General features: G+C 35.4%; 2 protein-coding genes across 5 annotated transcripts; one reads left to right on the top strand and one right to left on the bottom strand.

The window, feature by feature from the left end:
• Window positions 1-5,722: 5,722 nt before the first annotated feature.
• On the top strand, window positions 5,723-56,577 carry LOC149804440 (serum response factor-like). Of its 4 annotated transcripts, XM_089940408.1 has the most exons (9): window positions 5,723-6,129; window positions 7,004-7,267; window positions 30,235-30,502; window positions 31,451-31,504; window positions 36,278-36,331; window positions 38,700-38,816; window positions 41,987-42,148; window positions 47,070-47,125; window positions 53,895-56,577. In XM_089940408.1, the coding sequence occupies exons 1-9, from the start codon at window positions 5,815-5,817 to the stop codon at window positions 53,976-53,978; spliced, it is 1,374 nt and encodes a 457-aa protein (XP_089796534.1). In that variant the 5' UTR covers window positions 5,723-5,814; the 3' UTR covers window positions 53,979-56,577. The 4 variants fall into 4 exon arrangements, with proteins under 4 accessions (XP_089796534.1, XP_089796539.1, XP_089796543.1 ...); XM_089940413.1 differs by lacking the exon at window positions 31,451-31,504; XM_089940417.1 differs by lacking the exon at window positions 36,278-36,331.
• A 15,364-nt stretch (window positions 56,578-71,941) lies between these two features.
• LOC149804439 (glutaminyl-peptide cyclotransferase-like) lies at window positions 71,942-142,800 on the bottom strand. Its single transcript, XM_089940398.1, has 8 exons — window positions 142,619-142,800; window positions 128,464-128,610; window positions 113,598-113,879; window positions 110,595-110,753; window positions 105,470-105,569; window positions 94,413-94,547; window positions 81,167-81,338; window positions 71,942-78,059 (listed from the first exon to the last, which is right to left on the bottom strand). The coding sequence occupies exons 1-8, from the start codon at window positions 142,757-142,759 to the stop codon at window positions 78,038-78,040; spliced, it is 1,158 nt and encodes a 385-aa protein (XP_089796524.1). The 5' UTR covers window positions 142,760-142,800; the 3' UTR covers window positions 71,942-78,037.
• Window positions 142,801-144,179: the final 1,379 nt, after the last annotated feature.

The following is a 144,179-nucleotide window of genomic DNA, read 5'->3' as shown; positions in this document are numbered from 1 at the left end:
CCAAATGCTCTTATTTGTAAGAGGTTAAGGTCACGGACATGTATTGAAAGCAATACATTTGTTGGGTCTAATAAACCCCAGTCTGATTTTATTATGGAGAATTGTGAACCATTCATATCAAAGGGTTCTATATCACTTATCGGTGATTCGGCCAATCCAATCCCTATGAAAATTTTAGGGGACACAGGAGATTCTAAGAGTCTTTTATTATCAGGTACTTGGCTTTTTTTCCGAGAAGTCTTCTTCTAATGAGAGTGTTCTTATTCAGGAAGTAGAATGCGGCTTTTTTAATATTCCTCTCCATTGTGTACATTTGTCATCAGACTTAGTTTCAGGACCCGTGACAGTCGGAACAGTATATTCTTTACTCATTGAGGGCATTCGTTTATTACTAGGCAATGATCTAGCTGGAGATAAGGTTGTGGTTAATCCATTTGTAACTGACAAACCTCGTTTGGATCAGAAAGTAGATCCTATTGAAAAAAGATACATGGTTTATACCCAGCTTGTGCAGTTACTAGAGCTATGGCAAAGAAAGCTCTTGAGAATGATGTTGATCAGGAAAGTATTCCTTTAGCTGACACGTGTATTGGTCAGGCTTTTGATGAGGTCACTTTCACTCCTCGTTTGGATCAATCAAAGGGTACTGTTCACATTAGATTGACCGACGACAATCACTTATCGTCGAACAGGAAAAAGATCCTGAGATCTCCTGTTTGTTTCAAAGAGCCATTAGTGAAAGTGAAGCCACAGAAGTACCTGTTTATTATTTCGTTAAAAATGGGGGTTTTATGAGAAAATGGAGACCATCTGAGGTACCTGCTGGTGACAATTTGTTTTAAGAGCATACAGTGTATAACACTAAAAAATAATGTAAATTAAATATACATAACACACCGTCCATGTTGAAAATCTTGTTACTCCTGGAGAGATACATCAACGTCGGGTTTTCACCTGAAGACTTCTTAAGGTGTCCAGTCTTAATAAAAACTGCGCCGATCTGAAATCTAGTGTGGACGCAGCAGAAGCCATTATTATATTGCTATTACTCCTAGATGGAAAGTTATATCAACAACAGTTTTTTCACCAGAATACTTCGTATGAGGTATGCTTAGTACTCAGTCAAAATGGTATGGACCTGACATCCGGTATGGCCCATCGTGGCTACCTCACATCCAGTATGGCCCATCGTAGGCCCTATTGCTACTCCTCCCTAAATGGAAAATCAAATCGACATGGGTTCTCACCAGCAGACTTTCTTACGGTGTTTAAATAGTCGATTCTGACTGAAAAATTGACGATCTAACATCAAATACGACCACAACGATGGGCATCTTGAAAATCTTCTTGTCGCTGCTCCTCCGAAATTGCTGGTCATGCATACACAGGATTTCACAAAAGACTTGTAATTATATCTGTCAAGTCTCAATGATACATACCTGTCACGGCTCATGGAGCCGTGTGAGACACGCGTTTTGTACAGAACGCCCGCACGCACTACCAGAATTTCCCAAGCATTCTTAAAAAAGAAAAAAAAAAAATTATGACGAGAGTGAAAAAAGGAAGTTTCAAGGTAAATTGAAAAAAAGTAATTCTTTTTCATTGCGACTTGACAGTATCATTAGAAGTCTTTTAGCGATTGCCCTTCCTAGGACGGGAGTGATAAAAAAAATTTCTAGATTGAAGAGAAAAGTAAAAAGAAAAAAATTTGGATGAGGAATTAAAAAGAAAGTATGAACCTAAAAATACCCCCCCCCACAAGTTTTTTTTTTTAAAAAAAACATGGGATGCCGCCGCGAGTTGTTTGGCAGCCGTGACACACAGAAAGACAACGAGTTTAAATATAAGATGGACATATTTTTCAATTCGGAATTGATCTGGACAAAGCGAGTATGTTATAAGCTCGAAATTAGAAAATTATTGCACGTATATTTAGTGGTTAGAAAATGTTTGGATATGCACGACATATTTTAACCTGACCAAACTGCGCCCCACATGATCCGCTTTGCATGTAACGGTGGATAAACTTTTTAAGTTTATCATTAATTCACAAATTGACTTATTATAGTTTTGTGTGTGTGTGCAAGCCAAAGGACCGTGATTGTCAATATGAGACAACACTTCCTTTCATTTGACCTCTCTTACATAGTTACATGATTCGGTTAACCTCGTGTAACTTTTAAATTAATGAAGTAATAAACACGTATTGTGCAAGGCCTGAAACTGACCACACTTACTTTCATGTGACCTCTTCTACATAGATGATTCGGTTAACTGCGTGTAACTTTTAAACTAATGAAGTAATAAGCATGTATTGTGCAAGACCCCAAGCTGACATTTAATACGAGACCACTCTCGCATTCATTCGATCTCTCCTTTGTAGCTAGGTCATTCAGTTAGCTACTATATTGTAAATGTTTGGACATGCCAGTAAATTCTCTCGTATGTTACAGGTCAGAAATCTGGGGATTTTAATTTCCTATAGATATTTAAACCCCCCAATCTAGGTGTGCCCCCAAATCACCAAGTAACGCAATCGTACTTACTAGGTGACTGCGGCACATATACGTTATGTGTAACTTACATTCTGAAATAGATTAAAATACCATCAACTCAATACAACACTATTGCTGTTCGATGTAATGAGGGATCGGGTGGTAATGAAGACCAGATGAAGCAAATTGTCGTACATGGGGTACAAAGGTTGAGATGTTGTATTCCGTTGTGGTGTTGGTTATGCTGGATAAATTATGATGTGAGAAAGGAAAACAATATATTTTCTCCATTTTGGAAAAGACCAAGGATTCGACGCAGTAAAATTGGTAAAGTAATAATATTACATTTTAGCAAGTCTCTTTCTTGCTTTTACTTTCCTTAGTTTTTTTTTTTCTTCCCATCAAACGCGGATCGCAAGTTTAGGAGGTGCGCCCGGGGGTGGGGTGGGTAGATTTTAAAGGATGGTGTTTTTCTTTTAAACCTTATATTTTGAAAACGCTAATTCCAATTTTGATACTCAAATACATACAATGCCTATTCAGTGGAGGATGAATGTGATTTTGTTTGTGTATATCATACATGCAGTCGTTTTAGAAGTATCCTAATTATATCTTTTTTATTAACCCGTTGATGACCAATAAGAATATTATTGTGATAAGTAATCTATCTTATTATTTGCATAGCATTACGTCTTACGGAAACCTTTATCTTTGAAATGGTCAAACGGGTTATCCTTGTGTGTGTGTGTGTGTGTGTGTGTGTGTGCATGCGTAGTTCACTTCATTTAGATTCACTTAATCTCAGTGTCGCGTGTTCATGCACTTGGCACTTGGTCCAACTTGTAAATTTTACAATAATTTGTACTCTTTTCATTGATTTATCAGTTGATTTGTCGTTTTATTCGATGACCCGCCCCCTCATCTTACCTTAAACTCGTTAGTGTTCTTTTGTTTATCAGAATGTGTTTAGTCTGTATTATTAAGTTTTGTATATTATCTTCGTATAATGTTTAACAACATTTTAGTATGTGAAACATTACTAAGATAGAAAATTAGCATTTGTACTTATGGGTCCATTAAATGACATTACAAGAAATAAAATAAAATACAATTCGCAACCGGTGTCGTTAACGACTTTCTCCTCCTAATTTTATATTTTATTTTACAGTACCTTCTTTCCGAGTGTCTGAATTTCTTTCCACGGATTGGGGCGAAATGGATCAAACCAAACTGTTGGTAAATGTTTTGAAAAGCACTGGTCTGTGAGTAGTTAAGAATGTAGGTGCGGAAACCATTCTTCGTGAAATTAATGTCGATGTCAAACGTGTAGGCTCGGGTTTGAAGCTGATCAAGGAGGGTCAACATAAAACCAAAACACTGCATGATACGCTAAATAAATAAATAAATATCCGAGCAGGAGACATTGCACTGTACTATCAGTCGAGGACACTACACTCATAAATTGACAATATTGTTTTTACAGTAGTCCCAGGTAGTCCCACCATGTCGGCCAATTCTGCGCGTCTGGTAATTCTGCGCAACGATACGTCATTGCTGTAAACATTGGATCACGTGTTATTATGGTCAAAAATCCCTTTTGTATCAAGAAAGAACGATCGTAATTTAATTAAGAAAAGTTATATTCATAAAGTGTACAAAAATATCCCACATTTCGACTGGAAATATATAAGAAAATGTGATTTCTATATGTCAACATGAAGAACCATTCCATGACTTTCTTGAACCTGTAACCTAGAAAATCCTATTTACTATATCTTTCAGAATCATAGAAATAAATACATTATTTAAAAGATGGAAATGTATACCTTAACAAATTATGCATCTTAATCCAAGTTTACAACTTTGCAAGAAGTTGCCCCACACGTACAAAATCGTCTGCTACCCAACGTGTCAACTTGCCACTATAACGGGATTCTCAAGAAATTACCCGGCTATAGTCTGTTTCTGAATTCTTTAGGAATTTTCCCCCATAAACAAGACGTTGTAAACACATTACATCCTATTCGTTGTTGTGTCTATTCCACATAATAGCTATTTTTTTTAAAAATAAAAAAAATGTTGAACTTTACTAACTTTTGTGCAAAGTCGGTTTAGTTTGCTCAGTATCTCTTACCATTATTGGCATTATTACGTTGAATTTTTAAAACTAGCTATTAACCTGACATGACTGAAAAGCTGACAGAAACAGTCCAAAGTAATATATTTCATTTCTATAGCCCGCTGGTAAACATTACATATTACAGAATAGGCCGACATATCGCGAGTCATGAAAACACGGGGGTGGTATCCCGTGTGTCCAAACGTAAAATTATTTTAAACAGAATATTCTGGTGCCAATTGTCTCTTTTCAAATGGTAACCATTGCAGCATTTTATTTTCGTCAATCAGTCGAATTCGAGTTTTGCTCTAATACTGGAGACGAAAACCTTACATGCGCAGAAATGCCCGACAGCATTGTATGCACATTATGTACGCACGTTCGTTTTTATGTATACGGATGCTTGCAGTCATCAGTCTCAATGAAATAAAACCACCTGGGACTACTGTATATGACTTTCAGGATATTATTATTATTATTATTGACAGCATTGTATGCACATTATGTACGCACGTTCGTTTTTATGTACACGGATACTTGCAGTCAACCGTCTTTATAAAAAAAAATCAAGTGGGACTACTGTATATGACTTTCAGGATATTATTATTATTATTATTACTGAATAACTACATAGATTTTTTAAAAAATGCTTTAAAAATATCTCTAGGTATGCAAACTAATGTCAGGAAAAATGAGAAAAGCAACAACATCGTTTAAAGAATTTAGCAGCTGACAGTTGCGACAAAACTGACCCCTAATAGAGGATATATTTGTGAATGGCATTGGAAATCTTTCAGTGCCATTTTCAGAAAGAGTCCTGCCCATTCCCTACAACAACACTATTTACTTCGACCATATATGGCCGTGTAACCCTTATATGGGACCCCACATTCCATAATTGGGAAGTGCGTTATTCATACGCCAAGAAATGTGCACCATTCTAGATTATATTAAAATGTATTAATTAATTATGGAATTTTTACAGTACAAAAACCTGCTTTTAAATTTCCTATAGTATTATTTGGTTTAAAAAGTAATTTCTACGCGATATGTCAGAATGCGGAACGATATAACTAGATCTATATTGTACCAGGCAGGAAGATGGAGGTAGTTCTCCGTCTCCGCATATGGTGAAGTCACAAACAAGGTTTAGCATGTTATAAGTTTCTTCCATTTGAGAAACTGAACATTTTCCCACACATGGAGGATACGAAACATATACATCAAACCTTTTCAAATCATATGGACCTCTTAAATGGGTCACATATCACGAACCAACCGGCTTTTCCAAACGCACCAACGTCTTTCGGTAACAAAATGTTAACTTTGGAGCAAGTTGACCCTTCCACACTGATTGATGAAGATGATTCGGACGAAGACAGCAAAGTGCTTAATACGGGACTCAAACCCGGGAAAAAGACAAAGGGAAGAGTCAAAATTAAAATGGAATTTATCGAAAATAAGTTGAGGCGGTACACAACCTTCAGCAAGCGAAAAACCGGCATAATGAAGAAGGTATGAATGAGCATGACTCGTACTGTTTTGGTCGCCCATATTTGGACTTCCTACTACGATTGTGTGTATTGATTTTATTATGTATTGGAATATAGATTTCCAGATCGTAACTTAGTGAGATTAAAAAGAATGTTTCTTAGTGAGATTAGAACGGAACGTTTCTTTGATTTTCTTTTACTAAACTATGGATATGAATAATAACAGTGTTAAGTGATACAAAGTTGGGGTAAAAATGTAAATCCATGTATTGCTGTAGCTTTGGAGTTCACATGTTCGAATAAGTCTTCTGTTATACATATTTTTGTTATTTTATAATTCACCCGACATATTTTGATTATTTGTAAAACCAAAAATGGTATGATATTAATTGTAAAATTATCAGTAGCATAAATGTAAATTACCACAGTGTCTGAAATACTAGTTGTATGCCTACCTCTGTACACTTTTTGTTGATTGCTTTTTGGAACAGTCAGTAGCTAGTCAAACATCAGATTCATGTTAATTATTATAATATCAAACGTGAACAAAATTCTGATGTTTTATTTCCCGTTTTGGTGCTGATAAATTTAACATTTGGATAAAATCTGTAGAATTTTGATGATTTTAATTGATTTCACAATAAGGTTTTTGAACAGTTCAGGCATACTATGCTTTCTTGGATTTGACAACAATGATGTTGGTAGGCTAATACAGCCCAGATGTGTACATCAAAATTGCTTTATTTTCACTGGCTGGTGGGTACTGAAGACAATAATGCAGTTTCTTTTGCAAGTTCACCTCATAATTATTATATTTGTCTACCATAGTGAAGCAGTTGACTTTAATTTTAGTACAAGATAAAGAAATTACTAGCTATAGCAGAAATGTTTTCCAGGCCTATGAGCTATCCACATTGACAGGGACACAAGTGATGTTGCTGGTAGCTAGCGAGACAGGTCATGTTTACACCTTTGCCACCCGAAAACTTCAGCCCATGATAACCAGTGAGAGTGGGAAGGCTTTGATACAAACTTGTCTTAATTCCCCTGATCCCCCACCCATGGCTCCAGGGCAGCAGCAGGCTATTGAACAGCGAATGAACCCAGGAGGATATGAGGAGCCTGAACTTACGTATGCCGTATCTGAAGATGAAACAAAGGTATTACTTTATCTTGCTTTTTTTTGTTTAGCTTAGTCAATCTTCTTCAAAATTCTTGATAGAAATTTTATTTTGTTTGTATTTTTCTCCAATAAGTTGTTGGATTTTTTTGTTTGTCAAAAACAACTGCAATGGGAGGATTTCTTTTTCTTTCTCATTAAATCATGGGCACTGTCAGAAATGGCCTCTGTGCATCCATTGTTGTGACAATTGTATTAATATTTTCCTGTGATATTTTCGTTTTGTCCCCCAATAAAAAGCATACTAGCAGCAGTAAGAGATCATGGTGCACCCATCATAATTCAAATAATAGAAGTAATTTATGGTACAAGGCTATCACTACAGGCCACAGTGATAGTTGAAGCATGAACAATAGAACTGGAAGTTGAAGAGAAAATTTTACCCACTATTTGAAAAAAAGATAATTTTTGGGAATATTGGAAGATTTTAATGACAAAATAAAATTATGACTTAAAAATATGTTTTTTTGTGCACATTCTATTGGTTTTCCTGCTTTTTAAAAAAATAATGCAGTTATCTTAAAATTTGGGATTGCATATGATAGAATAGACCTTGTGATGGAGCAATTATATTGTTGTAAACAGAAACAAAAACAACTAATACCTACCTTGATGCAGTTGTGTGTTTGTTTTGCATGCACTCTCAAGATGCTCTTGTTTTCAGAAAATTTTAAACATATACAATTATGGTCTGTTGATATTGTACAGGAAAAAAATATATAGTAACAGTGAATCTGTTTGTACAATATTTATTTTTTCTTTCATTCACAGGAATTTTAGGGGGAAGTTTCCTCCTCTGTGTGAAAACATTGTGAGATTTGTCTAATTACAGGAGGATTTAATGACATGTAAATAAAGTTGTCAGGAGTATATAACTAGAATGGGAATTGTGCCTGGTTTCCAGGCGCATATTGCTAGAATGGGAACTATGCCAGGTTTCCAGGAGTGTATTGCTAGAATGGGAATTATACCTGGTTTCCAGGCGCATATTGCTAGAATGGGAACTATGCCAGGTTTCCAGGAGTGTATTGCTAGAATGGGAATTATACCTGGTTGTTAGGGGTATATGGTTATAATGGGAATTGTGCCTGGTTTTCAGGATTGTTTTTGTAGAATGGGAATTGTGCCTGGTTTTCAGTAGCTTATAGCTAGAATATGAATTATGCCTGGTTTTCAGGAGTGTTTTTCTAGGATGTGAATTATGCCTGGTTGTCAGGAGTTGCTAGAATGGGAATTATGTCTGGTTTCAGTAGTATATTGCTAGAATAGGAATTATGCCTGCTTTTTGAGATGTGTATTGCTATAATGGGAATTATGTCTGCTTTTGAGATGTGTATTGCTAGAATGGGAATTATGTCTGGTTTCCAGGAGTGTATTGCTAGAATGGGAATTATGTCTGGTTTCAGGAGTATATTGCTAGAATGGGAATTATGTCTGGTTTTGAGATGTGTATTGCTAGAATGTGAATTATGCCTGGTTTCCAGTAGTGTATTGCTAGTATGGGAATTATTTCTGGTTTTCAGGAGTATATTGCTAGAATGGGAATTATGTCTGCTTTTGAGATGTGTATTGCTAGAATGGGAATTATGTCTGGTTTCCAGGAGTGTATTGCTAGAATGGGAATTATGTCTGGTTTCAGGAGTATATTGCTAGAATGGGAATTATGCCTGATTTCGAGATGTGTATTGCTAGAATGTGAATTATGCCTATTTCATGAGTGTATTGCTAGAATGGGAATTATGCCTGGTTGTCATGAGTAAAGTGGTAGAATGAGAATTGTGCCTGATTGTCAGGAGTATGTAGCTAGAATGGGAATTATGCCTCGTTTTCAGAGGTGTATTGTCTGGATGGGAATTATGCCTGTTTTTCAGGAGTGTATTGCTAGAATAGGAATTATGCCTGGTTGTCAGGAGTTTGTAGCTAGAATGGGAATTATGCCTTGTTTCCAGAGGTGTATTGTCTGAATGGGAATTATGCCTCGTTTTCAGGAGTATATTGCTAGAATAGGAATTGTGTCTGGTTGTCAGGAGTATAATGCTAGAATGGGAATTATTTCTGATTTTCAGGAGTATATTGCTAGAATAGGAATTGTGCATGGTTGTTAGAAGTATTGGAAATCTGTCTGGTTTTCAGATAATTGGGGCCTGGTATTGCCTCTTGGGAACCATTTGAAAAATTCCTTGCTGAGGATATAAAACAATTTGCCCTTTTCCAGATATTTTGGTACAAGATAGGAAGTACAGTACAGTATTTATGCATCTAATTAACACTTTTTGAGAGAACACAAAGATACTTTCACTAACCCTGATAAATTATTTTCAAATATTTTAATAGTTCTCATGGTGAGAGGCTAATTTTTCATAGTATGTTTCACAGAGTATATTTGATGTCTTTCCTTGACAATAGCTCCTAGCATGAAGGTAGAAAGTTTGGCTGGAGCAGAATTGGCATTAGTAGCTTATCAGCCTCCAGCAAGACATTTCAGCCCACACTGGAACATTTATAGCACTAAGCCATATAGACAGCAGCTGTGCCCACCTACCTGTGCACTCATGGTACTGTTGTAATCCTGATAAAATTTCATCCTAATATCAGTGATGGAAAGTCAATTGTTTAACAGCCCAGGCAAGGTCAAAATTTTGGTTGTCAAGTGAAATATGTCTTTGTTTAGTAATGAATATGAAGTGGGTGGGCAACATTTTTGTGTTATTTCCAAACAAATGCAGTACAAGGGAAGTAGAAACTCTGGATTTTTCCACCTTTTTGCATGCACTGAATGATTGGCAGGGATGATTTAGAAGTATAGAAATTATTGTCCACAAAGCAAGTCATATGTCCATTTTTTGTAAAGGGCTGTTTACTGTCCCATCCCCCAATTTTCTTCATATTGTTTATATTGCTTATATATCAGGTGGTGGTATTTCATTTCTGACAGAAATTTTGTGTGTATGTGCTGGTTACCACAGATACTTTCATGTACATGTTGAAAGTGATAACAAAAGACATTATAATTTACCATACATTCCCTGCATTTCTCATTAATGAACCTAGCCTTAAAACTATTCATTAAATTCAAAATAGTAATGTTAATATTTTTTTTCATTTTATGCCATGTAGAAAAGCAGTTTCTTGAAATAACAATAGAAAGTCAAATATTATTCTCAGTTTAGCAGTCCAATTAAAAATATTTTAATTTCATTGCACAATTAAATCAGTAATTCAAGTTTTAATTTTTATTTATTATTATGAGTTTGGAAACACATGATAATCAGATACCTACAGTATTACATGGTCAGTACACTTTGCCTGTGGTGTGCACAGTTTCATATTTTTGACATTATAACATGTTAACATATCACTTTATGTGATTCTGGTTGGTCCAAATAAGCCCATGAAATTATTGTGCTGTTTGACTGATATCATTGTACTGTTTGACTGATATCACGGGAAAGCTTTTTTAACCCCACTTTCTGGATATTTTTGTTTTCAGTGAACATTTTGGCTGCCATTTTTAGATTCAAGTCACGAAAGGAATTTGGAAAAAATGGTCTTGTCTCTCTGAATATGGCCAATTTACTCCCAGAGGTTTTTTTATGTCATGTATATCATAAATTATCATAACATGAAAAATGGCTAAAACACCCAAGACAAGAACAACAACAAAACAATAACAAGAAGTAAAATTAAGGCTATTGCTCAGTTGATAGCGGGGGTGGAGGGGGGTGGTATACCTGTATCATGGAATCCACCCTATATTCAAGCTTGGTTTAAATGTTAACTTTCAAACAATTTTTAACTCACATCTGTTCACAGAAGAATGTAGACATAAACCCATCTCCAAACTGACAAGTTTCTCCAACCAACAATGCATATTTGCGCAGTAAATATGTGGAAAAATTTCTGACTCAGAATGAAATTTGTTTGCATATTCTGAAGTCTTTTGTTCCAAATCCAATATTGCAAATATCCAGTCACAAATAAATTACAGTAAATATGGGAATTTCTTCATCTAGTAAATTTCTTTCACTTGAATATCACAACATCGTTATGTTTAATTGTAAAGGTGACAGTTTAGGTGATGTAAACATGGATCTTCAACTGTACTCATACTGGTAATGCATCAATGCGACATCAGTGATCAGATGCATTGGACATTCTGTATTGAAAAATGATTTTGTTGGTGTAGAATGTTCTGTTTATTAGGAGGGATGCTTGTTGGATTTAAAGTTTGTAACAAAAGTATAATCTACTTTTAAATGTTAATGCTAGTTCAACTTTGGGACTATTTTTTACACACGACAAATGAAAGGTGCAACATCTGTTACAATGAATGAAATTATTCATTATTCTTTCTGTCTAAATAATTTTCACTGAAATAAAAACTATGTGATAAAAGAATCTCAATTGGGTACTGATTTAATATTAAATTTATGAAACTCATTGAATAAATTATTCAGTGAGTTTAATAAATTCAATATCAAATCATTACCCATTTGAGATCCTCTATATCTTGTGCAGTGGCCCTCCAATCGAGAGACCTCTTAAGAAAGGTCATCCCATGCATAAGGCCTTGTTCTCAAGAAAGGCCACCTTATTTACAAGCCTTATTTTCAAGAAAGGCCACCTTATTTGCAAGAAAGGCCACCTTATTTGCAAGAAGGGCCACCTCATTAATGAGGCCCTATTGTTCGGCACCACAGTACAATTTTTCAGGAATTCCTTCAAGTCCCTTTTGAATCCCAGCTGGTGCACCTCCCCAAAAAGGGCCAGGTTGTGTGTTTGAGGTGGGGGAAAAACAGGATAAAAAGGTATAGACAGTCATTACAATGTGACATTTGTCTCTTGATATTGCTAAATATGTAATATTGTATTGAATGAAAATAAATTACATGGTGGACAACTGCAGTTCAGTTTCTTTAAATTTAGCTGTTCACACACAATTTAGTGTGCATGCTACAGCTGCACAAAAAGCCAGTGCTTCATTCTCAGATTTAAAATCTGTCAGTTTTTATACACAGCCATGCTCCAAAATGTTATGGATACTCAGTCTGTGACATTTCTTTGTGGAGCAAGCTTTGTTTCAAAACAAATTTATAGTGTGAAGTTGCATTCATTCTGTCAGATCCATCCCTTGTCTGATGGTTGTTTTCTTTGTGAAATAGATATCAGTAAACAAAATCAGTATAAACTGGTTTGACCTATCTAGTGAATGACACATTAACAAAAACGGCTTCAAATATATCAAAATTTATATTTTACCTTAAAGTGGGAATGGTAGAAAATGCCATTATTCATTATAGTCCTTAAAACTCCATCACAGCCATTTAGCACAACCTTACTCTATTTCATTCATTAAGTTCAACCATATCAATATGGAGTTGTGGAAAATTCCATTATTTAAGTATAGTCCTTAAACTCCATTTCATCCATCTTGTACAATGACATCAATATGGATTGGTAGAAAATGCCACTGTTTAGTCCTTAAACTCCATTTCATCCATTTTGTACAACCACATCAATATGGATTTGTAGAAAATGCACAATCTAATTAAAATCAGATCTCCACTGTCCTATGTTAAGATCAACAGTGATGGCTTAGGGGTCATGTTCTGGTGACCTATGTTATTTTCATAACTGTTAACATTTTAAGCCAGTCAGATGAAGTCAGATGAACCTTATGAATATGGACTGGTAGAAAATGTCATTCATTATAGTCCTTAAATGCCATTTTGTAGAACCACATAAATTTTGACTGGTAGAAAATGCCATTATTCAGTGTAGTCCTTAAATGCCATTTTGTAGAACCACATCAATATGGACTGGTAGAAAATGCCATTATTCAGTGTAGTCCTTAAATGCCATTTTGTAGAACCACATCAATATGGACTGGTAGAAAATGCCATTATTCAGTGTAGTCCTTAAACTCCATTTCAGCCATTCAGTACAATCTCATTAATATGGACTGGTAGAAAATGCCATTATTTAGTATAGTCCTTAAACTCCATTTCATCCATCTTGTACAACAACATCAATATGGACTGGTAGAAAATGCCATTATTTAGTATAGTCCTTAAACTCCATTTCATCCATCTTGTACAACAACATCAATATGGAGTTGTAGAAAATGCACAATCTGATTAAAATCAGATCTCCACTATCCTACATTAAGATCAACAGTGATGGCTTAGGAGTCATGTTCTGGTGACCTATGTTATTTTCATAATTGTTAACTTTTTAAGCCAGTCAAATGAAGTCTTATATCTTTGCATTTGGGTGACTGAACAGTGTGGCTGAAGAGTGTCAGTGTGTGCCAAATAATTTGATTCATTTTAAGATTTTTGAAAGCTGTATTTCCATTTGGCTAATTCAGAGGTCATCAGAACATGACCTATAAGCAGTCACTGTCAGATCTTTATGTTTAACAGTGGATTTCTGATTTTAGTAAGATTGAGAAAATGCCATCATTCCATAGTCCTTAAACACCATTTTGTAGAACCACATCAATATGGACTGGTAGAAAATGCCATTATTCATTATAGTACTTAAATTTCATTTTAGCCTTTCAGTACAGCCTCATCAATATGGACTGATAGAAAATGCCATTATTCAGTGTAGTCCTTAAACTTCATTTTAGCCATTCAGTACAACCTCATGAATATGGACTGATAGAAAATGCCATTATTCAGTGTAGTCCTTAAATGCCATTTTTTTAGAACCACATCAATATGGACTGGTAGAAAATGCCATTATTCAGTGTAGACCTTAAATGCCATTTTGTAGAACCACATCAATTTGGACTGGTAGAAAATGTAATTATTCAGTGTAGTCCTTAAACTCCATTTCAGCCATTCAGTACAATCTCATTAATATGGACTGGTAGAAAATGCCATTATTCATTGTAGTCCTTAAACTCCATTTCTGCCATTCAGTACAGCCTCATCAATATGGACTGGTAGAAAATGCTGTTATTCAGTGTAGTCCTTAAACTTCATTTTAGCCATTCAGTACAGCCTTATAAATATGGACTGGTAGAAAATGCCATCATTCAGTGTAGTCCTTAAACTCCATTTCAACCATTCAGTACAGTCTCATTTTTCAAAGCTGGCCGGTGTAGAACAGGAAGAAGAATTCCAGTTATCTCTCTTATTTCAGCTCAACAATTTAAAAAAAAGTTTGACCGTTAATTTAGATAATCTAATTCAAATCCCAGTTAATTCATCAACCTTTGTGTCAACTATCCAAGAGATACCTCTGCGTATTGCATTATTCAATGCCCATTCAGTAGGACCACCGGAAAAGCGCACATAAATAGTTAATTTTATCAACGACCAGAATATTGATGTCTTTTTCCTGACAGAAACATGGCTAAAAACATCAGGCGATGAGCCCAAGTGTGCTGATCTAACACCCACTGGTTACTCCTTCAAGTTGTTACCCCCCGTAATTCTTGCAGAGGTGGAATTGCTGTCATCACAAAGAACTCCATGATAAAACGTCTTAACCACACCACAGCATTCAATTTTGACCACACATCGTTTGAACTAGTCCAAACCACACTCACACTGGAGCAAAGGTCAGTCCATTTTTTCTGCTTATGCCACCCTCCTCCTACTAGAAAAAACAAGCTGGCTGACTCTGTCTTTTTGGAGCAGTTTCCAAATCTCCTGGACTATGGAAATTCAATAGGTGGCAACCTGATTATTCTTGGAGATTTCAACTGTAACTTTGACTGTCCAGGAATCCCAGATACATCAAAACTCATAGATTCCATTAATGTTTTCAACCTCAAAGAATCAGTTAACTAACCCACCCATAAACATGGTCACATTTTATACTGGATTCTTCATAGACCTGATGATAACATTCTACGGTCCTCCCTGGTATCCCTTGACCTTGCATCAGATCACCTCTGCATTATATGCCATCTTGACATATCAGTCCCTAACCTTCCACCTTTATCTGTTACTGAGAAAAATCGTCGTATGATATATATAACCAAACTAATGCACGACATCCAAGCTAACCTAACAACTTGTTTACCTCCTACTGCAGAACAACTTGATAACTGTCTGCGTTCATTGCTTGACAAACATGCCCCAGCTACCAAGTGCAGAGTGTCAATTCAGAAGTGTTCTCCATGGTATAGCAGTGTTAGGGACCAGCTTCGCACTGCTAAAAGAGACTGCCGTAAAGCTGAGAGGCTTTGGCTTTACACCAGACTCACTATTCATAAGCAAATCTATGAAGTCACTAAGAAGAATGTCACAAATATAGTCCATGAAGCGAAATCAGCCCACTACACTACTAAGATCATGGAACGTTCCAGATGCACAGAGCTCTTCGAGATTACTAACAAGCTAATGTCAAGGAACAAATCTACACCACTTCCGACTACCTTCTCTCTAGTCGACCTTCCGGACATGTTTACAAATTTCTTCTGTGACAAAGTACAAACCATTAGAGATAAGCTTGACACAACAATTTCAATTGACTCATCGTCACCACACAGTTGGGATACAGAATTTGAGCGGCGACCATTAGCAGCATTTGAACCTGTCTCTATGGATTTTGTAGGTACAATCCTGATGAAGAGTGCACCAAAGTCATGTGAACTTGATCATTGCTGCTTGAGTGCTTAGATCCAGTATTGCCTTCACTAACTGATGTTATTAATACCCCTCTCTCATCCAGGGAATTCCCATCATTTTTAAAAACTGCCATTGTAAAGCCTCTGCTGAAGAAACCAACACTAGACCATAATGATTTAAAGAACTACCGCCCAGTTTCTAATCTCCCATTCATATAAAAAATCTTAGAAAAGGTTGTTCTATCCCAGCTTTTATCTCATCATAATTCAAACAGTCTTTTTAGCAATGTACAATCTGCATATCGCCCTTGCCACAGTACTGAAACTACTCTTCTAAAAGTAGCTAATGACATTCTTTCTGCGTTGGATAGTGGAAAGATTACAGTCCTCACCCTCCTTGATTTGTCTGCAGCATTTGACACAATAGACCATGATATATTACTTCACTGTCTCCAGCATGTATTTGGCATTCATGATACAGCCTTACTGTGGTTCAAGTCCTACTTGGTCAACATGACACAAATTGTATCTGCAAATGGACTACACTCCAGCCCAGTTGATCTATGTTGTGGTGTTCCACAGGGGTCTGTTCTTGGACCTGTTCTCTTCATTCTGTACATTCAGTCGCTCTCAAGTGTCATAGATCATCATCCAGTGTCTCACCAATTGTACGCTGATGACACCCAAATATACAAATCTAGCCACCCAACTGAAGTTGATGCTACCATCCAAGGTGTAGAGAGGTGCATTTCTGATGTGAAATCATGGATGACATGTAACAAGCTGCAGATGAATGATGATAAAACTGAGGCCATTCTGATCACAACACAAAAACTTTCTCATTCACATCCTTTACCTCAAACAATAAATATCAGCAACACCAACATTAAATTCATACAGTCAGTACGAAATCTATTTGTTACACTGGACAGTACTCTTACATTGCACCAACATGTCATGAACATATGCAAGGCTGCATATCTTGAGCTGAGATGTATCAGCTCAGTTCGCAAATATCTTTCAGTTGATGCCACTAAAACACTTGCGTGTTCATTAGTACTTTCAAGACTGGACTATTGTAACTCAATTCTGTCTGGTTCATCTCAATACCTGCTCCAGAAACTTCAAAAAAGTTCAAAACACAGCTGCTCGGATCATACTTAGAGTACCACGATCAGAACACACCTCTCCGCTGCTCTGTACCCTACACTGGCTATCCATTCGATCCAGAATCAAACACAAAATTTGTTCTCTGTGCTACATTTCACTGTCTGACTCTAGTCCAACTTACCTATCCGACCTCACCCATGTGTAGTCCAACATACCTATCCGACCTCACCCATGTGTATACACCAGCAAGATACTTACGCTCCTCTTCTAACAACTGTATACTCATTATTCCAAGTATGAAAACAAAGTCATACGGACAGCGTTCTTTTGCATACCAGGGCCCAGCAGTGTGGAATGAATTGCCCACTGAACTTAGACACAAAGACATAGTGATCACATTCAGGAGGGCTCTCAAAACTCACTTATTTCGAATGCAAGAACAAACTTAAAGACCTAATAATGTTTCCTACCTTAAATATTCTCAGCATGTTTTTTTATGTTTTCTAATTTCATGTTGTTTGTTTTTGTAATCATATCATTATATGTTTTTTATGTTATAGGTGTTGTCTAATGTTGTAAAGTGCTTAGAGCTTCTAAAGATTAGGCGCTATACAAAGTCCTCATTATTATTATTATTATTACTCCTTGGCATCCGTCCGTCTACGAGAGACGATGGCATAGCTCCAAAGTATGCTTTTGCTTATCCTTCTTTTTAGCTCTCTTTTCAGCTTGCTTTATTCTTCTCTTTTCCTCTGTGTTTTGAACTCCCTGCCTGACAGCTAGACGCCAGCTGGAACGGTTGTTTGCACAGCTCTCCCAGTCGTTGACATTGATGTTTGCTGTCTTCACATCCTTCTTGCAAACATCTTTGTAGCGCAGATGTGGTCGTCCAGTTGGTCGTGCACCTTCTGCTAACTCCCCATATAACAGGTCCTTGGGAATGCGACCTGGGTCCATTCTCTTGACATGGCCGAGCCAGCAAAGGCGCCTCTCGCTGAGTATGGAGAACATGTTATTCATGTTGGCGCGTTCTAGAACCTCTGTGTTGGGTACTTTGTCCTGCCACTGGATGTGCAGAATGCGCCGCAGACATCTCAGGTGGAAGCTGTTGAGTTTCCTCTCGTGTCTTGCATAGGTGGTCCATGTTTCGCTGCTGTAGAGAAGTGAGCTGAGCACGCACGCTTGGTAGACACGCAGTTTGGTCTTCTCTGTGAGGTTGGGGTTGTTCCAGACCCTCTGGTTAAGTTTGGCCATCACTGCTGCTGCCTTGGCAATCCTGCCGCCCACCTCAGAATCAATGGAGAGTGAGCTGGAGATGTTAGACCCGAGGTATGTGAAGTTCTCGACAACTCCAAATTGTACCCATCGATGGAGACAGAGGGAGGGGAGTCTGTGTCCTGTGCCATGACATTTGTTTTCTTCAAACTGATGGTCAGTCCAAATTCCTTACATGCATGGGAGAGGCAGCATACCAGCTGCTGAAGTCCATCTTCCGTGTGTAATGTCAAGGCTGCATCGTCGGCAAAGAGCAATTCACGGATGAGTACCTCTGTGACTTTAGTCTTAGCACGGAGACGGGCAATGTTGAACAGCTTGCCGTCAGCCCTGGTATGGATGTACACTCCCTCGCTGCAGTCCTTGAATGCGTACTGGAGAAGCATGGAGAAGAAGATGGCAAAGAGCGTTGGTGCAAGGACACAGCCTTGTTTGACTCCGCTAACGACTGGGAATGCTTCAGATGTTGCGCCATTGAAGCACACTGTGCTGTGCATGTTCTCGTGGAATGACATAATGACAGCAAGCAGACGTGGGGGGCAGCCGATCTTCTTCAGGAGTCTGAAGAGTCCACTCCAACTAACCATGTCAAACGCCTTCGTCAGGTCTATGAAGGCAATGTAGAGGGGCATCCGCTGCTTGTGACACTTCTCCTGCAGCTGACGTAGTGAGAAGATCATGTCTACAGTTGACCTGCCGGCTCGAAATCCACACTGGGATTCTGGGTAGACGCGGGAGGCTAGGATCTGCAAGCGTGCCAAGGCAACACGGGCGAAGGCCTTTCCGACGATGCTGAGGAGGGAGATGCCCTGATAGTTGTTGCAGTCGCTACGGTCTCCTTTGTTTTTGTACAAAGTGACGATGTTGGCGTCACGCATGTCCTGTGGGATGTATCCCTGTTCCCAGCAAAGGCAGAGGAGTGTGTGTAGGGGCTGGAGCAGTGCTGGTTTTCCGCTCCTAAGGACTTCAGGCGGAATGCCGTCGCTTCCAGGAGCCTTCCCACAGGCAAGGCAATCGATGGCTTTTCCGAGCTCTTCCAGGGTGGGCTGTGTGTCTAGCTCCTCCATGACAGGCAGGTCTGGAATGGCGTCCAGGGCAGTTCCAGTGACATTGTTTTGGGTTGCATATGGCTCGAGATAGTGCTCAACCCATCGCTGCAGTTGTTTCCCCTGGTCTGTGATGACTTCGCCCGTCTTGGACTTGAGGGGGGGCGGTCTTGTAGCTGGGGGGGCCTGTTGCCTTTTTGATACCCTCATACATTCCTCTTGTATCCCCGGTGTCAGCAGCTGTCTGTATACTGTTGCAAAGGTTCAGCCAGTAGGTGATGGTACAGCGGCGGGCGGTCTTCTGCGCGTTACTCCTTGCAATCCTGAGGGCTTGTAGTGTTCTGGGGCTAGGTGCAGCCTTGTATGCCAGGAGGGCTTTCCTCTTTGCCTCAGTCACGGGCTCCATCTCCTCCCAGTTTGCCTCATACCAGTCGACATTCTTTCGTTCCCTCTTCCCGTAAGCTGTGATGGCTGAATTGTACTCAGAGTCACGGATATGGGACCACTTGGAATCAATGGTATCATCAGGTGTCACTTTGGTGAGGGCTTCCTTCAATTTGCTGATGAACTGCTGTGTTTTCTCTGGGTTGCTTGCACAGCAGGTGTTGATACATGGGTGACCCTTCTTCTTGGCGTGGTGCAGCTTCTTTGGTAATATTCGCACCTTGCTGGCCACGAGGGAATGGTCCGTGTCACAATCGGCACTGTGGTAGCTGCGGGTAAGGAGGACACTGGCCAGTTCTGCACGCCTGGTGATGACGAGGTCTAGCTGGTGCCAGTGGCGTGAACGTGGGTGTAATAATAATAATAATATTATTATTAATATGGGGTGCTTTGAAGAATTTTTATTTTTCATCTTGAGTTTATTGAATTGCATGTTTTGTGAGAAACTGAGTTGCATTGGTGTCAAAATAACTTAAGTTAATTATGTACATGCTTTTTCCTTTTAAGTTTGTTGTTTTATTGTTTTTATGCTACAAGAGTGGCACACTGTTTGTGATATTTACAGCCTTACTGGGGGCAGTACTGGCTCAGATAAGGGCTATTACACTTCCATATAGTTACCAGAAACAGACCCCTCCAGCTGATAAAGTTCTGAAACCTATGTATGGGAGCCTGGCACATGTATCCTATCTATCTTTGGATTGCATCCTCTTGAGGAATGATGGTATTTTCAGCATTTTATTTTGGATGGGTCCCAGAGATATTAACTTTTTGGTCAGACCCTTGAGGCCCCTATTAAAATTCTGTGCATTTGTTTTAGGTGCTTAGTAAATCAGTGGCAGGCAGGGAGGTAAGTATTGCTTTAGGAGTTATTTCTGAACCTGTCACTGATAGCACCAAAATCAAGAACAGCAATTTAAAAAGAGCTTTCAGTACTCTGGTACAGTTCTGTGGAACAAGCTTCCACTACATGTAAAATCTGCTGAAAATATTACGGTGTTTAAGAAGAGATATCATGAGCATGTATGTGGTTCTAATAGATAATAGAATTTAGTATTTTAATACTAAACATGTTAAAAGAAACAGTAATTATTGCTATCTTTCCTATAATGCACATTGTTATAATCCCCTTAAGAGGGCCTCAAGGGAGAATAGTCCTTGGCTAATGAGTCACCCTCTATAAACAAAGTATTATTATTATTATTATATGTTTTTGTTTGCCTAATCCAAACAGGCCTTATAAATTTCCACCATTAGGCCTTGGGGTCACAAGTATGTCGAGCCCAGATTTTTCACCTTTTTATCCCCCAGTTTACATGTAAAATTGTCTAATCCGCTGGGAAATTTTCCACTCTGTTTTAGTCTCTATTTACATATAAAAATTGATAAGCACAATGAGAAATTTGTCACCTTGTTTAGCATGATTTTATACATAAATAAGTCTATAGTATTAGCACACCCTCTCATTTGTTTGTACCACCTACTAGCGCTGACAAGAGGGGGATAATTTGATATATATCCCTAGGGCCTTGGGCCATAAGGGGGCATGGGCCTGACAACGCTTTTTCATTTTATAAAAGAAACATTTGTTTGAACAAGAACTGGAGGGGCCTGGGTGTTTCTTACCCCAGGGCCTGTGAACACTTTACGGTCCTGCCCCTACCGATGTTAAAAAGAAAACATATCAAGGATATAAAAACTACACAAAACTTAGTCCTTGATTTATAATTTCTAACCTGATTGTTACCAAGTTATTTCTAACACTGTCAGATTATTGGTGTTTCAACAGAAACAGAAGCACTTGATGTAAACAAGTAAACATGACTGCTTACCATCTATTTCTGGTTCCTAGAATATTATTTCCAGTAAAAATTGTGTCATCTGCGACCAATATTTGCATTGACTAGCTTGAAAATTTCTTTAAAAAATTTGAACAAATAAATAGGAGGAACTCTTGTATACATGTGTTCAAAACGATAAAAGGCCAAGAATTTATGGAATTGAGATTTTCAAAGACGGTGAACTGCATCAGTTCCTTGAAGACATAGATCGGTCCAAGCAGATATATCAACCATGTTGCTAAAAGAAACTCTCATTTCATTCAAAATGCCAGCAAGCTGACAGTATTTTGAACCCCGTGGTGACAATGAGGTTAGAGCAGAACTTAAAACTCCATGAATGAGTTTTATGCATTTTTTGTATCATTGAGTTTTTAAAATCCATGGTGGGATACAAACAATGGTGAGAGAATACTATAGCTTAAAAATATTACATGCATATATCTAGCTACCTTGAATGTACTTTCTGGCACACCGCCAGCTTTTGTGCTACTATGGTATGGGATAATGTTGGGAGGAATTTGTATTTCATTAGGGTCTAGATTGCACATTCTTGCTTTTCAAGCAAAAACTAAATAAATTCAGACATTACAGTTTTTGCAAAGGTTTTCATGGAAGTAATTTACTGGTAAGTGCAAAATGGAAGACCCCCCCCCCCCCCCGAACTGTCTTTAATTGCATCCTAATTATGTTCATTAACATCCATTTCCTTCAGTGAGGATCAAACCTCCAGCACTTGTATCAAGCTTTTAATTTATTTGCCTTAATCTTGAGACACTGTTCTGCTGAGGCACAGTTTTGGCACTCAAGTACCAGGCTTGTACTTCCTGGCACACTTCTGGTATAATTTTGCAAAAGAAAATTTAAAAAAATTATAGCTACCTTACATCTGAGTGTGTTTGAAATTGGGCAAACTAATTTTAGATAAACTTTTGTTAATGCTGAACTTGTGTAATAAAAAGTTAATTGTGTATATGATACAGATTCCCAGTTCTGTTATATGCCAGCAGAAGTTTCTAATGTTAACCAGGGTTATGGAAATGAGGAACGACAGATTCACAAGTTCTAGTGTTGTTTCTATGTACATCAAAAATTGTGAATAGACTGTCAAATGACTTGCCGTAAAGATTTATTACTGTTCATTTACGAAGTGTAAGTTACAAGCATATATTGCTTTTTAATAGAGGAATAGCATACAACTGCCACTTATTTTGCACACAAGTATAATTTATTCCCAACATTTTATATTGCTGATATGCCAGAATCAAAGATTCACTATTGAGACACTGGAGCATATGATTTACAGTATGTACTTATGTTTGACCACACTTGCAGTGCAGTTTGTGTAAAAATAAAATTTCTTTAAGTTTTCTTGAATCTACCTTGATGAAGATGTCAAATTTATAGGTATATGAAAGAAAGCAAGACAACCTAAGTCAGCTCCAGATTTAAAATAACTGTGATTTTTAATCTGATAATTGAATTTAAATTTTGACAACTTTTAATGTTTGTAAATTTTCTAAAGTCATGATAATTTCCAAATTTTCAACTTATATATATATATATATATATATATATATATATATATATATATATATATATATATATATTTCAAGTATTTTCATTAATAATTATCTCAAAATAATCTCTAGGGAGAAATATTCCTGTGAATTTTATCAGTCCTTTGTTCCATATTAAAGTAAAATCTTTTACATGAATTCAGACATTTTGTATATCTTGCTTAGGCATTTGCCTTTAATGCAGTTTACAGCTGTAGCAATAGAAGGAATGTGGTGAGAACTTGGAGAGATGGTGCTTGCCCGTGTACAGACCCATATAGAACCATATGTAAGACTCCCTAAAATGTGTTCGCTTCATTGATTCTCATCTATTGTTATGCATCGGTGAATCAAGTTTTATTTTATAAATAATTACTTACTGTTGCTTTGTGGCAGATAGTCTAAATGTTTTGAAACTTGTAAACTGAAAATGGCATGTCTTAGGTTTGTTTCTGATGGAACTCTTTGGTAGCAGAGAATCCCAGTCAGAGCTCTACCTGGCTTCTATAGGCACATGCTAAATTTGGCTGTCTGCCTGCCCTTTCCTGGCATATTTTTGCCATGTGTTGGTTCTAGCTTATGTTGTTCTGTAATTCTTATCTGGGGAGGCTCCTTGGGGGCAATTGTAACAGTATGTTGCAGTCCCAACAGCTGTTTATAGTCTTCAGGTTCCTCTTAAGTAAGTCTGTGTGTCAGATAGAAAATATTGTGGACTGGCACTTAATGACACCACATGTGATGCAGGGCCCCTAAATATCATTATGAGAACGTTATTAATATGAAATGTATCAAAATTAGAAGTTTGATAAATTTCAAGATTTCCAACACATTGATAGACCCCGACATTGGGTCTTGTTCTGTTAACCTTTAAATTCACCAATCAATTACAGCTTTTACCTTTTTTAAAAGTCATAATCTTAATTTGGATCATATCGTTTCTGACAAAAAACCTTTACAATGCATGTGAGATCTACTTACAATACTCTGAATTTTAATCAGACTGGTCAAAACGGTAAACACAAATTTTTATTCAAGTCAATCAGATGTATAAATATACTGTCTGTGGCGTTCTACGAATGCTCTGTTATGAGTTGGGGGTGGGGTGCTCCTAATATTTATTTGAATTACTATGGAATTCCCACCCTGGCTCGTTTTTGTAGGAAGTGAAATTAGTCTAGAGAGAGATACAGCTCCGAGCCCCCCAGTCAGCAATACCGACAATTAAATTATTAAGAACACAAAGGTGAAATTTAAAAGAATAACAATTTAATACAATTTAAACGATATTAATTTCTCAACCAATCTTCTTCCTCTCGACCATGTAACAACCTATTTCATCACGTGATTATAGTGTGAGATGGCTTTCCCCTGTACTTGGTTTCTACTCATCTGTGCTCTACTCTGCTAATTCCTTTCCTCCTTCCGGTGTTCTCCATACTCCGATTCTTCCTGTACTCTCCTTGTCTCCTTTTTTCCTCCCCCTTCTCTCTCTCTCTTTCTCTAGCAACTAGGCTTGTTCTCTGCCTACTGCCTTGTTCTTTCCTGTCTCTCTGAGACTTGGGACTTGACTACCTGGTAGTTCTGTCCCCAAAAGCTTCCTGTGAATACACAAGGACGTTAGCATGTTTCGTTAGCTATCTCGCTCACACTAAATCAACAATCAATCATCAGATAGAGGCTATCTATTCGTGCACATCAAAAACCACACACGTTCTTACAGAAAACAACGTTGCAATAAAGAGCGGTATCCTACTTATCATACAGACATTACTAAATTGCGTCACATCAATATATTCTTAATCTCATTATTCTGAACAGTATCACAACAAACAGATGCATTTCTGTACATTACACTGCCACAAGTGTACACAAATATTCAAATATCCATATTATTTAAATTTACACACTGCAACCATTTCCAAATTTACAATTTAATTCAACAATTGCAAAATCTAGAATATCACATAAATAAATACACTAGTTTACCATGAAGTAACCAGATACCGAACTACAATATTAATTCTGACAACGAGCTAGCAGTCTACATAATCATAGCTCATTTCTCAAGTACGCATGTAAATTAAACAATACAAAGGTAATTCTACGTACTAACAATGCTAGTAAGTAAATATACATACTGCACATAATTACAATTACAATGCCATAACATTCTGCAACAATCGAGCAAATAACTCACTGACCTTTACGAAGCTTTCTGTCCTTGAATGTACCAAGGTTTCGTTTCCCGCCAATTCACGAGTGGCTTCCTTGGAGTTATTGCCACAACTTCTCAGCACGATGTTTCACAATGACTAATTTGTTCCCAATTCTGGTTTGAATTGATGGCCCCACCTTCCTCAGTTCCGATTGGATATCAATTCTACCCCAGTCAGTCCATCTTAACAGACGAGCCTCAAAGCTTCCAATGTCTACATGTTAGTTTTGACACCTAACGATGTGGGCTTTTGTACAACACGAATCGCTACGATATGCGCAGGGTCTACATACACATGACGCTAACCCATTCCTTTGTTCCTGACTTACGTAATCGCAGGCAGGCAAATGGGACACTGTCAATCTGGTTTTACCCATGTGAGGTGGCTTCTTAAGACAGGTGGTTACTTAATAGTGGTTCAATATTTACATCATGACTAATGGTTCTTTGAAGAACTGTCTGTTGAAGATAGATAATTGCTTAATATAGGATACCTTCAAGCGTATAATTATACAAAAGCTGTAAATTACTGACAGAACAAAGTTTTCTTACATTTCATTTTAAACAAGGTCTTTCTCATTACCAAGAAGCAAAACTACCCAAAATAAAGTGATGAAAAAGTAAAAACTCAAAGATTTAAAACCTGAAGAATTAGCTACTAGACATTGCTGGATGTATTGTCATTTTAGGCATGCTCTTATGAGCATGTTTTACGTATGCATGCCACAAGGGAGAGCATATATTATTATTATTATTATTATTATTATTATTTTTATTATTATTAATTTCGAACTTAAAATATAAGTTAATATCTGCAATAGTAAGATTGTAACAAGTCTGTGTGATATTATTTTTAATATACCCCCCCCCCCATGTATTATGCCTTCTTTGGCATAATTTAATATTTACACTTAATTACATAAATAAGGTACCAGATTTTGTTCCACCTCATAATGAATAAAATAATTTGAGCACACAGATGAACAAATATTTTATGATTCAGATCTTGTCAGACATTGATTTTTTTTTCCATTACAACATCGGTAATTAGTAGAAAGGGATCATCCATATATGACAGTATGCAAGTTTGGTGGATTTCAGTCCCCTCCCACCCTCGTCACAAAAGTTAAGACCCCTCTCATTTATGACATCACAAGCTTCCCCCCACTCCCCCCCAAGCAATTGTTAGAAATAAACTTGGTTAGAAATCACTTTATATAGAAAAACACAACTACAAATATTTACCTCATTCTGAATTATTTATTACTTTAAAAAATATTTCGATCAATCCTGGTGTAGTTCTCTGGAAACCTATATTAGACCTCATTGTATATACAAGCATTTATTTATGATACAATTCTCGGCTAATACAGCTAATTCTGCATGCCTGTTGCAATTAATACATTATATAAAGACATTTCAGTATAAAAATATGTGGGAGGGTGGGAAAAAACAACTGTCTTTTCTCCATTTTAAGTTGTACTCTGATGCAGTGAAAAAAAAACATTATTAGTCTCGACTGAGCATTGTCAGGCAGTGGAATGATGAGAATGTGGAATGCACAATCAGACTATTTAGTGAATCAATTAAAGAATTTGATTGAATTGTCAGAAACTGAATCATATAAGTTTCACATAGTGGAAGAATGCCGTTGGATAATCTCAGATAGGCTACGATACTGTGTTCTTTGGCAAGGTACTTTACTCCAGTTGCATAAAGACTTAGCTTGTGTTGATGTGGTGTATAACACTAATCCAGAGATCACATAATTTGATGAAACTCTGAAGATAGCTTGTGCTTGGATTATGGATGAAGCATATCATTTTCAGGGTTAAATGTCAGACTGACTGAATGAAGAGGAATGATTTCAGAATATAACATCATTTCTGTATCAGAGACATGGAGCAAACATTGTGATGGCTTACACTTGGGGCGATTTTAGGGTCAATAGATCAAAGGTCAAGATCATTGTCACTGAAAGAAAAAAATGGAGCAGCAATGTTATAGTAAATTTGTAAAATAACTCCCCCCAACCCCCCGAACATGGATCCGAAACATATCTTAACGTCAATTAAAAAGTAAGATAAAATACAAGATATTTAAGGAAAACATGTTTTATTTATTTTAAATTTTGTTTTCTTTTTATCTTTGTTTGCACCTCAAAATCATATGGCAGTAATGAAAGTTATCCATAAATATATATGTAAATGATACATGTAGTTAGATAGGAAGATTAAATGCATATATAGTCCTTTTATTTAATGATTATAAGCTACTCACCTTGAAATGTATGACATGCATCAAAATATGACAAGTGGGTTTTTTAGATTGAGAACACTTATTTTTATCTATTTGATTTTTTGTCAAGCAGAAAGTATGTATTAGTCTTCCTGTATTTTATGACATAAATAATAGATCACAGCCACCACTTTTCTATATTTTTGGTATATCAGCCATGCTTTAATCAAATCCTCCTGTTGGTTAATGGTTAGAGATGATTGCCTTTTATTTACAAAAACACAATGTCTACGAAATCTCAAAAGTTGTATTATTACCAGTTAACACTTGCTGATCTTAAAATCAGCAACATGCATCAAAACCATCATGGACAAGCATATTGTTTAGAATCAGGAAGCCTACAAACTGTCAGAGGCTATGATAGGACCCAGAAGTCTGTAAATTCTGGATATGTACAAGTATTATCATTAAACTGTAACATATATATTTATTTCTTATTTGTCAAAATTATTTTAAATAGTACAAATACATATTATCACGTCTGCACTTGAAAATGCAAGACAGACCTTGACATTGACTACAAGATGGAAATGACATAGGATTGATGAGAGACACTGGCCAATTAGATAATAGAAGCATGCAGCATATATATATATATATATATATATATATATATATATATATATATATATATATATATATATATATACATACACTAATTAGGCAAACAAATGTGTATGTTTCTGGTCGGCCAACTGTCTCTGTTTCTTATTAGTGGTACCAAAATAAATTGCACTAAATATATATAATGTTTAATAAGTATAAAAATAAAATAAAGTCAAACCGGTCTATCCTAATTGAAAAACCAGTGCAATAGGAAATACACATTTTTGGGGTCTTAAGGTGCTGATGATATATGTAATGTGTTGAGATCACTGGGTATAAAACTTGCAGAACTTGAAGCATTACAAATAAAACCTGACCCCATTCTTTCCAAATCTTTCTTGATTATTGTAAGTACCTTGGAAACTTGAACTTGTTCCAACCCAATTTGAGTTTTTCCCAGCGAGTCTGGCAAATAGATTTGCAAATCCCTGCCCCCAATCTTTGATAATCCTTAAAAAATCAGCCAAAAGTAATCTTTTGCACATCTGCAGCTCTCACATATCTAGCCTTCAAAGTATCTGTCCTCCAACCAGTTTGAGAGGTGAAGTAATGACAGACTTCTCTTAATGCTTCTTTTATAAAAATTGTCACAAATTTAATATCCGCATCTGTGTGAATGTACTTTATAAAATTTAGACATTTTTTGTTTTACATGCAATAAGAGTAAAATAAGATTGAGTTCATAACGAGGTTGAGTAGTAATTAGAGGATGTTGGAGTATCCTCTTTATCACTGGTAGTTTGAGATGCAGGTATGTATGGGCTGATTTACCTGACAAGCATGATGTAAAAAAGCCAGTTTACCAGACAATTAGAATCTAAATCATGCCCCTTTTCCACTTTAAGTGCTTGCATAGTTAAGAGGGTAGGAGTGGTTGACTGGTTCATGCAGAACACACATGATCTGAAAAGAAAAGAACAGTAATTTGCTTCTTATAACTCGCATTTTATGCTTCTTGACAATTTCAAGCCAAACATGGATTTTACAGTGCATGTGTACATTTATTTGACACAGACTTGACTGAGTTCTGAGAAAGTTTTAAAACAGACTGCTATAGATAGGTTATCCAACAATCATAATTACTTTGGCAAAGTATGCCAGAAACTTTTATGTGTGCATCATATTTTTGTATGTGAAATTCCATGTGACTGCTTACAAATCTTGTTAGGTTGTTGCTAAATGTTATGTTGTCCTTGCAGGCACTAGTTATTAAGGTACATTTAGGTTGAAGTGTTCCTCTTTTCTTTCCCATATTGTGTTGCTGATAAAAAGATCATATTGTAATCAGGCCGGGTTCATATGTGGGCTTTTTTGCAAGACAAAATACATTTAAATTTTGAGACTGAGAAGATAAGTATTATACTTATTGATATCAGGCAGGTCGTATTCAGTCCAATGTTCCTTAATTTTGAATGCCTCTGTTTAAAGCTGCTTTGATTTCAGCAAATAATACATATTTGTTATGGGGAATGGACCTTTCACCACCATGTAACAGTCTAAATATCTAAAGCAGGGTGGTAAAGATGAGAACAAAGTTGGACTGATACCTTTCCTACTGCATGGATTTGTTTTCTTCCACTAATGTTTAAGATAGTTTTCTACAGTTGCATGTATGGTTGTGCATTCCCTATTTGACACTTGTGTGTTATCACACATATTAAATCAGCTGTGATTGCAGTGACCTACTATTTGATGAAGTAGGTATGTTAAACTTTTGGACCATGTACTAGTAAAGCATGGAAGACATGGCATTCCCACAAAGATCATGTTGGTTCATTCTCAGCACATACCTTAAAATTTATATTTATTATAAGCATGAAGGAAGAGAATTTTATATTAAAAAAATTAGATTGATTTTGTGGAAGTGAAACACAGTGACAATTCTTTTTTATAGAAATTCACTAACATCCTCTCCAAGTATTTTTGTAATGTACCAGTGTTATTGTTATTGTTCCTATATCTTCTTCAGACCATGGAAAGTGTTTTGAAACCCATGTTCACCTTATCTGGAGTTTCCTCTAGTGATGGGCTTACCCAGACCACTGTTGTGCCACACCAGATGCAGATAAGCTCTGCCACACCAACAACATATGTCCAGCCTATCTCAGTTGCAGCATCTTCTCTGACCACCAACACCACCTCCACTACATCAAGTCAGATCACCAACCAGACGAAACAGACAGCTGGTGTTCATATGCAGCTACAAGGTTTACCTGGGGGCATTATTATACAACAAGGTAAAGGATGAAGAATTAATTTATCCACAACTGTCCATTAGTTATTGCTTATCTGAGATCCCAGTGGACCACTGACTGAGCTTTAACACTTGGACACTTCTGTTTTTACAGGGCTTGAAATTAGCCCAATTCCACTAGTAAATTTCTTGTTCATAATTTCACTAGTCCAGTGGCTAGTGAAGTTTCAGTTATTGCCAGTCAGCATGTTGTGGGAAGGACTGGTGAATATTCAACAGTAAAATTTTCAGTCTACTAATTCTTCTGGCTACAAAGAAGCTTATGTTATATTCTGGCCCATCTATATATTGTATACAAACTTTGGTTCAACATAAATTTTTTCAATAAATTTTAATACAGTTTTTGGCAACAATTTAGTAGGTTAAATAAATTGTCATTTGCATAGTATTTTCCTTGCATTTTATTTTTGCTGTTCTGCTGTGGATTAGGTACTGGTCACCTGTTTCTGACTGCAAGTCCATATACATTGCTTCCTTGTTTTAGATTTCCTAGATAACTCAAATATGTATACATCTTTGGTTGTATGTGCAAATCATATTCTGTAAGATTTGGGGTCTTAATGGGTTGGCAAATTTTATATTTTGCAAGGCTTTCAGTAGGAAAAGGGAATCTAGAAAGATGATGAAATTTGAGTTTTTTTATTGTACTTCAATGATTTTAGGATCACTATAATTTCAGCTGTCAACATGGAGGCTTTAGGTGGCACCATTGGAGTCTTGCAATAAGAGCTCCAGCCTTGTTACAATTATTGACATGACTAGGATGGGAGGTTCTCATTTCATTGAATTAACTCTGAAAAGTGAGAGGATTTGTTGGGGACTTGGAATTGTCAAGATCAAATATTATTTTGGGGGATTTTTTGGTAACCAAAGCAGTGATTTGGGAATATAATTTTGCAGTATTTGCATCATAGATTTTTGCTGCTTTTAGGTGAGGACAAATTCAGAGACCTGGACCAAATTTTGTGGATGGCTAGCAATTGGGGTAAGAAATAAAACTATTGATTTTGGGGTCATAATATCAAAGGTCAAGGTCTTTATGATTGAAACAAGTTAAAATGGTTTCTGCAAGATAGCGTTTGTTCTGTATCACAGAATGGACCAAATTTTGTGGATAGCTTGCACCTGGGTAAGGAAGAAGCTGTCGATTTTGGTATCTATTGGATAAAGGTCATTGTTTCTGTATTCTGATTTCAGTTCTTGACTGTTTACCTTCTCGTGAGTTTGTGGATGACTGACATGCTGGGTAAAGAAAAAACCCATTATTTGGGGGTTAAAAGATCAAAGGTTGAGGTCACTATGTCGGAAAGGAGATAAACAGTTTTTGATAATAACTTTAATTCTAAGCCATGTACATTTTACCATTGTTTTGGGAGGGCTAGCACTTAATGTATGGAATAATCCTTTTGATTTTCATGTCTGAAAGTCATGGTTATTGTGTTTCAAAGTAAAATGGGTTCTGCAGAATAGATTTTGTTTTAAAGTGAGTTCTTTGACCAAATATTGGGTATGGCTTGCACCTAGGTAGATCCAAAAACCTCTAAATTCTGGGGTCTAAAGGTCAGAGGTCATGATCATGGCAAGTCTAAAGAGTAAATAATGATTGCTGCACGTTAGGTCTAGGTCAAGACCACATGCCGTGAAGGTCATTGAAAATTGTTGGTCAGTTATCTCCAGTCAACCATGACCTACTGGTGAAAACATAAGGAACCATTAAACGCTGGGTAGACATACAATGCACCAAACTTGGTACTCTTGATAACTAGGGGTGAAACAATAAACCTCTATGCATGTTGATATGATTCATGATATGCAGCCTGCGATACGATACAGATCGATACACATATGAACTTGATGGTCTTCCATCTTTGGAAGATATTTGGTGCCCTTTCATGTATGTTGACATTCTTTGTTGTATTTCCAGTATGCAGACTAGATATTTATATGCAATTCTTATTGATGAGAAGATATCAGCAATACTTTCAACAGACTACCTGTTGGTTGCATTGAGTTTTATTCAATGTTTTAGGCCATTTAATAGTGGATCCATTTAACTCCCTTTGTTTTGCACAACATTAATGATTTGAAAACATATTATTACCAATTTCATGTCTCAGTTGCACTTGGAAGACATTACAATGTTAAAACAGTAGAAATAATGCAATTTCCTCATGCAAAGAAAATCTCATCTTGAACAAATCTGGAGACTGGGAATACAGTTGAATACCAACAGAAATCTATCACATTTTATTTCCTGCAGACGGAAAAGACTGCTGCAGCCACAGGTACATGTATTTGTTAGTAAAGAAGGAAAACTATTGACTACACCCAGTCTTATTCTACAATTTTCTTTTCGCTTACTCAAAGTGATAAACTTGATCAGTTTGAAATCTGCCCTATCGCTCATTCTATGCTTATTTCATTTATTCCATCAGCACCGTCATTCACTGGTTAAATATCTCTGCATAAAAAAGAGAAATTCCAAATGTGTTTTCCATGTACAATTGAAGGACAGATGATGACAGGATTTTATCTTAAGGGAGACCTCACCCTTTATCAAAGAAAAAAGGAGGGGAGGAATTAATGGTCATAGGACAATATTTATGTAAACTTCAATATGTGTCTCTCTCTCTCTCTCTCTTCCTGCTCCACTTTCTTATAGCTCCTTCTGAAATCAACATCTTTGACACATGTCACCTCTAGTTGTATAAGCATTAATCTGTTAATTAATTCTGAGCACACTCTGCTCCTTTTCTTTGTATCAATATTGTTCTGTGCTTCTTTCTGAAGGGGCATATACATAGCTAGCTTTGTCAGCTTGAATATGTTGGGAAACTGATCTTTATGACTGTTGTGTACAATTTTCCAGAGCTCACATATTATCATTTGAATACATCTGGTCCAAAATAGGATTTTTCACTAAAATTAACTTCCTAAGTTAAATCAATAGTTTACTGACTGCTATGCCAAATTTATTATCTGTTCCCTAATGCTATATAAGGGTATTTAGTCCAGACAGAGGTATTAAAATAAATATCTGTATTTCATAATTGCATTTTTTAACCCTTATTTTATTCAGTTTATCGGTTTTGTAGCATATGATCTGCAGGGCAGATTTAATTAATTAGAAGAAAGAAAATTGCACTATACATTTAAATTGTTTTTTAATTAGGCATCATCAGCAAGTATTTGCCAAACGAAATCGTAATGAACCATGCCGGGAATCAGACATTTTGGGTTTTCTAGGTAGCCCGTATTTTAAACATGCATTTGTAAACCTTTCTTCATGAATGGTTCAAACGACACCATAATTTTATTCCTGGGCACGTTCTAATCAAATTTAGTTCATAACCATTCATATCATGCTTGAAAAACCCAGATGTGGAACAGTTGCTACCCAAAAACCTGATATCTCGACAAGAACGGTTAAATAAAAATTGTATCCGTTGCAGAGGAAATTTTCATATGTGAGACTTTCAAAGAATTTGTGGGAGTTCTCATGTTTCACTGTTCTCTAAGCATGCGAATTTTGCATGATTCATGCAATGGCACACACTGACAGCATCACCTCACCGCTTATGTACTTGACATATCTAATGACTTTCCTGTAAAGACTCTTTTGCTCTGCCAGTACTTCCTGTTTGTCATGCAGAGAATAAGCTACACTGATTTCTGATTGGTGATTATTGTTTAACCTGGAGTGGAACAAGCAGTAACATCAAATGGGAATTCAATGTAACATATTTCAACGTGCTGATGTAGATTTCAAATCGACCAAAGGAGTCAGGATACAATTCAAAGTAGAGACTTCACATTAAAGTGGTTATTAAATGATGAGTGAAGTACTTCATTAAACATGTGGAACACATTTGGAATGAACAGTGTGTGCTGAACATACTTCTGGGTTAAGATAATTAGCTTACAATGGTGGGGGGACATATTATAAACCGTGTCACTTTGTGTTAACTTGTAGACAGCAAGTGGGTATTCTCAAATAATCTTTTTCATATTTAGTAACAAACATGAGTGCATGTGACTGCAAATGCTGTTTCAGATCGATTATAATTTTACAGAATAACAAGGCAGCTAATAATAATTATTCATGACTGCTGAAGAGTAAAATAAAACAATGAATGCATTCACTAAGTAAGATGGTGGATATCAGGTTACTAGGCACATGTGACAGAGAATCTGTAAATTTGATATTGATAGATGGCGATAAATGTATGATATCATCAATTCAATTCAATATATCTGAATTAATTATGTCTTATTAACGATATATGATAGCAGCATAGATAGATTAATGTACTATCGCCAAGTTCGAATTTATGATATAATTTTGGATATGCAACATAATAAATGATTCAGTTCAAGATGTGCATGTCTGAGCAACATTCTGATCCCCATTAACACTTAATAGTAAAGAATACATGAAATACTTGAACTATGAGTATTATGTTACAGTTTTGGCAATTTTTTTATGTGGATATGTTCAGGATTAAATTGCTGCGGTACCTATCTAAACTCTACTGTTTCAACAATCCTTTTTTTAAAATCAAAATATAGATTGGCTCATTCTCTATTGGTTATCTGATCTAATTCTTAGAAAAGGTCAAAATAACAAACTCGTTGTTTACAAGCTTTCTTACAGAGTACACTCTATTGCATTTCACTGTTTTAATAATGGTTACCTGCTACTAATGCTTTGATTTCCTTTTTCAGGATGCTACGTTTTTGTCCAAACTTAATTTTTCCTAATTGGATATCTTTAAAAAATGACAAGAATATAATTCCAGTCTTCTTGCTAAGTGATAGCCAATAAATATCTTCCTCTTTTTTGCTTTGACTGACATACAAGTACACACGAGGATGCAGAATGAAATTTGCATTTATTGCCGACTTTAACCCTTCTATAGGGTCAAACATATTTTTTAACACAAAACAAAGTAACACATTTGAGTCTTTTTCTTACCAGTCCTTGTATCAATTGTGAATTCATTTTCGGACTCTTCTGTTTGGTATTAGACCACATCAATGGCCTAGTGGTTAGAGCATCCACCTTGGATGCAGGAGGTCATAGGTTCAAACCCTGGCCGAGTCATACCAAAGACTTATAAAAATAGTGCTAACAGCTGCCTCGCTAGGCAGTCAGCATTAAGAGGTTATTGTTAGGACTAGTCTGCCTGGTGTCATGATAATGTGACTGGGTGGGACATGATGCTACGTGTCTTCAGAATTATGCCCCAGTTCTAGACATTACTATAAACTACTACACTGCAGACATCATAGTGATATGACTGAAAAATTGTTAAAGCTGTGTTAAAAATCCAAATCACACACACGCACACACTGTTTGGTATTGCCTCTACCACCAAAGCCTTTATAAGGGTGACGGGGACAAAAACTGCTCATTGTAAGTTTTCATGTGTTCCCATCCTCCAGTATTTCAATGACTGATTGATGCACAGTGTCCTCAGAGATATTCTTCTAATCCCTAGAGAAGTCAAATGTCATCCCTTCTCAGGATTTCATGTATGTGGGGATAGTTTTCTTGCCAGTCATATTCTACCAGATGGGATTACACTGTTTCTAACCCTCATAGTGGGCCTCATGAAAACAAAATTAGTGGCAGCTTGGCTTTACTGCTTTATCTTTAGATATCAAAATGCATTTTGGGGGATTTTTTGGTAACCAAAGTAGTGATTTGGGAACATAATTTTGCAGTATTTGCAACATTGATTTTTGCTGCTTTTAGGTGATGACAAATTCAGAGACCTGGACCAATTTTTGTGGATGGCTAGCAATTGTGGTAAGAAATAAAACTATTTATTTTGGGGTCATAATATCAAAGGTCAAGGTCTTTTTGATTGAAACAAGTTAAAATGGTTTCTGCAAGATAGTGTTTGTTCTGTATCACAGAATGGACCAAATTTTGTGGATAGCTTGCACTTGGGGTAAGGAAGAAGCAGTCGATTTTGGTATCTATAGGATAAAGGTCATTGTTTCTGTACTCCGATTTCATTTCTTGACTGTTTACCTTCTCTTGAGTTTGTGGATGACTGACATACAGGGTAATGAAGAAAAACCATTTATTTGTGGGTTAAAAGGTCAAAGGTTGAGGTAACTGTGTCAGACAGAAGATAAACAGTTTTTGATAATTACTTTTATTCTAAGCCATGTTACCTTTTACTAATGTTTTGGGAGGGCTTGCACTTAATGTATGGAATAGGCCTTTTGATTTTCGGGTCTAAAAGTAATGGCTATTGTGTCTCAAAGAAAAATGGGTTCTGCAAAACAAATTTGTTTTAAAGCAAGCTCCCTCTTTATGTCTCTCCAGTACCTGAGCGTCTATTCTTATGCCTTTCTACTGTTCAAAACAAGACAATAGGTTCTCCACCAAATCAGGGCTTCCATGTCTCCTCTGATCCTGATAGCAACCCCAGTGGTCCCAACAGTTGTATTTCAACAATCTACTTGGCCTGTCAGTAGATGAAATTACCATCGAGAAGATAACTACTGTTGCAGCACATTGGGCTTCTCATGTATTACAATCCACAGGTTCTCCTCCATCACACTTGGCTCAGCTCAAATGATCAATCTGCCAAGATCAGTTTTCAAGCAAGGTTTCCAATCGCATCACCCAGGCTAGGAGGCAATCTAGTTCTAAAGTTTATGGTGCCTAGTGGATAATCTTATGTAATTTGTGCAGTAGAAATTATTTTGATTCTAGCTGTCACTTTTTAACTGAAGTTGCAGATTTTCTTCTCTACCTTATGAAGAAAAGAGAATATTTTATATGTACCATTTAGGGCATTAGGGCAGCCCTTTTCAACTCTCACAAGTTCACCAGAATTTCTGCCATTAGTTTGGATTCTTATCTTATTTTGAGCTTCAGAGATTAGTATCTCATTAATGCCTAGAAGGAACATTTCATGTGGTTTTTTTTGGGCATGATCACCCCCTATGAACTTTCTCATGAAGATTCTTTTGAGAACCTTACCTTCAAGACAGTTTTTCCTGCTCTGCTTATTGTTTTTGAGGACAAGGGGCAAGATTGGTGCTTTGTTGGTGGGAATGTTTTGTTAATGGTTTAGTAGTAACTATGATTTGGTTTCTGGATAAGAATCAGCTACCTTCAGTATCTCCTGTTACTACAGAAATTCCCAATCTCTGATCTGTCATAGTAATAATCAAAATAGACTACTAATTAGAGGACTTGGAGACAATAAAGTTAATTTTCTTTAATCTACTATACTAAGTTTTTATTACACTCCCATTTAGTCTTTCATGCTTGATGTGGTGTTTGATACAGCTGTTCAGTCCGTATTTCTGTATCACACACAGAGATTTGAAATCATTTGATGCCTTCTTTGATATTTACACAAAGATATTTTTAGACTTAGTGAATCAAACTGTTATAAATCCAAGATCATTTTGAATTTCATTCATACATTAAAGCTGAAAATACTTTGAAGGAATACAAAATGGTTGTATGTGATAAATACAGAACTGGATTCACATTTTTTACTGAAATCATTGATGTTGCTTATACCTGCGCCATAGTAGATTATTCTTTCCACTGACTCGGAACAAAGCCATGCAGTTTTGTGCATTTATTTATTCTTTGTGTATTCATTGCATGCATTGATAAGAGATGAGCAACATAATTCAAATTAGGTCTTAACCATTCCCAGGTGACATAATAAATTGCCATTTTGGTTAAAATTTCTTTGGTATCTTTTGTTGTGATAAATTGAGAATTTGTATTTTTCTACTTTTTGTATGAAGAATAAAGTATTAATGTTTAAACATAAGTTAAAGATATTGTGGAGTGTCATTTTTGTTTACTAGTAATTTCTCCAGAATAGTGATAGGTTTGCCTTCTTTAGTAAAATCTTAAATGTTCATCTACCACTTGAAGGACCCGGGGAATGTGCACAAACATGTGTAAAGTCATTTATTGAGAGAAACAATTGTCCATTTGAAATTGTATTGGATATGAAGAAAATTGCACGATCTATTAATATTATTGCTCTATTCAAAATTACTCTTGGATATTGACAATGGCCCTTCTAAAAATTATTAATGGTTATTATAGTATTCTCAAGAGCCCATCTATATAGTTCTAGAGAATAATATTTTGTCACTGTAGGTAATCTAGTGTTGTCTTTTTCTAGGAACTCCTATTGCAATTCCTATCCAGGCAGCTACAAATGGACAGGTGACCCAGTCTAATTCAAACCAGCATCAGCAGACAGTTTACAGGTTACCCAGTTCACAACCAGTTATAGCAAGTAAGTTAGTCAAAAATGGAAAGAAACATATTCATTTATCTTTTACAATTTTACATAGTGTAAATGTTTGCATGTACAATTTTTGTTGCAGATTCATCAAAATACCATGCTCAAAACAGTATTTTCCATTAAATCTATATAATAGAAAATCATGTGCTAGGAGCCAAGGGGCTACCAGAATTCTGAGCCAGGGATATCATATGTGGATTTCAGGTAGCCTGCATCACTGTCACATAATATGATCTGCACATATTTTCCCAAAATAAAGCAGTTAATATTTTTTTGTCAATAGAGAATAATTAATAATGATTTTATTAACAAGGAAAAAGAAGTCTTAAATTAGTGCAATATTAAGAAGCTTACTCATGGCTAACAAATTTAAGCTTGGCTCTCAGTTGGGCCAATGGATTCTTTTACCAGTAACCCATGAGGCCACCATCCTGTTTTGATTGATGTGCAGATGTTGTTGGTGTTTAAAGGAACCTTAATTCCATTTGTTAGCAAAGAATTGTCCAAATGAGATCCTGGTGATATCTATCTGCACAGATTTTATGAAAGTGAAACATCAGACAATAATTTTTGTATGGAAATCATAATATTTGCAAACTAATGCCAAAACTTTAGTAGATGAACGCAAATAATGTTGATGATTCTGCTTAGATATTGGTTATACAATGCTGCACACCAAAACTGAGTATAAAAAGATGAGCTACTTTTTGGAAATCTAACGTTCTGGGCTACATTCATTTTTCTACACATCAGTTACGTACATATACATAAGCAAGTGACTGAAACCCACTGATTGAGTGGGGTTTAAATTGCCTAAAACTGGCAGTTAATATTATCCATTTAGTGCCAGCAGTGAATGAGCCAAACTTTAATGTGACACTATAGTTTCCACCTACCCAACCAGTAGCTTCCCCCCACCCATTGATTTTAAAAACAAAAAGCATTAAGAATGTAAAATAAATGCACAAAACTTGATCATTTCTTTCATTGATTTACGATTTTTCACTCAATTGTCAGGTGGATGTTTTTTATTATTCCCTAACAAAAAAAACATGCCCAAAGGGTCACTGAAGTCGACATTTTGTGGACATAGGACAATAAATTGTAGGACGCCTGTGATCAAGGTGCAATAATACCATATGTCCTGATGGGTATTAAAATATACTTTTAGATTCCTTTGACGCAGCTATGATTCTAACTAAAGCATAGATTTTGAACTAGTTACACATCTGGATTTTCATTAAGTACTGGCCAGTAGCCAAATTGACCCTTATCTCTTTTTATAAATAAAATTCTTGTATTCTGGAAAACTAATTGGTATCTATTGGCAATCTTCGTTTTCCATTTCATTAGAGACAGAAATTATCGATCAGTATATAAATATATTTACTTACTAACTAAAACTAGAACAATTGGATATTCTGGAAAAGCATTTGGCATTCCATAATTTCATGGAGAAAAGAAAAACGGTATACTATGGAAATTGTTCATCTGTTTATAGATAGATATTTCTACCCATTTATACATGCACTTACTTGTGTAGTCTGAGGTCAGCATATTTGTCTGATTGTTCCATGCAGTTGCGTAGTCATTTTTTACCTAATATTAACATGTTAATAAGTCACAAGTTGTAATTTCTCTATTAACTGTTTTAGATATTCAAAGCTAAAATCGTCTGCAAAAATAAACTCAGTCAAGTCTGTTTTGCTTTTTATTTTGAGATAGTACATATAAGACAATTCTGAACTATTCCTGGAGCTCATATTTTATAGCTATTGCTGATGAATTAATTGCTCTTTGAGTATTTTATGTGATTTGATCATGGACGATTGATCAATTTGATGAAGCATCAAGCCCAAGAAAAAAGAATGTTAGAAGCCAACAGTCAGTTAAAGACTTTTAACAAACAACTGCCTGTTCCAAAGACACATTTGTAAAGTTATATACATTAGGCCTACTGCAGAAGTTGATTTAAGCAACACAATTTTAAACATTGTCTACAAAATAAATCCAGAAAAGATTATCCCATCCACATGTGGTTCATTTAGCTTGCTTTTTTTGACAGCAGTTACTTCATTATTTCATGAATATTACAGCAATATACAAAACAATTTCAACTGACTTTCTTCCTACACTACATTTGAAATTGGAGATCTGTATGTTACAGTTATATTAAATAAAAAATGTGATTTAATTACTTTGTACCTTCATATTAAAGTTTCCATAACAAATAAAATTATTACAAACATACCTACACCAACAATGTTGATTTTGGTGCTGTGTTAGAATATTTTATACCAATAACTGGAAATAATTAAGTCTGGAGAAAAAAGTGCCTCTTTTTCTAGTAATTTTTGGTCAAAAATGTGTCTCAAATTTGCTCAAAAGGCATGATTTTGGATATTTAAAAAAACCCAGCTGGATTTGTTTAAAATTCAGGTGGTGGCTGGATGTGTGCCCCCAGATCTCTAGCAGCTTGGCTTCATCAGTGCTTATCAAAGTTTGGCCTGTTCAAAATGGTTTGGGTGTCTTCAGATTTTTCTTCACGAAAACCATAATTCATCGATATTTATGAACTAGACCAAAAGTTTGTTGGAATTAACAAAATAGCACCTACCATTTATCTGTCCTTTATTTATTGCTTTTAATCAAAAGTTATGATGAACATCCTTGTCCAGTATTTTTTATAGCAAAGGTAGTATAGAAATTGGTCTGGAGATGTTGTTGCCCTGGATGTTTCAGTCACCAATTTAAAGTTAATTAAGACTGTTGTGTGCTGACAATCATAACCTCTCAGAAAATAATCCAACAAGAAGAGATAACTGTTCTAGATATTTTTTTAAATAAATTTAAAATATTTATATGTGGCATGAGTTTGTGCCTAATATAGTATGTTACAGCATTAATTTTAAGCCAGGATCTATAGCAGTTATTTAAAATGATTTGGATTTTAATAGAATTTACTCTATTGTACAGAAGCAGACAGTTTCGTTAGTTTCATTGTTTATAATAATGTTTATATATATATATATATATATATATATTGCAAGAGTCCTTTAAATGATGGTCACATCTTTCTCAATATGCTATAGATGAATATCATTCAAAAACATTAAAAGAGTTGCCTGCTCACACTATGTTGTTAAAATTTTTGTTTTTAGCTTCAACACAAGGAACAACGACCTTGACCCCAAGTGTTGTGATGTACCAGACACCACAGGGTATTGTTTATGCCCCCGCCACAGCATCCATCCAGGACCGACAGATCTTCAATTTTCAGCAACCAGCAACAGCATTTTCAATGCCACAAACAGATCAGCAAGGTTTCTGTTATAATAGTTATAATTATTATAAATAGTTCTGCAGTTCCTAGGTTAGAAGAGTTCATGGTATGGCCTGTTTTCTGTCATCTGTCTGTCCATCCCTTAGCACAAGTTTGTCATCACTACTCTTCCTAAAGTATTACCACGAAATTGTATGCACAAAGGTCTAGATGGGTCTGAATGAAAATGATTCAATATAGCCACCATATCATCCATCTTGAAAAATAAGCTGTTGCTGTTCCTCCAAAATGGAAAGTCATATCAACATGGGGTTTTCACAGAAAGACTTCTTCAGGGTGCAAGTATGTGTGTGTATGAAACAAAATGTGTACAAATTTGTGTACTTGGAGAACAGTGATGTGTGAAAAAATCCTGTAAATTAGTTTGCAGTCATGCACATAAAATGTTCCCAGCACAGTATATAATTTTGATTTAACTTTTATCCCTTGAAGTGCTTGCTACAACACAAGAAGTCCTATAGCGCTTGTTGTGACCTAGGTCTTTTTACAGGTTGGCAATTGTTTACACATTTGATTACTTTGGCAAAACTAAATTTGATTGGCACATTGGGCCCAGGAACAAGCATTCCTTCATAGCCCTAACCTTGCATTCATCAAAGAAGTTTTTCAAATGAGTGTTTATAATATGGGCTACTTAGAAAAACTCCAAAATGGCTGACTTCCAATATGGTTCATCTTCAGGTGACGATTTCATTCAGCAGATACTGCCTGATGGTAGCAGTAAGAATGCTTTTCAACATTTTGAAGTATATCAGATTATTGGAGCTGGGAAAGTGATACTGGAATACCAGTGAGTGACTTTGAACATGAAAATGATGTTAAATACAAGAGAGGTATACATATTGGATATACGAAAACAGACAGCCATGCAGGCGAACCTCCTATGCAATAATATTTCAAAATTATGTGTAAAAAGCACAGAATACAAAGCCTAATTTAAATACAGGCATTTTAGGCAATTCATTTCTTTTCTCAGTCAATTTAGCCCTGAGGGCAGGTGAAGTTTCGGTTCATGGGTCATAACGAAAATGATTTTCTGTTCATCACATACTTCTCATCTAAGTCTTTGATCTTGATGGTTTGAACAACTGACTAATTGTTTATATAGGGTGAACAAATAAAGATCGGTGTATATTTTAAAGTTGTTGATGATCTCATTAATCAGATGGATGAAAGTGAGCATGATGTAGTGATCGCGTGGGGTACATATACCCATAATTATGATTTTGTTGAACATTGCACATAAAACTTGATAACTTAATGATAATAACAATAATAATAATAACAATATTCAGTGCATAGTATTTGTTCAAAAATCAGTTTTAAAAGGTGAAAATATATGTGGTGGTTACCTTCATGCAATGTCCTGTTCAACATTTTCCCATGAGTGGCCCTATTGACAGGTTTGACTGTATGGTGTAATAAATACTGAAATGACATGGATAAGCGTAGTGCAAACCACATGTGCATTTCTGGATGGGAATAGTGGCATGAAAACATACAAATATTTGAAATTTACAGTATTTGTACATACTGTAAATGTCATGAGTTTCAAATATTGTATTATAAATACACTAATGAATGTTTTTCAAGGAATGCAAATTCTAAATTTCAATAAATGTTCCTCAAATTTCAGCATGCATTTGAAATGATATTTCACATTATAAAATAATATTTGACTATTATTCTACTATTAAGTAACTTGACACATTTTACAATACAGTGACTACATATTCTATTTTATCACAGTGACTATTTACGCTATTCTACTATCACATTGCATTATGCTATTCTTCTTTCACTGTGACTGAATATGCTATTCCATTATCATAGTGACTGCACAGACATTTCTACTATCAAAGTGGCAGAAAAGGCAGCAATATCATCACACTAAATGCATAGGTTATTCTCCTATCACATTGACTGCATAGGTTATTCTACTATCACATTGACTACTTAGGTCATTCTACTATCACATTGACTGCTTAGGTCATTCTACTATCACATTGACTGCTTAGGTCATTCTACTATCACATTGACTGCTTAGATCATTCTACTATCACATTGACTGCTTAGGCTACTCTTCTTTGAAAGTGACTGCATAAGATATTTCACTGTCAAAGTCATTGCAGCAAAGACTATTCTACTATGACAGTGACTGCAACGGCTATTGTATTTTTGCAGTGACAGTTTGTTTGCATAGGTCAGGGTTTTCAATAAAAGCTGGTATGTGTATTGGTACAGAAATTCCATGACATTGAAAAAGTTCATTTAAAAACTTTTATATTATTATATGCTCATTTTTTTCTCCGTTAACTTTACATTGTCAGAATCATTCAATATTTTACGATATTGCAAACCATCATATTGCATTCATGTGCATAAAGGAACTACTTTCTATTGTAAACAAAAAATGTACACTCACGTAGTAGGCATTTCATGTTTTGGTTGATTAAATTTGTTTCTGAATGAAGTAAAGCAGATGTTTCATGGACTGCCACATACCAGCTGCTTTGGCACATTCCGCGTTAACTTTTTTGATACAATGTTTCGGATTATGGCTAGCTATACAGTAGATGCAAGAAAGGGTCCATATAAATAACATACAAGTGACCAGGCATAAACTGTCTTCTTTAGCTGGTAATAAGAATGGCAAAAAAATATACTTACATTTTTACATTCTGAATTTCCTCAAAATGTACTTTCTTAGTTCTGCAAATCCAAATTACATTAGCCATGTCATAGGTTCTCAATCTTGATTACACATTTCAAAATTGTACTGTAATTTCGAATATAAGTGCAGTTACATTCTCCTTACTGAACTCAAAATGAAATAAGCATTAAATTCCATAGTGTCTTTTTGATAATTGCAATTGAAAGACTTCATATTTTTCCCACATTACGATTTCAAACATTCAATGACAGTAACAGAAACACATTTGCAGATATCAACACGCTTCTCCCTTGCTTCTTCATTCCAATGTATTTCATGCGGAATTGTCACATTTAAATCCAGTCCATAATCACATAATCACTAAATTTCGTAGAATCCCAAAAAATTACCAAAATCTATTCATTCCTGATCAGATGGAAAAGTTGTTGCAATGCGCATTCATTCACAGTATGACTCCAAATTTCAATTTTAACTAGAACACCATTTTCTTTCTAAAGTTATGTCAAGCACTCGACTAAGTTCAAATTTATCTGGGCGGAGTTATGTTCGCATTAATGTTGTTGTTGTGTAATAATGAATCTGCGCTTGTGTATTTAGTTTGGAATATGACATACATTCAGTTACTTGTAGTGTATTTTGTTAATATAATTAAGCATTTAGGTAGAATAAGAAAATGAGCATATAATAAAAAGGTTACTACATTTGTATGGGAAAATATGAACTCGTTTTGTCGGATGGATATACTACACTCCCAAGGTCATGCAGTATTTACATCCGCAAAACTCGTTCATATTTTCCCATACAAATGCAGTAACCTATAAATACATCACCCTATTCTACTGGAGGCAGTTCATTCATTTAAGATCATTAGCTTCCAATTGATATAGATCAATCTGTGCCTAGATTCTGCATTATTGAAAGTGCTTGCCTGCCATATGATTCAGTCTTCATCAAAGAGAACCATCAGTGTTCAGTCCCTTTCATTTCATGCCCAACCAGTCACAGTCATGAGTGGTGCTAACTCACTAATAATAAAGCAAAGAAGACACACTATACGTTTGGCTAAAAAAAATAAAATAGTGGTTTGTAGCAATTTATCACAAGAATGGCATGAATCAGTGTCATAATAAGATAGGCAGGTGGACACTTAATGATGCAGTGTATGAATGATACCAGTGATGATTGACATATCAATCATTCTGCTTACAGTCTGACCTAAATACAAGAGATAAAGGCACACAATAAAGATAAATTTAGTATGAATATAATAGATATATTGTGACATACATTTAACATTTATTAATATCAACTCTACCTCTTTCAGTTCTTTTATAAATCAGTGTGTAATTTGTTTATAATTTATTTTTTCAGCAAATATAGATTATTATAAAGTATGCCTACAGTATCTTAAGCACAGGACTTTTCCAACAGCATAATGCGTAATCTTGTTATTTTTATCAATGATTTTACTTTATTATTATAAAACTGTAGATTTGTTTGTTTTCCTCATTTCCTTGTTCTTCTATAATCTGGCAACGTGCATTTTCCATTGTTTATTTTTAACATTTAAAAAATTATTCAGCTGAATAAGGAAGAGGTATTTATTTCATTAAAAGAAACTATCAACATGTTGCATATTCATTACCAGTATCAATGATTCTGCATGACAGTATTTCTCTTTATTAAAGGATGGAACCCATAAGCTTATCAAAAAAAACACTTCCATAAATATGAATTTTCAAAATTAATTTTTTACGAAATTCTATATGCCCCCAAATATTTTCAAACAAACTATCACATCTCTTCATCAAGGCAAGTCACTGTAATTTAACTTGCTACACCAGCATGATTTCAATTTATAGATGGGGTGGGGGTGCAAAGTCCCTATTTCCCCAATAGTCCACAAGAAAGGAGATTTTGCTCACTGCCCCCATCCTGCAACTCATAGTGTCTCTTATCTAGTTGAGTAACAGCTATACAGGTGTTCCATTTGATTGTATGTGTAGTTGTGGTTTCCAGTTGATTAGGTTTTTTTTCTCCATGCAATCGTAGGTAAATGCAACTAAAAATACCATTGATAATGTATCTTTTGACATGAATTTATTATTAAAACATGATGAAAACCCTATAATGTATTTTACTATTGAATGTCAGTCTGTTAGGTATATTTTACTAGTATTTGTTAACCTGTGACATACATTATAATATTTGTTTAATAATATTGTAGGTCAACAGCAGATGATCACAATCCCAGTGCCAGTTTCATTAACAGGATCTCCACAGGTATGATGGATTTTTATTTTTCATGTTTTTAATGGAGTTGGATTTCATTCATCCATACCTCCTTCATCAGAGTTTTAAGATTATCCTAACTACATGTCTGTCATTTGAATTTACATATTAGGTCTTCACTCTGGTTTATCCAATCTGATGAAAATCATATCTCAGTAGATCTCTTTGAATGGAACTGCACAAGAAAGGTTGGATTAAACCTGATCTTGAAATGATGCTACTGTTTAAAGCTAACATATAAAATAGAGGTCTTGCCCAAGACTCCTATTTTTTATCAAAATAGGAGTCCCACCAGCAAAATTTGCAGTCCCATCCTGGAAGCATATTGAGCATACCTGAAGAGGCTAAATGTCCAGAGAGGAAGAACCAGTGGTTTAATTTTCCACCACTGACATATAACTCTTGTTTGTCCATCAGAGTGAGACTGAATTTTGTCAGTTGAATGAACACTCTTATTCCAAACACTAAGCCAGGCATCACACACTTTCTTACACTGGCTACTGTTCCATCCACACTGTCAGTTTTAGCAACTTAGCACTCTTCTAAATCTCATTACAATCTTCGTTAGTAGGCCATTTAACCCGAAATACTTGTCCAAATTTGCAAATGGCATTTTGTTTAAGTCTAAATGTTTCTTGATTTCAAGGTCACATGCACTACTTATTTGGGTACACTCGGAAACCAACACAAGAATGAAAGCTAAAGTTGTCCATTTGATGTATTCTTATAATGACCACATGTACATCTCTGGGTCTTTTTGCCTCTAAATTCAATCATTGTAAATATCAGCACCTCTCAGCAGCTGGTCTAAGTCTTTGAACTTGCCGCCAAGCTATTGCATCATGTTCTTTTGATATACTGTTATGATTACAATATGCATGTCTGGGGGTCTTTCAGCCACTGAACTCTCTCACTGTAAATATCAGTGCAGCTAAAATGACCAATTGATCAATAAATTTTCCCACTCAGCAGGCAATTGAAGCAAGATTGGCAAGCCTTTGAATTTGCCACCCAGCTTTTGCTTGCATACAGAGGACTCCTGTGCAAGTGATTTTCTTCGTTCCAGATTTTTAAAAATGGCATCCAAATATACATGATTAAGTGTTTCCATGTCCTCTGTAAAAAGAAAAAAATGTATGTATTAATATAAATAAAAAAAAGTTGTCTATTTAGGACTTAAGTTTTTAAGTTTACATTTTTACGGGTAACTTCTTTCAAAATCATTGATATTCAGGAGTTATGATGATGTCATACAAAAAATGTAATATTTCATGACATATTTAAATCTTTATTAATGCTAAGTAAAGGAGCCTTGTTGCAATTTTCAAGCAAAAGCTTATGTACAATGGTTTTACACATTTGCAGTATTATTTGAATAGTTTTAACACCATAAATTAAAAGGATTTTAATTATTTCAATGAAAATTCCAAATTCTTTATATATTTACCTAAAATCATACAGATTATTTTTCTTATGTCACTGGACACTTTTTAAGGGGGCCCATGGTGGCCAATGGTCTAAGGCATTTGCCTTTACAGATCACAAACATCTTGGTCTGCGTGGTTTTGAGTCTTGGACCTGGCTCATCCAGCATGGATAATGAGAAAGCTTCCCATGGTTCACAGGTTCTTCCAGGGGTTATGTGATCAAACATCCCATAACCTGTCCAAACATAATGAATTTGACAACGTTCTCCCCACACAGATAACCTACTTTCATTTCAACTGGACTAGGCCATATACAAGGGATCATTGGGTCCAAGATCACAAACATATACATGATAAGTCACGGTATTAATTCAGGGTGCTTCACAACTTTAGTCCGCAGAATAAGCAGGGGCATTATTCATAGCATGGTCCACTTCATAACAGAGACACAACATACTGTAGCTGTAATAGCCACTTTGAGCTAACAACCACTGGAAAAAGATGCAGTGTTCTCTACACCCATAGACCATTCAGGCCCTAGATACACTTGTGACCTTCAGCATATATTCTCTTCCTTAGGATCAGGTTGACAGAACTTGCAACATAAAACAGTTCCTTTCAGTCTCAGCTACAGCGGAGGGATATGCAAGGCAACCTAAAAGATTGCAGGGATGTCCCTAGAGCATATGCTATTGGGAAACATTCCTACAACTAAGTGCAGGAGTCAGAGAGAGGTCAGTGGTTACTTCCAGCATTCCATGAAGCCATCGCTATTTTAATGACATACATACAGGCCCCCATCCCCATCCCATCTGTATGACAGATCCTGGTAGGGCGAATGCTCCAACCTTTCCTGGCGGATTGGTGAAGATTTAAAATTATGTCATTTGGACACTACAAGTGTCTTGGCGACTCAGTTCATGTTCAATGCCCCCACTAAGTCTTTGGCCAGAGTTCTTCAGCTATAATCAAGCATTCATCAGTTGGTCCTCAACCTAAGCACATTCAGTGAACTGTTATTTTCTTAGGTTTGCAATGGAATGCAACGGGTCCTATAGCCATCAGTTGTGGAGACTACGCAATCTCCTTGTCAACAAGAACCTTGCCGACCTTGTGTGCCAGGTCTGGAAGCAGTGTTCAAATGCAAAGAATGTGTCCTCCAGGAACGAAAATTGAATTCATGCAATGGTAAGTTCCATGCCTATTTGAATCAGCCCATCCACAATACAATTCCTTTGCTGTACGAGTTTTGCTCAGTGCAGCAGAGGACGTATTTTAGTACTTGGTTGCTTTATTGGGCTCCCATACAATGATGACATGGTCCAAGTGGAGACTGCACCTGTGTCTATTGGACCAACTCTCACAATCTGCAACAGTATGAGGTTGCTTCTCTAAGGCAGGGAAAGTGCTTTGGCCTTGCATCAGTGATATCTTTGCAAGTAAAACTCCAACAATCACGATTGCTGTCGATGCATAGACAGAGGTCTGGGAGGCTCCTACCATAGGAGCTTGGCCCCCTCAAGATCATTATTACATATTAGCATCATTGGGATGGAAACCTATTTTAAACTTTTCATTGGTGGCTGGAGAACCTATGTGGGAAAGGAGTTCTCTTTCTGTTTGAGAACTTAACAGTGGTGACTCAAACAGCATAGCAGAACAAGTATTCATACCTTTGTGTTATTGTTTAGGATTTTCTAAAGTGATGTCCTCATTGACAATCCATACTTATGTTTGACATTTACCAACTAGCTACTGTATGGTCAGACTTGTGATTCTGCGAGAAGGAATTGATACAAATGGAACTGTCCTTTATCCCTCAGTTTTCACTAAATAGACGCTCGAGGGATTGACCAATGATGGATTTATTGGTGACAATGGGGAATGCCAAAACCTCAACCTTTGTCTCACCAGTCCTGGACACTAAACGCTTGATCAATCAATGTTCTTTCTGTAGATTGGAATGGCCAAATGTGTACATACCTCCCACACCGGATCTGGAAGGAGATACAGGAACCAGCAAATCTGCATGTCTCCTCATCCTAATTAATGCATTCAAATGGGAATATTGGAGCAGCCTCATCTATTGCAACAGAATCACAAGCATGGAGATATTTCTTCATCTGAATTCAGAAACCACTATGGTTGGTGTTTCACCCTAACCCAGAGTCACTGAACCTGTACATTGGGCTCCTGAGTACCATTAAGAACAAACAGTTTGCAAGTGGTGGAGTCTCCTCAGATGAGATGGCTGTTCACTTTAGAGGTGTACGAAGGCAAAGGAATATGCTCAGCTGTGGAGTGGACAAAGCACTTCATACCAATCTAAGCATCCATACCTCAATAGCTAACTCCTTATGACTCTTTGATAAAAAAAAACAGTTATCATCAGTCGTAGTTAAACCTACTGTTCCATGATCACTGGCATACTGTACTATCATGGAAATGGGGATATCAAACAAACCAAAGTCCTACCTGAGCTTCTATTCATTTGGATTTCAACTGGCCAATGACATGTGACCCTTGCCCAAGTGGAAGTTATCATGGGTATTAACCTGGTAGAACAAGACACCATTTGAACTGCTCTCAGAGCTGCTTTCATTACTAAGAAAAGACTTCTGTTCATGAGGAATTAGATATTGCAAATAATTCCTGTCTATTCTGGACACTTCTTCTCAAGGTCATCAGTAGGATCCAATGCAAGCTCTGAAGTGTTCTTCCATGAATATTGATTGTATTAGCTACATTATTCATGTCCTCTAGTGAGGACAGCTTGTATTAGTAACATATAACCATATATGAACACTTTCTTGGCATAAACAGGCGAAGTAATTCATACAGTTACCATGTCTTTCTATAACTCCAGGGGACTTGCCCCTGCAGTTGAATTAACTTGTGCATTAAGTTAAGGATCCCCACCCATGACCATATGTATACTTTCTCAGAACAGCATATATGAAATAATTGGCATGAAAGTGGAAACTGGTAGTCATCTTTGAAATCAGGTGTTCATTGTGACAGCTATTCTTGTATGTGGACATAACGTGAAAAAAAATAAGATCATGTTCACTCCGAGATCTTTCTGACTTGAATTTCTCTCCTCAGACATTTTAGCAAGTATATACAGGCCAAGAGTATACTCAAGTATAGTGAACATACTTTGTCCTTAAACTGATTATTACACAGTTCTAATTTGTTAAACCAAATGTATCTTGGCTACTATAACATTTTATAAAACCTTTCTGATCATCTGTACATCCCAGAAAACCAGTTTCTTTGTTTTCCCACACATCTGCAAACAATTGGCTGTAGCATTGTTGAGTCAAATTGATTGTATCGGATAGTGATAATTGGTAAACTAAATTGTCAGTTGATTCATGTGTATTCATATCAGGTGTAGTCTGGAAAGATGGAAGTATTAATATCTTATTTCTGCAACTTTACAACCTGTCTATAGTTTTGAAACATTGATGAAAGGCATGACTACTTTCCAGGAACTTAGATTTTCATTGAGTAACAATTCTTTTGGTTTTTCAATTGATATGAAATTTTAGGCAAGGAGTATGACACTTAGGTGGCACAATTTGTACTTCTTCCAGGCTACCAGACAAGTAATTATATTTTCAGCCTTGAAAATTCATTATTCTGATGACCAGTCCTTACTGCTGATGACCTTATCTCCATTTTAACAACATTTAGGCAAATATTTGCTAAAGAAAATCTTGATAATAAACTCACCCACAACTTTAATAATACTCAGTGTGCACTTCTTTTTTATCCAACCCATTTTTATACTTGAACATACAGTCAAGTTAAATAATGTAAACATGGCCACAAGTGGTGCACACATGAAATGATCAGATGTCATGCAGCACAAATATACCAATTATTCATCTGTTCTTCATACAATCATCCATCTAGGCATCTCTTTAAATTTGGTGTAAAATAGACAAAGCAATTCTAGAACCAGGGTGAAGCAGAAGGAGTAACAGTGACTAGGGTGGGACTCACAATCAAGTTTTTTTTTTTTTTACATTAAATAGAAATGCACACTTGATATGGTTTTAATTTTGCATACTATTTTTTTTTACTCGTGTTATATAATTTTGTATGATTTAAATATATGAATGCTTAGAAAAAAGACTTTTCTGTCTTTTGTATACACTTCAGGATGACATTTTTACAAACATTTCAGATATTAGTCATCATAAAACCATTAAAATTGTCCATTTCACATAATATTTTGTATTGTTTCAGAGTGTTCATTACGCTTATTTTTATGCAGAAACTTTATGTTTTGATGAATTTACTGGTTGCATTTTTGTGACAAGTAAATTAATAGCATGGAAATTAGAAGAAACAAAAAAATTCATCAGAGACGATACACTTTTTTGGAAATGTTTCATTACAGTTCAACAGTTGTTTATTCTTTACCTAAGTTGGAAATTATCACTTACATCTAAGGTGAAATACCTTAAATTTTAAATAATGAGGTAAATAATCTTACTGGCTTCCCGTGTAAATCGAATATTTCACACTAAGGCTGTTTAGATTATATACCAGCTGTACTTGCTTGTAAGTTGAGTCAAAATGCAGACTGCACACACCCAGATCTGCCATTGCATAATGCAATAGGAGTAATCAGTTGAACAAACAACATAGACCCTGATCTGCATATGCATTATGCTACAGCAGATCAGGCTCTTTGTTGTTTGCAGTTTGACTTGACTTATAAGGGAGTACATACAGTACATTGCACATGTTGGTAACATATAAATCTGTACTATTTACTGTATGACCAAGAAACTCATGTTATATAGGGTCTGTTAATAAGCGTGTTCTAACAAGAAATGAATGGAAATTTTAGTTGCTATGCTAAATTATATTCTTAAAATATTTTCTTGTTAAAATGCAGAGGAGATTAAACTCTGAATTAGATGATGGTGTTTCACAGAGAATTACATGGACCTATCTTGGACAAGTTCTCAGTTCATTGTACTTTGCAAAATGAGTAACACCATTGACTCGTCATTATAAGTAATCATCTGAATAATTACCATTTTTGGTGTTTTTTTTCAACAAGCATTTTTTAGGGTGATGATTATGAAGTGTTTGAAAAAGATGTATTGAACAATTTTTGATTGTTGTTTAACTCCAGATGTGTTTAGTGAGAACTTTACCATCTGTAACTTTTTAAATCTTTTGTCAAATGCTAGAATCATTTACTAGAAATGTTATCACTGGATCTAAACTTTGTGACTACAGTTTTCTAAGCCAGACGTATATATGGTTGTCATTGTTTATGGGTTTTTTTTTGTTTTGTTTTTTGACAGGTTTTGTTCACATCTGCCTCAGAACAGGCACTAATTTCTGATTTGTCACAGCCGTCCACAACCAAAAAGAGCAAGAAGTCATAGCAGACTGGGACACAGAACACAGTGTGTTCCAGGAAGAATCAACAAGAAACTGAGGAAACCAGTCCATTTTGATAATTCACTTCAACAAAATGCTAATTAGTAGCATTTTTAGAAGAAGAAAGCATGGAACTGTAATTCCTTTTTCACAAATGCCTTCATGATATAAGGAAGGCATGGTGTTCAGTTGTGCATTATGTGATAAGTACTGTAGAGACTGATAATGGCAGTTGACACCAATGTCATACCAGATGTCCCGTAATCAACATGGTCTGTGCATTGGTACAAGTTGAATAAACATATTTTATGTATAAAAAAGGTTACTTTTATAAGAAGATGGTGCTAAAAGAAGTAAATGATATTCTCTATTTTATAATGAATTATAATTATATGACATGACTCTGTGCATGCCTTAAAATAGATCATGCCAAAAGTAAAAATTAAAATGGTACTTACTTTGGACTATTTTAAGTGATTGATGGAATTTTTGCATGTTGAGTTACTGTGTTTATAACTTAATAAATGCTCAAAATAATTAACAATAAATCCTTATATTGAAATATTCCCTTGTATGACTTCTTGAAGATTAAAGAAATTTTACTCTGAATTATAGCAGTAGTACCCAAAATTGGGGTCATTTATTGTTGTAATTGTTTAGTTTACATCCATACAAAGGTATTGTCTGGTACCATATCAGTTTATTTCCATTAATATCAGGAATGGGTGAAGTAGATGTTGGAGTAGCAGACAAGCCAGGAAATGAATCAATTACTCATCAAATGTGCCACCAACAGGATTCTTTACTAAATTAACTAGTTTCATATACAGTGTGATATTTTAATATATTTTAATATTTGCTCTTGTTTCTTCCTTGAGTCATAAGGAATGAATGAGGAGTGTATTGCCTTAGTCTTCTCATTTGAATTTTTTTATTTAGGCACGGATATAAATAAAATATTTGTTATGTGTCACTAACTTTCTATGAGAGAATTATTTTGTAGAAATGTGTAGAATTACATAATTGTAAATAAATTGATATAGTTGCATAATTTTTTTGGTACTTAATTTTTTTAGTTTGTATTGTATGATGTATCAGGTCTAGTATGTAATGAACGTGTCAAATGATTTTGTGCTGTTCAATTAAACGTGAGCTTTTAAAAATATTTACTTTTAATTATAGCAGATGATTTAGGATTTACAAGACAGTATAACAGTTTGTTTGTTATGAAAAGGGCTTTTAAGTTTTCTGCATTTGTCTTTTCTTGTTAAATTCAAAATTGCGTGTTTTATGCTTCTATAAATACATTGAGGGATATGGCATCTGTATGGAATTGTCTGATAGTCCTTTCTTTTGCAAGTAATTTTATCTCATTTCAAATACTGATGCAGTACTTACAGTGGAATAGACTACTTACAGTGGAATAGGCCCGACAAAACTTGATCATGAGCTTTTTAAAAAACGTCACAACATCCATATCACAATGACACTGATGTCAGTCAGCATAATTTATCACAATCATACCTGCAGCTGTTTGATTTGTGGTAGGATATATTAATTTTCAGTTGAAACCGATTTTTATTACCCCACATGTTTGTAATATGGGGAGATACAGCTCTCACTATGTCGGTCTGTCCATAAATGTATTCATTTTTGCAGCATATCTCTCAGATCGTTTTAACCCTTTACCTCATAGTGCATAGTTACAAAGTGCATCACGCTATAAATAGAACACCTCGTACCTATTCGACTCAATACGCATAGGCCTACCTGTTAACTGTTAAGCAATGTAGTGTATGTTACGTTTAACAGCAATTTTAACCATTTTATCTTTTTGGTACACATCTATTATGTGTGGAAAAATTTAAGAGTAAAGTCCGATTGTTAAAGCTGTGTAATTATTTTTCACAGAAGAATTTTTTATGTGCTTTAAAATCTTGTGAGAACTCATTCACCGTCAAGTCATTGAGACCGTGTGACCAACCGTAGCTGCCATTTCTCATACTCGAAATTTACAATTTTTTTTGTCTGTGTCTACATCACTAAGTCATCTGAATTTGATAATTTATAAAAAAAACTAATTGCTGCCTACATCAATATCAGAGCCTTTACCTAAGTTATTGAAGCTTTCATAGTTGTGATTCTAATCATGAAAACTTCATAAGTACTGAATGAAATCACGACCTCCATTTTGGAAATTGTAAATTACGAACCAGTTATTTTAATTATCAGATATCGACCAGAGCATAAACAGTGACCATGTGATCTGACGTAATTGTCATTCACAGAAATGAATGTAGTATTTAATAGGGGGTTTTCCCCGAAGGTGGCGCTACAAAAACCAGCCTAAAATGGCTGATGTCTACAGCAAATGTCAAAAGGTGCTTCCATGGGAATGGAGTAGAGACGTCCAAAGGCGCTTCCATGCGAATGGAGTAGAGGTGTCCAAAGGCGCTTACATGAGGTAAAGGGTTAAGGTATTTCAGCCAAAATTGGCAATGGTCAAGCAAGTTGATCAGATGTGCCTTTTGCATACCTGTGAACCATTATGATAATGGCATACACAGATCAAAATAAATTAAAAAAATAAAGCAGTACAAAATCTGTGTTTGTTCTTTTTTAAACCCATTTACTTGTAAGAAAATTCTGGAAAAGAAGGCTCCCACATAATGCTTGCATATTTGAAAGAATACACTGCATTTACATTCACTTTCCTTGTGACCTATTTATAGCAGCTGTATATGATGAACATTTTATAAAGCAGGCTAGTTCTTCTTCTGTTTGAAAACTTCTCTCCTACATTATTATCATGAAGAGAATTGATTATAGAACCAGTCTATTCTGTAAATGATGGTGCACGCTGTCTGGTGAAATGGGCTTTATCAATGCAAACTCATGAAAATGTTATATGACTGAAACTATGATATGAGGGATCTATTTGAACTTAAATATGCTTGATTAGAAAATGGATAAGTCAAGAGTGCTTCAGAAATTTAAAAGAAGAATACATGTGTATTGTAATACACAACACAGGTTTAGGATATCATAAGGCTTTTTGCAAGAATAGCAGGAGTCCCACTTTGCAATCATCATTTGGAAAGTTAGATCTGGTCTAGGTAAAATGTCTTCTATATAAACTTTGTTAATATGTTTTGTGTTTGAATTCTTATTCTTATCTCGCTTGGATTTTTCCAATTTGTGACAGGTACTTAAACCAGCAGCAGAGCTAGGTTAGTTAAAAATGACGAAGGTACATTTTTTTAAAATACAGTTTATTGTAATTATGACATTATATATAAATTACACTTTTTATGCTCAGAATATGCGTTTTGTCCACTTGGATTACACTTCAAAGCTTTTTGTCCATTTGGATTACACTACTGTTCTTTTTATCCACTTTGATTACACTTCTGAGCTTTTTGTCCACTTGACACTTCTAAGGTTTTGTTCCACTTGGATTACATTTGTTTTTCTATGGGTTAGCAGGTATTCTTTCAATACTTGGAATTTCTGCATTGATTTGTATTGGAATGAGTTTGTTACTGATTCTGTCCATCTGTCTGCATGTTTAATTCTTGGTTACAACCTTTGAACTGCTGTGAATATTTTAATAAGACCTGACCCAGGTATATATCATGACTTCTCTGCTCTCCAGAGGACTGAAGACGTACAAATCTGTACCGTGAGGACAGAGAATATGAATATGTGCTGTTTTAAACGAAAACAGTAAAAGGTTTTCTTGGTAGGCTTCTATATAAAATCTTGCAAAATAAACATTTTTTTAAGTTAATAAATTACCATAAAGAAAGGTTTACTTGTTAGGTTTCTATATAAAATCTTGCAAAATAAACATTTTTTTTAAGTTAATAAATTACCATGAAGAATTTTTACTTTTAAAAGAATTTAATTCAGAAGCGCTGTCAAGAGTTTATTTATTTATGTATTTAACTGCCTGTCAAACAGTTCTGCATCATTACTTCCAAAAATGGCTTAATGTTTCATTCCAAAAGGTTCTGATTTATCCAGCAAAATTTATGGAAAGAAGGACTGTGTGCAAGATTATTTGTTATTTTTTGGGCATTAATAGCACTTTTAAAATACTATTTGCTGTATCATGCCGAGGAAAATGACCAGGAATGGCAGGGTGGGTGTCAGTACTGCAACACATGGATTACAGGTTCAGTGCTCTACCTACCAAGCTACTGTGGCTCTCTTCTTGTGAAGGTGATTTTAGTGGGCAATATGTTGTATACAAAACTTATGTACCTAGCTCATCCAACACATTCTGAACTTGGATCCCTAGCTCAGTAATTAAAAGACAAGATGTAAATTTATGACTGATTTTATGTAAGGGCTGTACAGATTGAACTACTGTAGAGATTGTGATATATATATATATATATATATATATATATATATATATATATATATATATATATATATATATATATATATATATATATATATATATCAGAAATCAACCTCTTCAGTGGCCTAAGTTTTTAAAACTTCTGCCTTGGATGTGGGATGTTGTGGGTTTGAATCCCAGCCAAGTTATACCAAAGACATATAAAAATGTACTAGGAGATGGCTTGCTTGATGCTCAGCATTAAGATGTTAGTGTTAAGACTGGTAAGCCTGGTGTCAGGATAATGTGACTGGGTTGGACATGATGTTACATGTCTACAGTATGATGCCCCAGTGCTAGACCACTATAAACTGCCACACTTCAGACATCATAGTGATATGACTGAACTTTTTTAAAGCTACCTTAGAAATCCAAATCACACACACACACACTCTTATCAGAAATCCATGAACTGAAGAAAAGTGATTAATTAGGACCCTACTTACTGATGTTCGGACGTCCTGTAGTAATCATGTCTGTCCAGCTGGTCTTCAGCAATTTGGGTTCCACAGTATAACTTTACTTTCACTTCTACACCTTCACTGGATCAAGGATTGTTAGATTTAAACTAAAATTTGGTATGAAGCTCTATATTGATGAGAACTTAAGGAGTTTTATATTCAACAACATGAGTTGATGCCCCTTGATTGCCAGCCCTCCTCACTTTTATTTCCAAAGCATTGCCTTACCGAGGTTGTTGGTTTTTAACCAAATTTTTGTCTTTACATTGATTAGACCTTGAATGAGTTTGATTTGCAGCGTACCACAACATTCTTTACAGGAGTTTGGGCCACTCATTTTCCATGTGGTTGTTGCAGTTTAACTTTACCTAGGTTTGTTACATTTAAACCAATCTTAGCATGCAGTTTTAGTTTGTTTAATCTTTGAATGATTTGCATTACCAGTGTTCTACATCTATATTTGTGTCATCCTCCAAATTTGATGGCACATCAGCATCATTTGTCTAATACGAAAAGGCCTTTACACTTTGATGTTCTCTGTAAAAGTTGGTAGTCAGTTTAAGGTTTCTATTTTTAAGTAATGGTGGTTATATTGGATTTTAGATCAATATCATTGGTACCAGTCCTTCATGCCAGGATGATTTCTGTCAAAGTCTATTAACCAGTTTTAAGAACAAATAAATGGCAGCTATATTTAATGATCATTTGTACAAACCTGAAAGCTCCTTTGTTAAGATGCTTTCTGTCCAGTTTGGTAAAATTCTTATACGTGTTTATTTTAAAGGTCATTTAAAGGTTTTTCTTTTTCTATATTTAGTAGTAGCCTCTGTAATCAATATTTGATGTGGATTGGTATTACTTTTACAAACTTGGATGTACTTCATGCCAGAATGCTTTTTGTAAAAATTTTGAGTTTCATTCTTCATAGAAGTCATTTCAAGTCTTTTGTCTTATTTAGTAATGGTGGTCATATTTAATGGCAGAATGGCATTGTTTGTACATATGAATTCAATCCAGGATGCTAGCTGTCAAACTGGTTAATTACATTTTAAGTTTTTGGGAAGAAGTTTTAGTTCTTATTGGCTCTAATGGTCATCCACCAGATGAGTTTATGGAATGGTTTTCGTCCATGCATCCATCCAAGTTTGTTATTGCTACATTTCTAAAACTACTTGGAGGATTGCCACTTAACTTTACACACACATTCATACCATGGTCTAGTTGGTCATGTGACTCAGACATCCAGTATGGCCACCATAGCAACCAGTGTGAAAATCATATTATCACAACTCTTCCTAAACGGGTTTTCACTACAAGACTTCTTACGATGTCTCGTTTGTCCTAAATGAAAATGATGAAGATCTGATGTCTAATACTGTCACCACATTGACCATCATGAAAATCTTGTTGGTTCTTCTCCCAATCAGATAGTCATATTGACAAAGTTTTTTTGCCAGGGGTCTAGTTGGTCTTAGATGAAAATGATGCTGATCTGGTGTCTAATATGGCCTCTACTGAGGCCATCTTGAAAGCTTTGTCCGTGTTACAGAATAATGCAAGAAAATAATTTGGTATGCCTTAAGAACAATTTGGTTCACTTTTTTTGTTTTGTGTGACTGAACATTACCTGCATCTTGTAGGTCGCTCACGGCAAGATACTTGTATAGCACGGTGTACATGGGCACTTTACCCTTGGTCGTGTGCATTTTTTTCTCATGTATTTATATCTCATGTATTTGTAGGAGGCTTATTGTTCTCTGCAATACAGTGATTGCGTGGATCTTGTCAGGAAGTGTCAACATTCCTACTTTGAACTACAGCCATAGGGATAAGTGTTAACTTTTATACAAATCCAGTTTGTAAGCATATTTTTATAGTTTAAATGCCTTTCTTCAATTTACTGCCTTTATTTGTCATTCTGTGGGTTTAATACACTAGAAAAACAGTCATTATGTTACAATTTATTGCTAAGGGCTTTATTTGACATAAAACAATTTAGTAACTTATATTTATGCATTTCTCCTATGTATTTTGTTTACTCCCTATTATGACCAGCTTGATTTATTTATAGCTGTCTGTATGTATGGATGGATAACAGATAGATTGGCTAGAAGAACCAGGATGGTGAGGCTATTATCCATAGTGTCACAGTGAAGCCATTTAAACCGACAGTGTATCTGTTTCATGGTAGGAATTGTTGAATAGGGATGTATAATTCTGGACGAGTAATAATAATGTAAATTCTCAACTCCTGGATAAGGACCATTATGTTGTGTAATGTGTACAAGGACATGTGGCTGTGTAATGTATACAAGGACATGTGGTTGTGTAATGTGTACAAGGACATGTGGTTGTGTAATGTATACAAGGACATGTGGTTATGTAATGTATACAAGGACATGTGGTTGTGTAATGTATACAAGGACATGTGGTTGTGTAATGTATACAAGGACATGTGGTTATGTAATGTATACAAGGACATGTGGTTGTGTAATGTATACAAGGACATGTAGTTGTGTAATGTATACAAGGACATGTGGTTGTGTAATGTATACAAGGACATGTGGTTATGTAATGTGTACAACGACATGTGGTTATGTAATGTGTACAAGGACATGTGGTTGTGTAATGTATACAAGGACATGTGCTTATGTAATGTGTACAAGGACATGTGGTTGTGTAATGTATACAAGGACATGTGGTTGTGTAATGTATACAAGGACATGTGGTTATGTAATGTATACAAAGACATGTGGTTGTGAACCATTTTTAAATTTCTTTTTAACACGTGGTTATTTGAACCATACTTAATTTTCTTTGTGGCACATGGTTATGTGAACCATTCATATTTTCCATTGTTAGCATATGGTTATGTGATACATACATATTTTCCTGAATCGATGATGATATCAATATGGGTGTAACAAGATAACCGGGTGGGATATTTCGGATTGACAACAGAACATGTTTTGACAACACATATATATATGGTTTAATGTGGTGATTTATATGAGCAGTAGATTATGAAGATGTGTGCGTATTTATAATCCAAATATTGGATTTTATTTAACATAAAACGCACAGATTCAAAGATGGAAATAAAAATACGAATAAATTAGTTCAGTAACACAAAAAAAACACAGGATAAATGATTCACAAATGATTCAATAATGGAAAGATGAATATAGTTCACTCAAATAGTAAACGATGTAAGTTTTTTACTCATAGTAAAAATGTATTCGCTCAGGTAGCGAAATTATGTTGCTAAACACAAGAACGGATATACCATCTATCTTTCCAGTCCAGAATGATACACTGGGTCTTACTAACCCAAAATTAGCCTACAGCTAATAAAATACATGTATGGAGTTACACTCCGTTACCTGTGCACCATATCTGCTCCACAGCTCCTACGAATCAATTTCACAACTGCCACAGACTCCGGACCCTCAGAATACTATGATCACTCGGAACATTAGACCCTCCTGACACTCCAAATATTAGACCCTCCGGACACCCTGGTCCTTTGATGGCTCTACAGCTTGGTCACCTTAGTCACTCTTGACATTAGACACTCCGGACACTAAACATTCGACACTCCGGCACCTTAAACGCTCCGGACAAACGGACGTTTCTACACTCAGACAACACCGGACACCCCAGATATTCCTACCCTCAGACAACACCGGACACCCCGGATATTCCTACCCTCAGACAACACTGGACACCCCGGATATTCCTACCCTCAGACAGCTGGAGTTGTGCGAATCCTTTAAGCAGGCTGCTTGCTGACAAAACCATTAGTATTGTAAAGACCCTTTACATGCAGTAAAGTATTTATACGTTTAGACTTTTCATTTTGCCATATCGAAAGCACCTTGCATGTGTGGCATAGGACGAATCGTACTTACGATTTCGAAATACAATAGACCATATACATAATCACCCTCGGGTATCGTTGTACAGCGAAAAAACGAAAACCCGAGTACATGTATTTAATGAATAACATTTACACCATTCCGTGACAATTGGCTTTAACTAAATATGATGTTTAGTTGTTAATAAATGAAAATTTTTAAAATTTTGATGTCCATTATGGTTGCTACAACAACCATCTTGAAAATCTTTTCATACTCTTGAAATGAAATTAATTAACTTGTGGTTTTGACCAGAAGAGCTTCTTGTAAATTCTAATTAAAATGGCACTGATCTCATGTCCAATAAGGTCACTGTGGCCATCTTGAAAATCATGTTCTCACTGTTCCTCATGAATGGAAGGTCACATCAGCATATCAGCATGACTGTTTCTCATGAATGGAAGGTCAGATCAGCATGACTGTTCCTCATGAATGGAAGGTCACATCAGCATGACTTTTCCTCATGAATGGAAGGTCACATCAGCATGGCTGTTCCCCTTGAATGGAAGGTCACATCAGCATGACTATTCCTCATGAATGGAAGGTCAGATCAGCATGACTGTTCCTCATGAATGGAAGGTCACATCAGCATGACTTTTCCTCATGAATGGAAGGTCACATCAGCATGGCTGTTCCCCTTGAATGGAAGGTCACATCAGCATGACTATTCCTCATGAATGGAAGGTCAGATCAGCATGACTGTTCCTCATGAATGGAAGGTCAGATCAGCATGACTGTTCCTCATGAATGGAAGGTCACATGAGCATGACTATTCCTCATGAATGGAAGGTCAGATCAGCATGACTGTTCCTCATGAATGGAAGGTCACATCAGCATGACTGTTCCTCATGAATGGAAGGTCACATCAGCATGACTTTTCCTCATGAATGGAAGGTCAGATCAGCATTGACTGTTCCTCATGAATGGAAGGTCACATCAGCATGACTATTCCTCATGAATGGAAGGTCAGATCAGCATGACTGTTCCTCATGAATGGAAGGTCACATCAGCATGACTGTTCCTCATGAATGGAAGGTCACATCAGCATGACGGAGGTTTCCACTACAAGATTTCTTATCATGACTAGTTTGAGCTAAATAAAATGGTGCTGATCTGATGTCCAAAAGGGCTACGACAGCAGCCATCTTGACAATATTATCTCTACTCAACATGAACAAATATTCATACTGACCTGTCTAGCTGGTCTTAAATTAAAATAATCAAAGTCTGTGCTGTTATATTTGTAAATTTTATACTGTTATACATGGTACGGCATCTGGACTGTTTGAAAGTGGAACCATTGGATTAATTGTCATGGCTTAATGGTCTTGAATTTTAGGGTTTTAAAAATTGTTCAATTAAAAATAAAATGATGTGTTTGAATATGTTGGGGAAAAAAACAACTTGAATTTTGCCCAAGCTCTATAAATTATCTGAGAAAATACATAACATTTAAAATGAAGAAAATGTATCACTTTTTAAATTTAGAATATTTTGGTATTTACAAATTTTCTAAATAAATATAATGGGATAATTGTATGGATCATAAGACACAACAAGCTGCAAGTTTTGCTGTTTTGTACTTATTTATACATTGATAAACAAAGTTTTATTTGTGTGAATGAATATCCATAAGAAAAACTACTCCATGAAAACTTTTTTAAGCCCTTGAAAAAATTCACCAGTACTTCATGAACTGTGATAGATCATTTCCAAAATGGCATGGGATCATGATGAAATAAATCTCAAATGATGTCATGTAAGCATTTTTGGTTCAATTCAAAGTTGTGTAGTGTAACAATGGTATGACAATGAGCACAAATTTGTGGTACAGTTCCATAATGCTTTTCTGTTTTAAAAATGGTATACTGGATGTCTATACTTTAAAGTAATTACAAAAACAAGATATCTAGTCAAGAGGACACACTTCCTGTGCTTGGATCATGAACAATGGATAATCAGATTTCATTTAAATGGCATTTGTGCACAGTACCAAAACAAATTCACTCTACTCAATGAAACTAAACCTGTGCTGATATCCATACACTGGATTGTAGAAGGGCTATGCATCAGTTTGTTTGGAGTCCATATTTTCACATGGATTTTTTACATATATTTTACATCTTGTCGCTGAATCTTTGTTGGTTATTTGGTAGTTTTCAGATAATAAATGCAAAAATGGCACAAATAAAAGGTAAACCAAAGGGTTTTGTGTCTAATTCTTTTTATGCAAACTATGACATTAATGGTTTGGTTTGGTTTTGTGGGTTTAATGCCATTTTCAGCACATGATGGGCTATGCATGGTGGCCAAAATATTTGGTGGAAGAAGAACCACCAACCTAAGGGAAGCTATTGGCAAGCCTTCTCATGTATCCATGTTGGTTTATCCAAGACTCAGATCCCCTAGAATATGAGTGATTTGTAAATGTGACTGTCCTCAACCACTGGACCACCTGGCCTCCTCCCTCCATGACATAATGAAGGTCAAAGCTATACATTTTATTTCTTGAAAGAACTGGGTGTTCTTTTGTGTACTGAGTTCATAGTCAATTCTATAAAACTAAAGGAGAGTTGATTATATTCAACCAGAAGAGATACCAACCTCTACCAGCAGCTAATAAGAATATGAACAAAAGATTACCCTGAATTACACATTATACACCCTTTATTCTGAAAGACATATTATACACCCTTTATTCTGAATTACACATTATACACCCTTTATTCTGAATTACACATTATACACCCTTTATTCTGAATGGCATATTATACACCCCACACCTTGAACGGCACATTATACACCATGTTCCCTGAATAGCACAGTATACACCCTGTTCCCTGAATGGCACATTATACACCCTTTATTCTGAAAGACATATTATACACCCTTTATTCTGAATTACTCATTATACACCCTTTATTCTGAATTACACATTATACACCCTTTATTCTGAATTACACATTATACACCCTTTATTCTGAATTACACATTATACACCCTTTATTCTGAATTACACATTATACACCCTTTATTCTGAATTACACATTATACACCCTTTATTCTGAATTACACATTATACACCCTTTATTCTGAATTACACATTATACACCCTTTATTCTGAATTACTCATTATACACCCTTTATTCTGAATGGCATATTATACACCCTTTATTCTGAATTACTCATTATACACCCTTTATTCTGAATTACTCATTATACACCCTTTATTCTGAATTACACATTATACACCCTTTATTCTGAATGGCATATTATACACCCTTTATTCTGAATTACTCATTATACACCCTTTATTCTGAATGGCATATTATACACCCCACACCCTGAACGGCACATTATACACCATGTTCCCTGAATAGCACAGTATACACCCTGTTCCCTGAATGGCACATTACACACCCTTTACTCTGAATGGCACATTATACACCCTTTACTCTGAATGGCACATTATACATACTTTACCCTAAATGACACATTATACACTCTTTACCCTGAATGGCACATAATACACCCTTTACCCTAAATGGTACATTGTACACCCTTTACCCTCATTGGCACATAATACACCCTTTACTCTGAATGGCACATTATGCACGCCTGAATGACATTATACACGCTTCACTCCAAATGGCACAATATACATCCTTTACCATAAATGGCACATTATACACCTTATACCCTGAATGGCACATTATACACCCTTTACTCTGAATGGCACATTATACACCCTGTACCCTGAATTGCATATTATACACATTTTCCCTGAATGGCACATTATACACCCTGTACCTTGAATGGCATATTACACATATATCTCATGTTGAATAATCTTCCGTGTAGGCACTAGGCTTGTTTGACTCAGGAGATTATTTTTCAAAAACTCTGTGTGACCTTGATCTTTTGAACTAAACTTGCTGTGCAGAAACCACTAATTTCTTTCCAGACTATGACCTTTGACCTCAAATTTTAGGTATCTTTATTATACTCAGTGCAAGCCACACAGCTTGGTGAAGGAACTTAATCTAGAACAAAAGTTAATATGCAATGCATATATTTTCTTTCACAATGACCTTGACATATTTACTTTCCCAAAATCAATAGGCCTCCTCCAAACCTTACATGCAAGCCTTACACAAACTTGAGTCAAGGCACTGTATGTGGTCATAACCTAAGTTAATTAAAAAATATATTTTTGTTCTTTCAGTCTCAGTGACTTCAACATCAATTGGCATTTTTCTTAACAGCAGTACAAGCCATCTACAAATTTTGGTGAAGGTATATGACTGAAAAATGAAATTTGTGTGCAGAAGGCATTTTCCAGCTACAGTGAACTTGATCTTTTACCTTTTGACCCCGAAATCAGTATGCATCTGCATTATACCCAGTATAAACCACCCCCAAAATTAGTTAGACCTGTGATGTAGAACGTTTTTGTGCAGAAATTTTTCTTCTTTCAGAAACAGTGATCTTGACAGTTGACCCCAAAATCGATGGACTTCTTTCTTATTACAAGTGCAAACCACCCATAAAGTTTCATGAAGAACTTAATATTTTTATTCAGAAACCATTTGTCTTCTTTCAATCAATGACCCTGACATACTCAGTAGGCTTCTTCCAGAAACCAAGTAGAGTATAAGCAAAGTGAGGTAATGGTTAATGGTGGTGGAGAAGTCCTGTTATTTTGCAGAAACTAAATAAGAAACAGACAGAATGATGACATCACATAATACAGGTCTATTATGGCAGGCATATTAAAATAGAAACATGTCAAATTTGTATCTACCGGTACAAGTTTATGTTAAGCAATAACATTAGTGATTCAGAGTGATTTAGGGCTAAAACTTGTTGTTTACAGTCCTTTGGTCTTCCTTCCCACAGTGTGCCATGCTTAAGTCCAAGAAAATACTGTACTGCATAGGCATGCAATTCATCTAGTGTTGCTTTCCTGGACATCAGTTCAAAGTTCCTGTAGCACATTTTTAGCTTGCCTATACAAACAAGAGAGCTACCTGTCGACTGTCAGCATCTGCACACAAAAATGCATGTATACAAGAACTACCCAAACTGCATCTCGGCAATTATTTCTTCCTCAGTCCAATGCAACAATTTGGAGTGGGTTTCATAGTGCCTTCCCTTTCGGAGGGGATTCAGAGGGCTTACTTTGTACATATATTTACATTATTTGCTTGGTTAAGAGTTTATTTATTACCTCATGACCACTTAGGAATTTTGCATCATATATGCTTACTGTTAAACCTGGAATAATGAAATTCGGTATTTTGCATCATATATGCTTACTGTTAAACCTGGAATAATGAAATTCGGTATTTTGCATCATATATGCTTACTGTTAAACCTGGAATAATGAAATTTGGTAAGGAGATTCAGCTTACACCATGATCCATGTATTATGCTTTGCTGGCTTAAATCTTGTTTCAAGTTTATTTCTCAAGCACTATTCAAGCTAGAGTCATCAAGCAAGATGATTGTATGCATCTCTATTATTACCATACCCTATTATTACCATATCCTATAAACCAAAAGGTTAGTGACCAACATTTTACATGTTACAAGCCTAAGATCAGTTTTTGCGTGCTATATATATATATATTATCTCATCTGCTACTCAGTGATGAGATGCCTCAAGATGAGCACCACGCCCTCGTTGCAAAACAAGGTTATTATGGTCCAAATCGTTTGCTTTACTGACTTTGGTTAAATTCTGTGTTTGTTTCTTGGGCACTTTCATTCTCGATCACTTGGGATTGAATTCATAATACCATAACTTCCTCTTAAATTTTCACTTTGTATTCTAGGGAAATAAATTTGTTGAGTTTTACTAAACTTTTTGGTTTTTCTTCTTTCTGTTACATAGTTCAAGACTATAGAGTTGTAACATAAAAAATAGATGACAAAAATCACTTAAGGCAATAAAACCACCAGATAATACTGAAAATAATGAATAAAAATGCTGCTGCCTGGTCTTATTGAAGAAGTGGCAACTACTAATTTATCACACAAGAAAAGAGTGAGGTATGATTGCTAATAACAAGGATTAAAAAAAAGAATACTATCCAATACTGAATACAAGAAAGTGCTGGTGTTTGATAACTAAACACAACGTAAAGGCAAAAAACTGGTGTGCTACCTTCTTTTCCTGGATAAAAAGAGCATAAGTCAAAAGAAAATGTGAAAAAATGAATCATGACTAGTATATAACCAAAATAGAAATAAATTCTCAACAAAAATAGTAATGCTAACACATCTTGGGTTAAGAACCTGAATAAAAGACCTTTCCAAATATAACCAGAAAAAATATAATTAAAAGCTCAAATGAGAGCTCAATAAGAGCAGAAAAAAATCCTTCATCTGCGGCAATTCCATAAAAATAATGCCAATAAAGAGAGAATTCAATGCACATAAAGAGAAGATTCAAATTATGTGGTTAACAGAAAGTGATGGCAATTTCTCCTCAATGTAGAATTTAAGCAACCCATAATAGCTGCGACTGGAAAGAACAAAGGACTGCACAAATGAGGAAATTGCTGTAATTCAAAATGTTCTGGTCACCCTAATGGGAGAACAAATTGCCATACAATGGGGGTATTTTCCAACTTCAAAAGTACCAGCTAGGCAACAGCAAATGTTTTGGTATTGCCAATATTTAAAAAAATTGTTTTTTTAGTGGTAACCTTGCCTCAATAATAACTAAACATTTTATATTGTGATAGAGTTATACATATTTAATCGATACTGCATGCTTAACTTTTGTCCATGATTGTTAAGTTGTCCTTCAGATTTTGGTTACTCATATACAGAAAGTTTAAATAGCATCTTAGTTCAAGGCCAGTCTTATTTCAATTAGGCTGGTGTTTTCCCTGTGGGATTGCTTCATATCATGTTATGATACAAGTGAAAATGCGTATAAATATGGATTTGATAAATAACTCAATGTCTTAGATCAGTGGGAATCCATTTGTCATCAGAACTTAACAATTGTGTTGTTGAAATCAGATAAAATTTGAAAGGAATTATTTATTTAATATATTCATTATTCATTGTAAATACTAAATTGCTCATTTACCTTTTGATTAATACATTACTTGGGATTTTTGTGAACTCATTCCAAGACATTCTGGATTGCATCATTGTATTAAATCAGGATATTCAAGACTATTGCAATTCATTCTTAACATTCTATAGTTTTGGGCTTTGATAGGATAGTCAGGATTATTTGGAATTAAATTCACAACACAGTGTCTCAAGATTTTATATGATATGGAAATAAACTGCTTGTTGATTCTACTTAAATTATTGGTTTAGCTTTCTTTCTGTTATATATTTTAAGACAAAGTCATAGCAATAGGTTACTCACAACAGGTAAACAGATGTTAACAGGTTGTACATGTGAGTGGGGAAGAGTGTTTTTTTCTTTATCAATGCATGAACTATGCTTGTAATGGTGGTTAAACTAGCTGTCACCCAAAGTAACCTAAGTTTCCAGCCATCAGAATCTGGCTTCTGAGGGTGCACAGTGATAATAGCTTTTGAAGTTAATTTTACAAACAACAATTTGAAGAAAAAAATAATCTATGGTTTTTATCAACTCATGAAAGTACAGTATGTCTGCTTTAATATCATAGAAAAATAGTTCTTTATCAAAACAAACATATTTTGTGTCTCTTATGCCATTTCACAATAAAAAAAATTGTAGGTCAGGATCACTTTATTGCATGCCCTATCACAGGGGTTAACATTTTATAGGTCACGATCACTTTATTTTATGCATGATAATTAATAAATTGGTTGCTGAATATTTTGTGTCTGTTATGGCCGATCACAAGTAAAAAATTTGCAGGTCAGGATCACTTTATTTTATGCCCTCTCACAGCGGTTACATTTTGTAGGTCAGGATCACTTTATTGCATGCCCTATCACAGGGGTCAACATTTTGAAGGTCAGAATCACTTTTTTTATGCCCTATCACAGGGTCAAAATTTTGTAGGTCAGAATCACTTTATTTTATACCCTACCACAGGGTCAACATTCTGTAGGTCAAAATCACTTTATTGAATGCCCTGTCACAGGGTCAACATTTTGCTGGTTAGAATCACTTTATTGTATGCCCCATCACATGGGTCAACATTTTGTAGGTCAGAATCACTTTTTTATGCCCTGTCACAAGGGTCAATATTTTGTAGATCAGAATCACTTTATTTTATGCCCTATCACATGGGTCAACATTTTGTAGGTCTGGATTACTTTATGCCCTATCAAAAGGGTCAACATTTTGTAAGTCAGAATCATTTTATTTTATGCCTTATTACAGGGGTCAACATTTTGTAGGTCAGGATTACTTTATTTTATGCATGATAATTAAAAAATTGGCTGCTGAAGACAACAAAAAGTTTCACAGAGGTGAGCTATGGAACTGTTATAGTTTCATCTTGGACTGATCTGTTACCTGCTGAACTTTCTCTGGTAAATTAGAGAAATAATGTTATGTCATTTTTGATTGGTCAATATTTAATTGCTGTTGCAATACAAATGATTAGGTATGCTTTTGCAAAGGAATTACAATCGGACATTACAAGTGTTAGTGGTGTATAACTTGCAAGTCACTTATATACAATTTTATCGGATTGGAATATCTGAATCTGAGAGAAATGATTCTGGTTTGCTTATATACAAATTTATTTGATGGGAATATTGGAATCTTAGAGAAGTGATTTGCAGATTGCCTATCTCCAGTTTTATTTGGAATATTGGAATCTTAGAGAAGTGACTGTAATTTGAGTTTAAAAATAGGAATGATTCTGCCAAAATCAGAATGGTTGTCACTAATGTGTTGGATACCCATGGAAAGGATTAATTTTGGCAGTATAGATGAAATGAACAGAAGTGAAAATACCTGAATGTGGCAGGTAGTTGTTTAAGCATGTGACTATAATAGAGATTTCACTGTACTTTTCTTTAAGTCTGCTTTGAGTGATGAATTCAGCAGAAAAAGTATTATTCATTTCTGTTTGTTAAATATATGCAAATATATAGATACACAGAAGTTATGGCAGTAATTATATCAGACTCCATGAATAGACATAAAGGTACACAAAAATCAGAATGAAACATCCTTGCTTTTCATTATTCATAATAAATAAACATTTGCTTTGAAACATGCTTTTATTAAATAAATATTTCCAACAAAATATACATACTGATACCAGTACCTTTATCATACAAACATTTCAGTTAAATCCCCCAACCCCCCAAAATGTACACTGTTCAACTTACAAAAACACATAGTTTTGGCTGAAAATTGTATTAAATCTACTCTGAACAGACTTATCAAACTTTTAATTTTGAACACTAATTTAAAAGATTGTTTCCCCTACTTTTCAATTTAAAATGCACTTGCTGATCATTTCTCATTAGAATTAATGATCAAGGACAGTGCAAATTCAATAATCCTTGAGGGGTAAAACATTTCATAGACTTCACATTAAATAGTTTCTCCTTCTGAGGAAACTATAAGACCCCTTCCTTAATCCATAATTTGAATATTGATTTAAATTTTTTTCTATAAATATATTCCATAATTGATACCATGAAAATAAATTGATCAACAGCGCTATTTATTTTCCATCACATGAAATTGTATTTAGGATCAAGACATTTTATTGCATGTACTGCTTATTCCTCAACCAGGTCTTTACAAAATCTAAACTGTAACAAGTGCTGGAAAGATTTAATTGTTCATAATTAATGATGACTTGTAACTCACTGTCTCAAAAAGCTTTAACCAACTTTTGAAATTGGAAAAATATAGCCAAGTTAATACACCCTTCACCAAGGCAAAAAAAAACCAAACAGGTATGTATATTGTAACTTTGTAAATCTGAAAATTGCTCAGAATTCAAACAAGAGATTTCCCATGAATGAGACTGACTAGGTAGGCAAGTTAAGTGATTGCAAATGCATTAAAATAGAATTAAGTGGGATTATCTTTTATACATAAAATTGATAACTCTGTTTTGGAGAATCTTGTTTATTTCAGGTCATAATGCCAGTACTGGCTTGTGCATGTGGCTGACCCACAACAATCTTGAAATACATTACTAATCCAAGACCTCCTCCAAAGAAAATAATAATATAAGCCATTTGCTTTCACTGTAATCCTTTACCTTATACATTGTTGTCTTATAATCTCTAACAACAAATTTATGAAATAAAATAAACTAATCTGATACCGTCTGTGCTCCAGTCATGCAGCACCAATCAGTACTATTGACTGCCTCCATCTCTTTTGTTTCTTAGTCATAACAATATATCTCCACATTTTTAAAAAACATATGGCATAATTAACTTTTGATTCAGTGCTAAATATTTGCATAAAACAAGGTGCTAGATACATTTATTATCTTACAATTGTGCTCCTTTCACAGAATATACATGGAGCTTGATATATATTAATGTTATACAAATTCTTCAATTTGTCTCATACACAGCATTTGAAATATGTGAAACAAATAGTCACATAGAAAGTTCATCAAAATAATAATTGATAGAAAATTGATATTCTCAAAATGCCAATATCATTTTATCAACAATTTATGTTATAAAAATTGAAATCCTGAGACTTACTTATGTTATAAAAGAGTTGCTGCAATGACTAAGCGAGTGAAATAAAAAAAACTTCAAAAACAACTTTGACAAAGTCCAACTAGGGTCTTATTTTCATAATATATCATGATAAAGTACCATGATGTTGTTACAGGTTTAATACCATTTTTCAGCACATAATAAACTATACATGCCAGTCAGTATATCTGGTAGAGAAAGAACCCAGGAAAACCCTGGAATGAAACACAGACCCATGGGAAGCTACTAACCAGCTTTCTCATATACCACATTGGCCAAACCCAAAACTTTAACCCACACGGACAGAGGTGAGATGTCAGTAATCTATAAAGGTGAGTACACGGTCACCTGGGACCCAAAGTACCATGAACTTTGAACTAAAGTTTTGTAATTCACATACAGGAAGTTAAATATCTCAACAGTATGGTAAATAGAAGCAATCCATTAAAAATTAAACACTTCTCAAAAAGATATCCTTCGGAGGTAGAGAGTAATACTGACAAGAATTTTAATTTCTGAAGAATCCATATTTTTTCAAGACAGCCAAGATGGAGTAGTATAACTGAAAAAGTATACGTTTTACAACAATTGCGAAAACTCTGTTTACATGTATCTAACTTGGAGGCTTTCAAATGAACATGCAGTGATCTCCTCTACAATATGGGAGAATTTACTAAAAAAACATGAGAAAGAAAAGAACACTGACAATTTGCATTAACTATAGCTCTTAATATCAAACAAAGGACTAAGGAGTGCAAAGCTAATGTTTTAACCGCTGAGCTTCTGTAATCTTTTTCTTTATCCATGTTATCAGCACTACAACAACAACAGGACAAAATGGGCCTAATAGAACTCCCATGGATAGTTTTTATTTGTCACCTTATGTATACATTTTCATGTATTGAAACTGTAGGGAGGAAAAGCTTGGAGCATTCTCTCCTGGTTCTCTCCCTGTACCACAGAACTAGGCTTAGTTTCATAATTTAGAAACTTTTCATAGACCCACCCATAAAGTACAGAACATGTACTTGACATTATTAGTGGTGCTAATCTGTGCAGTCTGCATGGATTATTGGGTCTGTCTTTAACCCTATGGGTTCCAATCTCTTTAATTCTTGGAAACCACTGAGATCCCCATCAAAGTAACTTGGTGGTTAAGGCATTGGACTTGAGACCAGGAAGTCAATGATTTCTATTCCCACCATCTGAGCATTGTGAATCCCCAGTAATAGACATGGTTCTTGCTCATAATGAGACTCATCTGAGCATTGTGAATCCCCAGTAATAGACATGGTTCTTGCTCATGAGACTCATCTGAGCATTGTGAATCCCCAGTAATATACATGGTTCTTGCTCATAATGAGACTCATCTGAGCATCATGAATCCCCAGTAATATACATGGTTCTTGCTCATAATGAGACTCATCTGAGCATTGTGAATCCCCAGTAATATACATGGTTCTTGCTCATAATGATACTCATCTGAGCATTGTGAATCCCCAGTAATATACATGGTTCTTGCTCATAATGAGACTCATATCAGATCTTGATCATGCATGCTAACATTCCAAATATGGTCAGAAATATGGCTTCTATGATGTTCGTGGTTCTGCCAATAAGATGTAAAATTACCTCATTACTATGGGTGGCCATTGCTCATAATCAAATACATCTGAAGCATTGAGAAGATATTCTTACATACCAAATCTGATTAAAAAAATATGGTCTTTAGACTGTTTACCAGCTAACATACCAAAATTGATAATATAATATGGTCATTAGACTATAAACTAGCTAATATACCAAAACTGATAATAAAATAGGGTCTTTAGACTGTTCACTAGATTACATAACAAATCTTATAAAAATATGGTCCTTAGACTGTTCACTAGCTCAGCAAATTAGATGCAAGATCACATCATCAATCTGTGTGTATATCATTCATAATAAAACTCATCTCAGATCTTCATGCTATAAACTTGCATACCAAATCTGATCAAAATCTGGCCAGGTACTACAAACAGAATGTCTTGTACTACTGATTTTTTTAAGTAAACAGACAATGGTTGCAAAGAACATTATGTCTTTCCTTGGGTATGCATCCTGAGAAACTTAGGTTGTAATTTTAAAAACTATGCACAAAATCTTGACCCTGACAACAATGCTTAATTAGAAAAGTAGCCTTGCTATCTCATAACACAGGTGAGACTAACAGAATCCATCACATACATTCACATGGATAGGAAATCCCACTTTAGGTTTGGAATTAAAGAGGCTTTTATTTTCCTCTCATTTCTCACACTTGCATACAGTTGAAAAAAGATGGTATATCATCTGTACAAATACACACTTAGAAATACAGAAATTTTATATCTTTAGAAAGAACCATGTTTCTTTGTAACAATTTCTAATTTGTTGTAAAAAGCTTACAGGCCAGCAAAATGGGTCTTTTTAATAATAATGCCACTGGAACAATTGCTAACTTTCATGACATATAATGATGTCATCTAGATTGTCAATATGTGTACTCATGTGGGATAGATATATCTCACATGGGCAAACTGTATCCACAAAGTGTACAGGCCATTTTCCACTCCTGTAAGATCCACTGAAGAACAACACACTACACAATAATATCTCAAGGATTCACAGGAGGAATGAGGTATGAGTGACAATTACAAACAGAAACTCTGTTTGGACTAAAATGATACTGTTTCTCATCCCTCTATGAATAATGCAAACATGAAACACGTGTTAAGTGCAGCATCTAAATCCATGCAAGATAACTGGACAAAACATGCATATGATTACTCCTTTACTATGTCAGTTATATGGAATATTAAATGCAGTTGAACTTTACAAAAAATGAAATTAATATGACAAGTTTGTAGTATAACAGGTTTAAGATGTATATAAACTACAATAGAACCTTTTTCCTGACCCATGATGTTATCAAAAGAAGTAAATACTTTAGGTACATAAAGGTAATCCAAAATCTGATTAAAATTAGGTCTCCTCTGTCCTACATGAAGATCTGACAGCGACCGCTTTGGGGTCATGTTCTGGTGATCTTAAAAACCAGAGAACAGAAATGCAGTTTTCACAAATCTAAAAGTGAATCTAATCATTTGGCACACATTGACAATCTTCAGCCATACTGCTCAGTCTCCAAAATGCAAAGATATATGACATTTGATAGTGTACATCTGTACTAGTGGTCTGAAGTTACATATGACATATTTGATAGTGTACATCTGTACTAGTGGTCTGAAGCTACATACGACATATTTGATAGTGTACATCTGTACTAGTGGTCTGAGGTATTATATGTGCTAGATTTAAAAGTGTTAGTCTGCACTACTGATCTGAGATGTTACATAGGTTAGTAGTGTAAGCCTGTACTAGTGGTCTGAGACATTACATATGCTAGATTTAGCAGTGTCAGTTTGTACCAGTGGTCTGAAGTGTTACATAAGCTAGATTCAGAAAGAATAATAAAAATGATATCTGAAAAAAACATCACATTAACTGAGTCAAACATTAAGTATCAAGGTTCCAGATAATAGTTTTAAACTGATTTTGCACCAAACATTTATTCATACATAATGTGGAGATAAATCTGGCTCAGGCATATTAGAGAGAGAGAGAGAGAGAGAGAGAGAGAGAGAGAGAGAGAGAGAGAGAGAAGTACATTTTTCATTCCATTTTCCATAGCATTCATCCAAAATAGTCTTGTAATTGGTAAGCATCCAAATGTATATCATACAGAGAGCAGAAATTAACACGACTAAAAATAACATACATGAATTAAAAGAAAAACAATACACAGGCATGTAAATCCAAGGTTCATATTAATTACCACTTGTCAGATATTAAATATAATTACCAAAACAATATATTTCCTTCTCTCCCATGCAAAATATAACTATATCCATAACAAAGTACAGAACCATTCCAAGTTGCAAAACATGTTATACCTTCAATTGTTCACAACAACTCTATACAAATTTCTGCCTGTACATAATACATGTGTAACCATGACAATGGGGTTGTATCCATTTCTTCCATACCATTAAATAAAGCATTAGTTAGCTTCATCTTACAGACTGTTTCATCTGTGAAGATATAAATTTTGTGTTTTTGTTCAAATCTACATTTTCATCAGTAATTAAATTTTTGGACTTAGAAAGGGTCAGAATGTTTTCACAGAAAGCTCATTATTTGTTGGGTTTTGAAATCTATGGTTTTTAGTAACTATGGAAATGCATAAAAATTAGCACCTTACAAATTACAGTGCGGTTACAGTACCTTATTAATATCAACTAAATATCTGCAGTATTGAATTATGTTACCTCTTTTCGGAATGGCTATAGTAAGTTACCCAACAAAAAATATTCCTGTCATGCTAGTAAGGAAGAAATGGATTTATGCCTCATGGTAATAAGAAATAAAAAAAACTCCAATTTGCTGAATCTGAGTGGACACTGTCCATTCACCAAAGTTTATCCTCTTCATCAAATTTCTCAATGGATGACTTTCCAGCACTGCTTGCAACTTATAAGCGTTTAGTTGTATGGAAACAGCTGACCACTGGTCTAATACACTAAGAGATTTCATACTCACAACTCTGCCCGATCAGAGCTTGAAATATAAAAATCAGGACAGAGATAGAAATTAAATGTCATTCAAGTTCACATTTAAGTTTCATGCAAGCTTTAAAAATAAACATTTGTTATCTTCTTTCCATAATGTGTGTAAATAGGGGTATAACACATGCATAGGGAAAAGAAATCTTAATTGGTGAAATTACACCAACATGTTTAGAATAAAATATAAATGTACAAGAGAACTGAACAAATTCAACTTGTGTCTGAATATCATGTTTCACATAAAAGACAACGAGTTCTGATACCTTTAGCATCATGTCTATTACCTTTTCTGTTTGTGCAGAAGACAACACAAAGCATTGGAAGTAAAGTGGTCCCCCTCTTAGAAGGCCACCAATTCTGCATTAGGAAAGTGGCCTTATAAGAGAGATGGCCATTCCAAAGGTGGATCACACAGATGTCAGTATTAAGTACTTACAGAGTATAAATTATTTTAAAATTTTTAATATTTAATTTATAAACCACAGGAATGTTGTGGAATCAATGTGATAAAACTGATAGTAATGTTACTTAAAATAATTATGAATCAGCAACATTCAGGATGCATACCTTGTTGACCATAAAATCCGGAGAAAAAAATCTGGCTTTGACTATCTTTGTCTGTTAATTCTATTTTTCCACATCTGATAAATGTATAACTGATGTTTGTTTGAATCTTTCAGACAGTGAATTTCTCAGCACAGATCACAGGACAATATTTATTTTAATCTTTCCAACATAAAATTTCTCAACACTGATCAAAGGATTCCCCCTCCTTTCATTTAGTCAAATTGCTTTCATGTTTGTTTTTTTTATGGACTTTGAATGTTTGATGATATTTTGCACCTTTGCAACAACTTCCTCCTTCACTGGTGATTTGTACTTACTACACAAAATGCTCAGTGTTTACAAAGGAGGTGATCTAGTCATGTGATTAACTGGTTTTAGTCTGGTATTGTTTCAAATACATTTTGTAATCTATGAAATTGATCATCTAGAATGGCTAACATTTCATATTTGCTGATTTGAGCTGAACAATACAATGCTTTTGCCACCTTGATAATTATCAGTGATGATAATAGACAGTAATTATCAAAGTAACAAAACCATACTTGTAAAGACAAATAGCAGTAAGAATAACTGGATTACTTACTTGTTTCTACGGATTCAAGTTTGGTGCATTACTGGCATGTTGGAACAAATGTCAATGGGTTCATTTTAGAAATCCACAAATACACATCTGATTGTGGCTAGCTGCATTAGAGGGGTTGCTATCCAAGAGTGGTTCTTTTTTAAACACAAACTCAACTGGGATCCTAGCTATATGTAATGAGTGGTTGCTGGGAAGGAGCTGTGCAAGAAGAGGATCACTGTATCTGCTGTTTTCTCTATCACAGGAAAGTAATGTTTACATTAACCACCTTTCTGGTGATTCTATTACATTCATGTACATAATCTTTGGCTGCTTTTTGATGCATGTCAAAAGTTGTTTCCATGCATTTCTGTGGCTGCTAAAGCTCCTGTGTGTTTACTACTTCTTCATACGGAGTTATTATCAGTTGCTTTCCAACATCACATATTTAATCAAGGTATGTTGCAGTGATATTAAAGGGAAAATGAATACTGCCCACAAACACCTGTCCCATAAATAAACCTGGATTTGACTGATAATCTTTTTCTGACTACAACTTAAATGGATAAGAGAATGCTAATCCTAGGACATGGCATTGGTCAATGCAGGATAAAAAGGGTCAAAAAAGTTCTGTCTTCAAGTAATTATGTTCAATGTAAATGCAATTTATTTTTTAAACTTTAAAAAAATACTCTTTGGCAGAGATGTAAAGATAAATACCCAAGCTTTATGATCCATGCCTACTGTGCTATCATTGTATACAAAGGGAAATTCCCCATGCAATGGGATGACCCATGAGTCAGGATAATACAAGATAAAGATGAGTGCCAACTATTACAGAAGCTATATTCCAAAATTTTCAGGGGATGGGATAAAACGGTATTGAAATACAAGTAAAATGCTTTAATACTGAAGTTAACCAAGCATGTGGATGTATGTATGGATAGACAGATGGATGTGCTCATGGATGCCACTATGTCAAGCTTTCAAAAAGAAGGGATCCACAACAACAGGAGACAGACTCTTTGTGACTTAACCATCCAATTTTACCACAATTCATCGTCCAAAATTTATTCAAGAAAAGTGCAAGAAGATTACATAATGCATAATTTAAAATAAGAGTCTTTGCCAAGCCCACCACAATCTCCAGGATAAATCAGGCAAAACATTTTTTTAAGAATTAATCTGAATATTGCTGCCTGTGACCTTTTATTCCAAAGTTTTCAGAGAATTTTTAAGATAATATTTCCCCACCAATGCTACAAACAGGACAACTTCATGGAAAAGCAAAAAGCAAATGCCCACCTTGAAATGGCCCCCACAATGCTCAGGTCTGAATGTAACTGAAAATGTATGGATAACTTCAAAATCTTTTATTTTATCACTTACCTAATTAAATCTTTATTTTATCACATACCTAATTAAATCTTTTATTTTATCACATACCTAATTAAATCTTTTATTTTATCACATACCTAATTAAATCTTTATTTTATCACATACCTAATTAAATCTTTTATCACATACCTAATTAAATCTTTTATTTTATCACATACCTAATTAAATCTTTATTTTATCACAAACGTAATTAAATCTTTTATTTTATTACATACCTAATTAAATCTTTTATTTTATCACATACCTAATTAAACCTTTTATTTTATCACATACCTAATTAAATCTTTATTTTATCACATACCTAATTAAATCTTTTATTTTATCACATACCTAATTAAACCTTTCATTTAATCACATACCTAATTAGATCTTTTTGCGACAAGTCAAAGCCAGATATGTGGGAGAAAATGGATGAATAAAAATCACATTATTAAATGTCATGTATCTTTAATACAAAAATATAATTAACATTATATTCCTAATCAGGTAAAGCATCACAGAAAGAATCAAGTGTAAAAAGTAATTTCCGCCACCATAATCTTGTGAATGTCATAATGAGGAAGCTGAATTACTTTTTGCGACAGGCACTGTTGGTATCTTGCAAATAAAGGTAGTTAGACACAAATGTTCTCAAGATCCTGTTGATATTGTCGGAGACATCATGATTTAAATGGCTTTCATCATCAGACATTTTATGCCATACCGAAGGGAAAGGATAAGATATCAGATGGAGTATTGGAACACCTGTAAAGAAAAGACAGTGTGATAGTAACATCCCATTAATAATTTTTACACTTGTTTGCTCCTTATATATATCATAGGTTATTAAAGCTCAAATATTTCTATACAAAAGAAAGGAAGGAAGGAATGAAGATGTGAGGAAGCAATGATCTAAGATAGTACAGGTACTATATATACTCACTTAAGAGTCTAACTACAAGCTGCATAATGTGCTGGCAGAGCTGAGTCTGTGCAGTTCATTAGGAGTAATCAGTAGAACAACATAAGTGCATTCTGCTATGGCTGATCAGTATCTTTGTTGTTTGCAGTTTGACTCGACTTATAAGCAAGTATAAATGGTAATATATTTGAATTACTAAACGTGAATGTTACTAAATCAATGCTTTACAACAATTCATACTATGAGTATTATTAACAAGTAATATTTTTTAAATATAAAGTATATCATTAAAAAAAAAAAAAAGGCAGAAGAAATTATCATGATGGCAAATTCCACTGACTCCAAGTTGTTCAGGGGAATAAAATCAGTTTGTGACATCAGTAACCTGGTCATATTTTCCTATCAAATAAAGCAGACCTAGAAACAAAATTTTAGGGGGATGTTCCCTCCAAATTTTAAGATAGCTTTCAATGAATTAAAGATTAGTAGCTTTTCTCTTTTTAATTGCCAATTATTGAATATGATATTCTTAAGAAACTCCATCATACCAAATTTGGCAACAAAACTTTTATCTTGTGCTGTAGATAAAGTGTTTACAAGATACATGAAAGAGTAGTACAATTTCTTTTTTTTAATCATGTACATGTACTTTGACATTGAACTTGATATATATCAAGGATCACTGAATTTTTCTAGATACAACAACATGCTAAGTTTTAAATCTGCAACTAGTTTTTGGAAGAAAATAAAAATAAATTATTGAAGTGGTATGATTTAAGATATTCACAAATTGGGGAAAAAGTATATAAATTCATTCAAACTTGTTTGTTATCATACTTACAAGCCAGTATAGATTATAACCAGGCCAGTATAGATTATAACCAGGCCAGTATAGATAATAATTAAAACCAAGATAATTAACCTTAAAATTAATGCAAGAGTGCTGACTATCACTGGACTACAATTTGATACAAAGTCTGGTTCAAAATTCACTTTTATATGTGCATATCACTGTATTCAGAAGCTCTGTAACTAACAAAAAATGCAAACAATGTCCTTTGAGCTGACTCCAAGGTCAATTAGGTCTGGTTTTAAAAACCTCTTTACAAAAGTGAAGATATGCTGGTGGTCAGATGTTCACCATTTTTATCCAGAACCAATGAAACAGTGTTTGAATGAAAAACTGATCTCAATACCACCATTCATGAAAGACTAGTGATAACATGTGATTCAAGATGGTTAGGGTATCACGTCAAAGGTCAGACGAACAACATTTTCAATTTACAAGTGGCTAAATGTTGCACAGGACCAACTAGACAGGTTGATAATTATTTTTGTGTAAACCTAATGTCAATTTACCCATATGTTCAGGAATGGAAGCAAAGGTGGTTAAAAGGGCCAACATGGTGGCCATACTGGATGTAAAGCCTGTACCTTTTTTAATTATGAATTCTCTTTGGGAAACTCCTTAGTTAATATGATAATCAGTACAGGATGAAAAGTATTAGCAATATTTTAAACACAGGCACTACTGCAACCATATATTTTCAAGTACATGTCTAATGAGCATACATTTTCTTAGAACCAACACCATGTCAATACAACTGTTCAAATAGATGAAGAAGTGACAAGAAGATTTTCAAGAAGACTATGGACCCATGTTGGAGGTCAGATCACCATCATTTTTGTTATAACTAATTCCATGTTGGAGGTCAGATCAGCACTGTATTTGTTAAAATTAATTCCATGTTGGCGGTCAGATCAGCATCATTTTTGTTCAAATGAATTCCATGTTGGAGGTCAGATCAGCATCATTTATGTTATAACTAATTCCATGTTGGAGGTCAGATCAGCACTGTATTTGTTAAAATGAATTCCATGTTGGAGGTTAGATCAGCGTCATTTTTGTTATAACTAATTCCATGTTGAAGGTCAGATCAGCACTGTATTTGTTATAACTAATTCCATGTTGGAGGTCAGATCAGCATCATTTTTGTTAAAACTAATTCCATGCTGGAGGTCAGATCAGCATCATTTTTGTTATAACTAATTCCATATTGGAGGTCAGATCAGAACTATATTTGTTAAAATTAGTTCCATGTTGGAGGTCAGATCAGCATTGTCTTTGTTAAACTTAATTCCATGTGGAGGTCAGATCAGCATTATTGTTATAACTAATTCCATGTTGGAGGTCAGAACAGCATTGTATTTGTTAAAATTAATTCCATGCTGGAGGTCAGATCAGCATCATTTTTGTTATAACTCCATGTTGGAGGTCTGATCAGCACTGTATTTGTTAAAATTAATTCCATGCTAGAGGTCAGATCAGCACTGTATTTGTTAAAATTAATTCTATGTTGGAGCTCAGATCAGCATCATTTTTGTTATAACTAATTCCATGTTGAAGGCCAGATCAGCACTGTATTTGTTATAACTAATTCCATGTTGGAGGTCAGATCAGCATCATTTTTGTTAAAACTAATTCTATGCTGGAGGTCAGATCAGCATCATTTTTGTTATAACTAATTCCATATTGGAGGTCAGATCAGCACTATATTTGTTAAAATAAGTTCCATGTTGGAGGTCAGATCAGCATTGTATTTGTTATAACTAATTCCATGTTGGAGGTCAGAACAGCATTGTATTTGTTAAAATTAATTCCATGCTGGAGGTCAGATCAGCATCATTTTTGTTATAACTCCATGTTGGAGATCAGATCAGCACTGTATTTGTTAAAATTAATTCCATGCTGGAGGTCAGATCAGCATCATTTTTGTTATAAATAATTCCATGTTAGAGGTCAGATCAGCTTTTGTTGTTGTGGGGTTTAACGCCATTTTTCAGCACGATGGGCTATACATGGCAGCCAGTATTAATGGTGGAGGAAGAACCCGGAAAACCCCGGAAAGAACCACCGACCCACGAGAAGCTACTGGCAAGCTTTCTCACATGCCCACATTGGCTGAATCTTAGACTCGAACCGCCGCAGACAGAGGTGAGATGGCAGTGATCCGTAACGAACAGCGCTTTAGACCACTCGGCCACTCGGGGCCCCGGTCAGATCAGCACTGTATTTGTTAAAATTAATTCTATGTTGGAGCTCAGATCAGCATCATATTTGCTGTAACTAATTCCATGTTGCATAGGACCAAGTAGATATCATAAGCAGACATTCACCGAGAACCCCATGTCAATATAATCATCAGTTCTGAAAAAGCAGGGCCACCATAATGACCATATTGGGTACCCAATCAGTAACATTTTCATTTTGGGAGCTGTGGATTCATAATCCATGGGTCACAGGTTGGATACATGCCCAGACCAGCATGGGTCAGCTGCCTTGGTGTATCCTTGAGAGAGGCAATTTGTTCCCATTTCTTCAGCATGATATAGCCAATAATATGTTAAAATTGACATTAACAAAAACAAACTATCCTACAGGACTATGTAGACATCTCATACATTCTTTTAGTGAAAACCCCATGTTGATATGACTATCTGTTCAGAAAGAGTAGTGGTAAGTTTTCCAATATGGCCACCATGGCAACCATATTTTGGATGTTCAAGGGTACCATCTTCATTTAGGACCAACTGGATGAAATGTAGAAGCTGTAGTGAAAACATGATTTTCAAGATGGGCTATGGTCCAGAGATCATATAAGCACCCTTTTCTTTACAACTAGCTAAGTTACACAGTGCCAAGCAGACGTCATAAGAAGTATTCAAGTGAAAATGCTCCATTCAGAATTATTAATTATACCATTTTCACAATGACTGACATATTGTGTGTCCAAGGGGTAACTGCCATATTATATTTCCAAGGGGCACTATTTTAATTTAGGACAACTATACCACAGGAAGATGGTAATCTCAAATTGTTTGTGACAATCCTCCAGTATTTGAAGAGTATTAGTTAAAACAAACTTGTACTGATGGATGAAAGACAAAAGCCATTCACATAAGCTCTTCTGTTCTACTGACCAGTGGACCTAAACTGGGGGAATTTTATAAATACAGATTTTATGAATTAAAGATAGGGTTTTCAAATATGATTTGCAATTTACTTTTGAACAATCTTTCAGGAAATTAGCTCAAGCCCAGAAATTATGCATCCCTGAACAGATCCCAAGATAGATTTAAAATAACTTTGCTTGGTAATTTACTGTCAAATCTTATATCAAGCATTAATTACACTGGTCAACAGTGAAATCATTACTGACTTGAAAAGGCCCTAATCTGTAGTATTTTGGTGTGCCGAACACGATTATAACCGTGAAAAATTTGTATTGGCTCTCGTTTTGAAGATATTCATATACCTCATTTTCTATGTTTCACTGCGTAAATTTCTCCAGTAGGACTGCAGCAACATCCGGAATAATGATGTAACATTGCATAATACCATCATGCTCACATCATCCACAGTTGATTGCATCATTTTCTGATGCAATGCAATACTAATGCCATGCGGCTGCTGAAGTAAGTTGACGTCAGCAGTGTACTATACATGTGTAGGCCTATTATACTAATGCCAGGCGGCTGCTGAAGCTGACGTAAGCAGTGTACTATATAAAGCCCAATCAGATAGGTTCAGCATTTAAAATATTTTAGACGTTGTGCGAGACAGTTCAAGCTACTGTTACATAAAACTTATTATTTTATCCATTTACGTACAATAAAGAACAGTAATGCCTCGAAAGTGTGTTAATACCGCGGACAATTTTTGCTATATTTGTGGGGAAGTGACATTTGCCAACCAGAAGAAAAGTATCAATTCTCAAGTGAAGAAGGCATATCATCTTTACTTCGGATGCAAGGTTGGTGACCAAGACAAGCCTTGGGCTCCGCATATATGCTGTGCTACATGTACAACACAGCTTTCACAGTGGTTGAATTGCAAAAGGTCATCAATGCCGTTTGCAGTCCCAATGGTGTGGAGAGAGCCAAGCAACCACCTAAATGACTGTTACTTCTGCTTGGTTCCTCCTCTTTCCGGCAGAATAACGAAGCGAAAGAAGTCGAGAATAGTCTACCCAAACATTCCGTCTGCATTGAGACCAGTTCCACATGGTGAGGGACATCCTATTCCAGAACCTCCAGCAGAATATTCTCTTGATTCATCTGACGAAGACAAAGGTGAGTTGACCTGTTCTTCTCCTGGTCCATCAGCATGCAGTGATCCAGATTTTCACTGTGGTGCATCATCAACCCCACACAGAATAACACAGGAAGAACTAAATGACCTGATTCGTGATTTGGACTTATCAAAGAGCAAGGCAGAATTGCTAGGATCAAGACTCCAACAATGGAATCTTCTAGAAGAAGATGTCACAATTACTGCATATCGAAAGCGCCACCAGCAATTGGAGCCTTTCTTCAGAAAGGAAAGTAATCTGATATTCTGTTCCGATATTGAGGGCCTCATGAATGCTTTAAAAATCACTCATGACCCACAAGAATGGAGACTATTTGTGGACTCTTCGAAACTGAGTCTCAAGGCTGTGCTTTTGCACAATGGAAACATTCTTCCATCTATTCCAGTAGCGTATGCTGTCCACATGAAAGAGACATACGATAACTTAAGGCAGCTACTGAATTCCATTGAGTATAACAAGTACAGCTGGCACCTCTGTGGTGATTTGAAGGTAGTTGCCCTTTTAATGGGACTGCAGCAAGGATATACAAAATACATGTGTTTCTTATGCGAGTGGGATAGCTGAGCAAGGGAAATGCACTACATGAGGAAGGAATGGACTCACAGGCAGAATGTAGCCATTGGAGAGAAGAATATCCAACACCCAGCTCTGGTTGAGGCTCAGAAAATCTTGCTACCACCCCTTCACATCAAACTAGGTTTGATGAAGAACTTCGTGAAAGCCATTGACCGGACTTTGCCAGCATTCCGATACCTGCATGAAAAATTCCCTCGACTCAGTGAAGCAAAGATTAAAGAGGGAGTTTTTGTGGGTCCTCAGATTCGAGAGCTTTTCAAAGATGACCGGTTCAACAACTTGCTGGAAGGTGACGCGAAACAAGCATGGAATGCTTTTCGCCTAGTTTCTACAAACTTCCTCGGAAATGTTAGGGCAGAAAACTATAAGGAACTAGTAGAAGACATGTTGATGAAGTATAAGAAACTTGGCTGCAATATGTCTCTAAAGATTCACTTCCTTCATTCCCATTTGGATTTCTTTCCTAGCAACTGTGGTATTGTTAGTGATGAACACGGCGAACGTTTTCATCAAGATATCGCAACAATGGAACAAAGATACCAGGGAAAATGGTCCACTACAATGCTGGCTGACTACTGCTGGACACTCCTCAGAGATGCTCCCGAACAGCTGTACAAGAGACAGGCGAAGAAATCTAAGATGTAGTCAATGACTTGATTTTTTATAGGTAGGCTATTACAGTTGACCTTTTACTATTGGAATGCATTTCGTTATGTAAACATTAATTTCTTGCAGATTACAAAAAAACTAGAGCCAATTTTGCAATTTGACTGTCATATTCGTGTTCAGCACATAAAAATTGATAAGAATTGACTAATTTTATTTCAGTAAAATGACTTTTGTAAAAATTTGTTGTCCAGTGTTATTCAATTTTTAAATAAGATGTTATATGCAGTTTTTTGATACACATCTATCAACAGTAACATACAACTATTTGTAAATTTTCATTTTAAAGAATATTTTAAAGATGATTCATCAAAAAAATGAATATATATATACACTCTTACCCAAATCATAATACCTTAGAAGAACTACTACTACCTCAAAAATCCAGCCCTCCCAGAGACTACTTTTAGCTAAAGGGAGTTAAAAGTTGTTTGCTGACCTATGTGGTAGTCAGGCAGAATTATCTCCCCTCCAAACAAGAATTGGCAGCAAAGCCTATGAATATATCAGTTACTACTGAAGCAGAAGGCATGCTCTCTATGGATGTAACTGTGTGGGGCAGGGAGGGTTTATGTGTATTACAATTGGGTAAGATATATTTTACTAGGAAAAATTGGCTTCTTCTTTAAATACATTAGCCAATCATAATACCTTAGGAGAAACGGTAAGAGGTGGAGGGAGGTACATCATCTTACCCTGGAGACATCATCTCCAGTCTCCAAAGGTATGCAAGATGGCTTCTAGGTAACTTGACTAGTGGGTGCAGTTTCAAACAGAGAAAAAATTTCCCTGGGCAAATCCAGTGGAAGTCGTGAAGCCACATCTTAAGAAGCTGTTAATCGACCTGGAAGGGTGACCTGTTCAGCTGTGGTTATTGGTCCTAGTGGATCAAATTGGACCCTTTGGGATGACATATCTTGGAGTTAAGGTGAGAGAATGTGGGCTCTGATCTCCAAACCCACAGCCCAAATGATGTCCATTAGCGAACACAGGTCTGGTCAAATACTAGGCTGGTGACAACTGCTTTTACCTTGTGAGACAAAATGCATAATAAATTGGTTTGACTCAATATGCCGAGTGAACAACCCACTTAATCCAGGAGGAGAGAGTCTGTTTTGACTCCTGTCCTTTTATGAGAAGTAGAAAGAGGCGTGATCTCTCTTGATGCAAAGGCTCTGATCCATTAAGGTCCTACTTGAAAGCTGGGTCTTGTAGGTGGCCTTCAAGCTGATGTGTCCAGACTAGACAGATGCTTCATGAAGAAAGTCTACTGATCCAAGGAAGGAAGCCAGTTCCTGGCAATGAAAGAGAATGCCATCATAAGGAAGACAGACCCGTCTTGTCATAACTGCACATAATTCAGGTCTGCTGATAGGGTGTGTATTTTGCTAATTCTGCCTGCCTTCGCTAATGCCAAGAGGAAGCAGTTCTTGTATGAAAAGTGTGCCAGAGATTCCTTTGAAAGTGGTTCAAATATGTCAGCCAGTAATACCCAAGATAGATTCCACATTGGGCACAAGGCTAATGTTCATGGTCATGTAAACTCAAAGTTAGAAAGTAGGTCAGATAAGTTCTTGTCTTGTCCAATATCCTCTCTTCCGTGATTATGAAAGGTGTCAGTGACTGCAGAGCAATATCCTTTTATTGAACTCAGTGCAAACTTTCTAAGAAGAGCCAGAGGAAGTTAGTTATTTGCGGTATAGATTCTGGAAGAGTAAGATGTGTTCATTTGTGCATCACTGGGTGAAACATACCATTTGTCTTCTTATGCTTTCAGTGTGGAGAACCTTCTTGCTAGAGCCATTCTCTCTGCAACTGGTTGTGAGAATTGTTTATTTCTGTGGGCCTGTTTCATATGATCCAGATGTGAAGGTTCCAAAGTTATGAGTAGGAATGAAACACTTACTGTTGTGGTTGTTTGAGCTGATGAGGGAAAATCTGAAGTCTCGGAGTTCCTGTTGCAAGATTGATGTCGTTGATCTAAGACTTTAACCATCCAAGTGGTGCAATCTCTCTCTCACAAAAAGGTAACACTCTGATTCTCTTGAGTTCTGTATCACTTTTCAAATCAGAGGTGTTGGAGAGTAGGTGTATGCATCCAGGCCATTTCCAAACCATTGATAGAGTGTTGACTGCCTGGTATTTCAGTCTGGTACTGGAGATATTATGGTGGGGAGTTGGTATTCCACCCTGTCGTAATCAGGTCCACCAACAGCTGGTTCCATTAGAGGGATGAAAAGACCATTCTGTCAGTATTAGTTGACTGTTCCAAGACAAAGCTTTGACCAGTATGTTAGGAGTCCTGGAATATTGTGAACTTGTACATGGATTTGTTGTTGACAACACCACTTTAGAAAGTCCAACACTAAGATGCAAAGGTCTTGGGACTTGGTTCTTCCTCATTGTTTGAGACAAGTCACCACTGAAGGACATAGTTCCTCCTCATCATCTGAGATAAGTCACCACCGTAGAGTTGTAGGACAGAACGAGTACTTCCTTGCCATGCAATTATTCTTGCCACCAGTGAAAGACTTTAACAATGGCCGTCATCTCCAGAATTCATTAGTATGAAGATGTCGTTCCTGGGAGAGTATGCACCTCTGGCTTCCTGAAAGGTGGGCTCCCCAGCCTTCCATACTTGCATCAGTACATACTGTAATCTACAGCTTTTGTACTGGTAGATGTATACCCAACATGAGCTAAGTTATGTTGCCCCAATTTTGCAGATGGTGCCTCAATTATGTACAAATGGAGAGAGGACAATCCAGTGGCAAACTTTAAACCTCCATTCATTTACAACGGAACGGGAGCACATGAAGGTGACCTAGGACCACAAGGTCCGCTGCTGCGTTGAGAAAAACTAGTAGGTAAAGAAATTTCCATGCATATTGAATTCTTTGAAAATAAATGGTGCTACCATGGTTCGGATCTCAGTGCCCAATCTTGAAGGTGATGAAATATGTTGCTTGTGTATTGAACTCCATAGTTAGGTGAATAAATTGTTGTGATGGTACTAGGTCGGGTCTTTCCTTGCTAACAAAAAGTACAGAATGGTAACATGGGATATCGTGTCTTGTTCAATCTAATTCACTGATGTTTCTGCAGGATGTTGTCCAGGTAAGCTGATGTTGCCACCAAAGAATTGGCCCGGACATGTGCCATTACTCAATTCATCAGACCAGTGAAGTCCCAGGCACCAATGCTGTACCCAGTGGGAGTGCCCTGAATTGGTATATGATGTTGTAGGTGAATCGCAGAAATGTCCTGGAAGCCTTGTGAATGGGGATGTGAAGCTATGCACCGTTTAAGTCCACACTGATGGCAAAGTCGTCCTCCTGGATAGCATTCAAAATGCACTGTGGTGCTTCCACTGAGAATCAAGAGGCGCTGAAGAACTGATTGAGGGTGAGTAGGTCAATGACTAGAGTGCTGTTTTCCTCTGGGACCAAGAAAAGTCTGGAATGAACAATAGGACCCTCTCTGTGTTATATCTGCACTGGTATGCGAGAACTATGGCTTTTGCTGGGTGCCGTTTCAATAGGATGGTTTCAGAGGTTCATGTCATATGAGTGTCATTTGTGTCCTTTTGTTGATTTCCCATACTATCCCTGTATCAATGTTGTGGTTGTGGGAGAGAGGGAAACTGATCTCCTTGGTGGCCTGTTTGCGAACGTCTTCAATCTGGCCATGAAACAGAAGGTTAGAGAATAAAGGCTGTGTTCTTAGCTTGGCCTTATGGTGGTCCTTCAGGAAAGTGCTGGCAGAGATCAATAGCTGCAGTTACGGCACTGGAAAAAAGTGTGTTGAGCAGCTCTTCTGTACTCGGGCCACTCTTGAGACTGACTCCCAAGCTTGCCCTGAGGAATTCAAAGTGGAAGATAAGCCATATTCCATCTGTCCATAGAAAGTCCAACACTGAAGCCACAGCAACTATTTTGTGCACTAACTGCCAAGTGTAATCAAAGGCCATCCAGTTCATATGTATGGAGTGTGGCTTTGTCGTCATCCTGAAAGCGGCAATATCACTGTCAACTGCTGGACTTTCCAAATGAAAAACTGGTGTGTAGCAAAGGTAGAATCCATGACAAACTGATGATGAAATGGGTCAGAATTTTTTGTAACTCTCCCAGACTGTGGGAGTAACTGAAGTCCGACTCTTTCATTCAGTCATCAGATCAATAGATGTTGGAGCTCTGGTCTAGGTTGTTGATGGAGTGGGAGGAGAAGAACAAAACTCTGGGGGTCAAAGGTGGATAACATCTTCAATGGAGGCCTTGGAAGGCTGAGTCTTCCGCTGCCATTGGATAGTGCAGAATAGATGACAACTCTGGAGAACAAGCAATATCATCTTACTTGCATTAGGTGAGGCTAAGGTCACCTGTAATGCCTGAGACTTAGCTGGCAAGGACTGGTGAGGTTTGTCGCCCACTAAACTTGTAGAACACCCTGATGAGAAACCATGACTTTGAGAGAGTTGCTGTGTAGCGAGTATTTACTCGTGGCCGAGTGTAGAGAAATTCTGAAGCAACATCTTTTTGAAGCGTGATGAACTACTTGTGGCATTGTGCTGAATGAGTGTCTCAAGGTGGTATGAAGGTTAGACTGGTTCCTGCATGTCTGCAAAAGTCAGTTATGACATACTGGAAGCTAGGCTGTTAGTGGTTGAGCCCATGATATTTAAGGTTTTGGCCTTTGTCATACCTAGTTTATGGTCTAGGTTAGTTGCAACAAAAATAAGCCAATCGTGTGTGGAGGTTATCATTAGCATCATCAGTTGGGATGGTTATGTGATAATTGATCCATGTAACCTGTCTGTATGTCTCATGAGTGAGATGGAACTTTGGCTTTTTATTAGCTCTGTCCCTCTCTTGCTGCAAGAGGAATCAAGTCATACCATGAAGAGGCATGGTAGAGGGAGTTGCCAAAAATGCAGAGTCCTGTTGTGGTAACCTGGGTGCTGGAGCTGTTTCATAGCATGTCAATGTCCAGCACATCATGGCTGAAGGATAAGTTGATTTATCTCCCCTGTCCACCAGAAATTTCATAGGAAAGGTCAGAATGATGACACCTTTGTCCTGATCTGCATGTTTGCACTTTGCCCATAGTTCTAATTTGTGAGACAAATAGAGCAAAACATATAAAACTGTAGCCCTGCACCTGTCTTTTTGAATGCAAGGTTCGTGCAGAGCTAAATCTTAAAAAGTTGACCTAGAAACTGATAATAGAAAGTCTAATAAAGTAATGAAGCATACAGGTAAAATGTAATGGCAATACCACCTGTAAGCAGACCTATCAATCTGTGGGCCTGCATGTGATGTTGGATTAGAGTGTGGCTGCAGAGCTATACCAAATGATGGTTACCTCGAAAAAAGTGATAGCAGATGATCTCAATTATAATGCTACCTGTAGGGAAGGTCAAGGACAGTATGTACAGGGAAAATCATTTAAGCATGGCATTCCAAGGCTAAGCAAGCCATGGTAAAGCAAACTTACATGTATGTACCAGAAATGATGGAATTATACATATATAAGGTCACTTGAGGTCCCTGAGACATTGAAATACACAGACTAGAATGAGACACTGAAATTCAAAGGCTAGAACTAGACACTGAAAGACAGACTGGAAGTAGACATTGAAAAAACATACTAGAATTAAGCAATGAAATACACCGACTATAACTTGACAATGAAAGACAGATAGGAACTAAACATTGAAAGACAGACAGGAACTAAACATTGAAATACTCACACAAGAACTAGACAGTGAAATACACAGGCTAGAACTAGACATTGAAATACACAAACTAGAACTAAACATTGAAATACACAGACTAGAGCTAGACATTGAAACACATATGCTAAAACTAGATACTGAAAAACACAGACTAGAGCTAGATACTGAAATACAGATCATAACTAGGCACCAAAATACACATGCTAGAACTAGACACTGAATACACAGACTATAACTTGACAATGAAAGACAGATAGGAACTAAACATTGAAATACACAGACTAGAACTAAACACTAAAACAAATATGCTAAAACTAGATACTGAAATACACAGACTAGAACTAGACCTTGAAATACACAGACTAGAACTAGTCACTGAAATACACAGGCTAGAACTACTCACTGAAATACACAGACTCTAAAACTAGACATTGAAATACACAGACTAGAACTATACACTGAAATACAGACTATAACTATACACTGAAATAAAGACTATAACTATACACTGAAAGAAGAAACAGACTAGAACTGGACTCTGAAGTACACAGACTAGAACTAGACAATGAAACACATAGGCTAGAACTAGACATTGAAATACAGACCAGAACTAGACACTGAAATATAACAGTGAGGAATAAACTTTTCAAAGAACACTTGCATACATGTTACCTCCCTATTTTAGGAAAGTATTGTTCATAATGAGAAAAATAGGTGGTTTGAACTAATGAAGTCCACAATAAACAAAAGTTCTATGGTATTCATGTTGTCAGCATTATACTATTTACCTCCAGCTAAAAAGGGTATATGATCATCCTCGATACCTCCATATTGTGCACGCTGACTAGATACAAACAAGTGGTTGCCATTCCTTGCTGCTGCACCGAGCCGATTCAACAAATCATGTTGGGTCAAATCAGATTCTGAAATAGGATATTAAAATGTGCTATGAACATGGTAACACTTTATGGCAAATGGAAAGTCAAACGAGAAATCTAAAAACCTGTTACGTCTTCCTGTAATAAATTGTGGTTATATTAAACATAGTTCCCACGCTTTTCTAATGATAAATTTCCAGGTCATTTCCAGGATGAAATTAATTTTTTCAAGGTTTACTGAATGGAATTAAAGAACATTTTAGATTAAAAAACATGCATTTTCTAAATCTAAAGATGGTTCTCAAGATTCTCCAAAACATCTAAGCCAGAAAAGATGATCATATACAAAACCACAAAATGTATCACATGAAACAAGTTTGATTATTTTCCTAAAAACATTGGCATGTAAAGTCATTTCAATGTACAAAATACAAATTCTAACTTTATTTTGCTGACCTGCATTATGTTGCTAAGTGGGAACAATATAATGTACATAGATTCATTTTGTTTCCTTTCAAACCTTTAATTCTAAATAATTTTATAGCAATATATATATATATATATATATATATATATATATATATATATATATATATATATATATATATATATATATATATAGATGTATCTTATAGAAAGTAAACATTTCCTATTACAGTATAAAAAAACAATAAATGCAAATAATTAGACTCTTGTCTCGTAATGAAGAGAGTTTAACCCTGAATTTATCTGTGCCAATAAAATCCCAAACAAGATTTTTCAAACAACCTAATTTCCTTAAGATGATCTGGTTAAAAATCCATCATTTAAAAACATTTTCAAAAGGGTTGATTTAAATTTTGACAAAAGACCTTCAAAAATATATACTGTTGTATAAATAAGGACTGAATTTTCTATAAAATTAACTTTTCTTCTTGTAATTTGTTAAACCAGTCCCCAAACATGTATTGATACAGGGGCTCGAATTGTTGTTTAATATATAATACAATGGATGACAATTTCTCATTTCAGCTCTGAGATTCAACAATTTGGACTACAAATTTGGTTTAAAATAAATAGCAGTCTGTTTTCTAATCAGGGTTTCCTCTGAATATTCCCACCCCATTTTTCATGTTTGGACATTTGGGTTTGGGGTGTTAGGTTGTTGCAATTGCATATTGAAAATTTGGAATTTGCCGCCACCGTGCGATAGTGACATATGGTAGTCGCTTACCAGCAGGCATAGAAAATTTAAACTTATGTTATATTGACTTATACCTGCATGAAATCGATAAGAAAATGATTTATTTTCTCAGAAATGGCAAGTATTATAATTGTTATGTCTTTAATCTGCTGACAGACTAGACAAAACTATGGCATTGATGAAACCTGACCCAGTACTCGCCATCTGCATTACTAGTCACTTCACAGATCTTAAATGACAACATCGGATGTCCATTACTCACGTGATATCAATAACAAACTCCATTTTAATGTTGTTGTAGAGAAATTCAATTACAATAAATGAAAGTCAGATACTTTTTGTAAAAACCAGCAATCTGGCCCGTCTAATTTATCAAGCAGAGAGCACGGGTCAACGAGGTAGTCATGTGATACAATAAAACTCCAGAAGTTGTTCTTGGAATATATAAATATGGAAAATGTTGTTTTCTTTTGTTTTTGTATTTTTATTACAATGAGTATACAATTTTAATTTTTTAAAATATTTTTTCTCTACAATATTTGAAAATGATGGTTGTTAGATTTGTGTACTCATGCAACTAGCAATGCATATCATGAGTACCAGGTCACATTTCATCAACACCATAGTTTTATCTTGTCTTTCAGCAGATTAAAGACATAACGATTTTAATACTCACAATTTCTGAGAAAATAAATAATTTTCATATCCATTTCATGCATGTATCACTCTATCTAACGTTTCAAGTTTGCTACGCCATCCGGTAAGCGGCCATGCATTGCCAGCACGATGTTTGCCTCTTGTGATGCTAGAGTGGTTTCTATAACTTTCATGTAAGGAAGATATGGATATCGAGCTGACTTTGAAAATAAAAGTCTACATGATGAATCTAATCCACTGAGCATTTGGATTGACTCAGCATGTTTATTGCAAGCACCCAAATGATACATACTGCACCTGCAGAATATTCTGGTTAGAACTCCGTAAGTTTAACACATAATCAGTGTAGTTATGACTCAATTATGTGATTGTTTCAGGCATCAAATTGTGGTGGAAAATTCCTGGGGTTTTCCCTAACTATCATCAATATTTGCAAAAAATTCCAGGATTTTTCACAGTCGGGACAAAATTATCATTTCTTCCGACTTTTTCCGCAATTTCTCGGTAGCATGGGAACCCTGATTAAACTAAGAAGATCCTATTACTTCTGTATATTCTATTCATTTTCAGTCCAACCACACAATAAATATGTCACTGATTGCTATACCACATGTGGTTGTTCATGTTTTTCCTCCAGAATTAGAAATGTCACCAGAACACACACAAACAACCATGCAAATATGGAATTTGGGAATTGTTCAGTTCAAGCTGCGGGAGAAAACTTACAAGTCAAACTGAGGAAATATTGCACAAATTTGGTTGGAACTATATTTTTTTCAAACATGTTTACCCCTTCTGCAGATAAAACCTTCTAACTCCAAAAAGATATCATAAGAAGTCTTTCAGTGAAAATACAATATCAAAATCCATTCAGAGAAATCACAATAACAATACTTCAAGATGTCTGGGTGGCATCATTTTCATACAGAACCAACAAGACATCATACTCAAGGTGAAAACTCCATGTCAACATGTTCAGGAGAAATAGCGACAAGATTTTCAAGATGGCCACCATGGTGGCCATTTTGGATTTCAAATCTGTACCATTTTAATTTCAGACCAACTATACATAATTAAAAGAATTCTTTAAACAAAAATGCCAAGTTGAAAGGACCATAAATGCTGGAGAAGTAACTATAAAAATATTATCAAGATGCCTGTCATGGTGGCCATATTGATGTCAGGTTGGCACAATTTTCTTATAGGACCAACAAGACATCACGAGAAATCCCCAACCTGATATAACCATCTATTCAGAGGGACTTTGATAAATAAATTTAAAGAATAAATGTCATAAGAAATCCTATAAAGAAAACTGCACACTGCTAGGACCATCCATTCAGAAAGAATAGTGACAAGAAGGTTTGTAAGATGGTCACAGTGACTGCAATACTTGACTCCAGATTGGCACCATTTTCATTTAGGACAACTGTACATCATTAAATCTTTCAGTGAAAACTCCATGCTGATATGACTATCTTTTCAGATGAAGAAGCAATGACAAGATTTGCAAAAGCCAGTTTGATTCTCAGATGGGCAAACTTTTCATTTAGGACCAAGGTGGTCTTAAAATGAAAGCGTGTTAAACATTTTATGGCAGTTTTCTCCGTAGTTTAAGAGTAGTGATATTAACAAGCTTGTGCTAATGGACAGATGATGGATGACAGCTGACTATGGATAGATGGATGACAGATGACTGGATATATGATGGACGACAGATGACAATGGACAGATGATGGCTGACAGATCACAATGGACAAATGATGGATGACAGATGACAATGAACAGATGATGGATGACAGATGACAATGGAAGATGATGGCTGACAGATGACAATGGACAGATGATGGATGACAGATCACAATGGAGAGATGATTGATGACTGAAGATCTTCTGATCTATGACCAATTTAGCTAAAAACATGTAAAAAAATTAAAAACTGCTGTAATACAAATGAAAACCTCAACAGATTATCTACATAATCTACACCAACCATATTTAGACACTGAGTGTTTTTTGTGCTAATAAGATTCTGGGAATAGATAATGACAGACAAAACCAAATCAAGATGCCCCTGATAGAATCAGAGGGGAGAACAAAAAGCACATTTTTTAAAGTAAATTATGCTTCTCCAAGAACACTTACCTGTTTATATTAATGTTAGGAATATAAGCCATACTACAACTCAAATCCAGCCCTCCAAAAGACAAAAATTCATCCTTTCTGTTTATATTATATAGGCAAAGGGCAATATGGACCGCCAAGCCATCTGATCAAAACTGACAGTAGGCTGGGTCAATGAAGAAATGTAATTCCCTTACTATGCAGGCCAAAGCAAACACTATCAGGAAACAGGCTTTGTATGAAAGGAGCTTCAGCAAGCTCCTGACTAAAGGACTTGAATTTGTTTGAATTGCACCAAGTCAGAATCCTTGTGAATAACTGATGCATAATAAGTCAATGTTGGACAACAAGTCAGAGGTCTTTGTTATGACCAAGATCCTCGATACCATCATGATGGAATGTGTCCTTAATAGAAATCAAAGCCAACTTTGTCTCCTCAAACAGGCAAAGAAAATAGTCATTTACTTGTGGGAAAGAGGCACTCAAAGGGACAATATATTTTACTTTGCCACAGTCCATAGAAATGCACCACTTCCCTTCATAAGCCTTTAAAGTAGGGGGCCTTCTAGCTCATGCACTTCTTTCCATGATTGAAGGATTGAATTTCTGCTCTGAGAGTTAAGAATGAGGGAGAGGATGGAACACATGGGTACACAGCTGTCTGAGAAGATTTGGTCTGGTGTGTAGGATCTTCCTGGGAAGATCTATCACTAGATCAGGAAAGTTGCTGATCCAAGATTTGTCCCTTTGTACTTCTGGCCCCTCAATTTCTGTATAAATCTTAGGAATTAAGATCATGGGAGTGGGGTAAGCAAAGGGCCACATTCCCTCCCAACTGAGAGAAAGAGCACTGACAGACCAAGCCTCGGGATCCGGTACTGGGGAAATGAAGGTGGAGAGTTTGTGATTCCATCTGGCTGTAAAAAGATTGATCATCAGATGCCCCCATGATGAACTCCATCTTGTTCTGTTCACTCTAAAAAGAAAAGGCTTTGATAATACATTTCATCTCCAAGAGATTGATGTTGAGACCTGTGTCATCCAAACCTCAATGGTGGAGGCAACCCAGTGGGATAAGATGCTGTTGCATAAAACAATCCAAGGAGTTGCAGAAATGGACTATCCATTTTAAGTTGGAAATGGATTATGTGAGATAGTAAACGAAAAATGAGATTGTTATTTCCTTTGACTAGAATGGAACTGATCATATGTTTCTGGAGGATGTTGTCCAAATACATCGCCATGGAAATACATTAAGTCATATGGAATAGGGATATAATACATTGGAGTAGTTTCATAAATCCACATGGACTTATGTAAAAGCCGAGAGAGGGCATGATATCTAAACCACAGGAATTTCCATAAGGACAGATGGATGGGAACATGAAAATATGCATCTGTCAGATTGAGACCTGTCAAATTCATTCATATGGATAGAGAGGTGGACTGATCTTGCACTTTCTGTCTTGAATGTCATTGGTCATCATGAGCAGTAATGGCTTGGAGGAAATATCTAGAGATTGTGGATTCCAAATAATCTCCACTCGCTTCTTCATGAGATCTGGATCTCTTGCTGCAAAAGGATGTCCTTTACAGAACAAAACAAGAACCGAAGCCCCCTTGAGACAATCTGGATTGCCAACTTGCTTGGTGGAAAGAGAATGATCGAACACTGTTTGAAAAAAACAAGAAATGGGTACATACCAGATAACTGTCTGCGGGGACACTAGTCAGTGGCAAGAAAGCAGAGGCATCAGGGTAGAGAAATTTTGTTTCCTATCCCATCGATACAACTGCTTCTGGAACTGATTAGCAGATTGTCTTCATCTATAGGATTGGGATCATGGCTGGTATTTGGGTTGTGCACCAAAAAATCCAGTATCTCCTTGTCTTCAGCCATCATGTCATTGTAGCTGCAGAGAGATGGAGGGTCAGTTGTTAGGCTGCCCGCCCCGCAATTCCTCTTTTGCTATGGAACATTAGACGTGATCCAGAAGAAAGTTCACTGGGTCTGGGTGGGATGTACATTCCTGGCCTTGTATGCAAGTCCAACAATGATGATGTGCTACTATATTGTGAACAAGCTTTGAAGTGGTGCATAGCATGTCACCGTAATGAAGCAGGTGAAGTCAGAATGACTGCAGAGTAGTTCTTGTTTAATGCTGGGAGATCTATGAAGAGGGCATGAGAATGGGTCTTATCCCAGCAAAGAACGCTGGAAGCTGACTCTCAGAGAAAAGGAAAGGCTTTTGAATTGCCTGGGTCACTGATCTTAGTAGCTATACTCTCAGCATTTTCTTTGATTTTTCTTGACTGTGGGGGCAGACTGAAGGAAGGGTCAAATTCTTCATCATCAAAACAACTGAGTTTTTGACCCTGCATGCTGGTATAGAAGAAGGTTGATGGTGGAGTGGTGGCAGAGATTCTGAGTTTGGCAACACCCTATAAATTCCTCTACTGCTACCATAAAGCTATACTCAGTCTGTTCTTTGATGTGATCTGAGCAGGAACCACCATTATCCCCATGCTCTGTGTGCCAATCATGCTGGTAGAGATCAAGACTGATATCGATATCTGTATAATACATTCCAAGAGGGATAGACAGCCATCATCTCTAACGCTGTCACAGGGACAGCCAAAATAGTAAGCCATGAGTGAATACTTACTATGCATGATGTAGTCATCTGTCACAGGGACAGCCAAAATAGTAAGCCATGAGTGAATACTTACTATGCATGAAGTAGTCATCTATTCAGTAAAACAGTAAACAGTCAATAAGGTGTCGGGCATATGGATGGCAGTGTAGACAACTGTACTGCAGCATAACGGCAATGTTAGGTATACAAACAGATCTATCAGTACGATCCCCAATAAAGTTAACTTTCAATGGCTCAACCTGAATTGGACGAAATCTCCTTCAATGTATTTTACTTCTTGACTAAAACAGAGGAAGACAGAAGGAAGTGGAGAAATTGGCCAGAACTAATCAACTCTTTTGTTGCTTGCTTTACCAAACATTGCACCAGTAACTCCAGAGACAATGTAGACAGTGTTAGAAAAGTCACAGCTTCCTCCATTCCATTAATGTTGTTGTTGTTTTAACCTAACAACTTGCTTACCTCCTACCACAAAACAACTCGATAACTGTCTGCGTTCATTACTTGACAAACATGCCCCAGCTACTAAGTGCATAGCATCAATTAAAAAGTGTTCTCCATGGTATAGCAGTGTTAGGGATCAGCTTCGCACTGCTAAAAGAGACCACCATAAAGCTGAGAGGTTCTGGCTTTCCACCAGACTCACTATTCATAAGCAAATCTATGAAGTCACTAAGAAGAATGTCACAAATATAGTCCATGCAATGAAATCAGCCCACTACACTACTAAGATCATGGAAAGTTCCAGCTGCAAAGAGCTCTTCGAGATTACTAACAAGCTAATGTCAAGGAACAAATCAACACCACTTCCAACTACCTTCTCTCCAGTCGACCTTCCGGACATGTTTGCAAATTTTTTCTGTGACAAAGTACAAACCATTAGAGATAAGCTTGACACCACAATTTCAACTGACTCGTCGTCACCATAGAGTTGGGATACAGAATTTGAGCGGCAACCATTAGCAGCATTTGAACCTGTCTCTATGGATTTTGTATGTACAATCGTGATGAAGAGTGCACCAAAGTCATGTGAACTTGATCTAATTCCAACATCACTGCTGCTTGAGTGCTTAGAACCAGTATTGCCTTCACTAACTGATGTTATTAATACCTCCCTCTCATATAAAGCCTCTGCTGAAGAAACCAACACTAGACCATAACGAATTAAAGAACTACCACCCAGTTTCTAATCTCTCATTCATTTCACAAATTTTAGAAAAGGTTGTTCTATCCCAGCTTGTATCTCATCTAAATTCAAACATTCTTTTTAGCAATGTACAATCTGCATATCACCCTTGCCACAGTACTGAAACTACTCTTCTAAAAGTAGTTAATGACATTCTCTCTGCATTGGATAGCGGAAAGATTACAGTCCTCACCCTCCTTGATTTGTCTGCAGCATTTGACACAATAGACCATGATATATTACTTCACCGTCTCCAGCATGTGTTTGGCATTCATGATACAGCCTTACTGTGGTTCAAGTCCTACTTGGTCAACAGGACACAAATTGTATCTGCAAATGGAATACGCTCCAACCCAGTTGATCTATGTTGTGGTGTTCCACAGGGGTCTGTTCTTGGACCTGTTCTCTTCATTCTGTACACTCAGTTGCTCTCAAGTGTCATAGATCATCATCCAGTGTCTCATCAATTGTATGCTGATGACACGCAAATATACAAAACTAGCCACCCAACTGAAGTTGATGCTACCATCCAAGGTGCAGAGAGGTGCATTTCTGATGTGAAATCATGGATGACATGTACCAAGCTGCAGATGAATGATGATAAAACTAAGGCCATTCTGATCACAACACAAAGACTTTCTCATTCACATCCTTTACCTCAAACAATAAATATCAGCAACACCAACATTAAATTCACACAATCAGTACGAAACCTAGGTGTTACTCTGGACAGTACTCTCACATTGCACCAACAGGTCATGAACATATGCAAGGCTGCAGATCTTGAGCTGAGATGCATCAGCTCCATTTGCAAATATCTTTCAGTTGATGCCACTAAAACACTTGTGTGTTCATTAGTACTTTCAAGACTGGACTATTGTAACTCAATTCTGTCTGGTTCATCTCAATATCTACTCCAGAAACTTAAAAAAGTTCAAAACACAGCTGCTCGGATCATACTTAGAGTACCACGATTAGAGCACACCTCCCCGCTGCTCTGTACCCTACACTGGCTATCCATTCGATCCGGAATCAAACACAAAATTTGTTCTCTGTGCTACATTTCACTGTCGGACTCTAGTCCAACATACCTATCTTACCTCACTCATGTGTACACACCAGCAAGATACTTAAGCTCTTCTTCTGACAATCGTATACTCATTATTCCAAGTATGAAAACAAAGTCATATGGACAGCGTTCTTTTGCATACCAGGGCCCAGCAACGTGGAATGAACTGCCGACTGAACTTAGACACAAAGACACAGTGATCACATTCAAGAGAGCTCTCAAAACTCACTTATTTTGACAGCAAGAACAAACTTAAAGACCTAATAATGTTTCCTACCTGAAATATTCTCAGCATGTTTTTTATTTTTTTAAATGTTTTTCTAATTTCATGTTGTTTGTTTTTGTAATAATTTTATTATGTTTCTTATCTTATAGGTGTTGTCTAAAGTTGTAAAGCGCTTAGAGCTTTTAAAGATTAAGCGCTATACAAAGTCCTCATTATTATTATTATTATTATTGTTGTTAACATAGCGTTTAATGCCATTTTTCAGCACAAGATAGGCTATACATGGCGGCCAGGATAACTGGTGTAGGAAGAACCCTGGAAAAACCCAGAAAGAACAACCAACCCTTGAGAAGCTACTGGCAAGTTTTCCCATGTACCAGCATCAGCCAAGCCTGAGACTTGAACCCATGCAGAAAGAGGTGAGAAAGCAGTGACCTGGAATGGTGAGCACTTTAGACCACTGGGCCACTTGGGGCCCCTCCGTTAGTGTAACAGCATTTAACACCAGGCTGGCCCAAGACCCAGTATAAGATGAATGTTCAAAACATCAGAACTCTCTGTCCTTTGATTTCCAATATCACTCCCCGTTTCTTGAAGTTTTCCTTAGAACTGTTGACCATGTATTGTGTGACCAACTGGTGCATATCCTGCACATATCCAACAATGTACACTTGTACTTGTGAAACACAAGTCATGAGATTTCTCCCTGGCTTTGCATTTTAAATTTAGCTTACACAGTCATCATAGTTAATTCTGAAACGACAAAGTATGAGAGAGAAAAAAAAGAAATGCATAGTTAACTGCATTACAAATGCCCGATACTTCTGCTATACCAGGGGTGATAAATAAATTGACAGTGTGCGTGAACACAAAGTTCATCACTTTCTATTACAATGTAGCCTTGTCGAACATGCAATCAGAGAATGCAGAAACTATGTCCACACGTGAAAAAATTCAGATAATTTTAGTGAGAAAAATAAAAAATGTATACCACATGTAGAATAATCCATAATGCATCCAAAAATAACAAAATCCTCGATGGATGGGATGAAAAGAAGCACAAATTTCCAAGGGATTTTAGGAATCAAAGTGCATGATGTCAGTTTACTGCAAAAAGTTTATATCTGGATTTGGGAGATAGTAGCATTTATATTTCTAACAAAAATTGTGACAGGAACATATTCAAAAGAGAGAATGAAAATCAAGCATTAGCCAGGCTTTTTTCTCTCAATTCCTTCAAAAGCTGAAACAAAATCCATGAAATACACAACAGACACATATGCAAATATTAATTTGTAATCATTTAGTAATGCACTTTCCACATTTCCTGCAAACTGGCAGAGGTGAATATTACAATTTTACATATGCATTTTATCTTTCTTTCAAAAGCCAGTTAGATATAGAGATCACTTCAATTGCAATCATGGCAAAAGCCACTGAGACACAGAGAACACTTCATTGGCAATCACAGCAAAAGCAAAGTCACTGATACACAGATCACTTCATTGGCAATCATGGCAAAGGCAAAACTACTGAGACATAGAGATCACTTCAGTAGCAATCACAGCAAAGGCAAAGCAAATGAGACACAAGGATCACTTCAATGGCAATCATGGAAAAGGCAAAGCCACTCAGACACAAGGATCACTTCAATGGCAATCATGGTCAAGGTAAAACCACTGAGCCACAGAACACTTCAATGGCAATCATGGCATAGGTAAATACAAGGATTAACAGATTATAAGACAGTTTTCTTCCATTGCCTTTGTCAAAACACAACATTTTTAAAGAGAGCATTGTCAGTCTAGGAAAAAGGATTATACTGGTGAGTCTGGAGCAAAAATAATGACTTGATGCATACTTACCTATTCGAACAAGTTTTTCAAATAAATGATGAGTGGAGGAAAAGAAACTCATAAATCTGACATCTGCTGTTCCAATTAAATCTAGCAGAACAAAAGCATCCTGTAAAGAGAAAAAGTACATCACAATAAACTAAAAAAAATATGGATAAACTGAAAAATCTAGTGTACAGCAATCTGCTAATTCAAAATAATGAAATGTTACATTTAGCTACCAGTGCACAAGTCAGTTATCTATATGTAATACCATGAAAGGACTGTTTCATCTCTTGATGCTAAGGAGAGCCAAGTGTTTCAGTATTGGTCATACTCAGCACCTTGGGACAATTAGCACATTCCCAGCATAGTACTTGTAATAATCAATGGGTCACCATACATCAGACAATATTGATCAGCTCTTCTTCAAGTAACATTTCAGTTATAAACTACTTTGATCGTCATTGTGTTGCAAATAAATAGATCTGCTCTAAAAGAAAATATCATTTGTAAGATAAATGCATAATTATTTTATAGATTTCTGAAAGAAATACATGGAAGCAGCAGAATGAGTTTAACAACCTGAACAACTGTGTAAACATAATGAGGGGCCCTGGGTAGCCAAGTGGTCTAAAGTGCTTGTCTTTACTGATCACTGACATCTTACTTCATTCTCTGTGGTTCAAGACCCAGGCTCATCCAATGTGGGTACATGGGAAAGCTTGCCAGTAGCTTCTCATGGGTCAGTGGTGCTTACCAGGGTTTTCCTGGGTTCATCCTCAACCAATCTGTACTGGCTACCATGTATCATATATAATGCACTGAAAAATGGCCCTAAACCCAAAACAACAGCAACATATACAGTACTGATGACAAATCTTGGTACAGGAGAACAAAAATAATTATTCTTTGTGCCCGAAAACTTGTACTGATGTAACAAATATAACATTTTTGGTGTCCCAACAATTATAGACAGAAAAATGTTAATAAAATTGGCAAAATCACCATACAACAAAAAAGCACTAACCAAATCTTCATCAATTGACTGTCAATAAACTGTTATAAATTACTTTGATTGTCATTATTTGTTTTGCACATTGTTATGACTACGGTCTTCAACTAACTAACAGAAAAGAGCAAAACCCAAAACATTTTAGTAATATTCAATAAATAAATTTATTTCCCTGGAATACAAGTGAAATTTTTTTAAAAAAAACAACAGTACTGTGAATGAACCTAAAATACAGAGTACTGTGCATGAATTCCAGTGGTGTTCCAAATGAAACTTTAATGTGATGACCTATATCCAAGAACAGTGTTAATGTGCTAACAGTCTTGATGTATCACAGTGATATAATCCAAAATGTCTCTCAATAAATTCACAATCCCAAAAGGGTGATTTAGACCGAAAGTATTAATATCACATAGTAATTCCAAAGAATAATTTAAATAAATCTCTCAAATTACAATTGAACATAACTAAAAGACTGACTCAGCTTCAAATGTTAAGACAGGAATGAGTAATTCTAATATAAACAAACTTTACTATAAAAGATTAAGACACAACATGAGGACCCGGATAAAGGACAAATGCTAATTTCTACAACATTCTAAGTTGTCAACATGATCTATTACTAAAAGTTTAGTAAAGAACATGACAAACATCAGGTACACCAGGAACTCACATGAAGAAAACCTATATCCTGAACTCAATCTATGTAAATATGTTTACCTACAAAAAATATTAAAATCATATGCAAAATTACAAATCAAAAGACATTAGTCAGGTAGGCCCAAACACCCACCCTCAATTATGGACAAAAGTTGTTGTTGTTATTTTTGGAGTTTAATGGCATTTCTCAGTGCAAGATAGGTTATACATGGCAGTCAGTATGACTGGTGGAAGAAGAACCAGTGAAAACCCCAGCAAGAACCAGCAACACACAGTATGCTAATTGAAGTTTTCTCACATTCTCACACTGGCCGAGCCCAAGACTTTTAACCCAAACAGACAGAGGTGAGATGGCATTAGTCAGTAAATGTGAGTGATTTAGACTACTCAGCCACCCTGGACATAAGTCAACCACATAGTACAAACTAAATACACATAACAGCATGTGTATATTTTTTATTTCTCCAACTTAAAATAAAAGGTAAATAAAGACTTCATAAGTCATGGGCCACTTTGAGTTCACTGGGAGACCTATACTATAGTGTATGTTACATAGACATTGCATAACATGCTTAGCATCTCTTATAGCTTTGCTTATTCCTAAAAACATTGGATTTAGATTTTCCTTTGCCATTTCTATGAAATCTCATTCTTCCAGATCACATTTGAGCTATAAATCTGTTGCTGCTTAATTTGCTTTTTGTTTCAGGTACTCAAGATAAACCTTTTTTCAATGATACAAGCAATCCTACAAACTGGTGTAATATATATGAAGAGACATATTCATAAAGCACATATTCGCATAATTCATAAAATAAATTATCACATCACAGGTTTCAATTCTGAATATAGATCGACTAGATCATCATCATGTCTCAAGTTTCATAGACCATGAAAAAATAACTTTTGAAAATAATTAATGGTGTCCCAAGACTTATGGTCATTATGATAATTAGTAATTTAGGACTAAGTCCTACCTGTAAATATTAATGATGCAGTATGTCTACCAATTTTAAGCATCACACATCTGTGTTGAATACAGAAAAATAATTAGCTAGCAATGCCCTTGCAATTAATACTAATCTCTGATATCTCTAACATGGGTATTCAGCATTAGCACCAAGGAGAGTCATTTGTATAACATGTACAATGTGACCCTGCTATAACAGTTGAGAGCCATAGAACCGGACCATGTTATAGACTGAACCGTGTTATAAGCAACCAGGTCAATTAGCTGAAGAAAATAATGCATGTGCCCCCAAAAATTTGCTTGTGTGTGTGGGGAGGTGAGGGATTAGGTAAAAAATAAGGCACAAAAATAAGTGCTTCACTGGCAGTTACCATCTTAAATTGATGCATAGTAAATGAGAAATACACCTGTAGTGAAAACAGAGAAGGCACATAATATTTTACTTTATTCAGAGAACCAAGAATTGGTACATATATGTGTATACTGTTTACATATACAAGTCTGAGGTAAAGCATGAATAGAGTATCAACACTGTGTACTGACCCACAAATCTCTTTACATATGGTACATTGAATCCATAATACAAGTAATTCAATTGAAAATATGCACACACAAAGATTTCAAATATTCAATAATTTTGCCACAGGTTATACAGGTCTAAATTCAGTGGAAAAAAATAGCACAATAACATAACGAATGATGAAGCACATTTACATTTTCGTATGTACCAAGTCAGTAAAAGTTAGTTTGTGTTTTAAGCCGCTGTTGGTAGCGTTCATAATCATACACTTTTTTCCTGCAAAAAAGAAACTTTCACAGCACAGTAAACATGTTCCAATCACATTGGAGAATAAAACAATCCATCACATTCCATTGCTTTTATTTAAGTCTGGCAATGACTTCATTTGAAGAAAGGTTCTCTGTTTTTATTGAAGATTGTAGTTGGCTTTCTTTGATGAAGGGCGCATGCATTATTGAAGTCACCGCTAGAGGACAGCATTGGAGGACCAAACAAATGTCAGTTTCTTATTGTGGCAGCAACATCAAATAATTGTATTGCATGATTGAGGCCGATTTTTTTCCATAACAACTGGTGCTTCAAAGAAATCTGTTTTCTTTGAAATTTCAGCAAACTATTTTATATGGGTACATTTTTTAAAAAGGAACTGGCTGTCGTTTGGTCGATTGCAGTTACTGTTCCTCCCTGTCTACTGAATAGACCAACAAGTAAGATCTTGAATTTTTGTTTTTTACATTTGTGGTAGTGGAGTGATGCTGCCTTCCATGCATGCATCAGAAATGTAACAAAGGGTCAACAGATGATACAGACACAGCTGTTCTGGTCTGATGACAGGGATTATTACAGAAAATGTGAGTGTTCTGAAGGATTTAATTCTGAGTGAAAAGAAGAGGAATTTTACTTACCATCCACATACAAATGTCAGTCTGTGTAAATATATTAATTACACGCCAACGGCCAAAAATCCAATGAAAGATAGATTATGAGATAATGCCTCATCCAGTTGATCTCCACAACCAGAAATGTCAACAACAAAAAGCAGATATCACACAACATACAGTACTCGCTAGATGTCAACATAAGCAGATTATGATATAAAAATGCACTGTTATGATGGTTTGTCAATATGGACAAAGAATTTTTATGTAACAATAAATACATTTTTATTGTATTTTATATCAAGTTTGTGGCTTTCTTTCATGGGGCCTCTAAATTTCTCAACTCCAATCCATTGGTTAAACAGCCAACATTGCCGAAGCCTTGCATGATCTCTGAATAAACTTTTCACACGTTATTTTTCGTACTTTTAAAAAGAAAAAATTATATTTTCATGTACGAGAAAAATATTTCAGGAGCCATGAAATGATCATCTTGTATTATTCAAACATGATCACTTCCCTACACTTTGTACATTTTTTTGTACTTTTAAGAAAGATTTTTTTTCATGTACGAGAAAAATACATCTATATGAAATTTCAGGAGCCACACCATGACCATGTTATATCCGAATTCATGTTATAACGGAGCGTGCTATAGCAGGGTCACACTGTACCAACAATACATTTCACAAATATTTTCTCTAGTCACTTCTTAGTACAATAGCTGAATAAAGAGGCAAAGGGGAAAGAGTTTGTTTACCTTGTGAAACTCCTGAATTAATGTGGGTTACATAAAAACAAACTTCAGCAGGGGAAGAAAATAATGGTCAACTAATCAATTTATGTAGTTCCTGGAGTGAAAATAAGTATGTAATTCTGACATCTTCATAACAGGTTTGAGGCCAGAAATGATTAAAGAACACATCTTGAAAGTTTCTCAGTTATATTGTATCGAAGATCTCTTGATATGAGTGGTCTGGGAATCCTGAAGGTTTTAAATTGTCAAGGACTTTAATACTAATGTCAAATGTTAAAATAAAAGTCAAACTGCGGACTTAAGCACTAAGGTGGCCTCATCTAAAGAATAAGATATCAATATACCACAAACTTACTATAGAATCCAGTCTATTCTTTCCTGAGTTACTAGGGTCTAGTTGTGTTTGCCAGGCTTTGGCAAGATGTCTGGAGCCATACAGGGAGTCAGTCTGGGTCCAATCCTTGTAGGCCTCCTCCCCATCAAAGAAAATCATCTGCAGGGTCAAATCATGGCCCTGTATTGTTAAAACATATCTGTTAAATGAAATGCTTGGACAATTTGAAGTTGGATTCTCATTGTACTGTGTAACACCATTTTTTGTCTTCAGCACCTACAGAATTTCTCAACATAATTTTTCTTTTAAGAAAATTCCCAAAGATTTCAAATTCATACCTGCCAGAATATGTCACTTGAAAAACACAACTTTTGACTCCCAAACCCCTGACATGGATGTGTTTAAAACTACATGACTTTTCAGAAATCTTAGTAAACAAAAAAAAAAGAGACAGCAAGAGAAGGAAAGACCCTTTTTTAAACCCCATGATATATGCCCATAACCTTGATATACAAAATAAACAGTAGTGCTTAATGTTCATGGAAACTCAGCCCAGGGCAGGTTATACAGCTGATGGTCAGCTGCGATGTTAATGTTTAAGCCATCATTATTACAGATTATTGGCTAGTTGGTGGTCAGTGGAAATGTTTGAGCCATTATTATTACAGATTACTGGCTAGTTGGTGGTCAGTGGCAATGTTTAAGCCATCATTGTTACAGATTATTAGCTAGTTGGTCAACTGCAATGTTAATGCCTATCTTGTGCTGAAAAATGGCGTTAAACCCCACAACAACAACAACAGCAATGTTAATGTTAATGTTTAAGCCATCATTATTATAGATGATTGGCTAGTTGGTGGTCAGCAGCAATGTTTAAGCCATAATTATTATAGATTAAGGCTAGCTGGTGGTCAGCAGCAATGTTCAAGTCATCATTATTACATACTATTGGCTAGTTGGTGGTCAGCAACAATGTTTAAGCCATCATTATTATAGATTATTGGCTTGTTGGTGGTCAGTGGCAATGTTTAATCCATCAATGTTAGAGATTTTTGGCTAGTTGTTGGACAGTGGCAGTGTTTCTTATAAGACAGATTTTACTCCATATATTAAGTAATCATAATTACAGATTACTGGCTAGTTGGTGGTCAGTGGCAATGTTTAAGCCATCATTGTTACAGATTATTAGCTAGCTGGTCAACTGTAATGTTAATGTTTAAGCCATCATTATTATAGATTATTGGCTAGTTGGTGGTCAGCAGCAATGTTTAAGCCATAATTATTATAGATTAAGGCTAGTTGGTGGCAAGCAGCAATGTTCAAGTCATCATTATTACATACTATTGGCTAGTTGGTGGTCAGCAACAATGTTTAAGCCATCATTATTATAGATTATTGGCTTGTTGGTGGTCAGTGGCAATGTTTAATCCATCAATGTTAGAGATTTTTGGCTAGTTGTTGGACAGTGGCAGTGTTTCTTATAAGACAGATTTTACTCCATATATTATATATGGAGTTGGAACTGTGGAAGTGTCCTTCATTGGAATTAGTGTGGATGTGTGCATTTTTAAATGCAAAATGTCCATAGTTGAATCTGGGAAGCATGAGCCAATGGCAAGGTGAGCAAATCCCAGCAAAATGTAACTGTGAATGCACGGTTGATGGACTTTTAAATTTTGAAGTGCAGTTGATCATGGGAGCTTTTTTTCTTTGCACATACCGCAAAAACCATATCACCGTTATTCATTCTGGAGTATACAATATCCATTGAAACAGTATCACCACCTAGCATCAGAACTCTGAAAAAAACCAGTCTCTGAGTGCAAAGATAACTTTTAATGACACCCACATCACCTTCAAACCCCAATGAACTACTGACAACAGCAAAGGCTGTATCTAGTTAAGTCTGTATTCCACTGTCCAATGGACTTTAAAGACAGAAACAGGGTGTATTTCTTTCATATAATGTCTGTGTGGTTGTGATTATGTGTGTGCATATATGTGGTTTAATGATGGTATTTGACAATGCTTTGTCAACTAATGTATACTAAAATGGTATAGAGTGGACTCTCTTCTAAACTACTTCACAAAGATCAAAATAAAGATACATAAAACAAGTTTCTCATGCTAACCACCCTACAATGTATGTTACATGACTAAAAACCCTAGCATTTACACTTAATACAGTGTATTAATGAGACAATACAATGTATGTCACATGACTACCCTCCCCCCCATATAAATTTAATACAGTGTATCAATGAAGACAATACAAGCAGAAAATCTGTAAATGCAGTGAATCAATGAGGACAATTCTACCAGAAAATCTGTAAATATAATGTATCAATGAGAACTCTAACAGAAAATCTGTAAATAGAATGTATCAATGAGGACTCTAACAGAAAATCTGTAAATAACATACCAATGAGGACAATTCTACCAGAACATTTGTAAATACAGTGTACCATTTAGGACTCTAAAAGAATTTATTTTGTAAATACAATGTACCACTGAAAACAACTCTACCACAAAACCATAAATATAGTGTTTCAAATGAAGACACAATCAGAAAATTTGTGAATACAGTGCACTTAGGATATACAATGTAGCTTGAAGGACAATTCTGCCACAAAATCTGTAAATATAGTGTACCATTGAGGACAATTTTATCAAAAATGCTGTAAATAAAGTCTCACAGAGGACAATTCCCCACAAAAATCAATAAAAATTAGTGTACCACTGAGGACAATTCTACCAGAAATCTTTAAATATTGTGCAACATTGAAGACAATTTTACCAGAAAATATATAAATATGATGTACCACTTAAGACAATTTTACCAGTAAATACGTAAATGTGTACCACTGAGGACAATTTTACCAGAAAATATGTAAATATGATGTACCAATGAATATACTTTTACTAGAAAATATGTAAATATGATGTACCACTAAGACAATTTTACCAGAAAATATGTAAATGTAGGTGAAACAAATAACCAGCACTTTTAGCACCAATACATACTTCATCTGCACTCCCTTTTTTGAGCAGACAGTCCAGTTTTGCAGCTATATCCATCATGATGGCACAAGGTACTGCTGAATCAACGGCTCCAATAAATGCCTTGCCATTCTTATCGTGCATGTACTTGGAATCAAAATGACATGCCAGTACCAATTTGTTGGGGACAGCAGGGTCATAGGTTGCTATAATGTTGGTAAAATTCTTCATACCATATGGGGTCTGATCAACGAAATTATCCGTCTCAACAGTCCATCCAAGCTTGTTATAATGATCGGTGATATGCTGAAAAGAAAAGTCATTATGTATAATAAATGTAACTGTACATGAAGCATTTTAAGCATATTAAAATATAATAATTATTAGGGTGCTTTGTGCTAGGTACCTGCAATCAACCAAACAAATCGTTACATTGTGCTAGGTACCCATAACCAAACCCCAAAAATGTGACTTTAGCTGCTGGTAAGGTATTCCACAGAAAGCTTACAGATATGTAAAACCAGAGTGAAATCAATGATAATATCCCTCACCTGTACCTTCATTAGGTAATGATAATATCACTCACTTGTACCTTCATTAGGTAATGATAATGATAATATCCCTCACCTGTACCTTCATTAGGTAATGATAATATCACTCACTTGTACCTTCATTAGGTAATGATAATGATAATATCAGTCACTTGTAACTTCATTAGGTAATGATAATATCACTCACCTGTACCTTCATTAGGTAATTATAATGATAATATCACTCACCTGTACCTTCATTAGGTAATGATAATGATAATGATAATATTGCTCACCTGTACCTTCATTAGGTAATGACAATAATAATATTGCTCACCTGTACCTTCATTAGGTAATGATAATATCGCTCACCTGTACCTTCCCTGGTCTCCAGTTTCCATCTAAAACATTATAACTGCAGAAATGAATTCAGACAGGTGATCTTAGCCCTTTTCTAACCAATGCCTTTTATTTTACATTAAATTTGACAGTCAGCAGTAATAGTTCATGCACCTATAATTACCTTGATTAACCACAATAGGTCAATCCACTCACCTGATCTGTAAACAAACTCACACGAACAACAGACAGGTAACCTGCTGAGGTAATATGTTACAATATAGTGTATAGTCATTAATATGGAAAGTTTATCACTGAATAAAACAGCTGGGTACTATGAAAAATTTTGTTAGCTGCAATACATGCCACAGTATACTACAATTATATCTGGGACCAACAATTTAGTGTTCTGAGCAGAAGCCTAACACTTTTTTGTTTGATTTCCATCTGTCAACAGCTGGACAGCTCTGATTTAAAGCAAAATATCACCATATTATACCTATGATATTACCTAAAAAAAATTTTTTTATCTTGAAATCAAGAAAAGAAAATGTTTCAACTAAAAAAAAATATGCCCCCATCCTCCCCGAAAATCAAATCGTCAGTACCTTATAGAAGATGCATTTGCTATGCGTACGATACTGCTAAAGACATCATACAAGGCTTTATGGTGAAAACCCACCGTTGATATGAATTTTATCTGGAAGGAGTATTGCTAAGATTTTCAAGATGGCCACTGTGGTGGCTAGGCAAATTATGAGCAATTTGACATCATAAGAAGTCTTCCAGTGAAAGACACCATTCAGGAGCAGTGTAAACAAGATTTTCCAGATGGCTACCATGGTGGCAATACTGGATGTAAGATCTGCATTATGTTCCTTGAGGGCCAACTAAACATCAACTTAAGTCTTTTAGTGAAAACCTCATTTTGATTGAACATCCATTCAGGGAGAGGAGCAAAAGTAAAATTTTACGATGGTCACTGTGAATGTATGGTAGATATATAGCAACAAGAAATTCTGCCCTCCCTCTCCCATTCATTCTGGGGTCCCCAATTTAAAAAAGTTGTTGATTGTTATTTTGGGTCCCCCACTGGGCCTGCCTGCACCAGATTCTGGGAGTCAACTGGGCAGTCACTATGCCACTGCCACATTGGATGTTCAAGCAGAACCATTTTCATTAGGACAACCAGGCATTGTACAAAGTCTTCTGGTGAAAACCTTATATCAATATGACTTGCTGTTCAGGAGTAGTGATAGCGAGATTTTCAAGACTGCTGCCATTGCGACCATACTGGATAGCAGATCAGCACTATTTTCATTCAGTACCAGGTAGACATCTTAAGAAGTTTTTTCATCAGGCACAATGTTGATATGACAATCTATTCAGGAGCAGCATTAACTAGATTATCAAAATGGCCACTGTGGCAGCCATACTGGATGTCCAATCAGTACCATTTCCATTTGGGACTGAATAGATCTTTGGATGAATGTGCTTGTAAAATTTCAAGACAAACGTCCAATTGGTTAAGGAGGAATAGCTATAATAAATTTGTGATAATGGACCGACACACATTGGATGATGTACATGAGGTTATCCAATAAGCTGTTCTGGTCTAAAAATAAAAATTACTGTTAGTAATATTGTTTCACTAAATACATTGTTTGACTGAGCCTTAAGATGCAGATAAAGGCCTCCTGGCATTTAATATAATTTCATATAAATAAAACAATATACTGAAATCAACTGGAACACATAGTTTCATAGCATTTTTCACCATGATAAGTCCTGGTGGCCTGATGAGTTCAAAATCAGCAGTAATCTGCTAGCCCGAGTTGAGTAAATATCCCACTGGGCTAGAATAATTTCAATAGTAAATCTTGATACATCTCTGAAATTGTTTAGTGAACATCCAGCAGGACTAGTATGCCATATATATTCATTTATAAGTCAAACTGCAAACAACAATGATCCTGATCTGCCATAGCATAATGTACCTGCAGATCAGAGTCTATATTGTTTCTTCTACTGATAACTCCAAACAAACTGCAGAGATCCAGATCTGCCACCACATTATGTGACAGCAGATCTAGGTCTGTGCAGTTTGCATTGGACTTGTCTTATAAATGAGTATACATTGAATTTATCACTCTACTAGTCCTTCTAGCTACAATGAAATTCATCTTAAATTCCTAATCCCTGCAGTGACCCACTGAACTGCACAAAATCTATGATGCTGCTATTACATATATATCACTGCAACATCCTGATACCACACACTTTTCTCTGACTTGGAATTTTATGTACATGGAACTGAAACTCAAGCTCTACGTCACATAACTCTGTCAGTATTTTGAAATAAAGAGAACACTGTACAAGACTAAATATGAATCTCCACTCTTTAGCATCTGGGATATTGAGAAGCTCTCTACATGTAAAATCTGCTGAAAATATTAGAGTATTTAAGAAGAGATATTATGAGCATGTATGTGCTTCTAATAGATAAAGGAATTTAGTATTTTAACACTAAACATGTTAAAATAAACAGTAATTATTGCTATCTTCATATAACGTGCATTGTTATACTCTCCTTAAGAGGGCCTCAAGGGAGAACAGTCCTTGACAAATCAGTCACCCGCTATAAATAAAGCATTATTATTATTACTATTATTACACATCAATTCATTTATTATCACATCTCCTTCAAAACTGCTGCATGAAATTTCATGAAACAATTTTCTTGACTTGATGGTAACCATGTGCAAACTGAGTTTTCTTGTCCAGATGGTAACCATGGAGAAATTAAAATAAATTCCAATTACACTGACGTTTTCAAATATTCATTCACCAAACTCTGTATTAGATTTCAGTTCTGGCCCCTCGGTCCTGTGTGTGTGTGTGTGTGTGTGTGTGTTTCTATGTGTGTGTGTGTTTGTGTGTGTGTTAGAGACAGAGAGAGAGAGAGAGAGAGAGAGAGGGAGAGAGAGAGAGAGAGAGAGAGATTGGCTTCATTCACCAGACTTAATAGCTCCACCATACAATGTTCTGGTAAATGCATTTATTGCTGTTATTAATTGAAGACACTTACTGGTTGGTCAAAACTCGAAAAAGCAAAATTATGAAGTGATTTCTTTTGCTGTCTGTCAATTTATTTAGGCATTCGTCAATTCAAATCTATATTTCATGCAAGCTTAAATGGATATCATGGAACATTACTTGGTAGTTCGATGCTAATGTTATACTGAAGATATAGCTAATGAAACTGTTTGTTTACGTACAGCATGAGATCATGTCATCATCATAATGAGTCAGGGGGGCCCCGAGTGGCCGAGTGGTCTAAAGCGCTCTTCGTTACGGATCACTGCCATCTCACCTCTGTCTGCGGCGGTTCGAGTCTAAGATTCAGCCAATGTGGGCATGTGAGAAAGCTTGCCAGTAGCTTCTCGTGGGTCGGTGGTTCTTTCCGGGGTTTTCCGGGTTCTTCCTCCACCATTAATACTGGCCGCCATGTATAGCCCATCGTGCTGAAAAATGGCGTTAAACCCTACAACAACAACAACTAATGAGTCAGGTAGTTAACCATACGCAGTCATGGAGTCAGTCAGCAAGTAGAACTGGAAGGCTTCATGTGGAATTAAATGTGCAAAAGAAAAATCTTCTCATTTGTCTAATTCCACAAATGCAGTTACATCAGATTAGGTGCAACAAGTTTTGGATAAGTCAAAATGGAAGAATTTTGGGAAATTTCCTCTTTGAGATTCCATATGTGCCTTGGAATTTTAGCTGAAGCAAAATAGATTAAAAGATGTGTGGATTTCAGTCTGGTGCCACCTTTTCCCAGTCTTGGAAGCTTAGAAATGCTAAATTATGGTAAACTCACTTCAAATTTCTCACAACAACCAAGGGACTAAATGAGAACAAACCAAAACAATGCTTGACTCCTTGCTATTAACAGACAATGTAGTTTATCACTGAAAAAAGGTGACTTTAATTGGCTTTAAAAAAATTCATTAGTAGATATGGTCTTGATGAAAGAGTTCAAAGGCAGAGAACAGGAGCAGTACTATTGCCTATACGGTTTCCAGGGAGCTGAACTAGAAATACAAAACAAGCATACAATCATCTATGTCTAAAGTTACACATTTGACAGACTGTAATTGCTACAGAATCCAGAAACAGTCAATGATCTACATCAAACAGACTTGCAGACTTTAGATCACTGTGACATCAGGACATTACCTGCAAGGTGATGCAACATTCACAGAATATTTACTGGTGACAAGTTAGATATCTATGAAACTGATATTCATGCAACCCTGGAGAGACATTGATTTAATTACTACTGGAGTCTTGAAAATTATTATTCTAATTACTACTGGAGTCCTGAAAACTATTCTGCAAGTTCAAGTATCAATATATATACCCAAATCATGCATGCAAACTTTAATTTTGATATGGAACTGGCGTGTATATATATGAATTCTTGGGACTATAAAGTTGCTTTTTTGTATAAAAAGAATGGTTAGAGCATCTACCTCAGATGCGGAAAGTCACTGGTTTGAACTCCAGCCCGAGTCATACCAAGACTTATAAAATAGGTACTAACAGCTGCATCGCCAGGCGCTCAGCATTAAGAGGTTAGTGTTAGGACTGGTCATCCTGGTGTCGGGATAATGTGACCAGGTGGGACATTGTGCTACGTGTCGGCAGCATGATAGTATGAGACATCACTATAAAATGCCACACTGTAGACATTGTAGTGACATGACTGAAAAATTGTTAAGCTGTGTTAAAAATCCAAAATGTACAAATCTTTGTAGAAAGAAAAAAAAAAAGAAGTTAAAATAAACTTAATGTGCTTTCCTTAAAATATTCCATATTTTATCTTATTTTTTTAAACTCATGTTTGGACAAACTACAATTTCCCAAAGGCAAGTTCAATTTTCCAGTCTGCTTGCCCTGGGCAAGCTGACTGTTATAAAATGTGTAAATCTCAATGCAAATAGTGCACAATGATTTTAGGAAGATAAACCCTTCCAAATTAATCTACAAGTTCAAAAATTAAAGGTAAATGCTAAACTCATGCAAAAGATAAATAAAACAAAAAAGAAATAATCTTTTAAAAGGTATACACCTCTCCCTCTAAAACACATGCACAACAGGGTCCAAAAACATAGACTGCATTGTAAGTGAGGGCACAAGTTACAAGAAACCTCTGAACAATGAAAGGCAAGCCATTCTGATGAACAGAGTGGATGGGAGGGGAGGGAGTAGCAACATTGTTTAATGGCTGAATATTTGTTTCAGAAGTAAACATCTGTTAATAAACAGCTTTTTTAAATGAAATTTTTCACATTTCAATAAAATTACCTTTATTTTTAAGGTAACAATTTGATGAAAGATCATGTAAAATACTGCCTCGAAGAAGTCTCAACACACATACATGAGTGCTCATTTGATAATTGTACAAAATATACAAAACATTATACTCACCATCTTTTGGTGGGCATATAAAAAATATAATTAATAAAATCTCAAATCTCAAAATCACAAGCAACAGGATACATATAGAATGGCTTCTGTCAATCATAATTTGCTGTTGGAGAACTATTAGTATTTTTGCCTTAGCAGCTGCATGTATTTAATCAGTCTGACGAGCCAATCCTAATATCTTCATTTCTCTGTGTCTGATGCATACAGAGAAAGATAATTTCTCCAAAATTTACCTAATACATAAAGGATTCCACATTTCTGATGAAAATCAATAACATGGAAACATATGTATTTTCTGCAAGAAATATGAACTCACATTCCAGTAACATCTAGCATTCTGATATTTTTGTTTTTTGTGCGTCCTTTATTCTTTGATATGTCTCCATTCTGTATTAAACAAAGAATGTATCTGATCTGCATATCAACTGCAATGATCATACTGCACACCTGGCAGTATGTTCAACAGACAGTATAATGAAAAATGTTCTATATTCCAATTGACCAAGGTAATAAAGCTATTTTCATGTCAGGTATTTGTAATCTGACATGCAACTAAGATTTGATCAACTGCAAAATATTACCTTGGAAAGCAAAGTAGTACTGAATTGAGAAATAAAGTTTCTAAAAAGATGATTCTTCCTCTTGCCAGATCAAAGATAACCATAACTTACATATGTATATGATATACAGTAGCAGTCAAACAGATGACAGACACAAGGTTTGAACGTCAAACAAGATGCTTGTAAATGACATGATGCCTTTTCCAGAAAAAGTATCGGTCGGTAGTCCAGAAGTATCAACACAGTTGTTTGAGTGACATATAAAGATACATTAATTACATGAAAACATTTTGTTATCTTGAAAACTTTTCCAAGTAATTAGATGTAAAATGTTTGATCAAGAAGTCAGAAATAGAGCTCCTAACCAGCACTGGACAGAAAAAATTCTGCCTGTAAGTCAGTATATGGGTCTGGCGGCCAAAGGTGGCTGAGCCTCTAAGGCACTTGCCTTCACAGATCACCCGCATCTCATCTCTGTCCACATGGGTTCCAGTCTCAACTCAGCCAATGAGGGTATGTTAGAAAGTTTGCCAGATGCTTCCCATGGATTGGTGGTTCTTCCTGGATTCTTCCTCAACCAAATATGCTGACCACCACGTATAGCCAAACACATGTTGAAAAATATAACTAAAACCCCACAAACTCAAATTAAAATCAAACCAGAACATGGTTCAAACTTTTGGGCAAAGGTTAACAACTTTTAAAAGAAATTAATGACTATGACAATCATAAAAGGATATGCTAACTTGTTATCATTCTTATCTAAGTGAAACAGCTTGCAGTTTTATGCCATATTGTCATGACATGAAAATGCATGGTGACATTCACCACTACAGTAGCAACTGAAACTAAAGTATTCATTGGTATGGCTGGAAAATTTATCAGCCATTTGCACTAGCAAACAGATATTCTTATCAACTAGCTCTGCAAATGATTTCACAATGAAAGTTACGGATACAATTATAAAGACCACTTCATAAAAGGGTACATTATTTAATCAATTATCCCTAACCAAAAATACAATTAATAACTAGCTATTTTTAACCTGAACTTTATGGTCTGATCATACTTGTGATGCATTGAAGCCATTGATTAAGTTCAATCACTCTCCATAAAAGTGTCAGGGTTTATGTGAAACCTGGTGGGGAGTGGTTATTGATGCTTTGAGAAGATGGCACGATTAGATTCTGGAACAGAGGCAGTCTAGGCCATAGAATGTATTGATTCAGAATCAATTTACACTCAAATTGTAATTCATGACATGCATATCTTCAATTGTTTGGGAGAGGCAGGCAGACATGGAGGAGTAGCAGATGACAAGTGTAAGCCCCAGTGACTGATGATGGTCAATGACTAACTAAATCACTTTAATGATGACAAAACACCACGAGTCCTATCAATGTAAAGTTCTCACCAAGGTTAAAATATAACTCCAGAATTTACAAAAATGCTCTTAGAACGAATTACATATCAGCTTCTTTCTGAAGACCAAATGGTGTCATTTACACATACAATTCCATCTAAAGGCAATATGGTATCATTTACAGATACGATTCCATCTAAAGGCAATATGGTATCATTTACACATACGATTCCATCTAAAGGCAATATGGTATCATTTACACATACGATTCCATCTAAAGGCAATATGGTATCATTTACACATACAATTCCTTCTAAAGGCAATATGGTATCATTTACACATGATTCCTTCTAAAGACAATACGGTATCATTTACACACACAATTCCTTCTAAAGGCAATATGGTATCATTTACACATATGATTCCTTCTAAAGGCAATATGGTATCATTTACACATATGATTCCTTCTAAAGGCAATATAGTATCATTTACACATACGATTCCATCTAAAGGCAATATGCTGTCATTTATACACATGATTCCTTCTAAAGGCAATATGGTATCATTTACACATGATTCCTTCTAAAGACAATATGGTATCATTTACACACACAATTCCTTCTAAAGACAATATGGTATCATTTACACACACAATTCCTTCTAAAGGCAATATGGTATCATTTACACATATGATTCCTTCTAAAGGCAATATGGTATCATTTACACACACAATTCCTTCTAAAGGCAATATGGTATCATTTACACATATGATTCCTTCTAAAGACAATATGGTATCATTTACACACACAATTCCTTCTAAAGGCAATATGGTATCATTTACACATATGATTTCTTCTAAAGGTTATATGGTGTCATTTACCATATTATTCCTTCTTATGAAAATATGGTGTTGTATCACTGAAACTTACTGTAAATTCATTACTTTTGCAAGGTGCCAAGTTTCAATGACTTAATGAACTGAAGTAAGCACAAAAATAAATGTTACCTTTTACAAAATCATAAAACTTTATAACTATGAAAATAATCATGGATATTAACAATACAATTGGCACAAATAACAATACAAGTAACCAGACAATGTGTACAAATAACACTAAAAGTAACCAGACAATCTGCACAAATAACAATACAAGTAACCAGATAATCTGCACAAATAACTAAACAAGTAAACAGACAATGTGCACAAATAACAATACAAGTAACCAGACAATCTGCACAAATAACAATACTAGTAACCAGACAATCTGTACAAATAACAATACAAGTAACCAGATAATCTGCACAAATAACAATACAAGTAACCAGACAATCTGTACAAATAACAATACAAGTAACCAGACAATCTGTACAAATAATAATACAAGTGACTATACAAACTGTAAAAATGATAACAGAAGTGACTATACAATCTCTACCAATAATAACAGAAAAAACACAATTAAAGAAAACTGAACAAGCCTTGACTATGGTATGTTAACTGCATTGCTCCAAATTAGTAAAATATTATATTCTTTTTCACATTTTCATCTATTAAATATTTCATAAATTGTACTTCAAGAAATATTAATCTAACTAAAGATTAAAATATATGAAATGTTTTTCAAGTAAATATACAAAGAATGTAACACAATAAATCTAATAAAAATGTAATCTCTAAACTGACTCAATTAACAGAATTCTATTTAAGTCAGCTAAAAAAAGGACCAAGAATGAAAATCAGTATTTTATTTGCCTGGTCAACTCAATTTCAAAACTTTGAAAAATTCTGATTGAAAATGCAGTTTTTCCTTAGATTTGACTTTAATTATATATAAAGACTTCCAAGAACACAATTTTAAAACCAAGAGCTATTTCTCATCCCTTGTTTTATATCTACCTCTCCCAGTATTGTTAGAAATACCAAAAGCAAGATAATTCAAAAGTTCAATTTTGAGAAAATTTTCTCAGAAATTGTGTGAAATTAGAGTTTGCTCAGAATTTGCCTTCACGCTAAACAATATAAAATCTGGATCTACACTGCTTGTAGTTTGACATGTATTGTAAATAATAATAATAAAAATAATTATCTTGTAGTTTGACATGTATTGTAAATAATAATAATAAAAATTATTATCTTGTAGTTTGACATGTATTGTAAATAATAATAATACTTTCTTTACAGAACATGACTCATTTAGTCAAGAACTATTCTCTCTGGAGCCCCTCTTTAAGAACTAAGTAAAACAATGTACAAGCAAAAACTTTAACATCATTAATAATGTCAAATTTTCAATTATAATTAAGCATATACAACTGGGAAGATGAACAGGTGCTGTGGGTCAATTCATTAATTACATTGAAAAAATGCAGCTGGATCCACCAAGCAAGCACACCTGAAAATTTGAAGCTAATTTTGAATAGCGCCTTTTTTTACTTGGGTACTTTGAAATCTTTGCCTTTTTAATGATTTAGATTTGGGGTACCAGTAGATTCTCTTTCCCAGAAAATGGTGTTTAGGCAAGTGGGGTTAGATTTTGCAAACACCATGTAAATTGTTTTGGCCATTTTCAAAAAGTGAGCCATTCTATTGTAATCCATCTATTACACTAACATCAGGCAGAATTAAGATTGGTGATTCAAGAAATTCTTGGTTGTGGAGAAATCCTTACATATTCTAAATCCCTGGAATGGGTATTTTATGAAATTCCACAAACAGTCTCTACAACAGATATTTTAAGAAATTGTCCAACATTCTGTGGAACTGATATTTTATAGAACTATCAAACAGTCTGTGGAATACATATTTTATGCAATTGTCAAACAGTATGAGGAATGTATACTTTAAAGAAACTGTCAAACAATATGTGTATAAGAGTGACAATTTCTGTCAATCTATAAAGAGCACATTAATTTGGGCAAGAGAACAAATAATTACATTTATGGGGACAGGTGCATATTAAATTGCTATACTGCAATGATTTTTAATGTCTGTGTTGTGAGAGGAAGTGATTCTTAATTAAGCCTTCGTTTATTTAACTGCCACACCAAATTTCTTGGGTTTTATATGCCCCATCACAAAAATTTAGTCAGTCTATGTTTTCCTGCAAAAAAGCACATGGTATTTGCGTCAATCTCATGTAATTCATTGATACCAATATAATGATTTGCTTGAATTTATTTGCTTATATTTGCATGAATTTATTTGTTTAAATCCATGATCAATTTTCTTGATATGAGTATAACTGTATTTGAGTTCATCTATCTGAATTTGTAGAATGATCTTCTTTATATAAGTTTGACGAATTGTTTGAATTTGTCATCTTGATTGTTACAGGAATCAGGTATTCTAAGAATTTCATGCATTACTTTAGTTGATATTAGTTACAAGAATCCGTGTGAATTCTCCAATCTAAGATGATTTCACATATGTAAAGACTTGAGTGCATATTGATTTAAATTAATGTTGTTAAGCCATAAAGTGAGATTTCATGTATGCTAAAGACTTGAATGTATGTATTCGCTGAAAATAACGTAGTTAAGCTATGTGATGAACTTCATTCATTCATTTGTGTAATTGAGATGAGAATGGAACTGATATGTCTTGTGTGATGTTAATGTGAGTCAGTGATGAAATAGCCATTAGGAAGTACATTGATCTTATGAAACTAGGTTTGTTTATGGTCTGCCATGTTTGGCTTGACCAGATAGCCTTTGGTATCTGTTTGAATTCCAATAGGACAATATCTGACATAACGTGAGGGGAATAATGACCTATTCCCAGTAGGCTACAGAAGATGTTGCTTCTCTGTTTATTTTGAAAGGGGAAATAGCTCCACTAATGTATCCATGTACCTACTTATCCAAGTACCTATGTATCTACGTACTTAGGCATCTACCTACCCAAACAAAGTCTGACGGCCGAAAGAGGCAAGACAATAGAGAGTTTGGAGATGAAAAATACAAAGGGCCAGGAAGAAGAGCCACAGTGAAGTTGGAGTGAACTGGAAATAAGCAGGTTATGAAGTTGTACAAGGCAATGACTTTTCGATTGTTCACTTGATTTTATGATGAACCAATTCTATCATTTAAAACAGATCGGCTATTTATATATATTTGTGTTTGAAATTTGGTGAATGATTTATTTAAAAAGAGAAGTGTATCTTCCTAATGTAACGTATTATCGCGGTTGTTTATGTAATTGATTAAATTGTTGTATTTCATGTATGGGGGCTCATGTCATTCTGTTCTATGTATCTGCTCAGATCTATATTTATTCCATCTATAGGTTTCAGACTTTATATTAATATTTACTCGATCCAGGCAACAACACCAAGGGCGATCACCCTCTAGTTTATAATAACCAAATAAAGCAGACACCTTGTAAGAAGGTACAATCTGCCAATCAATTGTTGTTGTTGTTATAGGGTTTAACGCCATTTTTCAGCACAAGATAGGCTATACATGGCGGCCAGTATAATTGGTGGAGGAAGAACCCTGGAAAACCCCGGAAAGAACCACCGACCCTCGAGAAGCTACTGGCAGGCTTTCTCACGTACCCACGTTAGCCGAGCCTGAGACTCGAACTTATGCAGACAAAGGTGAGATGGCAGTGATCCATAATGGTGAGCGCTTTAGACCACTCGGCCACTCGGGGCCCCTTATCTGCCAATCAAGCCCACCAACACCAGCCAACCCGCACACTGTATAATACAAGTTTTAATGAAATTGACAAGACTCTATGCAAAACATATTTTAACAAAATTGTCCAAGAGTCTGTGGAATAAATATTTTATGCCATTGTCAGACAGTCTGAGGAATCGATATCTTATGAAATTGTCAAACAATCAGTGGAATACATATTTTATACAATTGTCTAACAGTCTGCAGAATGTATATTTTATACTAAAGAACTTCATTCTACTGTGACAATTTCAGATTGCCAGAGATAGCCAGACATAAATATTTAATTTTATCGACTAAGGTTGTTTTGTGTGAAAATAATGTGACAACACAGCAAAACATACCCCACTACCACCATCAAAACCTACAAAAAAACATCTTAAAGTAACTGGTAATGTAGAACGTTTTCAGACACTTTTCTGTAACCAGTAATGTAGAAACTTTTCAAACTGTAATCAGTAATGCAGAAACTTCTCACCGTAACAAGTAATGCAGAAACTTCTCACTGTAACAAGTAATGTAGAAACTTTTCAAACTGTAATCAGTAATGCAGAAACTTCTCACCGTAACAAGTAATGCAGAAACTTCTCACTGTAACAAGTAATGTAGAAACTTCTCATTGTAACAAGTAATGCAGAAACTTTTCACTGTAACAAGTAATGCAGAAACTTCTCACTGTAACAATGCAGAAACTTCTCACTGTAACAAGTAATGCAGAAACTTCTCACTGTAACAAGTAATGCAGAAACTTCTCACTGTAACAAGTAATGCAGAAACTTTTCACATTGAACTTGTAATACAGAAACTTTTCAAACTGTAACAAGTAATGCAGAAACTTTTCACACTGTAACCAGTAATGTAGAAAGTTTTGACACTGTAACCAGTAATGTAGAAACTTCACACACGGTAACAAGTACTATAAATTTACTAATAAAACATGCAAGTTACCCAAGTCTTTCCATACCACACACCCCTCCTGATTTTTACTCATATAACCACATTGTAGTAATATTTTAAAAGACTCATTTCCAATTTCAAACAACACTCCATGTTCGAAATACTAAACGAGTCTGATGTTGATTATATAATTATGTTTACATTTCAGCTAAATTTTATGAAGTTAAATGACAATATAATAACAAGAAAACAAAATCAACAATAATAAAATCAGCATCTTCAATTTCATAACTTACTAATTTATGAAGTGGCAATGTAGTTGTGTTTACTAAAATTTTAGAAGCCATAGATTCATCTGTTTCACTGTCAGTCGGATTCAGAGCTACCATAGAAAAGTAGACATCCGGAAGAATTTCACATTTAGTGCCAAAGACAACTGGGGTAAAGTGTTTTGCCCAAGGCCACACCATGGTAGCTGACCCAGGCTGGTACAGCTCTTGGGTTTAAACCCACACCTTTTTGGTTGTGAGTCTGGCATGCTATTCACTGAGCCACTGTGACTTCCTACTAAATATATTAGGTGTAATAATAATAATAGTAATAATATTAATAATAATAATATAACTATTTGATGCCTGGTAATTGCTAAAAAGCCAAGATGTAAAGGTAAACTTGCATAGGGAGGTCGCCTATCAACAAACAATACTTGCCCATTCTGAGAGTACATTCAATTTATTATTATGGTATTTACATCTCTCTATGTTTTGGTCTGCATTATGTGATGGGTGTTCTGAACTGAAAGGCACCATGCATCAATCATCAGTTCTTCTCATTATTTATTTCAATAAACTTCAGGCTGTATTTTATCCTCCTTTTGGTGCATTTGAACTTCACCCAAAATAATTTTTTGAAGAAAGATGTGTGTATTCTTTGAGGAAAACAAATGATGAATAAAAATAGGTATGATTACATGACGTGCTTTAATTACAGATAATAAACATGTTTATTGCAATTAAAGGTAACATTACCTGTATAACCTGTCTACTGCCATCAGTGTCGGGCTGGCGAGCAATCAACATTGGTTTCAGCAATCTCATATATTCATTATGGTCAGTGAGATCAGATGCCAGAATCCGATAACCCTTGGAACTGCTATACTTGAATGAGCGTTTCTTCTGAAAAGGTTTAAAAACAAATTTACAAATTAAGGAAAGAATGTTTTGCTAATTCAAGCTTTTTATTTGTCAGGAGATGGAAAGTCTGGATGAGAAAAAGTGAACTGAAAATGCATAAATTCCAATGTGCAAATGTCACAAGCATGTTACCTAAAGGTTAAGAGAGCCACTAAAATATAAATTTAATTCAAAATGGTTTCAAAACTTATTGCAATTCATAAATAAAGAATTCTTTGTTTCTATATTATAAGAAATAGCACGTAAACATCTCTTCATGATCATAAAATCAACATGATATTAAAATCATGGTTCAATGATCCTTAAAACATAAAAGGCAACTTTGATTCAAGTCTAAATTTTGTGCTGCTTGAATTTGTAACATTTTGCAACAATCTTCTTATTTCATCACTAGATTCATTTGTTTTCTAATGTATATGTAGACAATGCATTTGTAGATGTCGACACTGCATTTACCCAATCCCTATAAAATTCAAGGACCACTGCATTCAATGATTCTATCTATATTAGATCCCAATGCTTGAAATTTCTATCCAGGCATTTTTTTTAAAGTGGTCCTCAAGGGCTCATTAAGGACAGATGAATCAATCAGAAATGCCTCCAAATCATAGAACATTCCATAATTTACTGACTTTCTACAGAATGGTTTGCTTCAAACAAGCCAATAAATAAAATAAAAAATGTACAGGTCTCCTTTCCAACTACACTAAGAAAAATGATGAAGCCATACATTTAAACCATGTCCATATAAGCTGTATTATCATATTTATTCTTGAATAACACTGTACCATTTTATCAGGGATGCACAGGAACACATAAAATCACTGGTAAAATCAACATAAAATCATTGTTATTGGCAACCATTTCATGTTCTAATACAGTTTTGATATAGAAATGTGCTGAAGGAAACAGTTTATTAACCATAATCGTCATCTTCTTAAAATTGCATTGATCTTTATTCTGTGTGCTTTGTTTCTTCCTTAACATTTGTATCAGAGGAAGGGTGTGCTTTTAACCATTATAGAAAGATGGAAGGGTGTGCTTCTAACCACTATAAAAACATGGAAGGGTGTGCTTCTAACCACTATAGAAAGATGGAAGGGTGTGCTTTTAACCATTATAGAAAGATGGAGGGGTGTGCTTCTAACCACTATAGAAAGATGGAAGGGTGTGCTTCTAACCACTGCAGAAAGATGGAAGGGTGTGCTTCTAAATACTATAGAAAGATGGAAGTGTGTGCTTTTAACCACTGCAGAAATAATAATAATAATAATAATAATAATAATAATAAAAATAATAATAATAATAATGCTTTATTTATAGAGGGTGACTCATTAGTCAAGGACTATTCTATCTTGAGGCCCTCTTAAGGAGAGTATAACAATGCACATTATATGAGATAGCAATAATTTGTGTTTATTTTAACATGTTTAGTATTAAAATACTAAATTCCATTATCTATTAGAAACACATATATGCTCATCATATCTTTTCTTAAATACTCTAATATTTTCAGCAGATTTTACATGTAGTGGAAGCTTGTTCCACAGAACTGTGCCAGAGTATTGAAAACTCTTTTTAAATTGTTCTGTTCTTGGTTTTGGTATTAGAAGGTTTCCATGTGATATTGATCTCAACTGGTATTGTGTTGAAAAAGGCCTGAGTAAGTCCTGAAGATACTCTGGTGCAGTTCCATGTAGACATTTATGTAAAAGAACTGCCTTGTGAAAATCTATCCTGTCATATATTGTGAACCATTTGAGTTCTGTAAATAATGCCTTTGAGAGGGATGATCAACAGATGCATCTAAAATTACACGTGCTGCTCGTTTCTGAAGTTTATAAATCCTGTCAAGCTCAGATTTAGCACAGTTTCCCCATACATTAGAACAATAATCCATTGTTGGAAGAATATATGAAACATGGAAGGGTGTGCTTTTAACCATTATAGAAAGATGCAAACATCCCCTTTACCAACCAAGTCAGAAAAATGCCATGATCCCTTACCCACCCAATCTAGGAAATGCCATGCTATCTTCAATGGTGTTGGAAGACCTACTTGCACCACAGCATGCAAAAACTTATAATTTCAAACATTATAATAACATTTTATTCATAGTGCAATGACAAATGTGCATTAAGTGCTGGTGTCAACATCATATCTGGTGTCAACATCACACCTTAAAACTTGTTTCCTCTTTAACACTAAATAACATTTCTGAGTATCTATAAATCTGGTATCTGCAATAGTTGACACCAATATCGGAATAAATCAAACATAACAACCTACAAAAAAACACAAATGACCACTGCCATGCAGAAATTCTGCAACAGAATTATGTTTTGCAATGCAAATAAAATTAAAAAATAGCTGATGAGATCTTTAAAAAAAAATTCTGTTCTTATAACCAAAAAGTTCAGAAGCATGGAGAAAAATGGACTTGTGATGTGTATCAAGTAACTACTGTATATACATGATTATAAGAAAAGTACAGCTGTAAACTGCACAGACCCAGATCTGCCATTGCAACATGTGTGAGCAGTCTGTTCAGTTATAATAAGTAACAAAATAGACCCACTGCTGCTGCAGATCAGGATCTTTGTTGCTTGCAGTTTGACTGGACTTATAAGTGAGTACATGTATATACGGTATAATGTCATAATAGTGAATGATAGACAAGTTGTTTTTATCAATTTAGTCATGGAATTAAAACATCATGACCTCAAGCAACAAGTCTTTCAACTGGTTTAGACCAGCTTAATTTACTAGAATGTATAACTCCCACAGAGCCATAATAATACTGATTATCAAAGCGAGTCCTCTTATCACGTTTCTTGTGTCCAGCACCATTAATAAAATTATCAGGTCATAATAGTCTCATCCATATTAATTAAAATAAAAAAAATTTTAGGGCAGAAAAAAAAATACCTGAGTCCCAATTATTTATTTTAATTCTAAACAGTATTAGCAAAATTACACACAAAAGCTAACAGATAAGAAAAAAAACTTGTGAATACTTCATCAACAAAAACCAGTTTCCACCTTTATTGTTTAAAATTGTTATTAGGTAAGCCATTTTATAAACAAAATGAGAAATGGGGTCACTATATAATGCCATGCCCCAAAATTCACAATACAAATATTAATTACATTCAGTTATATACCTTTACAACTGATCCAATATGAAAGTAGACATTTCTAAATATCTCAATCATCTAATACCATGAATACCACTTCATAACAATACCAAATATTTTCTCCATTCATGTGTGTGTGTGTGTGTGTGTGTGTGTGTGTGTGTGATATGGATTTTAAACGTAGCTTTAACAATTTTTTCTCTCATATCCCAACAATGTCTGCAGTGTGGCAGTTTATAGTGATGTCTAGCACTGGAGCATTATGCCACGGACATTTAGCATCATGTCCCACCCAGCTGCAGTATACTGATACCAGACTGACCAGTCCTAACACTAACCTCTTAATGCTGAGCGCCTAGCAAGGTAGCTGTTAGTACCATTTTTTATAAGTCTTTGGTATGACTCGGCCGGGGATCAAACCCATGACCACCCACATCCGAGTTGGACCACAAAGCCACCGAAGTGGTCAATACCTTCTTGAAATCAACATACAAACAATAAAATCTTCCTTTCTTCTTCTAAAACTATTTCTGCACTAATGAATGCATTGCGAATGTGTGAATCTGTTGTTAATACCCAGCCTTAAGCTCTATTGTTAATACCAAGCCTGAAACCCTGCTGTTAATAGCCAACCTTAATCCATGTTGTTAATATGCAGCCTGAAATCCAATTCGTGTTAAAACCCAGCCTGAAATCCTGCTTGTACCTATGGTATTTTATCAAAGAACTGAACCTCTTATTTCATTCTTTCATCATCCCTTTACTTTGTGAAGAACAAGAAATTGTATTCAACCGAAGGCATTACATCTGTCATCTTGCCATTGTTTCTCATCCAACACTGCTTGGATGATTTTAATGAAACTTTGTAGGCTGGATTTGAGGCTGGTTAACTCATACAACAGCACTTTACTTTTATCCTCAAACTCAAATTTGCTGAAATTTCTTGACAAACTGTCAGAAAGGAGGGCAGTCCAGAATTCATCTTGTCATCACTGTTCTCCTACTCCACCTAGAGAATTTCTGTAAAACTTAGTAGGCCAGATAGGTGGATGGTAGAGATGTGCAATAAGGTTTTAATTTGTTCTTCTGTGTCATTCTAGAAGAATGTTCTTGAAAAGCTGAACAAATTGGAGTATTTTGAGAATTTACCTTATCATTGCTTCTCCACACAGACTGGTTAGATGAAACTTGTCATTATAGACATGTGGTTGAAGCAAAAACAGGTTTAACTTTCTCCTATGGTCCATTTGTAGGCAATTTCATGAAAAACTATTTTTTTTAAAAATGAGATATTTTCAGAATTCAGTTTTCATTGCTTTCCCTCCCAACCCGGTTGATGATTTTATTTAAATCTTGTAGATGTAATAGGTGGCTGGTGTAGATGTGCCTGGAATGATTCCAATCAAACTTTTTTAGCTCCTATTTACTGGAATTCTTTTTAACATGAAACAAGTACTTCTGGGGAACTTCTAACACATAGGCTTATGATGTATCTAAACTGCTATCCATCACTCCGTATTCTTTGTTGCAATGTATCCATGTGTTGATTTATAGCAGATTAAATAAATTATTATTACCAGTATAAATAAACAAATATTAGTCATATAATTTTATTATTATTTTTTTTAGGAAAGGTTGCCATTTTTGTAGCAAAAATAGTTTTATAGTATTTGCTGTGTTCTTTAGTAAAAAGAAAAAAAATCTTTTTTTTTTAAAAGTCTCTAATCTGAGTAATTGCAGTCATCAGATTAATCTATTAATTCACCTAAAATAATATAAATGTAGGCTGCATCATAGTAATTCTGTGTTACTGGTGTTATTGGAATAAAAGTGCTCTATAATCACATTGCAGTGCCACAATGAATTAAACATTTGATATGTTCTAAAGATAGGAATATTGTGCACTGAACATTATTAAAAACTACTTTCTCATTTCACAAAAAGAAGTCTGAAACAGTATGTCAAACAAAAAGTGATCTGGTTCATCAGAAGTTATCAAAACAGTACAGGTAAGTTAACATTTCAAGCAAGAGAAGTTACTCCTAGCGTAACTTGACAGATGAACATTGGATCTGGTGTTGAATATAAGCAATTCAAAGCACAAAATCTGTGTACATGTCTTTACTAGTATCTGCATGTTATGTCAACTTTTCAAACAAGTTGAGCAACAAGTGCTTAAGATAAAGGAATGCATAGATCACTATGAAAATGGAGGAAATGTCTACTCGCTTGTTCGTCCATTACATTAAGCTATTCTCAGCCTATCTTTTATTATCAACATTACTAGTGGTAGCAGTAATGTCAATGTGGTACCAGTCTGGTGGTACCAGTAATGTCCATGTGGTACCAGTCTGATGGAACCAGTAATGTCAATAGATAACAAAATGAAGGGGAGATGAACTTGCTGGTGTACAATTTCTGGTGAGTGAAGATCCAGGACTGCTAGAGTTAAAGAGCTTTCGACCACATGTAACCTCTGCTTGTTGTTGCTGTGGGGTTTAACGCCATTTTTCAGCACACGATAGGCTATACATGGCGGCCAGTATTAATGGTGGAGGAAGAACCCGGGAAAAACCTCGGAAAGAACCACCGACCCACGAGAAGCTACTCGCATGTAACCTCTGCAGTTGCTACACAAAGTAACATGCTAGAAAAACACATTGCCTGGAAATGCCAGACAACCAAATGTTAACACCAGACAAGCATTTTTTCAAATGTGAAAGACCAGTCAGGCAAATGAAATAACATTATCAAAAATTATCAGGTTAGCAATTATAATAGTTTTATATTTTTTGGAGTGACAAACATTTGATCCTAAAATTGTCCCTCTGGGTACCTAAAGTATAGTAGGGTGTTTGAATTAACTCACTATAATTCCACTGTTGAACGCTGAGTGATTTCCATAGGTGATAAACTGCATTAATTCCCATGTCCACTACTCACTGTCCAATCAGGTAATTGCAGGCACTGCTAACCTCTTAGCATGAACCCTTAAAACAAAGGCTTGGAAATGCTTGTCTTTTGTCAACACACATGCAAACATATGGTAGCAATATCTCTCATCTTCAACTTGACGCAATGAATGCTTATGATTGAGCAGTACACTATCCAACTGGTAGGTTGAAAAAAATGGGTAGCTTCGCTAACAAAATATGGCAAGTATCAAGGATCAAAAAATTGCAATTGTTGTTACAATTTTTAAAATTGCAAACATAACTATTCATGATCCTCCAATCACATATTTGATCATGTGTCACATATGCCAATATTGTGGTCACATGGGATTTGTGGAAGACATATGGTACAAATCTAATTTTGTGGAATAATTTTAAATTTTTTTAAAAGAAAATAACTTTTTACTTTTTTTACAATCATAATGTCAATGTGTGAATGACATGCATTTCTTTTTAAGACAGAATCACAAGATTTTCAGGAGAATGGTTTCCTGTTTGAATTTTAAGTAATTTCTCAACTCCACTAAATATTTTCTCATTTGCTGAGTTAGCTTCTTTGATGCTTATAGTGCCCAGGGTTTGGCATACAACTCAAACATTCCCTGACAATTATATCAATAGTAAAGCTAATAAATTGTAGGCTTTCAGGTGTAAACACTTGTTTTTGCAACAAGCTAATGTTAGCACAATGTCTTTAACAGGGTGTCAACTTTAGAGCAAGATTAAACATATCACTTTAGTTAGATTAATGACTTATACAACAATTAACATACACATTGCAAACTCATATACCGTAAAGTAATAGCCATTTAATTTTTGGAAGGGGATGGGGCTTTGATTTTCTTCTCAACCAAGATATTTATTTCCTTTATCTCAAGATAATTAATTTTTTGAACATAATAAATTGGATATAATAAGGTGCTATTCTGATCACAGCAAGTTGTTTTTGCAGTTACTGACAGAATTTTTCTTTAAAATAGTATCAACCCTTGTTTCATAACATTAAATTGTTGGTTCTTAATATTATTACAGTATGCTGTGGTATGTATCACAGTTTGTTCTGAAATACCACAGTATAAAATATTTTGTGGCACTCAGTTCTAATTGTTACTCATCAATACCACTACAGTTCTGGTGGCTGATTCATCAGAAACATAACACATAAAAGAAATTGGAAGCTGTTCAAGTATCTCTTATCTGCTGATCTCAAAAAAGACTGATGGTGAGTTACAATTATTGTGTGCAATTAGGACCAACTGTATGTAATAAAGTTTTGAATAACTTTGATTACAGCAATAATTGGGGCAACTGCACTACCTGTACCACCAGGCAACCAGCAAGATCTGCTGGGCAACAAGTTTTTCAACAGCCAAGGGTTAATGAATATTCCGGAAACTAAAATGTGTACCCAACCAAGACAAATTTAGTACTAATACCTGGAACATGAAACTACAGTATATGTTGGCTCTATTTCTATAAACATATTAAAGAATAAACTGTACACTGTTAGTGTCTAGTTTAATTAACATTGTTTCAAATCATGGAAATATATACTGTGCTGAAATTCTAGGTTTCTTACAATATTTTGTAGACTATTCAAGTATATGCTAAAATATGTACGAAACTTATCAAAATTCACACAAAATGCATATTTTTATTTCATTTCATAATTTCAATAACAAAAAAGTTAGTCATATATATCATTTTTACAAACAAAAACAGTTTATAGAAAAACTGTCTTTTGTAACATCTTATACAATGGCTGCACAACTGTAATGCATCCAAGTGTTATATTTGTCACAACAAACCATATTTTCATACAAATCTGGCAGCTGATACAGTCCTTGGTATTCTGTTTCAATGACAAATATTATGTATTTCTTATTCAGGATGAGCTTGGTGCATTTTAATGTACTCTTAAGCCTGGGGAATGGAGACATCTGATGTCAATACACATGAGAAGAAGTCTCATGGCATTTTCATCAAACTATAACGTTACATCAATAACATATCCATTATAACAAAATTCTGTTATGCTGGCTATGGCATAAAGTCTGTAGACAGCACCAGTTGGCAGATGTTGGATGTGTGGCATTTTTATGTCTAAATTCTGATAGATCAATGCACGTGGCCAATCTAATTTCCTGTATTCTTAATAAGATGTGTGTCAGGCATGTCGCAATAAAATCTTATTTGCCTAAGAAAACTGATTGCACTGATGAATTGTGGATATGTATTTTCAACATTTTGACCTGCCACAACACAGTGTCATGCCAAAAACATCATTTTTTACTCCCAAACCACTGACACTGTCATTTTTAAAAAAACACATTTTTCAGTAATCTTCAAAAATACAACATGAAAAATAAACCACCACTTCTGTATAATCCCATTACATGTAGCATGTATAAACTGCAAACTGATGAATGGAGTTAATGTAAAACTGTCTTCTGGGCAGTTTAAATAGCTGCAATTAAAAGGCAAAAAGCTCAGGTATAAACCATCATTTCACCTATTACTTAAATGGTTAGTGTGATATGTTAAAAGACTGATGTTGGTGAGACCACTGTGCTAATTTTCATATGTAAAGATCATGAAGTGAAACAACCCAATATAGATGTGATGTGTGATTTGGATTTTTAACGTAGCTTTAATAATTTTTCAGGCATATCGCTACGAAGTCAGCAATGTGGCAGTTCATAGCGATGTCTAGCACTGGGGCATCATGCCACAGACATGTACCATGATGTCCCACCCTGTCACACTACCCTGACACCAGGCCAACTAGTCCTTACACTAACCTCTTAATGCTGAATGCCCAGCTAGGCAGCTGTTAGTACCATTTTTGTAAGTCTTTGGTATGACTCAGCCGGGGATCGAACCCACGACCTCCTGCATCCGAGGCGGAAGCTCTAACCACTAGGCCACTGGTGCAGTCAACCCAATATAGATAAATCAAAGAAATGCTGCCTTGACTAAGAATGTTTATCCCATCTGTATTAAAGATTAATGACAAGTTTGTGAACAGCAACAGTGTTTCTTTCAAAATGGATTTTACTCCATACATAATACAGAAATAAAGATTATCTGAGATGTCGAAATAGTGTTTAAGTGTGAATCATTTTTTTAACGTGACTTAGGAAGCAATTAACTATTGGCAAAGCATACAAAACCCAGCAAAAATAAATTTCAGAACTCCTGGATGATGGAGTTTTACTTTGTGAAGCAAACCATTGAATTCTTTCAAAATACGACAAAAAACATATCAACATACATCATACCTGTGTGTACCATGTCTATCTAAATAAGAAGAAGGATAAAAATTTGGACTGACCATATCAAACATATCAGTAAAAAAAAGTTAATTCAAATTTATGGCTTCTCAGTAGGATAAGACATTTTCTCCCTGAAAGGCACAGAAAACTATTTTATAACAGTTACATACAACCCCATTTGGACTACTGTAATACAGTATGTGGTAATTCAAATGATACAAACACAGCAAAGCCAGCACATCTTCAAAAAAGAGCATTTGGACTAATATCAATCCAGAAAGAAAGCAAGGAAAATTTAGCTGGTAAGTTAAAAATATTACCTGTTAAAGACTGAATCCAGCTAAGAAAAGGCAAATTAATGTACAGTATATCCAATAATAGTGTTTCTGAATATTTACAATCACTATTCCAGTAATGACTACATGGCATTACTCCCCACCTGCAATCTATATCGACCAAACTGTGTAAAATTCCCAAACCAAATAAGAAGTTATTTAAAAAAAAGTTTCCAATACTGTGGAACTCTGCTCTGGACTAGTATTCCAGCTGAGATTAGAAATGCCCACTCTATTTCCTTCTTCCTAACCCAATATATCCAGTGGCTTCAGAGATGCATTTAAAATAAATAAATTCTTTTGTATGAGGGCTACATGGTAGATTAGTTCTTCAGCTAATTGTGTTACCTTCTTTAAATAAAGTCATTATTATAATTATTTGACACGCTGAACTGAGCAATCCGATTAGTTCTCTGTATTATAATTATTATTAGTTAATCTTACTGAAGTAATGTTAACTGACCAATGCTTTTCAAAATGATTTTAGCCATGAAATATATTGATTGACAATAAGCAAACACTTGTGTTTGCACAGTTGATTTGTTTTGATAAAGCATTACCACCTTTACTAGATATAGGTTTGTATTACTGCTGTATAACCTGTAAATCCACCACTAAACTTTAAACTATTATGCCCCCCACCCTTCCCTAATGAAATGGTCACTCCAAAATGTGATGTGTGTTTATTTTTCTATAAAGACAAGCATATCTCATGATCAGATTGCATCAAATACAGTTTGGACAAAATGTTAACGTTACGGTCATTAAGAACAAATAGGTTCTGACCAGGATTCACTCGGAGAATCCAGCACAAGTTGGAACACCAGTACCATCCAGTCACTAGTGGGTTTAGTGATGACCACTAATGATATATTCATTACCTTCAAACCCCCTAATGAACTCTGCTGAATTCATATTTGAAGTGTGGCAATGCAATGTTGTGTGACAAATAATATTAAAAGAGGGGAAATTTGGGGCATATGGAAATCTGAGTCAGGGCTTATGAAATCTGAGTCAGGCCTGTGATTTTTCCATGGTCACCAGCACTGGGCTCGTGTCTAAAAATTGTTTTCTTTGAACACTGAGTTATTGTTATTCCTGTATTTATGATAACTGGATCTGTATAGAAGAACTTAAAATCTTACTTGCATTTTTACTGTTCAAAATGTAAATGTTGTTTTGTCTTTTACTGATGTGACCCAGTGGCCATGACCTGTATGATGGATCTGTATAGAAGAACTTTACTGATGTGATTCAGTGGCCATGACCTGTATGATGGATCTGTATAGAAGAACTTTACTGATGTGACCCAGTGGCCATGACCTGTATGATGGATCTGTATAGAAGAACTTTACTGATGTGATTCAGTGGCCATGACCTGTATGATGGATCTGTATAGAAGAACTTTACTGATGTGACCCAGTGGCCATGACCTGTATGATGGATCTGTATAGAAGAACTTTACTGATGTGACCCAGTGGCCATGACCTGTATGATGGATCTGTACACCAGGTGACTGTACAGGTTTAAGTTGTAACAAATATTCCCATTTGTTGTTCACTAAAATTGGTGCATATCCAGTATACTCAAACCAGATTTTAGGAAACTGGAGTATTAACATCTGTTGAGCAAAGTTAATAGTTTGGCAGCAAAGTTTCTGATCAAGTAAGATGTCACTTCTATATTCGAAAAACAGCATACCATTCTGGAAACTAGTCCAGACTCTTTTAAAGGTTATGTTCAGAAAACACGTTGAAGAAGAAATTTCTTAAGATTCTGTAACTGAATTATTTTTAGCTCATTAACCCCTGGAGATTTTTGTAATTTTTGCATGAAATGCTAGTAGAAAACACATTTTGGGGGCTACTTCTGAATAAATCCAAATAATCTATTTCCAAGAGATTTATTTCATTAGACTGTTGACTAATTATGTTAGGAACATCAATTTTCACTAGCTATTTCACACGCACATGTGCAGAAGGGTAAGAGGTTTTTTTTGTTTCTTTGCTGATTGGACCCATAATTTTTGTGTCCTGGAATGTTTTTATGCCAAATCCAAAACTGATTCTACTTTATACAGAGGTTTGCCTGTCTGTGTGCAGTTCAGACCAGTCTGCCTTACATCTGTGGCCAAAAAGTCTAGTATCTGGACATAAAATTTGATTCCGACAATGGGTACATTTTTGGTGTAAAAAAATCAGGTCTCAAAAAGAATGTTTTTCCCTCTGTATCTTATAATGCGACTTGAAAGTCCAGATTATATGGTTTCAGTGTGGAGCTACATCTTTCTACTTTTCTGTAATGCCACCCACTTTGGTATATCTTGATGTTACAGAGCTCAGAAGTAGGGTACTACCTCTTGACACATAAACGTGGCACCAGGGTTAATGAGTTAAGGAGTATTGATGCAAACGTGGATTTCTGTACAGAAACTGGCGATTTCTGGAAGCAGCCATAAGGAGAACTTTCATGAGATTATGAAACACTGCACTTAGGTGTAGAAATGCAACTGGACTGCTTAATTAGTGACACAGGTGTTTGCGATACATCTATGAAAGAATTGTTTTGAAGAGGGCCCTTTAACTTGATTTTCTTCCTTCAACACAGAACAGGTGACTAACATTGCCTTTTCTTGATGGAGCAAGGCGCTTTCGCAATGTTGCTTGAATTCAGTTGTAGTGTTCAACATATATGAGGCTCATTTTACTGCCAAATCTGGTACTGGTATTATTCTATCACACAGTTGTGGTTGTTTTTTACTGGCTTTCTTGTTGGGACATTTCCTAGAGGTCTTGCAAAGTTCGAGTTTAATTTAAAACCCTTATCTCTCTTAGACTGTCAATGCCAATGCTTATCCTAAATGCCAGAATATGATGTGCCATGAGAAGGGCAAAAGCAAGTTTCCTTTGGATATAATTTAACAGTAAACATGTCATCCCCAGAACCAAACACTATAAAGGACCCAGCTTCAGTAATATGGTAAACTAGTTTCTCAGGTACCGCTGTTACTGAGAGAACACATTGTGTGGAACAGTGTGTTGATTCTGGTTTTATCACAGATGCATTTGTTGCAGTCTGTGTCATTGTTGCCTTCTTTGTCATTGTGTTTGTCCCAATAAAAACTCTATATTTTGATTTGATCCATTTGGATTTGCATACATTGTGGTATGTGCATTTCCTCTCTGTCAATGGCTGTAGATGAGAGACACAAGTTTAGCATGTGATTTGGCTCAAGATATTTGCAATATATGAGAATTTCATTAGTAAAACCTCAACAATGGGTGCATTGAGCGATATATAATACATGCATTGTCACCTTTATGTTTAATTCACTTATATATTTTTTATATAAAAAAAAACATTAAATTTTCTTCAAATACCAAAAATTTCCACTTTATCCATTTAGTATTTACCATACATTGAAACATCATATAATCATTATGCAGACAGCAGTATTAAATTTGTCTTCTTTGGGTTACATATTTTAGTCTCCAGAAAACACATTATTCCAGGTAAAAAAAAGAAAATTTAAATATAAGAGATATACATTTTCTTCAATATTAATTTATATGGTAATCCTAAGAAATAAAATATTTTTCAATGATAAACAGGCATTTTTGGTACAGGTAGGGGTTACACGTTTTAGTCCACACCAAACCAAAGATCTTGAGAAAAAACTTGCATCATGCCCTTTGAAAATAAAATTTAATATCACATGGGTGTCTTTGTATGCCAAGCATTAAATGATTGAGCGCTAGAATATACTAAATATGGTACGCATTTCCACAACAAAATTTGACAAATTACCGCTACAGTAAGTTTCAAGTGGAATTTTCAGAATATATATATATATATATATATATATATATATATATATATATATATATATATATATATATATATATATATATAACGCATGTGTAAAGTACGTGTTTCACGACGTAGAACGTAGAAAATGTCAATTATTTTATTACTTGGAAATATATTATAGTTTAATCTTTGTAACATACATTTTTTTTCCCCGAAGGCAATATGGAATATTAGCATCTGCTAAATGTATAGCATTCATTAAATGGATAAATATTATTATCATTATGAAGAGCTCCGCTTAAAGTGTTATGAAGTGAATTAAATGATATGTGCATTGTAATCTACTACCTATACATTATCAGTGTCATATTTGACATTGTAAAGAAAGAAGTTAATTTCAAACGTTTTCCCTAATTTACGATGAAAAACTGGTTCCCTTGAGCGAGAGACCAATATTGTGACAGAGAAAGAGAGCTCACCCGTCCTGTTGCCGCTCCAGAAAATGCGATTACTGTGGCTAGAAGAAAACAAATACATAGTATGTGTTTCATTCGGATGCTGTTAAAATCCTGGATAATGTTGCTTTTCTGATACCAGTTACGGTTGTGAGAAATCCACATACGTTTCTCTGTTATCAAGACACGTTTGCTGGTCCAGTACCGTTTCTTTACACCTAATATGATTGGTCAATCGCTAGTCTATAGAACCAATTGAATGACATGATTCATTGTCGTGCAAATTAGGTGCATTTTGGTCGGACAGATATTTATAGGCTACTACATTTGTATGGGTAAATATGAACGAATTTTTCAGATGGAAATACTGCACGACCTTGGGAGTACATTATATCAATCCGACAAAACAAGTTCATATTTTCCCATACAAATGCAGTAACCTTTTTTTTATATGCTCATTTTCTTATTCTACCTAAGGCTTAATTATATAAACAAAAATACGCTACATGAAACAAAGTTACTGAATGTATGCCGTATTCCAAACTAAATACACAACCGCAGATTCATCACAACACAACATTATTAATGTGCACATAACTCCGCCCAGTTAAATTTGAACTTAGTTGCTCGCTAGATATAACTTTCGAAAGAAAATGGCACTTTGACATCTGCAAGTGTGTTTCTGTTCTGTCATTGAAGGTTTTAAATCATAATGTGGGGAAAATATTTAATCTTTCGATTGCAATTATCAAAAATACGCTTTGGAATTTAATGTTTATTTCATTTTGAGTGCAGTACGGAGGATGTAATTGCACTTGGAATATAGTCGAAATTACAGTACAATTTCGAAATGTGTAATCAAGCTTGAGAACCCATGATATGGCTCATGTAATTCGGATTTGCAGAACTAAGAAAGTACATTTTGAGGAAATTCAGGTGGTAAAACTGTAAGTATAATTTTTGCCATTCTTATTATCAGCTAAAGAAGAATATATATATATATATATATATATATATATATATATATATATATATATATATATATATATATATATATATGTGTGTGTGTGTGTGTGTGTGTGTGTGTGTGTGTGTGTACGCTGTATCAATGATATACCACGAGATGTATACATTTTTCATTAAAGGAAACGAGGCTTGCCCGAGTTTCCTTTCAATGAAAAATGTATACAACGAGTAGTATATCATTGATACAGCGTACATACTGGCCACAAACAGTGCACTTTAGGGGAGTGAACTCTTCACAACCCCTGGCATGTATGTACGCTCAAAAAAGAAGTTTTGTAGTGATTCATAATTTCCTGTACACTTCATTCATATTAATTCCTATATGTTTCATTTAGCAATAATAAATGAAATGAAAACACAAGGCTGATAGTTAACATTCAAAATATCTTTAATAATATGCATGCAAACATTGAATTTGCAGAGTTCGTTGTCATGAACAGTAACAGGGCGGCCATTTCTATCTATAGCAACAGTACGATTCGAGCCAGAAACATCAAAATAATGAAGGAACAATAGGTAATTAAACAATTTAACCTTAACCACATTTAATTGATATCGT

Source organism: Sinohyriopsis cumingii, chromosome 2 (genome assembly GCF_028554795.1).
Source record: "Sinohyriopsis cumingii isolate HCF-2022 chromosome 2, ASM2855479v2, whole genome shotgun sequence".
Classification (NCBI taxonomy): Eukaryota; Metazoa; Mollusca; class Bivalvia; order Unionida; family Unionidae; genus Sinohyriopsis; species Sinohyriopsis cumingii.
The sequence above is the reverse complement of the archived record's forward strand: the minus strand, read 5'-3'. Positions and strand labels throughout refer to the sequence as shown.

Bases quoted from the DNA above. Each gene is read 5' to 3' on its own strand.
- LOC149804440 (XM_089940408.1), top strand. From the start codon at position 5,815: ATGGAGGATACGAAACATATACATCAAACCTTTTCAAATCATATGGAC. The intron at 30,503-31,450 runs GTAAAGGATGAA...TGCTGCTTTTAG, and splicing joins GGGCATTATTATACAACAAG to GTGAGGACAAATTCAGAGAC. The intron at 42,149-47,069 runs GTTTCTGTTATA...ATAATATTGTAG, and splicing joins GCCACAAACAGATCAGCAAG to GTCAACAGCAGATGATCACA.
- LOC149804439 (XM_089940398.1), bottom strand. From the start codon at position 142,759: ATGTGGATTTCTCACAACCGTAACTGGTATCAGAAAAGCAACATTATC. The intron at 94,548-105,469 runs GTAAGTATGCAT...ATCCTATTTCAG, and splicing joins TGAAAAACTTGTTCGAATAG to AATCTGATTTGACCCAACAT. The intron at 78,060-81,166 runs GTAATTCAGCTT...TTATATTTCAAG, and splicing joins AACAGTGCCTGTCGCAAAAA to CTCTGATCGGGCAGAGTTGT.